This window comes from Anastrepha obliqua, chromosome 5, assembly GCF_027943255.1.
Source record: "Anastrepha obliqua isolate idAnaObli1 chromosome 5, idAnaObli1_1.0, whole genome shotgun sequence".
NCBI classification, from domain to species: Eukaryota; Metazoa; Arthropoda; class Insecta; order Diptera; family Tephritidae; genus Anastrepha; species Anastrepha obliqua.
Window position 1 is genome coordinate 13,781,320 of NC_072896.1, and position 123,922 is coordinate 13,905,241.

General features: G+C 37.0%; 5 protein-coding genes across 6 annotated transcripts; 2 read left to right on the forward strand and 3 right to left on the reverse strand.

The window, feature by feature from the left end:
- Positions 1–17,141: 17,141 nt before the first annotated feature.
- LOC129247449 (uncharacterized) lies at positions 17,142–17,650 on the forward strand. Its single transcript, XM_054886579.1, has 2 exons — positions 17,142–17,387; positions 17,511–17,650. The coding sequence occupies exons 1-2, from the start codon at positions 17,142–17,144 to the stop codon at positions 17,622–17,624; spliced, it is 360 nt and encodes a 119-aa protein (XP_054742554.1). The 3' UTR covers positions 17,625–17,650.
- Positions 17,651–28,160: 10,510 nt separating this feature from the next.
- Positions 28,161–55,592, reverse strand: LOC129247351 (translocation protein SEC62). 2 transcript variants are annotated; one of them, XM_054886460.1, is made up of 4 exons: positions 55,383–55,592; positions 35,070–35,924; positions 34,708–35,000; positions 28,161–28,694 (listed from the first exon to the last, which is right to left on the reverse strand). In XM_054886460.1, exons 1-4 carry the CDS (start codon positions 55,416–55,418, stop codon positions 28,604–28,606), a joined length of 1,275 nt encoding a protein of 424 aa, XP_054742435.1. In that variant the 5' UTR covers positions 55,419–55,592; the 3' UTR covers positions 28,161–28,603. The 2 variants fall into 2 exon arrangements, with proteins under 2 accessions (XP_054742435.1, XP_054742434.1); XM_054886459.1 differs by lacking the exon at positions 55,383–55,592 and adding an exon at positions 40,143–40,350.
- Positions 55,593–56,022: 430 nt separating this feature from the next.
- Positions 56,023–57,427, forward strand: LOC129247581 (dnaJ homolog subfamily C member 28). The gene is made up of 2 exons (XM_054886762.1): positions 56,023–56,265; positions 56,319–57,427. Exons 1-2 carry the CDS (start codon positions 56,161–56,163, stop codon positions 57,294–57,296), a joined length of 1,083 nt encoding a protein of 360 aa, XP_054742737.1. The 5' UTR covers positions 56,023–56,160; the 3' UTR covers positions 57,297–57,427.
- Positions 57,428–62,486: 5,059 nt separating this feature from the next.
- On the reverse strand, positions 62,487–97,418 carry LOC129246916 (trifunctional purine biosynthetic protein adenosine-3). Its single transcript, XM_054885658.1, has 10 exons — positions 96,459–97,418; positions 71,923–72,170; positions 69,126–69,775; positions 68,838–69,060; positions 68,530–68,701; positions 68,213–68,471; positions 67,871–68,122; positions 64,080–64,898; positions 62,830–63,938; positions 62,487–62,752 (listed from the first exon to the last, which is right to left on the reverse strand). Exons 1-10 carry the CDS (start codon positions 96,651–96,653, stop codon positions 62,573–62,575), a joined length of 4,107 nt encoding a protein of 1,368 aa, XP_054741633.1. The 5' UTR covers positions 96,654–97,418; the 3' UTR covers positions 62,487–62,572.
- A 19,386-nt stretch (positions 97,419–116,804) lies between these two features.
- LOC129247455 (uncharacterized) lies at positions 116,805–118,271 on the reverse strand. The gene is made up of 3 exons (XM_054886586.1): positions 118,253–118,271; positions 117,906–118,192; positions 116,805–117,839 (listed from the first exon to the last, which is right to left on the reverse strand). Exons 1-3 carry the CDS (start codon positions 118,269–118,271, stop codon positions 116,805–116,807), a joined length of 1,341 nt encoding a protein of 446 aa, XP_054742561.1.
- Between the last annotated feature and the right edge of the window lie 5,651 nt (positions 118,272–123,922).

Below are 123,922 nucleotides of genomic sequence, written 5' to 3' on the forward strand. Positions count from 1 at the left end.
GTGTCTTCGTCCGCTACCATCAATGGTTTTGGATTCGTCGGTGTAGAAAGTGTGCTGATATCCCGTAAATAGATTATCTGGACTCAACCATTGGTCTCTATCTGGGATCGAAAGATCATACTTCCTACCGAAGCTAAGAACGAGTCGTCAGCTGTCGTAAATTCATCATACAAGCTTCGTCTCTAAGATCCTTTGGGTCGACCTCTACGGCGCGAACCTTGTCTTTCACATCCAGTCTAAGAATATTCTGCTGATGTCCGTAGCAAATTTTCACAAATTATGTCCCATCCATCTCCACTTAAGCTCCTGAATTTAAACTTCAACTGGCCTTTTCCTACCTCCAGTGAGGAGCTCATCATTTGCCACCCAGTTGTCGGGACACCATACCCGCAGGATGACTATAAGACAGCGATTTATGAAGGTCTAAAGCTTTCGTGTTTCGCAGCCATATAGGAGTTATAATCTTACGTTGGAATTTAAAATCTCTAGGTTTGTTTTTGCTGGGACTTACCTCTGGCAAACCTTACCTTTTCTTTTTTTTTTGATAGTCAAGCAACGATCAAGGCACTGACCTCAGCGCACATCAATTCAAAGCATGTTAAAAATACAAGAGGTCGCTCTCACTTAACCAACAACACAACACCACACTTTGATGGGTCCCCGGCCACTCTTGAGTGGAGGGAAATGAAAGAGCGGATGAGTGTGCAAAGAAAGGTTCTGACCTGAACCTTCAGCGAGTGGTAGAGGACATTAGTATTCCTCTAAATGAACAGTACACTGCGACTGACTTGAGCGTAATCGAAACCAGTAAAACAAAGCTGATCTCTGACTACAGAGTCTCCAAGGAGCTCTGGTAAAAACTGAATATTAAATGTACAAAATTTTTGCTCGGATTCAGAGAACTACCAGTGTCTTCACAGGTGCTATAACGGGTATTATAACGGGTCACTGCCCTATTGGCGCCCTAGCCAGTAGAATGGATGTACCTCATAATGACTTCTGCAGCAGTTGTGGAGATGAAAAAGAAATTGAGTAGGTACAACACCTCCTCTAGAAGGTCTGATAAATTTTCAAAATCTCTCACAGGAGGGGCTAGTTACCTTCTTAAAGAGATCTAAGTCGTTTAAGCAACTTTGTTATAAGATAGAAATCAAATGCAGGTATCACAATGGGTCTTAGGGCCACCGAGTGTCTTGCCTTAGGCAAGCAACCTGGCTAACTTAAACTAACCTCTCAATATATTATTTTCCTCTGACTTACGTTTATTGGGTTTCTCAGATCCTATACCTTCGTATAGTGCACGTTTAGCGCTGCCCAATTTCAAATCGCTCGACAAAAGGCGGTCAATATTATCTTTAACTTTTATAATACTCAGTCACTTTTGGAAAGCATAAATTTTAATGTTCCATGGAGGTATCTTCGCGCTTCGTTGCCTTTCTATGCAGATAGTGCTGGAACGAATTATGCCCGTAATGCACCTATTGGAAAGGCTATTTGCCAAATCACAACATCTGTCGATCTTGATTTTTCTTTGCCGAAAACAATTTTTAACAATTTTCTTAATTCGATTGCCTGAATAAATAAAATAAATAATTGGGGCCAACGCTTTTGTTAGGTGTTTGATGTTCTTCCACAAATGGAGGGACCTACAGTTTTAAGCTGACTCCGAACGGCAGATGGTTTTTATGAGGAACTTTTTCATGACAGAAATACGCTCAGTGGTTTGCCTTTGCCTGCCGAGATGCGGCCGCTATTAGAAATTTTTTTTCTATTCGATCGCCTAGTTAAGGGCCGATGTTGAATGTGAACCACACCTAAACGTCAACGACACCGTTGGACTTCTTTATTTGAAGTTATTTGAATGAAAAGATGTACGTCGATTAGCCAGCAATAATTCAAAAGCTAAAAGATGAGATAATTCGGCACATTAACGGCATAGAACCTCAATTATGCCTCAGCGTCTTCGAAAATTTGGACCATCGGATGGAGGTGTGACAATAATTTAAAAAAAAAAATGTATTTTATTCAAAATCAATACCGGCCCTTGAAACTTAACCACCCTTCAGATAAGGAACTATTTGCATTTGGTGGTCTTTGGAGGTGTGCCGCCGAGGCCGCGGGCCGATATTTTGTTTCATACATAATTGAGCCATACCAGTATTATCATAATAAAGAGAAATGACAGTAATTTTCTAAAAAAATTGTATTTTATTCAAAATCAACACCGGCCCTTAAAACTTAACCACTCTTTATAATTGTTAAATAGTCTCTAAGAATTATTATTTCATAGAGTAAATAGGCAAAATAAAAAAACAAATGTTAACAAAAAATTATTGGAAATTGTAATAAAATGTTGTCAAATTTTCTATCAATTAAGTTTTTAAAATTTTCCGGATTTAGTGCAAACTGAGATTTCGGGATCCCGAAATTGACATACCCACTTGGAACACGCATACACAAAGCCCGAGGCATGTAAGAGCTTTAATTTTATTCACCATATTTGTCGATCAAAAGTTGCTGCCACTGATTTTATTCTCGCTTTCAGACACATTTGATGGGAATATATGTGTGTTTATGGGTGTATGTGTAGGTGTATATAATATGTGGGTGCATGCCAACCATTTCATCTAACCTCAACTTGTTAACTGTAAATGCAAAAACATGAATGCAATTTGTGCAAACATGAAAATTCACTTAAAACCACAAAATGCAACAAAATGCGCTAAGCGCACATACATACCGACATACATGCATACATATATACGCTCTTGCATACACACACACATGCAGGCATACATACATACATGGTTTTTAATATAAAATCAAAATCATAGCCAAGCTAACAAATGAGCGCGGGTGTGTGAGGCTGGTGCAAGTCGAATGCAATCAATGGTCAACCGAGTAAGCGAGTAACAGCGCACAAAATACCACACCGCACACATACATATGTTGTTATAACCCATACATATGTATATGTGCACACAAATGTATGTAAATATGTTGCGAAACCAATACACCCACGTTTGCACAGCACGAATAACTACGGAGGCCAGGAATGCTTGTCGAAGCACACCACTTTATGAGTCAACACCACATTTGCCGATATATGCGCCTATGGTTATGCTACACAAATATGAAGAAACCGCAAAATACCACCGTCACTATTGCAATTTAGTTGTTAGAGAGAGCTCAAGCGAAAGCAAAGCAAGCGATTTTACTGAAAAGCCTCACACTCGTAAGGAATCTGAGGTACGTTAATGGGACTAAGGTGGTTAGCATAAATGAAAACAATATTTGCACTTAATTTTTCTTCACTTTAATATAATATTTGAGAATATCATACAATATATGCATAGAAGTATGTTTGCAGCGGCTAGCAGTTATTAAGTAAGAAAGCACCAATCATGTGGTAAAGTGCACCCAAATTGACTTACAGATACGTGCGTATATACTTGCGTGACTTTGCCAGTATGTGTTGCTGGTCATTTGAAGGATTTCAATGTGTGCGCACGTGTGTATGTGTGTGTGGTATGCATGTGGGTACTGTCATTTACCCTGATCTATTGAGATAATAACAAAATCACATCAAACCACAATTGAACATTTCCTCCGGCAAAGCTATTTGGTTTCAATTTCGAAAGCGTCGAACGGAACTGCGTCAGACAAAAGCAATCAAAACGGATACACGCGCATAACTTTATTTACATGTATAGTAGGTATGTGCAGGTAGTACAGTGGAAATGATCATGCCAATACATTATTTTGTGCCTATGCAAATGCTTAGGTCCCTATGAGTGTATCCACTTGGAGGGATGTCCACTAAACTAGCCACATCAAGAACAGTAGCTCTGTGGGCAAAAAGTAAGGTGAATTTATTTGTCAAACTTCGCGGGATTAAACTTTCGCTCTAGTTATTTTTTTTATGAGTTGGCAGCACTGTTAATAACATCTAGGCCAACTTTCATGTGAATGTCATTATCAGTAATATATTTACGATTGTGTTTACCAAACGACCAAGAGTGCATTTTTCGATTTTTACAATGTCTGATTTGATTGAACAGAGAAGTGCCATCAAATTTTGTTTGCGGAATGAAATTTCGGCTGCGGAAACGTTTAGCATGTTGCAGAAGGCATTTGGTGATTCGACCATGTCGCAGAAAAATGTTTATAAGTGATACAAAAACTTCAAAGAGGGTCGAGAACGTGTTGATGACTTGGAGCGCTCCGGACGACCATCGACGTCAACAGATGACCAACACGTCAATAAAGTGAAGGAGTTAGTGCTCAAAAATTGTCGGTTGACTGTTAAAGACCTTACTGATATGATCAGAATATCAGAAGGATCTGTGAAAACCATATTGAAAGACCATTTGGGCCTACGAAAAGTCAAATCCCGTTTGGTACCGAAAACTCTCAATTTCTTGGGAAAAAGTCGTCGCGTTGATGTGTGTGAAACAATGCTTTCAGAGTATCAGGACAAGCTCAAATGCATCACTACGGGAGATGAGACTTGGATTTATGCTTACGACCCTGAAACAACCGACCAATCAAGCGAATATCGTGCTAAAGGCGAGGCCAGACCGAAGAGAGCACGTCAAAGTCGTTCAAAAATAAAGGTCATGATGACAGTTTTTTTCGATTTTCGTGGTGTGGTGCACTATGAATTCCTTCCACCTGGCCAAACTGTTAATAAGGAATATTATTTGAGCCTTATGCGTCGTTTACGTGAAGCAATTTGTCTAAAAAGGCCAGAATTATGGGCCAACAACTCTTGGTTTTTGTATCACGATAATGCACCGTCTCACACTGCACACGTTCTTCGTGACCATTTCGCCAAAAATTCCACGCATATCGTTCCGCAACCACCGTATTCGCCTGATTTGGCTCCGTGTGACTTCTGGCTATTCCCAAATCTCAAGCGATTACTCCGGGGAACGCGTTTCGAGTCGACTGAGGAGATAAAAGCTGAATCGAAGAAGGTGCTGATGGCTAAATCGGAAATGGACTATTTGGCATGTTTCGGGGATTGGAAAAATCGTTGACATAAGTGTATTTCATCGAAAGGGGATTATTTTGAAGGGGATGAAATTGATTTAAAAGAATAAATAAAGATTTTTCATTTTACAACCAAATTCACCTTACTTTTTGCCCACAGTAGTAAATGCGCGCATTAAAGGATCGAAATAACGAATACAATGTAAAGTCCAAAATAAAAAAGAGTGAGCTAAAATAGAAACAATAGGAGCTTTGTTCTGATAACTTCGAGTTTAATTATTCAAAATACTCCAGTCTAGCCTCGATGCACTGTTTTGCGCGATCTAAAAGCTTTTCGAAAGAGTGTTTCAGGTCATTGACCGGAATGTTCTTCTGGATGTCTGTACAAACCTTTTGCATGGCCTCTACGGACGTAAAACGTTTTCCTTTCATGGCCAAGTGCAATTTTCCGAATAGGTAGAAGTCACAGGAAGCCATATCAGGCGAATACGGAGAGTGATTGATGGTAAAAATGTGATTTCTAGTCAAAAAATCAGTCACAAGAGTGGATCGATGAGATGGTGCATTATCATGCAATAAGCGCCAGCTTCCTCCTTCGCGGTATTCAGGGTGAATTCGACGAATGCGATGCAATAAACGCTTCAAAACGTCAAAATAGAAAATTGCATTGACGGTTTGGCCCATTGGCACGAACTCCTTGTGGACAATTCTCTTGGAATCATAAAAAATATAGAAAATTGCATTGACGGTTTGGCCAGTAGGCACGAACTCCTTGTGGACAATTCACTTAGAATCGTAAAAACAAATGAGCCTCGACTGGATTTTGGACTTTTCCAAACGCGATTTTTTAGGTGGTGGCTCGTAAGGCCTTCCTTTGGGCACTTTGACGCTTAGTTTCAGCTTCATGTTGAAAAAACCACGTTGCATCACCAGTTACAATGTTGTAATGAGGTCTTTCGAATTTTCAATTCTGAGCAATTTTTGGTCCTCAGTTAACTTGTGCGGAATGAATCGTGCACAGACCTTTCGTAAGCCCAAATGATCAGCTAAAATGCGATAAATCGATGATTTGGGGGTATTCAACTCCGATTTCATGAATTTCAACAATGATTTCGGTTCATTTTTCATAAATTTACGAAAAACTTCGAAGGAGTTTTGAGTGATTACTGATTTTGGTCAGTTTTAGCCCGTATGTTCTTTGTCATTTATGTCCTCACAACCATCTCTGAAACGTGTAAACCACTCATGAACTCTGGCACGAGATAGACACGGTAAACATTTTACCGATTTTAAAATAAAATTTGATATTAGCTCTTTGTTCGAAACTCATTTTTGTACCAATGACACAAACATACTGATACTTTAGACGCAATAACATCCAACCGAATTTCATTACAGCTCAAATTAACAAACGTAGCATCCGAGAGATGCTTGAACGTTCCCACAATATTCGGTTCCACGTAACCGGAACGACCCGATATAGCTAAAAACTATCATTCCAGCAGGATTCAGCAAATATCAGGTCAGTCCATAAGGTGATTTTAAAATTAATCAAAAAGATGTTTAAAGTATAGGGTTTTTTAATAGGTGCGCTTCAACTTTTTTCCGATAGGGAGGGCGAACGACGCAATATTTTTTATTTTTCGCTTGTCATTTGTAAACTTCATTAGTATACATTTCATCATGGAACGCTACACACTTGAGCAACGATTGCAAATCGTGCAAATTTTTTATGAAAATAATCGTTCTGTTGCTGCTACTTTAAGAGCATTACGGCCATTTTACGGTCCATTTAACAAGCCGTCCCGTTTTGGGGTTATGTGAAGTCATTGGTCTACAGTAACAAGCCGGCGACGATTTGTGAGCTCAGAGCCAATATTGAACGCGAAATTGCTGGAATTTCGGCCGATTTATGCAAAAGAGTGGTCGAAAATTGGGTTCAACGATTAGACTTCGTAAAACGTGCACGCGGTGGTCATGCAAAATTAATCGAATTTCATACTTAAATGTATATGTTCAAACTCGATAATAAAAAAAATTAGTTAAAAAAGTCAAACCGTTTGTGTTTTATTCAAAAAAGTTCAAAAGTTGAAGCGCTCTTACTGAAAACCCCTATATTTATTAATCAATAATATATTTTCCTTCATTATTTGCAATGTCTTCCCAACGTTTAGGATAATTTCGAATTCCCTGCTCAAAAAATTGTTTGCCCTTGGAGCCGAAATACGCTTCGATATCCCTTTTTATAGCTTCTTTTGAGGAGTAGTTCTTATTGCTCATATGGGATTGAAGTCCACGGAAAAGGTGATAATCACAAGGTGCAATATCCGGAGAGTATGGTGAATGCGCCATCAGCTCCCATCCGAGCTCGTTCAGCTTGCCTAATGTTTGCCTTGCGGTATGAGGTCTTGCGCTGTCGTGGTGAAACAAAACTTTGCGTCTTTTCACTAAAGACGGTCGATTTTTGTTAAGTGCCTCATTCAGGTTTGATAGCTGATGGAAATAACAATCAGCAGTTAACGTCTGGTTTGGTTCAAGAAGTTCATAATAAACAATACCGGCCATATCCCACCAAATAGACAGGAGAATCTTCTTGGGGTGAAGGCCATCTCTAGGGGTCGGTTGTGGTGTTTTATCTTTATCTAACCATTGGCGTTTGCGAACAGGATTGTTGTAAAGGACCCATTTTTCATCACCAGTAACGATACGGTTGAAAAAACTTTCATTTTCAAGCCGTTGCAGAAGCTGAGAACACACATTCACTCTCTGCTGATGGTTGGCGACGGAAAGTCTATGCGGAACCCATTTTCCCAGCTTTGAAACCTTTCCCAACTGAACCAGGTGCCTGTAAACTGTTCCATGCGATGAATTTAACGACTGAGCTATCATATCGACTGTCAAATTTGGCTCAGCTTCTACGAGTTCGCGCAAGGCATCGGAGTTAAAGACTTCAGGACGACCAGCGCGAATTATATTTGTTGAAAGAACAATTATATTTTTGGTGAAAGAACTTTGACACAATTATATTTTTATTGAACGAACAATTATATTTTTGGTGAAAGAACTTTGACTTAATTATATTTTTTGTTGAAAGAACTTGGACTTCTGTCCAGTTACAGTTGAATCTTAAGACTGAAATTATAATATGCTTTGGCATATGCAAATGCCCATTTCGTTTATTCCATAATTGTTGATCGAGCAACGGCGACTTTAATTGGTTGCATAACTTTGCTTTGGCATATGCATAAATTGTTGATCGAGCAACGGGAGTGACGGTGACGCTTCCGTTGTTTATGCTTTTGAAATTCGATCTCGGTTCAAGTACCTCTGCATGAATTGTTGATCGAGCAACGGGAGCGACGGCGACGCTTCCGTTGTTTATGCTTTTGAAATTCGATCTCGGTTCAAGTACCTCTGCATGATTATGCTGATCTCGTCGCTATCAACAATTATGTTATTTGTTTGTGCGACTTTAATTGGTTGCATAACTCCTCCCCCCTTTGATGAGGGATTCTCCTGGATTCCTCTTTTACATTTGTTATAGGAATATATTCCTATGAAGAGGAGTACAAGAGTAATTGATACTATGCCGAAACTGTTGGAAACTATTGTTTGTATTTTTATTTCTTTAATTGTTTTTGTGTTTTCTATTTCTTTTAATACGATTTCTTTAAACGTCTGCTTTTCGGTGAAGTTAAATGAGTTTTCCTCCTCTTCTTCATTGGCAAATGATTGTGTATAAATTTCTTGGCTATTTTTGTAGTATGTTTCATCTATGAGGACTGTGCAATTTGTGAATTCTATGAGGAAGTTTCCTCTTAATATTTCGCTATTGGTGGTATTGTTGCAATTGTATTGAATTTCATTATCTTGTGCATTACTTATTAACAATGTACCTTCGTTTATTAATTTTGTCTTAAATTCTACATCTTCTATCATTTTACAATTTCTTTTAATTATACAGTTAGAGCTAAGCTTGAGTTCATTTATTGTTTTCTGTTCCTCGTATGTATAAGTTTTGTTCTCTATTTTTATTACTCTTTCGGGACTCATGTCGATTCTTTTGTTCTTCTGATTAGTTAGTGGGGTTATTAAGAATACTGTGGTAGTTATTATGTTAGTTGGTATTTTGATTGCTATGATTATATTAGTGTCATAGGTCATGACTCCCATGCGAATTAATTTAATTTTGTAAAAATCTATATTATAGAGTATAAACTCTTCGTTCGTTAGTATTGAGGGGTGGAAGAGGTTATATTTAGCTGACGCTATTGTGTCCAAGATGGTGTCTACTTTATCATGCAGAAATTTCAACTTCAACAGTTGATCATGATACATTATGTCTGTTCTGAGCATGGTATTATATGTCTCAATGTTGTTAAGAGTTTTGGTTATTTTTTCCCTGTCATCCAATATTACTTCTTTAAGTGTGTTAATAGAATTTTGTAAGTCGTTATTTATTTTTACTTGTTTGTTAATATTGTTAATTATGTTATTTTGGTTTTCTTGGTTATTAAGGAGATGATTCATAATGATTTCCCTATCGTCATCATCCATGAGACCGGTGAGCCACTTCTGAGTTTTTCCTATTGCGTTGATAAGGCCGCGTTTTTGTCTTGCTAGCGAATTTGGGGTTATGGATCTTATTTTGATTTTTATAGTTTCTATCTCTGTATCTAGCCTATGCCTATCTTTCTTAACCAGAATTTTCGTATTATTCTGGATTATGTTGGTTAATTCTAATATTTCTTTTGGACTTATTATATGTAGGACCATTTTGAATTCGCTAACCAGCTCCACCGTACTTTCCCCCAGCGATATGAATCCGGTTTCAGCCTGGATCGGGGTTATGTTGATCATTGCCGTCGACAGTGTTGGCAGCAGGTACATGATGAGGAGTGTCAACGTTATCTGAAAATTTTGTAGGTCTTTTAATGTTTGTTGTGTGGATGTTTTGTAATTTTGTTTTCCTAAATTTGGGTTCTTCCTTGTGTCTTAAGTTTTTGTAATTTTTTATAAATCCTTCTGTTCTGGTTTCTATGTAAGTTTCCCTGTTATTGTTTAGTTTTGCTATTTTTTTTGCTTTTTGTGCTGACATTCTGTCATATAATTCTTTGTGATCGACTTTATGGTTTTGTACTTCGAACGGTGTAGATTTTGTGGTGGTGTGGTGTGTATTGTTGTAAAAGTATACAGCTCTGGCCATTTGTTCAATTATAGGTCTTTTCTCTTCTATATTTAGTGTACGAATTTTCTCTGTCAATGTATTATTAAGTCTTTCGACATCGCTATTGCCAGTATGACTATTTGGCTTTGTTGAGTGGTATTCTATGCCTTCTTTTTCCAGGAATTCCCTGACGTTCAAGCTATTGAATTCGTTGTCGAAGACAAATTTCTGGACTTTCCCTTTAATGGACAAGAACTGTTGAATGTGTTCTACTATTGTGATACTATTTCTATCGGTCAGTGGCAAGCAAGTGGCGTGTTTTGAGAATTTATCAATGAATATTATGAAAGATTGTTTTGAATTCACATATGTGTCCACATGTATTATCTCGTTGCAGGTTTTTGGTGTTTCTGTTAGATGGAAGTTGTTTTTAATGGGTTTCCTATCATATTTCCCACCACTGCAAACGTCGCAATTATTTATTATTCTGTGGATGTGTGTTTTTAGATTGGGATGGTAAATTTTAAGTTTAAGTTTCTGATAGGTGGCAACTATCCCGCAATGGCCACTCTCATTTTTATGAAACAGAGCTATTTGGGTGTGCAACTCATCTTCAGACTCTATGTCTGTAGCGAACCTGGTACATTTTACGAACCTTACTTTTTGATTGGAAGTGTATTCCTTTGTTAATATTTTTTGAAATTGGTAAAATTCATGGTCGCTTAGGTGTGAAAAAACTCCTATCTTTCCTGCTGTTATTTCTCGTCTAAGGATGTTTACTGCTTGGTTGTTTTCCAAGTCTTTTTTGCTAATATAAATTCTCTTTTTGCCAAACACTTGTACTATGGTGTTGGGTTTCTTTTCTGTGAAAATTATTTGTGTTTTGAATCTGTTGACTGCCGTTTCTAGTATGGACATGTTAAAACCCTGATCCTCTTCTTGAGAGTGAACCGTTTCAGTTAGGGATTTGTTGTCTTCTTCGTCTGTTGATTCGACCTCCATTAGGTTAATTTCGTCTTCTTTAATCCTACTCAAAAAATCAGCAATATTATTATTTTTTCCTTTTATGTATTCTATATGGAACTTGTACTCCCCTAGATTAATGAGCCATCTCTGCAGTCTTGGGCTTATATCTTTGCCTGTATATTTAGCCATCAGCCATTTTAAGGGTTGGTGATCGCTCTCGAGGTCGAATTCTCTACCATAAACATACGGTCGAAAGTACTTTACGGCCCACACTATAGCTAGAAGCTCTTTCTCTATAGTCGAGTAGTTGCATTCATGTTGATTTAATGTTCGGGATGCATATGCGATTGGGTGGCTCTCTTGAGATAGCACTGCTCCCACCGCGAAATTACTGGCGTCTGTAGTGACAGTGAATTTCTTGGAAAAATTTGGGTATCGTAGGACTGGACTGTTTGTAACTAGTGTCTTCAACTTTTCGAATGCAGCTATATAGCTTGGGTCGTCAGTGTTGATCGTCTCGTTTTTCTTCAGATACCTTGACATGGGGAATGCTATTTTTGCATAATCCCTAACGAACTTTCTGTAAAATCCTGTCATTCCCAGGAATGATTTAATCTGTTTTGCCGTTTTGGGTAATTTTAAATTTTGTATAATATTTACTTTGTCTGGGTTCGGTCTAATACCGTGAGTGGTCAGGATGTGGCCAAGAAATTGTGTTTCTTTCTTAAGAAAGTCACACTTATCTACTTGAATTTTCAAATTTGCCTCCTTCAAGGTTCTAAATATTTTCTTTAGGGTGGTCATATGTTCCTGAAGGGAAGTGCTAAAAATTAATATGTCGTCCATGTAGACGACACAGTTGTCATTAATATAATCTTTCAAGACTTCATTCATGAGCCTCTGGAATGTCGATGGAGCATTTTTTAGTCCGAACGGCATTCTGACAAACTCATAGTGACCTGACGGTGTTGAAAATGCCGTTTTTGGTCTGTCTTCCTCTCTTATGAGAATTTGGTGAAAACCCTTCGCCAGATCGAGGGTTGTGAAATATTGGGATCTACCTAATTTATCCAATAGAGAGTTTAGATTAGGGATTGGAAATCTGTCATCGACCGTGAATTCGTTTAATTTACGGTAATCGATGACGATTCTGAACTTTTTTGACCCTGAATTATCGAGTTTTTTCTCGACGATCCATAAGGGACTGTTGTAGGGTGAGTTACTCTTTTTTATTATGTTCTGCTCAAGCATTTCCTTTATCTGTCTATTTATTTCTTTTTCATGTATTTGGGGATATCTATATATTTTAGAATATAAAGGCCTATCCACTGTGGTAATTATTTCGTGGGAAATCTGGTTTGTTGCTGACAAAACGTCCCCCTCTTGAAAAAATAAGTCGTCAAATTCCGCGAATAGGGTTTCGACGGCTCGACGTTCCTCGTCATTTAAATGAGCGAGGTTGAAGCGATCTCGTATTTCTTCTCTGTTCACGGGTTGCAGAGCACAAGCATTGTGCATTGCTTCTGGGTATTCGTAATCCAAAAAATAAAATTTTCTATCGAGCAATTGTACATATCGCTCTGTGTTGTTGATTTGAGCATTGAAGGCTTTTAAGAAATTTTGGCCTATTATTGCCGAGAAATTTTTGTTTGAGAAATCTATAAGTTTCCACTGTAGTGTCCCCGAGTAGGGTATCTCTTTTGGAAGTGGTGTTGTTACGGTGTATTTCACGACATTAATGCCGTTAAGAGTTTTATAAGAGCATGGTTTGGTGAGTTCCGTTTTGGGGTATTGGAATTCAAGAATTCTTGATTTTAAGATGCTTGTCGTCGCACCAGTGTCGACTAAGCATTTAATTTTTTCTTTTCCTATTGTCCACACTATTATGGGTAAGGTTGCTCTAGGCAAGGAATCAAAAAATTTACCTGTTCTTCCTCTTCTTCTTCTAAAGTCCCAATCTCCATGGGTGTGGGATCATTCTTTTGAGTGTCAACGCTCATATGAGACATTCTTGTCTGTTTTGAGCTGTTACCCTTGTTGTTATAGTTAGGTTTAAAATTTGGGTTTTGGGTGGGTTGTGACCTGTTATACGACTGTTGGTTGACTCGGTCACTCTGAGGTGGGCCGGCGTTATTATTGGTGTTTGGCCAGCCACCCTGATTCTGTTTGGTATTGTTATTATTACTAGCAAACTGATTATTCTGGGTTGCGTTTTTATGAGTGGTGCTAGTGTTAGTGTTAGCGTTAGTGTTGGTGTTAGTGTTAGTGTTACCCTGTTTGTTATAGGTATTGTTCGAATTTTTTCTATACCTCTGTAAAATAGCTCTGGGGTCGTCCAGTGCTTTAATATTTGAATATTTCGTTTGTAAAGCATGCATAGACATGCCCTGATCGACATGAATCCTGAACGGAGTGTCTATTTTATTCATTAGCATGTTTAACAAATCTCTATCTACTTTATCATTTTCATACATGGCTGGTTTGGATTCGTCGAACATATATATTTTGTTTATTTCGCACTTTGCTTTCTCAAACTCTTGGAACAAATCTCTTAAACTACTCACTTTGATGAATCTGCATTTATCGAATACGTCCTCGTAGGTCGTCCTGGGTCGCATTTGCTCCATCAGTTTGGTCTTCATTTGGTCCCAGCTAGGCTCCATCCCCAATTGTCTGATGAAATTTGCTGCTGTTCCCGACACCTTTTCATTAGCGACGATGCTAGTGCCAAACTGGATCAGTAATGCGTTTCCCTGGCATAATGTCATGAGGAACTCCACAGATTTTATAAAGGCTAACACATCATGTTGGTCGTCGAGCTGCCTTAGCTGGCGAAACTGCTGGATGATATCTTTGTTTGACAGCCACTGGATTGGTTGTTGTTGTTGTTGATGTTGTTGCTCTTGATATTGTGGTTGTTGTTGTTGTTGTTGTTGCTGCTGTTGTTGTTGCAGTTGTTGTTGTTGTTGTTGATTTTGTTGCCTTAATAGGTTCAACTCTCCTTCCTGTTGAAGCAATACTGCTCTTAATTTATCCATCTCTGCTTCCATTGTGGTTTAAATTAAAAATTTTCTCGCGGATTAACTTTGGTTAATTCTGAACGTATTTGTCCGATTTCGACTGCGCCAATTATATTTGTTGAAAGAACAATTATATTTTTGGTGAAAGAACTTTGACACAATTATATTTTTATTGAACGAACAATTATATTTTTGGTGAAAGAACTTTGACTTAATTATATTTTTTGTTGAAAGAACTTGGACTTCTGTCCAGTTACAGTTGAATCTTAAGACTGAAATTATAATATGCTTTGGCATATGCAAATGCCCATTTCGTTTATTCCATAATTGTTGATCGAGCAACGGCGACTTTAATTGGTTGCATAACTTTGCTTTGGCATATGCATAAATTGTTGATCGAGCAACGGGAGTGACGGTGACGCTTCCGTTGTTTATGCTTTTGAAATTCGATCTCGGTTCAAGTACCTCTGCATGAATTGTTGATCGAGCAACGGGAGCGACGGCGACGCTTCCGTTGTTTATGCTTTTGAAATTCGATCTCGGTTCAAGTACCTCTGCATGATTATGCTGATCTCGTCGCTATCAACAATTATGTTATTTGTTTGTGCGACTTTAATTGGTTGCATAACTCGCGCGGGGCATCCTCCACGCCGCAGTTACCACCTCGGAATTTTGAAAACCACTTTTGCGCAGTCCTTACACTCACGGTATCCTCTCCGTGAACAGTGTCTATTTCTGCAGCAGCAGTTGTTGCATTTTTAACACTTTTTAAAAAAAATACAAAATATGCCTCTTATACGCGTTGGAAGATTCCATTTTATTTTACAACACCTGCTTCTATCCGCGATTAAAATCACTTGTTGAATGCACAATACATCAAAGAAAATATAAATAGTTCCGTTATATTCCGCGAATAATTTTTTGTATGCAAAAATCGTACAAAAGTGAAATAATGGGTAAAATACGCACGAACTTAGGGGGCGTCCATAAATTACGTGAGATGTTTAAGGGGGGAGGGGGTCGAGTCAAGTCTCATCTAATCTTACGGAGGAGAAAGAGGGGGTCTCGGCAAATATCACGCAATTTTTTTCTGATTAAAAGAAAAAAAAAATATAGTATTTTGGTCCATTATCCAGATTGTACATGCTTAAGATTTAATCTTAAGCGTAATCGTAGTATGATTAAGATCATTCACTAATTCGTTCGAAAGAAAATAATTTCATTCATACTTCGACGTTATACATTACTACTGTCAAACCACCATATTTGTTTTATACCAAACTAGCGAAAACCCGCCCGTTCCGCTGGTCGTTTTTAAAAAATCTAGATTAATTAATTAAATTAAGCCGAAAAATAATGTGTGTTTTTTATAAAAATTCTCGCGCATGAATAGTAATGAAAGAAGTTTTGAATAGTAGTAGCAATTAAAAAACGTTTGATGTGATTTACTTTATTACTTTTTTTATTGTAATGCTCTTTGGTATACAATATTCTTCGTTTTTCCATGCGTTGTTGAATAAATGAACAATACCGCTGGCTTACCAACTCTTGAAACATAAAGTTGGCCATGAGAAAAACATGGGTATCCTAAATCAATACCGCAAATTGATATAGTTTGGCCTTGAATGTCAACAAATTTTTATTAAGAGTTACAAAGGGAAATTGTTTTTAATTTTTTTTTAGGTTGTGAAATGCGATGATCAGAACTGCTGCAGCCCACGCCGGAGTGATCTGCATATGATTCTTCACGACCGTTTTCTGACACCTCCATACCCTATCACTCAGGTTGATGGACGTTTAACAATTCCGGACTTTAAAGAACATGACGGAAAGTCATTTGCTCCATTTCTAATACGCCTACCGATTCAACCGCTGAATGCCTTCATCAGCACGCCTTATGATCTCTATTGCCCAAGTATACGTGATGATTTAGAGAAAATATGCTGCGGTACATGCGGTATTTACTTCGCATCTATCACAAGAGCTGCAGAGCACAGGCGAACAGCTCACATTGCACCAGCTAAGCAAGCGCGTATGTTCCGCAAAGTGCGACCCTCACGGATTGTCACAAAACGAGCTAATGAGTTACTGTGCGCAAGTGTCAACGGCTTAAAATGGCTAGATCAGAACGAAGTTGAAGGAGCAGATGATTTTACTGAAAATCATATGGACATGTTGGTCCCAATAGTCTCTCTGGAAACCGCGTATGATTCTCCATGGACTGAATTAGAGTAGATATTCTTTTTTTAATCGCAGTAGTTACGATTTAAGTCTTCTATTGTTAACTTTTTATTACACTTATAACTCTCAGCAATATTGATTACTAGTCTTAACTAGTCGTAAATAAAAGCACGAAGCAAATTTTTTTTTCTTTTTACAATAACAATCCAACGCGTTTACATAAGAAACCCACATTTTGAAAAATCTCACGTGAGATTGGGGGATGGGGGAGGGGGTTGAATAAAAGCTCACGACATCTCACCAGGGGGGAGGGAGGTACAGAAAATTAAAAAAAACACCTCACGTAATTTATGGACGCCCCCATATGGACTGGCCTAACATTTATAAGGAATTTTTATGCAATTACAACAACAACTTATTCCCTTCAATCAAACAATTGAACCATTCAATTCTCTGGTAAACACAACTTGTGATAAAGTCAAAAAATAACAAAAATATGCGTAGAATTAAAGGCGTAAAGTTAAAAAACAGTATTAAATGACGCTTGAACTTTCATCTATAAATAAGAAGCAGGATTTTAAAATATTCCCAACCACATTACTGCCAAGTTAATAATTCAGTGGCACTTAAACTAATTTAAAAGCCGCTTAAGTCATTATTTGTAAATAACGCAGATATGTATGCATAATGTATGTATGTGTATGTATGTATTTGTATACATATGTCTGATTAAGTAATGTTATTTTTATGTATTTTTCATTTAATGGTTTTTTATTGCAGCTACTCAATCAACCCTACCCAGCATAGCAAAAATGCTACGTCAACCGAACGCACCTATGGATGCAACAGGTGTGGGTAGACGGCGGAAACGCAATAATTTAGTGGAATTTGAGTATGAACGAGTGGACGATAACAGCGATGCTGATGATGACCACGGAGACGTGCTTAAAAATATGAGAGCACAGAATTTTTTTAATAATCCGCTATCGGCATTTCTCGCTACTCTGAGCAGCATCGTTTTCTGGTGCATTTATTGGATGGCGAAAGCATTGATTGCGGTGAGTTATGGAAATAGTTTTAGCAACAAGCAATTAAGAAATTTTTGCATTTATTATTATATATTTTAAATTAAATATATAAATATCTCGTGGGCCCACTATAACCTTTTTATTGTTCAACAGATTGCAGGTATTTTTATTATTATCGCATTCATCTGCCCTCATAAATGCATTGAACTTTTTAATCACTTTATGGACCAACACAAATTGGAGGAGAAATTCAGAGAAGAATTATAAGGAGTTAAGCAAATAAGCAATGCTGATGTGAAGCTATTTATTTATTTATGAAGATTAAATGAATTTATAAATAAATAAAATAAACAAAAATATAAAAAAGAGCTTTAGTGTTTTTGTAGCCGAGATTAATATGTGATTTTTTAGCTATTATCTTTTTAAACAGTTGGTTTAAACAGGTGACGCACGTTTCGTGTTTTGTTTCACTGTCAAACATCTTCAGTTTGGTCTATAGTTTAACCATGAATCGACTTACAAACGAACAACGCTTGCAAATCATTGAATTTTATTATAAAAATGCGTGTTCTGTTATAAAAGTTTATCCCGCGCTTCTTCCATTTTATGGTCAGTTTAATCGACCCACTGAAGCGGCTATTCGAGCTATTGTGACTAAATTTAGAACCAAATTTTCATTATTGGACATCAAACCACCAACACCCTTACGTAGAGTGCGAACTGAAGAAAATATCGCAGATGTATCGGCCAGTGTTAATGATGACTATCAATTATGGATTCGTCGCCGTTCGCAGCAATTGGGCCTCTGTTACTCAACAACGTGGAACTTTTTGCGAAAGGATTTAGGTGTGAAAGCCGGTTTATGGGCTGCAGGTATCATTGGACCGTACTTCTTCAAAGATGCTGCGAGTCGTAACGTAACTGTGAATGGTGAGCGCTACCGTGAAATGATATCCAACTTTTTTTGCCCAAAATGCAAGAGCTTGACTTGCATGACATGTGGTTTCAGCAAGACGGTGCCACATGCCACACAGCACGCGTAACAATGGACTTGTCGAGAGGCGAGTTCGGCGAACATTTTATTTCACGTTCGGAACCTGTCAATCTGTCAATTGGCCACCCAGATCAACCGATATAACGCCTTTAGATTATTTTTTGTGGGGCTATGTTAAAGCCCATGTCTATTCAGACAAGCCTGCTTCAATAAACGCATTGGAAGACAACATTAAAGCATTTATATGTGAGATACCGGCCGAAACATTGGAAAGAGTATGCCAAAATTGGACTAAGCGGATGGACCATTTGAAGCGCAGTCGCGGTCAACATTTGCATGAAATAATCTTCAAACATTAAATTATATGGATATTAAATATGAATAAAAATATATCGATTTAAATTTAAATGTAATGCATTTTTCTGAATTTTACGTGTGTTTGTTTGAAAAACTTTCTTATAGCTCTTAAAAAATCACCCTTTAGTTGTACTATCCCAAATCTGAGTATACAGATGTTATAAGAGTAGTCAGAGCATCGTATTATAACTGTTATATGAAAGTACTTAATGAATCAATTGTTCATTACTTTGAAATGTATATTAATTACAAAAACTTAAAATTACATGAAATTAAATGAACAAACTTGGCTTTAAAATTTGAATGCTATAGCATTCACGTCCGCGAACATGTTAAGGTCCCCGGAGCGATGGATATGAACTACCTCGAAAAGATTTTTAGTAAAAAAGTACGTTTTGCCACAATGCTTAACTAAAGGGTCTCGCCATTTGGAGTTGCCCCAAAAACAATGCCAGAAAAAACTTATAATAAAAAAACCATTTAAAATTCTATTTCGAAAACTAGGCAAGGTATTCATAATTTTAGTTGTTTCGAGTTAGATGTTATATATTATTGCAGTACTAACACAAAAATTTTTGATTTTCGATATTGCTTAAACTAGCAGAACCCGCAAAAACATGTTCCCAATTCCCGTTTTGTATTCACTGCTACATTCACTGTTACATTGGCGCCAGCCTCGTCTTTGAGAAATATCGGCAGATGATTCCTCAGTAGGCCGCACGAAACGGTTCCTTTCAATGGATGCCCTAATATGGCAAATTTGCTTATTGGCGTAGCGATTAGGCCAAAAATTAGCTTTTAAACTCATGCACAAAATTCGGGTCCCAAAATGGAGTTTTTCAAGAACCCAACGACTGATATTATGACGCTCTGGAAGATCGGCTTCAAATCTTGGACTAGCTGTATTTTATGCGCTTTCAAATCAAGATCATTGCGCAAAATAGCCCAAGTAGTGCTATAACAGAGGCCAAATGGTTGAGATCGGCGCCGAAATGATTATTCCGAGTATTCAGCAAAACTCTCATTTACAGCCGCAATGTTTTCTACACTTCGTGCTGTACGTGGTCTAATCGGTCGAGCATCATCCAATAATGTAAAATTATTCTCAATTTCGCCGATGGTTTGCCGAATAGTGCATTCGGTAGGACAGTTACATATATACACCATAAGTTGGCCTGAGCCCGCGAAGAACACCTTTCACAGAGCGTCGATTTTCGTAATGCAGTTGTACGATTTGTAAACGTTGTTGAGGTATAAGTTTTTCCACGATGAAATGTCAATGAGCACTGAAAAAAGTTATGTATTTAGTTTGACTGTAGTCACCCGTGATCTGTCAAACAAACCCTATTGGAAAAAGTACCTTCAAACAGATAACCCTTTATTGTAATAAAATAAATTCTTCAAATATTTAAAGAAATAAAAAAATTTAATTTATCTCAAAAACTAACCAAGAAAACATCGCATGAGCTACCTAGGTAGGCAATTTCTGAAGGCTGAGCCTCCTCTTAAGCAGGTGAAAAGACATCTCCGTCAACTGACTGACGAGATCCGGACATACATCAAGCAACCACTGGATCCACATAGGATACAGATAGTCTATCAACGACATTCAACGAGAGTTCCTTACCACCTTTATGGATTCTGGCTACCCGAACATCGCTATTGAAGTCTAACCAGCACATATAGTAGACGAAGAGCTTCAACTAGAGAGATCTACGTTACCTTGGGGCAATAGCATATATATGTAAGCTTTGCGTACTGTTGTGAGTGCTGCCGCTCACATGTATACACTAATATATGTTAAGCTTAGTATACTACACAGAGAAGAGAACGATAATTGAGGAGATTACACTTGTTTATGCGATGAGTCAAGTTTGTGAATTCAAAGCAGATGGTCGATCTACAAAAGTAATAGGAGTAAAAAACCTTTAATTGTTGATTTTTCTACTTCTAGGTTAGTCGACCGCGTGCAATTACTTGTTATGAATTTAGTTCGATAAATTAAGTTCGATATTAATAATAAAGTTTCTATTTCTAGATAAATCATATTGTGTGTTTATTACTCCCAATAAAACAACATATTACATATATATATATATATATATATATATATATATATATATATATAAATTTAATTGGCGCTTAAACTCTTTATTGGATGTTTGGCCGAGCTCCTCCTCCTATTTGTGGTGTGCGGCTTGATGACAGTTTTAAGCAGAAATATACTCGGAGGCTTGCCTTTGCCTGCCGCGGTCAACAGCTATGAGAAAAAAACGTTTTCTATCATTTGGGGTTTCATGTCCAGCCCCCGGTTAAACTCCTATATATTCCAGCCGATTAAACTCCTAATTTTCCAGAATTGACCCAGACATACACGTCACATCTCCGGAAATTGAACTTTTTCTATCACGTTGCTGTTTCACGCACGGAGATTCGAACCAATGCACTCTAAAATGATAGTCACGCACCAATCCATTCGGCTATGGCGGCCGCCCAATCTTTAAATACTTTTTCCAATAAATCTGGGCGTATGGCGCCGATGGAGGCTTGAATATTGATATAAATTAATTGCTAAGCGCGCGGTAAGGGCAAGTTGCGTCGTCTTATTGAACCAAATGTTGTCGATGTTTAGCTGATTAATTTTTGCAAACAAAAGACTGCATGGGTCGATAGTACCCGCTATTCACCGTAACGACAGCTCCTTCCTCATTTCGAAAGAAATCATCGGTCCGATGCCGCCAGAGCTTCGCGAATATATATATAATATATTTTTTTTTTCAAAGAAAATTTCCACAATCTGGAACCGTATTTCTGGCATTAAACGATTCACGATGACTTGCTAAACCTTACTGCACAGAAATACCAACAGAGTTTGCCATTCTCAACTCAAACCATAGTTATCGATATCGATAGTTCTCATGAAGTTAAAAAAACACCCGATATTTTTAAGCTTTTGTACTCGGCTCTTATTCGATCCAGACTGGCATACGCTGTATTTTGATACCTTTTCATGCAACCTATATTATATTAATAGGTTATATCCTTTTATCGAGGTGGATAAATGAAGTGAAAGAAGACTTGGAAAAGCTTAATCTAAGGAACGGCGACAGATAGAGCAGCATGGGGCTGTACTGTTCAGCAGGCCAAAGCTCACAAGAAGCTGTAGCGCCAAACGAAGATGATCCTAGACAGACGACGGCGCTAATGGGGATTACCGGAGCAGTTAATTCTGATTAAAATTGTAGTGTGCCAGACGGTTGTTACGTGGATTATTGAACAGCTGAACAGCTAATTTGCTTATTGCATAGTTTTGTCAGTAAAAGTTGGGCCGCAAGCAACAAATACGGATATTAGCTGCCCTGATACTAAGAAATAATAATTTATTTAAAGGATTGCAATTTCTTAAAGTATAATATCTTAAAAATATTGTGTGAAAATTTGAAAAGAGTCCCACAAATACTTATCGAGTTATTCAACAATAAACGAAAAACATAAAAAACTCGTGCTTGTTCGAAGAATTTGTTTTCTCAAAAATTTCGATTTTTTTTAACAATTAATTGTCGGTTTTTTTCTCGAAAATCTGAAAAATATTTCCTGAGGTCGCCATATTGTTAATTTTGACAAAACGAAAAAAAAAGATTCGATCAGGCTCAAGATTATTTATTAATAAAACTAATTTCTCTTGTCCGATTGATTTTAGATGAATCTCCAAGGACTTGTGATTATCACCGCAAGGAACTTCTGGAGAACCGGGCTCCACACAAACAGCGAAAACTTTTACAATTATTAATTTTGTTTTTGAAATTTTGCTAAAGTCATGTCGAAACACGATGTATTAATTCTATACTTTTATTTTTGTTAAATAAAGCAATTGACTAGCAAAAAATAATTATTGAAAATCATCATTTTTTCGGGCCTCTGACCACCCCTAACCCCTTAAAAAAATCTTAAATTGCAATCTCTCAAACTGCTTCGAAATATCAGGCAAACTAGCAATGCATCCAATATTTCTCTTTTTTTTTAGTTTCATTATTTTTCATTCACAATAGATATTAACTGTTGTTTTTCGGCGGTGCTGCCATCGAAAATTCCCCTAATCCGAATTAATTTCACTTAATCCCTGAGATAATTCCGAATTAAGTCTTAGTCTTAGGTTTGCTTAGAAAGCAGAAAAGCATGTCTAGGGAGATGAATGTATCGATCAGATTCATGTCAAGATTAATTAGAAATGATCTCCACATGAAAGCCTTCCGTGGCTCAACTGCTCATCTTTTAACAACGCGCTTGAAGAAAATTAGACTCTAAGTTGCGCGGAGCTTCTTCGGTGCAACGCGTTCAACATCCATGAAAATATTATTTTCACTGATGAGAAAATTTCCACTGTTGTCGAAGTATTAGCAAGCAAAACGACAAAATCTATGCTAAAACTTCTAAAGACGCAAAAAATGTTGGTTCAGCGTGTCCACCATCCAGCCTCTGTAATGGTTTGATGGGGTGTGTGTTGTAAAGGCGAAAAAGAGGTTAGGACCGGGGCAAAAGTGTACCAGGAGGATGTCTAAGAAAGCGTGGCGAAACAGTTGAGCAGTACTCTCTCCAATGGAGAGCGTTGGATCCTCAAGCAAGGTTCCACTTCACCCCATAAGACAAAAACCATCCAGCAGTGGCTAAAAAACAACATTTCTGGGTGCATAGCCGCAAAAGATTGGCCGTCTGGAAGTCCAAATCTGAACCCATTGGACTTCAGTTTGTTGTCAGAATTGGAGAAAATTACTTGTTGAAGACCTCACAGAAATTTGAAGAGTCTCAAACAATCTTTGGTACGAGCAGCGACGCCAATATCCATGGAAACTGTGCGTGCTTCAATAGCTGAATGGAATAATCGTTTGAAGGTTTGTGCCAAGGCAAATGGTAACCATTTCGAATGAAAATTAAAATTTTGTGTAATATTTACATGATTAAATAAGACTAATTATGGCAGCACTAAGTATATATGTATGTATACAGTCGACTCTCGTTAATTCGAAATTCAAGGGACTCTTAAAATATTACGAATTATTGAGTGTTTGAAATATTAAATGGTTCGAAATTTTTGAGAGAAAATAAATAAAACTTCCAATTATCGAGTATTTTTATTTAACTGCTAATGTCTTACATATTCATAATGTGAATTAATTAATCTTTGAAAAGAACTCATTTATACAGGTTGGCTTCGAAACACATTGCTGCTGCTCAGACTTTTCAATAATTTTTTTTAAAGAGAAAAAGTGCTGATATGCTGTTTCATCAGTTTCGTTTTGTAGACAAAAGCTTTGTAAGTTATCGAATGAAGCTCTAGCTACCTTAACTGACACCTCTGCCAAAGGTTCTGATGTATCGCCTTCATCGTTGCTCTTTTCATTCGTATCTGTCGCAGATAAAATTTCGCCATCGGTTAGTGATCCTGAGACAGCAACATCTTCATCCAATTGAACATAGACAGAAAAACTCACACCGCTGATGTGAACTACTGGTACGAGTACTATTGATGGTTCTTCATCATCCATAATTATTTGCGAATTGTCCTGATCTTCGTTTACGAAAGCAGCTCTAACTTTCTCCTTGTCCTTTATTATGGTTAAGAGAGTACTGAGAGGAATCTTAAATTCTTCTGCAACATCGCTTTTCTTCTCACCTCCTTCTACTTTTTCAATTAATTTCTTTTTTTCAGCAATCGTCAAAAATGTATACTTTTTAGGTCTCATATTTAATAAAAAATTCTAATCTGTATACCAACGAAGCGATTCGTGCGGAAGCGGGCGTCAAAATGTGCCTAGGTTTTATGCGTACCAGGCAACCACGCACAGTAAAGGTATTTTCACCAAGAAACTTTGAAACTTTGAATGGTCGAGTGTTTGACCATATGAGTTCGAATTAGCGCGTCGTAGCAATGATTTTTGACGTAATAACGTCTTATAATTCGATTTAACAGGCTGCACGCACGAAAAAATGTGTCGTTACCTTGCTCATTAGTGTTACCTTGCTCATTGCCGTTACCTTGAATGAACTGCAAGCGAAAGCGCCGAACGAACGACAAAGCAAACAAAGCAAACGAACGGCAACGTTCGACATCTTGCTCTCTCCTACTTAAGTAAGCGTATATGTGTATGTATATGCGCATATGTACATATATAAATTCACGTATTTGTATTTGCATATGCCTTCTTATTGATTTTTATTAATTTGATTTACTTGAAGAATTTAAAATAAAACCAAGCTTGTTAATAATATATACCTATTGTTTTAATGTTATTATTATTTTTTGACGTGATAACGTCTTATAATTCTATGTAGCCGGCTGCACACACAAAAAAATGCGTCGTTATCTTGCTCATGCGTCGTTACCTTGCTTGAACAGCATGTTATGTTATGTTATGTTATGTTATGTTATGTTATGTTATGTTATGTTATGTTATGTTATGTTATGTGATGTTATGTTTTGTTATGTTATGTTTTGTTATGTTATGTTATGTTATGTTAAAGTATATTATGTTATGTTAATGTTAACTCATTCTCTATATCCATACAAAATATCTATCAAACAAATAAAATTAAAATTTTCTTTTGAAAAATACAACCATTCAATCAGTATTTTCTTATGACGTTATCACGTTAAACTATCGTCAGTAAACCGACTTTACAGACAACCTCTTTTTTTTTAGTTCGAACTACGGAGTGCATAAAAATGTATGAACATAATTCGAAATATAAAGAGATTTTGTAGGGGACTCGTGATAACTTTGAATTAATGAGAGGTTCGAAATATCGCAGGTTTGTATTAACGAGAGTCGACTGTACATGTTTTCTTTTAACTTCCAGTGGAGCATAGAGCGTCAATGATCTGTAAACTTGCTATTTATTGATTTACAAATGCAATGAAATGAAATGGCTTGAAATGTTTAACGCCAAAGTTTAGTCTTTCATGATAATCGCCACAGAAGCTTTTGCTAATACAAATTTGCGCGTGTTCACAAATTACGGGCTACACGTTTTAATTAAAAACACTTTGTTATTGTTGTTTTCTTTTTACAATAATATAATTTTATTTATTATGAATCATAAGTTTCGTGTGATCGCTGTTTGCTATTTGTTTCGTTTCTTGTTGGTTGGAAAATAATTATTAGAATTCAATTTTTTATTGGCGCTTCTTTTGTATTTTTTGCTTTGTATATTTGCTATGTAAATTAAAACAATTCTACTACTAATTAAGTTATAACACAATTTATGTATGTATATGTGTAGTTATATTTATTTGTATGTACGAGTATATACTATAAGGTATATTTCTCTTGTATACACGCATACACTTATAGATTTTTTTTTACACTGATTAGTAAATGTTATGCAATTTTGAATGCTCAATAAAAAACTATATTATCATGTTTTTTTTTTTGATTTTTTAAATTTGAAATAAAAAAATATTTGATTTAGACTTTCAATTGCACAAACTTAAATGCAAATTTTCCCAATATATATGTATTTTTATATGTGTAAATATATTAAAAAATATTTAATTTCAAAGCAAAGTAATTTGTTGGTAAGCCAAAAAACATTGTAAATCTCATAATTGTTTTATTTTTAATGTTTGCTAAGCAATTTCGAGAATTCGCGAGCATTTTCTTGCACTTGCAGACCAAAACCTTTTGGCTGGTTGTTGCTTGCATTTATGTTTCTTTATCAATTTGTATTAAAATTGCATTTGTATTGCATTTGCAAGGAATCATAAAGTATTTGTTTGCTTTTAGAAATTAGATTTCATGCATTTCGTTATAAATTGTTGCCAATTTCTTAATTTAATGGTGCCTTATTATTGAAATTGTTTATGAAATTTTCAGCAATTAGTTTTGAATGAAAAAATTAAAAAATAATGCAGCGTTTACATGAAAATTTTCTCAGCTTAAAGTAATTTTTTTTTGGTTTTTGTTTTTCAAGTGTAAAAACCAAAAATTTTTAAGTTTTTCAAATTCAACAAAATTAAATTTTAAGTTTTTGAAAGGCAAAAACAAATTTTTTTCAATTTTTTTCGAATGCAAATAAAAATTTTTTTTAAATTTTCCAAATGCACAAAAAAATTTTTTCCAGCTTTTAAAATGCAAAAAAAAATTTATTTAAGTTTTTAAATTTTTTTGAATTTTTTCGAATGCAAAAAACATTTTTTTTAAGTTTTTCAAATGCAAAAAAAAATTTGTTTAAGTTTTTCAAATGCAAAAAAAAATTTTTTTGAAGTTCTTAAAATGCAAAAAAAATGTATTTAAGTTTTGAAATGCAAAAAAAAATTTTTTTTCTCAATTTTATCGAATGCAAAAAAAATTTTTTTAAGTTTTTAAAATGCAAAAAAAAAATTTTAAGTTTTTCAAATGCAAAAAAAAAAATTATTTAAGTTTTTGAAATGCAAAAACAAATTTTTTTCAATTTTTTCGAATGCAGAAAAAAATTTTTTAAGATTTTAAAATGCAAAAAAAAAATTTCTAAGATTTTAAAATGCAAAAAAAAATTTTTCTAAGTTTTTAAAATGCAAAAAAAAATTATTTAAGTTTTTGAAATGCAAAAACAAATTTTTTTCAATTTTTTCGAATGTAAAAAAAGATTTTTTAAGTTTTTCAAATGCAAAAAAAAATTTTCTTTTAATTTTTTCAAATGTAAAAAAAAAATTTTTTTACGGTTTTCAAATGCACAAAAAAGAATTTTTTAAGTTTTTCAAATGCAAAAACAATTTGTTCTAAGTTTTTCAAATGCAAAAAAAAAAAATTTTAAGTTTTTAAAAAGCAAAAACAAATTTTTTCAAATTTTTCGAATGCAAAACAAAAATTGTTTTTAAGTTTTTCAAATGCAAAAAAACATTTTTTTTAAGTTTTAAAAATGCAAAAAAAATTTTTTTTTGAATTTTTTCAAATGTAAAAAAATTGTTTTTAAGGTTTTCAAATGCAAAAAACAATTTTTTTCTAAGTTTTTCAAATACAACAAAAAACAATTTTTTTCTAAGTTTTTCAAATGCAACAAAAAACTATTTTTAAGTTTTTGAAATGCAAAAACATTTTTTTTTTTCAATTTTTTTGAATGCAAAAAAAATTTTTTTTTTAAGTTTTTAAAATACAAAAAAAACTTTTATTTAAGTTTTTAAAATGCAAAAAAAATTTTTTGTCAATTTTTTCGAATGCAAAAAAACTTTTTTTTTCAATTTTTCCAAATGCAAAAAAAAAATTTTTTCAACTTTTTCGAATGCAAAAAAAAAAAAAATATTTAAATAGTGAAAAAAATTAAATGAAAAAAAATTCTACTAATAGTTATTCAGTGCCACTACACTACAGTCATAAATTATTACACTTTTACAGTATTGAACATTTTTGCACTAAAAACGCTTGAAATGCATACTCACATCAGCCATTGTATTGTTTTTCAAAACTATGAATTATTGGTTCAGTTATTTATTGTTTTCCATTTTATTTAGTAAAATATGCGAATTACTTCAAAACTATTTCCACTATTATTAGTATTGTTGAATTAGCATTTCAAATTCAACTTGCGCATTTTATTACTATTTTTCACAGAATATCTATTTCGTTTCAGTTTCAGCTTGAATTCACCTTTAGAGGTTCTAAATTTTACGCTATTTTATTTTGGAAATTTTCTTTTACCTATTTTACAATAATTTTTTTTTTTTTTCAGATATACATATACATGCATATATGTATGTATGTATATATATGTGGTATATTTATATTATTTCAGTGCTCGCATTTGTTGCAAAACGAAACAAACAAAAAAATCATTTAATATTTTGTTTATCAGCTTAATAGTGTATATTTTTTGTCTATAGGTAAAAATATAAATTGCATTAAATTTTTTATTGATTAATTTATCAATTAACATTTTGCACTTCGCTGGAACTAATTATCTCAAACTGATCCTTGCCAGAGATTTCCGATTCAGATTCCGATGGAGTGGGTGAGCTGTAAAGTGGAGGTAGAAATTTTTGCGGAATTAAAATTTGTTTAATTTTTACATAAATAAAACTGGTTCAATTCTTTAAACACAGGTTTTTATGTAATCCATATAAGCGTGGAAAATGTAGTAGAATGACTGAGAAATTTGTATGCTGATCGACCATGCGCGTAATATTGCAATAATGGACAGAAAAGTAAACTAAAGCACGTATGAAAAATAATAATGGGACGTGAAATAAAGCTAAATTTAAAAAAAAACATGGATGAATGGTTAAAAGTCATTATTTGCTTTAAAAACTATAAAGCAGCAATTAGTAGTGCCGTACCGTAGCCACAACCGTAACCATAGCAATCAGCTGTTCTGATCAAGCATATGGGCATCACTGTAAAAGATTATAGGACCCGCACCATAACACAATAACCATAACCGTGGCCGTATGTGTCTATTGAATTTTGTTTTTTCTCGGTTTGTTTTTTTAGTTCCAGTTTGTTTAAAGAATTGGCGATACGAATTCGATATTAGAAATGAACGATGAACAATTAATTGACTTAGTGGAGAAGTATCCGTATTTTTATGACAAAATGCAAATGTTGTCAGTAAATTTACTTGTCAGTAATTCTACTTCAATATCAGCTGTTTATGGTTACGGCATGACTAATCGACAAATGCTGTAAATGTTGCGGCTATGGCTTAAAGAAGAATTAGTAAATATATAATAAAGCTATACACGAAGCTGATTTAATTTTTAATCTATGTCTAAAAAAATTATTGCACATAAAATTTATTGATGCACGTAAAAAAGCTGTTCGCAAAAAGAGTATTCACAAAATTATGAATACATTTTTAATACGCGTAAAACATATTTTTTAAATACTTATCAAAACTTAAACGTATATTAGATAAATTATGAAAATAATCATTAACCCATAAATAAATATTTTGGAAATTGAGTTAACTTCAAAATTAAGAAAAAATTAAATAAAAAAAAAAGTAAAAAAAAATTTAAATTTGTGTAAAAAGCTATTTTTTTTTAATAGTTGAAAACACTTTTTTTGTTAAAAAAATAACCGATAAATAATAGAGTTAACTTAAAAATTAAAAAAAAAATTAGGATTTTGAGAAGAGCGTATTTTTTTTTAAATATGGTTAAATTTGTTTTTTTAACTAGTAAATAATAAATATTTCGAAAAGTGAGTTAACTTGGAAATTCAAAAAAAAAAATTATTGTAAAAAGTTATTTTTTTAATAGTTAAGAATATTTTTTTTTGTTTAAAAAATAACCGATAAAAAATAAATATTTTGGAAATTGAGTAAACTTAAATATTCATAAATACAATTAGGTTTTGAGAACATATTTTTTTAAGATATGGTAAAAATTTTTTTTAATAACTTATAAATAATAAATATTTGAAAAATTGAGTTAACTTCAAAATTCAGAAAAAAATTAAATAAAAAAGTAAAAAAAATTTAAATTATTGTAAAAAAAGTTATTTTTTTTAAAGATTAAAAATAATTTTTTGTTTTGTTTAAAAAATAACCGATAAATAATAAATATTTTGGAAATTGAAGTAACTCAAAAATTCAGAAAAAAAATTTAGATTTTGAGAAGAGATTATTTTTTTTTAAGATATGGTTAAATTTTTTTTTTAACTAGTAAATAATAAATATTTCGAAAAGTGAGTTAACATAAAAATTCGCAAAAAATTTAAATAAAAAAAAAGATTTTTTTGAGATATGGTTAAAAATAATTTTGTTTTTTGAAAAATAGCCAATAAATAATAAATATTTCGAAAATTGAGTTGACTTAAAAATTCAGAAAAAAGTTTAGATTTTGTGAAAAGCGTAATGTTTTTAGATATGGATAAATTTTTTTTAAATAACTAATAATTAATAAATAATAAATAAATAATTTCGACAATTGAGTTAACTTCAATAAGGGCAGTCACGGGGTTGATTTTACTATAACAAAATGTAAAAATAACTGTTAATAATTAATAGAGGTATTCACAAAGTTCATTAAATTATTCTTCATACATATAAATATTAAAATTTTAATCATCCCTAAGAGTTTAACAAAATGTAAGATGAAAAGTAAATAAATAATAAAGGCACTTCATAAAACTGTTTATTATTTAAACAAACAATTTTTATTTATTGCACAGAGAAATCATTTTAAATATTGTAACTAGAAACAACAGTAAAATAGTAAAGATATTCGCAAGGTTAAATAAATTATTAAATCGCACTACATTTGCCTTTTTTTGGTTTTTGTTTTTTTTTTCTAAGAAATAGTTTTGCATGAGGCAAAAAATATATAATATATTTGCCAAACTCAGAATAAATAATAGAAATTTTCCTAATGAAAAAGAATACAACTGCATCAAAAAGATTATATTACAAAAAAAAAAAATAAAAAATATAAAAATAAAAATAAAAAATAAATAAAAAAACTGAATAAATAAAAAAAATAAAAATAAATAATAAATAAAAAAACTTAATAAATAAAAAAAATAAAAATAAAATAAAAAAAATTAATAAATAAAAATAAATAAATAGAACACATTAAAATTTATTAGTTTATCATTCTAACAGAAAATGCCCAATGTTCTATAAAAAGTGTGAAGTATTTTTATTAATTGCAATTAAAAATAATTAGAAATAACAGAAAAATAATAAAAATATTCGCGAGGTTGATTAAATTATTAAATCGAATTAACATTGTTTTTTTTTTTGTTTTGATGACATATAAGAAATAATTTTTCATAAGGCAAAAAATGTTTGCCAAACTCAGAATAAATAATAGAAATTTTGCCAATGAAAAAGAATTCAACTGCATCAAAACGATTATACTACAAACAAAATAATAAGAAAATAAATAAAATAAAATAAAAAATAAATTAAAAATAAATAAATTAAAAAATAAATAAATAAAAACAATAAATAAAAAAACATAAATAAATTAAAATAAAAATAAATAAATAAAAAACATTAAAATTGATTTGCTTATCATTTTAACAGAAAAGGTCTTAGCCAATTTTTTTTTTTTTAATGTGAAATATTTTTATTAATTGCACCTAAAAATAATTAGAAAAATAATAAAAATATTTGCGAGGTTGTTTAAATTATTAAATCGCATTAACTTTTTTTTTTTGATTATTCAATTTGATTATTTGATTTTTGAAATAATTTTGCATAAGCCAAAATATATATGTCAAGTCGAAGTAAGTAATAGAAATTTTCACAATGAATAAGAATTGAACTGCATGAAATCGATTGTATTATTTATAAAATGATTATTAAGAAAAAAAATTAAAAACAAATTAAAAAAAAGTTGATAAAATACAAATAAAAAAATTAAAAAAAAAAAATTAATAAAAAAACAAACAAAAATTAAAAAAAATTCATTAAAAAAACATTAAAACTTATTTACTAATCAACCTAACACAAAAGATCTTGACAAATGTTTTATAAAATAGTGTCAAATAGCAGAACAAAATAAATATTTATTCAGCTGCGAAATATAGCATATGTTGCTGTTGTTGTGAAAGCATACAACTTGCTGAGTAGAAACTACTAATAATTGCAAACCACTAACTTAACCTAATCCATAAATGCTTTCATAAGCCTGTGAAAAATTGCGTGAGTGAAATACTCACTTCGCACTTACAGCCTAGACGCTTTGCAAATGTTCAATAATTTCGCTGCTTTAACTATTACAATCAGCTTAAGGCTGTCAGCTTTACCAGTACAGTCGATTTACCGGAGCGATCGAAATTTATACCAGGCCAAGCACTGCTGTTACAACAATATAATCATCTTTAAGTCCAGGAAGCGGAAATGGTTTTAAAGGCGGAGTGCGGAGTGCTAATCTAAAATTTGTTAACAACTCTTTATTTCGCTCATCTCAATGGCTCAGTAGTGGTTCCCCTCCTATTGTTAATAAATGTTTCATAAATATTTGTGGTATTCGTTAGACTGACAAATTTTGCTTTTGACTAATTACTCTCAAAATCTTGTATTTTTTCTGTTTAGTTTCACACATAAATCTATACAGGAAATTAGCTAACGAAAAAAGGTAAGTTAAGTTAGGTTAGGTTGGCTTAGGTTGAGTGGCTGTCATCCGACACACTTAGGCCTGAACAGCAGTCCCATTGTGATACCACTGGAGCTCTACTGAGTTTTTTCTGAACCAAACTGTGGATTTAAGGAATTTTATTCTTTTCGGCAATATTATTTTAAGCGACCACTTCAATGCTGTCAAGAAAGGCGAATCTGTGCGTGCAAAGTCTTTCTCTGTTTAGGCTATAAAGATATGCACGCTAAATAATATTAGCTGGATTAGTTATAAGATTAACAAAACTCGTTTATTGAGGATGTTGGGCTCAGAGAAATACTCTGAATCCATTAAAGGGCACAATAAATATTTTAGGTTGCAATGCAAAATCCAGTCATAATCGTAATAATAACAGAATTTGTAGACGTTTAGAACGCAAGAAAAAAATTTTCTTCATCAAGTAATTTCTAGGTCTGGTATTATTCAGTCAAGTCATCAGACAGTTACTATAATCAGGTTCCACGATCTAAGTACGGCGACGTTCCCCGCGAACAGTCGGTTCTACGTTACCAGAACGACCCGGATGGACTATATATCCGGCCAAGGACTGTCACGCCAGCAGCACTCGCCGTACATGTATGGGGAATGTTCTTACTGCTACAACAGCAACAACAACATCGAAGCACTGGGAGATCGCTAAAAAGCCGAACTTTGTAGGTTGAAAGTCAAGTCAATTCGGTGCGCCTCACTCATTTAATAGCAATTGAAGGACTCGTTGCATGAATAGAATAATTTTTATAAGCCTTAAGCACATTCGGGAGTTTTTTGTGGTTAACAAAATTCTACTACTTGATATTTATTTTGTTAATGGACATTGAGTGCCTTTAGTTTGCGAGACCTGCGAACGGCAGACATCTGAAGTTTATAAAAATCTTTCACAGCAAAAATGACATCGCCTACTTAGGGAACAAATTTTCATTTTTTTTTTTTTTTTTTTTTTGTTTTGATTATTCATGGCCTTCAGTATGCAAAGCTCACACGCTCTAATGGCCATAGTGAAGCTTCGAAAAGTCGTTCATCAGTTACATTCGGCCAGCGTACTGCAGTAGCATTCCAAAAACAAGCACTATGAATATATGCTGGTACGCAATAATACCAAGAACACAGTCAGGCGCCCTCGGATCTTAAAGCTTACATAGACAAAATTTTGTTGTTAAAAATTTAATCAGAAAAGATTTTGCGATAACAACCTGGTTATACAATTAGGACCTAAGCAAGAAAAAGCCGCATACTATTTTATTGTTGTTGTAGCAGTATTTACATTTCCCTAAACATATTCACCTCATGCTGTTGTAATGGCATTCCTTGGCGGGATATAAATCCGGGTCGTTCCGGCAACGGAGAACCGTCGGTCGTGGGAGTGACGCGCACTAACTTTTGCTTTGTTGAACGACAAGTAAAATTTGCATTAAGACTAAAATCCACTTAATCAGATAAAAAATAGAGTTGTATAATAAATTACTATATCCCTTAAATTAAGCAATCTTCCAAAGCCGATTTCCATAAGTTCATATATTTGAAATTATTTATTTGCAGTTATTAAAAATTAATTGTATAAATTAAATATTTCTATGAAAAAATTTAGTAATTGCTAGTAGAGATATTTGCATTTTGTTAAAAATTAAAGTCTAAAAAGCGTATGTATATATACACATTGTAACTATGTATACATATAAGTAAATACAAAGTAAAATTCAGCAAATAAAAAGCCATGCAAAAAGAAAATTTGAAACAATTGCTAAAATAATGCTTATCAGAGATGAAAATGGATAGTAAAGTGAGAGAGAACATAATTTACATACATATATATCAAATATATGTAGAAGGCGTGGCGTTAAGTAAATGCAGCCAACGCCAAAGTGATTCGCACAAACCCAAATTTCCGCCAAAAAACTACTTCTCACCCTTTAGCGTCCGACTCAGCGGCCGCTTCGATATTGTCGCCGCCACCGCTGCTATGCGACTCCTCCTCAGCGTCCGCTGTGCTATCGCTAGCCACGGACTTGGCGACATTGCGGTGCCGAAACTCGATTTCGGCATCATGTTCCTTCACCTCTTCAATCTTTTCTGGTTCTAGTGGAATCGCTTCGGGGGCAGTGTCATCCTCTGCATCGCTGTCCTTTTCCTTCTTTTTCGATTTCGATTTGCTGCGTTTGTCGGAGGTTTTCAATTTCTCATCTTCGGCCATATATTTTGTCTAAGTTATGAAATTTTTTTTTGTAATAAATAAATTATTAGCAGGAAATAAAGTCTTCGAATTACTCACTTCATAGAGCGGCCAAAATGAGGCGAAGAATCCCACATCTTCGGTCAAATTCGGCAGCAGCCAGAAATGCACTTTTCCATAAGTTAACGCCCAAACGATTGTAAATATAATCAGCCGTATCACCGTCAATGCCAATATTACGACGAGGAATCCAGCGGCCGCAACCGACAAATAGTAGACGCCTTTGCGCAATAGCGGTGGCCACAGCGGGAACAAGCAGATCAGAATAGCGCCCAGCAGCAATATTAACCCATATATCCAGTAGTGTATGGGAATCGGGTCGAAAATCCACACATACGCTTCAGAACCATCCACAAACACCTGTTCAGGATGCATATCCAGCCGTATTTTACGTTTGCGTTTCTCTTTCTTCTCACCGCCACCGTTGCCAGCTCCGGTGCTAATATTGCCATCGCCTACGCCATTGCCACCGCTAGCCTCACCTTCAGCTTCAGTATCCTTTTTTTCGTCCTTCTCCTTTTTACCACTACTCTTTTGCTCTTTTTCGTCACCTCTGTTTTTCGTTGATTTGCTACATGCGGCGCCAGCTGCACCGCAGCCACGCAACTCCTCCAGCGAGACGGGCACTTTTTTAGCGCGATGGAAAAATTTATGTTCCAACATAACATCTAAAAATTCTACAACTTGTTCGCGTGTGGTAAACAGTGCATCATCACCCGTGGCGAACTTTGACTTCATCAGCCCATCGATTGCCTTATTCGAGGAGAAATACTCCACATTGTGGCTTAGAAACTTTGTTTTCTTCGTTTTTATATTGTTTTTCATCCACTTGGCGACCTTGTATTCCTCTTTGGTCGGTTTCTCTACTTCTTGTTCGCCGGGGCCGGTGTACTCCTATGGACGGGAGAGGAAATAAAAGAATTTTATTAGAATGTTTATTAAAGCATCATCATCAGCAAATTCATTTTGTGCGGAATGGAACATAGATCTTTTGAGATTATTTAATTTAAAAATAATTCAGTGAATTCTATAAGCGTGTGGTTTCAAGTTTTTTTTAGGTTATATTTGCTTATCAGAAGAAACACAAAAAAACTACAATAACAAAAATTTTAAATGAAGACAGTATCAGAAATGAAATGCAATGAAAGTGAAGTTGAATGAGATGCAGCAGGATAAAATGAGGATGAATATAAACGAATAACTAGTAGAAAATTAAAATAATTAAATGACAAAAATATAATAAAACGAAAAAATAAATGAAAAAATATATACCTAATGAAATAAAAAATATACTAAATTAAAAAAATATATCTCAAAATCAAAAATGATGTATAATAAAATGAACAAAAATATAATAAAATAAAAAAATCTTTAATAAAAAAAACTACAATATAATAATAAAAAAAAAAAATAATAATAATAATAATAAAATGAAAAACAAACTATTATAAAAAAAACTATTATAATTAAATGAAAAAAAAATTAATAAAAATTAAAATATTATAATAAAATAAAAAAGATGTAATAACATAAAAATTTAATAATAAAATGAAAAAAAAAACACAAATATAAATACTAATATATATTAAAAAAATATGCAATAAAACCAAATGAGGATGAAAAAAGCTAATAACGAGTAGAAAAATAAAGTATGAAAGAAGGAAGAAAATTTAAAAAAAATTGAACAAAAAACAAAATTAAAAAAAATAAAAAAAAAACAATATAATTTAAAACAAAATAAAAAAAAATATAATTTAAAACAAAATAAATAAAAAATTTTAATTAAAAAAAAATTTAAAAAAAAGAAAAAAATATAATTTATATGCGAGTATAATAAAATGAGAAAATATAATATATAATAAGACTAAAACAAATATATTATAAAATTAAGGTGTAACACCACTGTAGAAATTTCAAAAAATTGATTTTTTTTATAAGCTTAAAAATTCTTTGAACCTTTTAAAATAGAGAACAAAAAGTTTTGTACGTTACCGAAGTTTATTTCATAAATATTTTAAGCTTTTAACCAAGCGTTAGTGACTGCTACCTAACGACTTCTCCAAATTTCCAAACTTTAAGCGCGTTTTTCTCAAAACACGTTTTCTGAAATTGGCACGCAGCATAACTCAAACAATTTTTAAATCAGGTTTTTCACTACGTCTGTATAATAACCTTCTTAAGAGAAGAGCGTATATAATTATAATTATTTAAGTGCCTCTTTTTTCGTCCAAAATAGAGTTTTTTCCTTCAAATGCTTGCTAATTCCACAAAAATAAATATTTTTTAAATCCCCTACGTGTTTCTCTAGCTATTCTTATCTACATTAAGAAAAAAAATGTTTCTTTGTTCCAGATTAAAATTGCCGCGGAGCTCTTTCAAGAGAAACCACTTTACAAAAATGTCTCCTATGCCGCCATTTTGTAAAATTTTTCGATCAAACTTTGTAGTTTTGTATTTGAGTATATAAATAATAACTTCCCAAATCAGAGTGATTGTTTTCCCCTTCCTTCTATACAAAAAAATTCTTTAAAAATAGTGTTTAGTGTGGTGTTACCCCTTAAATTAAAAAAAATATATATAATAACAAAATAACAGGGTAGCCAAATTAAATTAAATAAAATAGAGCTAAATTAAATTGATTATGTTAAATGATATAAAATCTAATCAAATAATATTATAATTAAAATAAATAATATAAAGAAAGCAAAATAGTAAAACCAAAATAGAATAAAATTTAAAAAAAAAAAGTAAAATAAAATAAAATGAGATAAAATAAAATAAAATGATTTGAATAAAATTAATTATTTAAAACTAAGTTTATATAATAAAATGATTAATAAATGTAAATAAACTGAACTTTATTATGTTAAACAAATGAGATTAAAGTCACTCTTTAAAAGATTTTATGATGGATAAGATTAGAATACTTAAGATGAAGCGTAGGCCAAGAGCTTTAACGCTGCTTGAAGTAGGACAACTCAAGGAAGTCGCAATTTAAGATTTGGTATTTAAAATTTGAATTTACAAATAACAAAAATTGACTTGCGACATCAACGAGTCATCTTTTCAAGCCGCAGAAACAATAGCTAATGAGATAACAGACACACATTTCTACAGCCAGTAATGGGAAATTTTTGAAAATAGAAAAATTTTTAAATAAAAAAATAAATAATTTATATTTATCCCTTAGAGAGTGTAAAGAGTGCATTAATACTTTTTTGTTTGGAAAACGAGCTTATAACCGCAATTGACAATTTTTTCTCTATTTTCGTGTGTAAATTATTGAAAAAAAAATTGAAAATCTCACTAAGTGCAGGTTGCAATAGTCTTAGGTAGACAGGTGACAGTCAGGACTTTAAAACACTTAAACCGCTGACGGTACATTGTGATACCACAGTGGCAGTTAACCTGCTACTCCTCGTTAAACCACATTGTTTTAAGAGCAAATCCATTGATCTGGCTGGCTTTTCTATCCCTAAGATCATCAGTATCATCTAAGAACGATGAGCTAAAGTATCTAAACCTAGTGACATACCACGCAGGACAGTGACAGAGAAGATGCCCGACAGACTCTTCCTCCCTTCTCCTCATACTTGTAGCTAGTGCAACCTTTGAGCATATCGACCTAGGAGACAGTGGCCAGTGATGAAAGCAACTAACATGGAGACATTTTTCCTTGACCGATTAAGTAGCGCCTTTGGGCGCTTGAAGTTCCATTTCGTGTTAGCTGAAGTGGCAATGCTACTTGTACTACGTAGTTTGTAGGTTGAAAATCGTATATCTACATCTTCATACCAAGAGGGAGGCGAGTGGTACTGCCCTCTCCCGCTAAATTGTCTGCCTTATAATTCCCTAGTTTGTCGCTATGCTCTGGCACCCATATAGAATGGACGTGGAAATACTACGCTATCTCATTAAGGTATACCCAGCATTTGCGAGCAATACGGGGATTAGTGAAGAGGTTTAATCGCCGCATCACAATCAGAATGTGTATTGACTTCTCTAAAGATATGTAGTCACATTTTTGCCTAACCAGATAGCTACCCGATTAATGGCTATAATTTCAGCCTGAAATACACTACAGTGATTAGGAAGATGAGCCGAAACGCTTATTTTAGTCTTGGGCTGTAAAATTGGAAAATTCAAACTGGAAGGCGCACTGAAACATGACTGCATGTCACTAAATGGCGTGTCACTAAACGGATATGCAGTTCGATTTTTAAATGAAAAAACTGTCTATAAGGCCAGGAAAAATTTACTTGCACTTGAAAATTTACTAAATAGCGCGTTATAATAAAAAAAAGAGCAGAAAAGTGACAAGTAAGGATATTGTTGTGTTTGTTATTTTTGTAACATCGCCGCCCAATGAGAATTTTTGGTCCTACTACACATACGGATCGTACCGACTGTCGTGTGAACATACGACAAAGTATTGTAATCACTACCAAACCACTTTGCCTCAACATCAATTGCTAACCGCAATAATTATATTTCCAGTTCCTTCTAAAATGCTTCTTTTTTTTGTTTGTTTCTTCAATGCTTAGCTGGCGCATATGACGTCATTGGCGGGGGGCACAGCTCCAAAACTACATAGTATATGTGCATGTGAATACCCCACTTGGGTGCCAACTAAGCTAGGCGACTGACAAACGTATGCGCCATTCGGTGACGTGGTGCTTTCGAACCAAAACTAAACCGTAGAAATTGTTTGCATACGTCGCCACACTTGAGACAATAGTGAAGCAACTTTTCAAAGCAGAGTAAAAAATTTGTGAAATTGTTGCAAGTAAATAAAAAAAATGTACAGGCATAGAATTGAGGTAAAAAACTGTCGCTGAGCAATTGGCAATAAGCTGATACTGGCAGAGGCTCGTGTAAGTACAAATAAATCGCTTTGAAAGATCGTAGTTGGATTTCTAATGACGTAATGAAATTATTCCAACTGGAAAAGCAAGTAATTTTGAATTATTAGTTAAGAAGAAAAATCAATAAATCACGAAAACCTCAGTATTTCACAATGTTTCCTTTCTAAACAGCTCAACTAGGCGTGCGTGCAATGTGGAACGCGGAAAGTATAAAATGTTTGCATGAAGTGTCAGTCAGTTTACTAACATCACCATCGTCCTCCACAATTTGCTCCTCCTCCTCCTCCGCTTCCTCGTCGTAGTTGCGCGTTGCTTCCTCCATCTATGTCGAACAAAATTCTTCCAGTTACTACTCGTGCAAATTTTCTAATACTTTATTTCTTTGAAAAGCGCACGCTTAAAACGCTTTATTGACTTCTCTTATTATTTACTTATTTATTTACTATTTATTTTTTATTTTTTATTTTTATTTTTTGTTTTTTTTTTTTTCTCTGAAAACAAGTCAAGCTACGAAGCGCAATTTTTTTTCTGTGCCACGGCGCTTAATCGCTCGCAAACTCAAACACTGTACTGAATCATATACGAAAACTTGACTAACAGCGAGCAACTGGTCAGACATTCAATCAGCCGATCAGCTAACCAACCAGCCAGTCAGTCAGTGGAGCAACTTTCTCTTATAGCAACAACTACAACAACCCAAGCAACATGTTTGTGAGTAAACACAACAAAAACACAAATACAGCTAAAAGCGCAAAAGGCGAGTAAGCAACAACAAAAAGAATGAAAACATCTTCTGCCAACAAGTGTTGAAACAGCTGAGAGGCAAAATAAGTGCTTGCAAATTGACTTAGTCCAAAGAAACTAAACTCAGCTCAAAGCAATGAGCTTGAGTGGAGATCGGTCGTTGTGTGGAGAACGAAAATGTAGGAAATGCTAAATGAAGGCGAAAAAGAAGTTTGAATTTGCTTTGTTCACGTACTTTTCAAGCAAGAATTATTAAATAATAAATATACACTCAATTTTTGCCAGCCCGCTCTGAGTGATCAAAAAAAATACGTGCACACTAAATTAGGTGGGTATCACGGCGAATTCATAAAAACTGATTTTTCTTTTTTTCCTTTTTTATTTATTTTTTTTTTTCTTTTTTTCTTTTTTTCTCTTTTTACTTTTTTTCTTTTTTTCTTTTTTTTTCTTTTTTTCCTTTTTTTCTTTTTTTCTTTTTTTCTTTTTTTTTTGTTTTTTTTTTTTTTCTTTTTTTCCTTTTTTTTCTTTTTTTCTTTTTTTCTTTTTTTCCTTTTTTTCCTTTTTTCCTTTTTTTCCTTTTTTTCCTTTTTTTCCTTTTTTTCCTTTTTTTTTCCTTTTTTTCCTTTTTTTCCTTTTTTTCCTTTTTTTTTCCTTTTTTTTTCCTTTTTTTTCCTTTTTTTCCTTTTTTTTTCCTTTTTTTCTTTTTTTTCCTTTTTTTCCTTTTTTCTTTTTTTTTTCTTTTTTTCTTTTTTTCTTTTTTTCTTTTTTTTCCTTTTTTTCTTTATTTTCCTTTTTTCCTTTCTTTTCCTTTTTTTCCTTTTTTCCTTTTTTTCCTTTTTTTCCTTTTTTTTCTTTTTTTCTTATTTTGTTTCTTTTTTAGTTTCTTTTTTTTTCGTTTGGAAAAAGTAATAATTGTCAAAGTAATTTGTTCTTTTTAAATATATCATGGTGAAAATGTTTGTAGAGGTGTGTTCTTTAACAGACCGTTATTTGGCTCTGAGGGAATTTAACAGAATCAGCTGTTGGGCCAACGTCACTTGGAATGTGTTTACAAAAAAACTAAAATTGTGTTGGTGATATAAGAAAAAATCAACCAATGACACTTCGTTGCCGTCTGAACTACGACTGATTGGACGAGTGTGTGAATATGCGGTGAAATGATTGTGGACATTTCGGCAGGTAATAAAGTTGTGTTAGTGATAAACGAAAAAAAATCAACACAGTATTGGTTCATGTTGCTTCGTTGCTATCTGTCAGATAGTATCTGATTGCTCTGAGCGGCTGATTGGACCAGTGTGTGAATACATGTGAAATGATCGTGCAGAATTCGGCTACGGCAAGTTACATCGCAGCCGAAGTTCCCTCAATTATTTTCTTTCCCAGCATACTTGAAGAGCAGACCTCTATTATCCTTGTTTTTATATTCTGATTGAAATTCGTGGAATTACCTTTGTAATTTTATTTTCGAAAATAATTCACTATAAATTTATTCAGCTGAGTTTGACATTCAAAATCAAAATTAATGTAAATTTTGGTTTATACTAGTGCTACCTCCTTATATGAATTTGCCGGAGTTCCATCATTAATTACTGTCGAAATAAAAGTAACAAAACCAACTCTAAAGGAAACGAAATCTTTTGAAAAAAAAACTTTTTCTATACTTAGGCATAAACTATCGCCCTTCCAAGACAATTGGAACGCCAAGAAAAAATTTTAGTTAGGCATTGTAATACTCCAGAAGCTTTGTAGGCGAAATTCACAAAGTGCATTACAGAATTCTTTATTAAATTTAAAAAAGTTAATGCTATATGGCAGCACTACAACTCATAGAAAGTCTGGCTCCTCCGCAACAAGGCGAATTCAAACAAGGTGTAGTAGTACAAGGCAGTACTACAAAATGAAATTTCAGTCAGTTTGTGAACAAACACACGAAACTACCAAACGACAGAAAAAAGCAAATCAGCGCTGCTCTACTGCTATCTCCTTATAATAATGCGCTTGCCTTCCCATTTAGTGCAAATTTGGCACACTATTGCAGCACACGCCATTTCTCAGGCTATCTGGAGCCGAGTTAGTTTCAGTTGTTCGAAAAGTACCAGCCACTGTAGCTCCGCAGTTGATAGCGCGCGCGTTTCCACAGTCTCAAATGCCGGCAGCTGATTCATGATTTATTTTTCAGTTTAGAAAGTCGCTGCAATTTTGAGCTTTTGATGGCTGTGCTTCTTCTTGTCATGGCATCTCAATTTCATTGACAAATTCGTGCTTGCTGGTGTCGGCCACCTCGTCTTGCAATTGATGTGGCAATTTATCAATCACCATCTCTGGTATTTTCATAGCCACCATATTTGTTCCAGTTTTCATTAGGTGCAGCATGGCCCTCTCCCAATTTTTTAAAACATTTTTTTGTTGCTGGCATTTGCCTTTTTATTCATTTTTCTTTTAAATTCGGTTTTTAAATTATGAATTTTTTAGTTAACTGATTATACGACAGCTCCTTGCCAAATGCTTGTCCATACTCAATTGCCAATTGCGACAACGCTTTCTTCTTCTCCAATTTCACTTTTGTCGCTTGCGATTTGTCAAATAATATGCGTAGATTTTTTATCAACTCCACAAAACGTGTAGTATTCGAAGCCATCACAGTTTGTTATTCCTCCAACGACACGTGGCTCAATAAATCGCACCACAGCAAAATGAAGAAAGCCGAGGAGCGATAAGAATAAATTTTTAAGCCAATTTTTAACCCTACTTTAACTGCTGATGAGCTAAAACTAAAAGCATCCTACCAATTGCTTGGAAAATGTAACAAACGCTTTTTCACCTGTGTATTTTTGCTTTTATGCACGCAGTATCGTAGCAAGCAGAAGGTAAAGCAGATCATTGCACTTTTAGCTTTCGTTTATTTTTCGTTCACGCCACACTCGATGCATTTTGCGTGCACTTGAGCAGGATAGATATACCGTTACTAACAACATACCGTGATTTTTCATAACGGTGCGGCCAGACAACTTCGTTACAATATTTAGAATTTAAATTTAGAGTGGAAATGATAATATTTTTTAATAACTTCATATGCCTGCAATAAAATGGGCAATAAAATAGGTGTTCCACATGTTGACCCAAAATTGGTATTTTGCTTTCTTGCTAATGTGTCACACCTCTTCTTCTACACAAAGTGAATACTAGCGAGCAACTTCTTTGAAAGTTTTTTGTATACGTAAGTGACAAATTATAAATTTAGCAAGTGGAAAGAAATTTGTATTATTTTCTTACAATAGGCAAGTAGGACTGATTTCTTAAAAAGATTGGTCAAGCCAATATGCGTTCTTTAGCTTAAGTCGGGAAAACTTTTAACGAACAAGAATTCTTGGATCTAACTTATTTTTGATTTGTAAATATCTGGAGCTCGTTTATGCGCCTGCTATTGAGCCACTTTTGTTTGATAACCTTGCTTACTTAGAAAAACGTACAATAGCTTCTGGGCTGCCTTAAAATTTACAATCTTTTTTTCTGCCAAAGTTCTTTTTCCTTATTCAGTTCACATATCTATTCGAATAAAATTAAAGCTTTTATTACCTTTTGTGCTTTTTTTAATTTTTTTTATATTTATTTATATTTTTTTAGTATTTTTTTTATAGCATATATGTATACCTATTTTTTAATATTTTTTTATATATTTTTTTTATTTTTTTATATAGGTATATTTATTTATTTTTTTTTATTATTATTTTTTATTTTTTATTATTTTTTTTTATTATTATTTTTTCTTTATTTTTTTATATATTTTATATATATATATGTATATATTTTTTGACTAAAATTGGTGCACTATGGAGTTAAATAATTACTATTCGGTAGAGTCCGAGCTCGAAACCCATCGCGGGCATAAAACACCAAATGATAAAAAAGCATCTACTATTCGGAGGCGGCATAAAACAGTAAGTCCCTTCACTTGTGGAGCAACATCAAGACGCATACCAAACTAATCCCTCTTGAAAGGTTTTTTGGCATATCCACAAGAAAGTCAGACAGATGGCACTACTGGCGCTTATAGACGTTATCTTTAGTATGGTTATGGTGGTTACGCTAATTAGGTTATGTTAGTACCCTCTCTTGGAAAAACACACACCAAATTTTAGCCAGTTCGGTCTATTTCTTTGTGTTTGGCATTCGTTTGAATTGAGGAAGTCGAGTGATTTTCAAAAAATTCCTTTTCCACGCCAACGTACCAGCTCTCGCCTCAACAGTCGTGGTCGCAAAATTAATAGAAATAGGGTTCCAACTCGTTTCACATTCCGCTATTCTCCAGACTTGGTTCCCTTGGATACCTCGCATTACTATTTGTTCCCCAAAAAATGGCTGGCAAGAAAGATATGTTTCTCCAGCGAGGAGTTGATTGCAGAAACAAATGGCTATTTTTCAGACTTGGACAAATCCTATTATTCAGAAGTAATCAACAAACTAGGAGAACGTTGGACGAAGTGTATAAGCCTAAAAGAAGATTATGTCGGAAGATAAAAAAGGTTCAACCGAAACAATTAAGTAGTTTTTATTTTTTAATGGACTTTCAAAACGACCTTCTTTTAAGCTAAAATGTGTTAAAAAATCATGAACTTTTTTTTCTAAACAACGTTGAAATGCTTACTATGCTTCAGCAGTAATCAAATTCAGCAATTATTTACTTTTACTAAACCGTTAAAATTTTGAAAAAAGGAAAATATTATCAAAACTATTAGGAACTAAAAAATACTCAGTTGAAGTGGAAGCGCGGGCGGAAATTTCACTCAGCGTGTAGCACAAACTTTCTATCAGATTCTCAAGGGAAATATGACAAAATTGGCTTTCTAACATACGAACCATGACGACTATTTTGATATCAATAGCAGTCCTCTGCAGTGGCACCGCTAGTACCAAGTAAAAGAAGAACTCAATTTTCATTTTTCAAAACAAACAAACAAAGTATTCGAATTGCGTAGAAATGCTGCAATCTGAGCGATATTACCGATTTATCTACTCAAACACTTTTATTATTCCTATGCGCTTGTTTTCATTTGTTTCATTTTTTTATTTGATTTTCGCCGAAAACTAGTTTGGAATTTTCTGTTGCGAGATACTCGTATTCATTCTTTTGATACTCTGTAGCGTTTTTATACAACTCTCTATTTCAGCTGTTTTACTACGTCATTAAGAGCAACAGTCCGCGCCAGTCAGCAAGCTATCCATTCACTTTGTTCGAGTATACAGCATTTTTTTTTTTTTATTACAACTTTTCATTTTGTTCGTTGGCAATTACGAGCTAAATAAAATTACAAATGTTGGCCTCTTGAATAGCAAAAGCAAAATCAAACAAAAAGTTATAAAAAACGAAACAAGTAAAGTAATTTCAATAATTGCTCAGGTGCAACTGAACCCGAAACAATGCATGCCCCGCAGGAACAACCTGAACGAGTGAATCAAATTGCTGATTAGTAAAAGTTGTACGATTTCGTTGGTAAAATTGGTAACAGCTTCGCTCTTCATGTGGCTAGGGAATCTATGTAGCTTGAAAGCAAAACCAGTAGTACAGACGAAAAGTAAAGGCTGCGAGGTAGGGAGGACTACTGGTCTGGGGTAAAGATCAACGCTGGATCTCACATAGAGTAAAAGAGGTTCCTACCATAATTACTAAGCGTTTACACGGGGCAATTTTGCAAAGACAAAACCGTTACATTTACACTTTTTTACCAATACATTCAGAATTCTCTTATTGTCTTCGCCGCTATCTATGATTTTCAAAGACAAGTAATTTGGCAAATGATTCACGAAATATTCGAAGTCTAGAAGTCAAAGTAAGTAATTGATACGAAACGACACAAACAGCGATTGCTTAAAAGAGAATTGTCTTTATAACTGTCTGGACATGTAGGCTACGCAAACAATTTTCTTCCTTTTTGACAGCTAATACGTATTTGCCATTGTATTCAGAGCATTATATTGTGTTGGCTCAAGGTTCAAGCGTAGGTTTAAATTCTACTCGCTGCACTCGCAGGCCTACTAATGTCATTAAGGGGGGAAGTCCATGCAAAATTGGCAAAAAATTCGATTTTTTTCGATATTTCGAAAGTATAGTATCTCAAGAATATACTGTGAAATTTTCATGCGGAAATTCCCAATATTATAGCTTCTATAGCCCATCAACTATGTAGAGAGCGGTCCGCGCGCTTCAAACTCATTTATCTCGAAACTTTATTTTTAAAAACTGCTCGTGTTGTAACTCAAAAAGTTATCGACCGATTTGTTTGAAGTTTGGTGAGGCCTTTCTGTACATTACTATAGGAAGAATAAATCTAAAATTTCAGATATTTCACGTTGATGCATTACTTTTTGGTGGTTAAAAATGTCAATAAAATAACCCTAAATTCTGATTTTTGTTTCAAAGGCTTATTTTATAATTAAATTTTTACTTGTTTTTTAATTTTAGAGGTTCATGGTTTCCGTTATGAAAAAAAATCAATTTCATTTTTTTGTTTCAGATCGATAGATTAAGAGTAATAAATAAAGCAGTTTGGGATCTCGCGCCATAGGCAGCCGACAAGAAATGATCCTGAGCCGCCATTATGGAAAAAAGAAATGAAAAGAAAAAAAATGTTTTTTGTACTCTCGAAAGGTTAAATAAAGTTGTATTAAAGCTTCAAAATAATATAATTATTTTATCACCTTTAAAAATATGTTTAAAAAATGGCCGACTTTGAGGCTTCTACATGGACTTTCCCTTAAAGCTATTCACGGGCATTAAAATCCAATGATAGCGAATCGGTGAAAGCCATGGCGACAAGGCGCGTGCATTTGCCGTATGGATGGACAGACTGGAAATCGTACATTTCCTATTATGTGCCCATCAGGTTGACCCCAATTAACATACATTTTTCTCCAATTCAAATCATATAATTAAGCTCGAACCACATTTAACTGAAGACACTTATAAATATCACAGATTGACATTATCTAAGTTTCAGCCTTGTGTACAGTGGCGTTCACAATAATACCAGCGTGACATATTGCTAAACTTTGACTTTTTATTTATTTTTAAGCACTTTCCTTCAAATTTCTTTACATGGAAGCTAAACACCTTTAACTGAAAAAATTTTTTAAAATTAGAACGAATTTCAAGCCATTTTAAACTGGCACAAATTGAAATGACTACAAAACTACTTGTTTAGAATTTTCTAAAAATTCTGTCTAAACAGTTTCAAATTTTTATCAAAATTTGTTGATTTTTTCAGTTTTTTACAACGTTTGAAACTTTTAGTTATACGTATATTTTTTGTTGTAAGTAGTAGAAAGCATAATTCAAAAAACATTTAAATTAAAAAAAAAAATATTCTTTAGCAAAATTTCGAGCTGCTATTATTGTGAACGCCACTGTAGTTTTTTGGGTGCTCACTTTTAAGATGCAGATCTAACGAAAACATAGTTTTTTTTTATTCTCTCTATACATCATTTACTTAGAACTAACAAAACATAACCTCTATGAGTTCACTAATGACGTCCAAACTCGCCATTGCACTAGAGAAACCATTGATGGCTTCTCCATCGAAAAAAAGGACACATATGATTGCATGTTGAGACCAGTGGCTCCATTCTTCGTAAAAATATACGTAGATTGCACCACCAAAAAGTATGAGAAGACAATTTTATTTTATTATACATAGAAGTTATTTTTATTTTCTCCGCTGTAAATCGCTATATTTTAGATGCCTTTATACATTTTGCTGGTTTATTGTTACATCAACATCACTGTATGCCGCTATCTATTGGCACTTCTCTATTTTTAATTACTTAATTGGATCTGACGTCTTCACTGAAAGTACAACAAATAGTGCAAATTGATCGCAACACATTCGACATCACATCCATACATTCTTCACTTTGCTTACTGCAAAAAAAAAAAAGCATTTAAATAAAATGAAATAAGCTGAATCAAAGGCCAGATGTTACGAAATAAGCACAAGTGTCGAAATTGTTTTCAATACTACTTTAATTATCATTTCATAGAAATAATGCTTAACAGAGTCTTAGACTATGACAGAATTCTGAGTTAGTTCCTGTTATAGCGTTAAGTTCAGCTATGTAGTCAAGTTCTAGTTTTGCACCTAGAGCTCCTTTTAGAAATTTTTGTAATACGGGAAAATTTTTAACGAAAATAAACTTTTTAAATGATTTTTTGCGTTAGTTCCAATCTTGGCCGTATAGGGTAGAGTCCTACAGATGCGCAGACCCCACAAAGTAAAGAGCGCAGATTATGTAGTTTGATGAACACGAAAAGAAATCTTGGCGAGAAAATGTAATCTGAAATCGAGTACCAACGCTGCGTGCAAGTTTCAAAAGGACTGGCACTCGAAGTGTAACCAACTTTAGACCGCTCGCGCAGCTCATGCACGGGCATCAGCTGTCTGTTAGTTGGCTAAACGACAGTCCAGAGTATTGTTTACAAGCGCGCGGAAGCATTTTGCCGAGAGTAAACACGAAAAAAGAAAATCAATAAAAGATTTTAAACGTAATAGTGTGATTTTCTTTTATTCGGGTGGAAAATCACAACCAGCGATTGTTCGTGAGCTCGAGCACCTTAACGTAAATAAAGTTTTTGTTTATCGCACTCGTTTCAATGATACTGAAAGTCATGGAGGTGGTCATCAAAAGACTGCAACGTCACGTGAAATGGTTCAAAAAGTGAAGAAGCGACTGGAGCGAAATCCCCGACGAGGAGCATCCGCCGCATACTGAAAAATAATCTCAAAGTCAAGCCTTACAAGATCCTAAAGGTGCACGATCTCACACCAAAGCAGCAACAAGTCAGACTTGAGAGAGCGAAGGAGTTGCTTCGCTTGGCCAAAAGAGGTCAATTTCCGAACATTGTGTTTTCTGATGCGAAATTTTTTCAGATTGAGCAATTCGTAAACTCCCAAAACGTAGGGTTTATTTGACCGACCGTTCGTACGAGAAGTTGAGACATCGATTGGCCACCAGGAGGCAGCACCCGCCGGTTGCACAGGTAATGGTTTGGGCCGCTGTAACCGCAGATGGGCGCTCTCCAAACGTTTTCATCGAGCCTGGCGTCAAGGTAACTGCGAAATATTGGGAAAGTATTTTGGAGGTTGCTTTGAAGCCGTGGGCAGATATACATTTCGGTGTCAGACCATGGACGTTTCAACAGGACTCGGCACCATCTCACAAAGCTCGAGTGAACCAAGAATGGCTTAAAAACAACGTTCCGAACTTCATAACGTTCACACAATGGCTCTTAAATTCACGAGACGCGAATGCGATGAATTATTCTCTTTGGACCATTTTGGAGAGCAAAGCCCGGATTAAAATATTCACCAGTCTCGAGGCGCTGAAAAAAGCTATTGCCTCTCTTTGAACTATTTTGGAGAGCAAAGCCTGGATTAAAATATTCATCAGTCTCGAGGCGCTGAAAAAAGCTATTGCCTCCGAGTGGACCAAAATACCTCCAAGTCACATTCCGGCAGCTTGCGATTCGTTTCTGGACCGTCTCAAGGTCATAGTCAAGGCAAAAGATGGTCATATCAAGCAAAAGTAAATTGATTCTTAATTTTGTATTATTTTCATGGCCTTTTTAATTGGTTACACTTCGAGGGCCGGACCCTGTACAGAACTATAGATTATTGGTTGCGCTCCGAATCGTCGGGGTTTACCAAGACTAATCTTCCAAAAGAAAATCTGGGAAAAAATTTGCTGAGTTATGTTTTCATTTTACGGGGGAAATCGGAATATTATAAATCAACAATACCAGTGCGACTCGGATTTATAACTGATCAAGGACTGCAATTTGTGATATTACAACAAACACAGAACTGTAGTTGGATTACCAGAGAGACCGGGATTTATATGTGACCAAAGACTGCCATGTTTGAGATATACTTTGCCCTCCTAGTGGACGGCCAACACTGAAGAAGTCAATGAAATCATACAAAGAATTGAAAAAAAAAAAACGGCACTGTATTGCTAAACACTGTATCCTTCACCCATGAAACCTTGGAGAGGTACATATGTAATAGCAGAACAACAAAAATAGCAAAAACTCTCAGAATAATAAGAATCTCAAAAGAACAGTGGAATATAACCACCTTGGAAAGCTAAAAAGTACAACATATTCAATAATTTTTTTTTCATGTTCTGTATAATATATTAAAATAAATTTTTTTTTTAATTTTTATTTAGAGCTTATATAATACAAAAAAAAATTGATTTATTAAAATTTCTTTTTTTAACATATATCCAGGAGGCGCCAAAGTCGAGGCCTGAAGAAAATCATGTCTTGCGGCGGACAGTTAATCTTACAAATGATAATTCTAAAACAAAAGAGAGAAACAAAATTTTCAAAAGGAAGGTTCCTTGCGTGAGAATTTACCACAAACTGACAAAAAAAAATAATAAAAAAATGGCGGATGTTTGAAAAAAAGTTAAGAAAACACCCCTGTTTTTCACAATGTTATGCTTAAAAAGCAATACTTTATTAACTTTTTTTTGCAAAATGTGGTAAATTGGCATACAAAACATCTTAACAAATAAAACAAGACCAAAATCATTAAAATCGGCTAAGCAGTTTCGGAGATAAAGTGTCCGCCATTCGAAAAAAAGTAATTTCTGGAAAAACGCGTTTAAAGTTAAAACTAGAATTCGAATTTAAAAAAACAGTTTCAGGTGATGATTTTTAAAAGTATAAGGATTGAAAAAATGTAAAAAAAAAATTTAATTTTTTGAAACTTATAAGGTGGTCAAGTACCTTAAACAAAATTTGACAAATTAGGAATCAAGTGAATAGAATAAAATCAAATGAGCTAACGTGTTAATACCAACAAAAATTTAGGACCGATATTTCCCAAAACACATGAAAATTTGTGAATAGTTTATATACACTTTTTTATGCGCCCTATTTTAAAAATACGAAAGATGCTTGCAATATTTTGCCTTGAATGTAAAATGGAATCCATACATACTTAATGATGAAATAAACATTTTTTTTCTTGTAAACATAACCTATTTTTAGAACATGTTTTTTTCACATTTTTACAGTGAAGGAGAACTATCTGTAATGATTAACATTTTGCAGGTGCTTGTAAACAGATGAATTGTGTGTAAATCGCTCAGAAGTTGCTCCGAGGCATTAGGCTACTTTCAATAATAAAGAAAATAAAAACAACGATGGTGCAAGCCTGATTCATCTGTACCTACTCTATCATTTAAGCAACCTACATACATCCCTACAGAACTTAACGGCTTAACAATGTCATGAATGGATAGTCTATCAGCGAAATTAAATAAAAGCTTTATTTTTGCCCTCGAAAAAAAATAAACATTCATGTAATATTCATCGTTTTTTCTTGAAAGTAAAGCTATTTTTAGTAGTTGGATTACACTATTGTTTACCTAATGTATGTATGTACATATGTACTCGTACTTGTGTATACATAGTTGATGGACAAATAGCATCTCCCCACGCTGATATGCTCGTTGTACTTCTCTAAATGTAATCAAAACCTTTGAGTGTGAATTCGGGAGTTTAATACTCAAATTATCAACAATTACAATTATGCATACGTATGTACATATATGTATTAAAATTCCAATATATTCAAAAAACAAACAAAAAATGTATTTCTCATAATCAGCGAATTTAGCGGCTTATAAATCTATATCGCCGATAATCACTTAGCTATTCAGCAAAATTTACTGCAAATGACAGTTAAAATTGTCCACAATTTCAGACGCACGTCGCTCCAACAATGCTGACTGACGAAAGCAAAATCTTATCTTGTTTAATTGAACTATCAGAAGTTTATTTGGGGGAAATATATACAAATCAGGTTGGTTTCACAAGAATGATTCTTGTCGGTTTCACATATGGTACACAGAAATAATCAGCAGCGGAATTGGAAAATAAATAATGAAGGTTGCAAAAGATGAAAGAAAACACAACCACACGGCCAGGGAGAATTCGCCCGCTATGCCATTATATAAAACAAGAAAGTGTGAGCGAAAAGGCGCGAGACCCCGACAATTGTCACATCGCCTCGCTCCTCAACGTGTTTCTTACTTTTTGAACACAAACATATTTTATGTGGATCGAACAAAAACAAATCACCTCTTCACTATCTCATTTCTCATGCAACAAGGGATGCCGTTCGAATCCAACCGGTTTCAAAGTGATACATTTAAGATCGGATGTTTGAAGGATACTTCGTTTTTTTTTAGTTTAAAACAAATTTTGCTATTCTTTTCTTAAACGTCAAAGTATATACATTTTCACTAAAAATGTTTTATTAAATTAAAATAATATCTTTATGATTTTTAGGTGACAACATGAATGCGAACATGTGTTAACTATGAAATATACATTTATTTATAATGCATTTGATTATAAAAATGTTGTCGCGTTTGCAGCAGATATTTTATAGATTGTTTCTTCTGTATAACTCAAGGCGTATCTATAAGAAGTGGTGTCATAAACCACATTTACATGTATTTTGTTTACATGATAACATTTACATGTTGTCGTTGTTTACATAAGAATGCAAACAAACAACGAGACAAAAAAACAGTCCACTTTGACATTGGAAACACCAAATCGCAAAATAAGCTGTTCCTGTATCACCACCTTGAAGGATATCGACTTGGTATAACTCCACTGGAGATAGACCGGCTAGAATTTAGTATAATGCCGATCGCTTTGGAAAAAACGGTAAAAAGGGGGTGATAGAGGGGTGTATACCCATCTTAAAACTGAAAACAGAACCTGCGGAGGCTTATAGTTTTTAAGTAATTTAATGTTAAAGTTCTATAATTTAGCGAAAAGTTGGTGTTGCCATACACCTGAAATGAAAACGAAGTTCGCACGCAGGGATGTTCAGTGGAAGGTTCATTGTAAAACTGCAGTATTTTTTGCTGTAATTTAAAGTTGAGAAATGAATTTGAAAATAAAAACATACAATTCATTTAAACTTAAAAACAATGATATTAAGCGTATCACAAAAAATAATAAAGTAATTAAAATTAAATTAAATTAATTAACACAGTATTTTTGCGTGGAACTCTTTATCGCTTAACTTCATAAAAATAACCCTCATCAGTCCAACTCCGGCTACGCAATCCACAGTATTTTTGCATAGAACTCCTTTTCGCGTGGGCGGCCTTCGGCCGCACTTCAAAAAAATAACCCTCATCAGTCCAACTCCGGCTACGCAATCCACAGTATTTTTGCGTAGAACTCCTTTTCGCGTGGGCGGCCTTCGGCCGCACTTCAAAAAAATAACCCTCATCAGTCCAACTCCGGCTACGCAATCCACAGTATTTTTGCGTAGAACTCCTTTTCGCGTGGGCGGCCTTCGGCCGCACTTCAAAAAAATAACCCTCATCAGTCCAACTCCGGCTACGCAATCCACAGTATTTTTGCGTAGAACTCCTTTCCGTGTTAAAACCATTGAACCCAAAAAGAAACGTCATATGCGTGTATGTAGTAAGCAGGCACAATAACCCCCATTCCCATCATTAACACTAAACTCAAGTACTTAATTTTTGTTTTCATTTGCAGGCATCCGGCAACACCATACTCTTGTAATTCCAATCTTCTTCTTGTTCGCGCTTAAAATTGGAATGTGATTGCATAGGCAAATGAATTTGCATTTAATTTTAATAGATATAATTGGAATATTAGCATAAAAATCGGTACAAACACGCGTGTGAGTGTATATTTGGTGATTTATAGTGAAATGTTAAAAAATATAGAGTGTAATGTGGCAAATTATACTGATGTTCCCAAGGGCATTTTGAATGTAAATAATTAAAAAATTATTATTTCCCGATTAATTTAAAGTTATAAAGAGTGTTCCTTAACACCTCACTAACATCTCCACCAAGTTTCATTAAAAAAAACATTATAGTTTGCCAGAAATTCCAAGATCGGCATTGTTCTAAATTCCAGCCGATAGACCAGAAACTTTAGCCAGTAAAATACAGTGAGTATTGACCGCATAAGTAGTGTATAACTGCACTATTTGTTAATTTCATGTTATGCACTTTTAAAGGATCAAAAAAATTTCTTGCTGTACACAAAGCTGTTGATCACAGACATATATACATGTTAATATGACTACATTTTGTAATAAAAGAAACACATGTAAAGCACGTGGAAATGAAAAATTAATAATACAAAAAACGTTTATGAATCCTTATTATTTAGATACAACGAATTTCGATGTTATGCCACTTAAAATAAAATATATATACATTTTTCGCTTCATTTTCTCACGATGGCGCACGGCAACACTGCTCACAGCACATATCTATTTTTCCAGCAACAAACACAGCAGTTGCTGCCGTTATTGCAACAATACTACACGACTGCTTTCATACATTTCTTTCAAACAGCGATTAAATTTTAGTTTTCGCTGATATTTAAATTTGTTCAACAGTTTACTAAGTATAACTTGCAATTTGCTACTTATTGTACCAAATCTCGGTTCGTCCGATAAGCTGTCAATTATATTTGATAGCACATACAGTAACACATCAATTTAATATGCGCAATAACTTTTCCTCTTTAAGTTTTGCAATTCCAAAAGCGCAACTTTGGTTCGGTTCTACCTACACATTGAAATGCACTTATAATAAAACCATGATTACGGCCAATTTTTCACCATTATCAACTACAATTCTACAATATTACTCGTTTCGTCACACTTACATCTTTACGACGTCTTGCACGTTTTTTCTCCGACATTTTTTCAAGCTCTCTTTTATGTTTTACACAATATTTCAATTATAATTACACTGTTGAAATTAGTTTAATTATTTCCACAGAAGTGATTTCTTCTATATACTCATCCAACACTTTTTACACCTTCGCCCGTATTGGCTTCAAAATCTAAAATGATTTTTGTATCATGTTTTTGTATTTAGGTTGTAAGTGAAAGAGAATTACAGTCAAACGACTGGAGTGTGAAGCCGTATCTGTTAACAGAAAGTGACAGAATGTACGCTATAAAGAGGGAAAGAGATAACGGAGTTTATATCTTCTTCAGGAATAGTGGTATCGCCAAAAACTCTCAGTAAAAGAATTTCGAGGTATTTTAAAACATATTTTCTATATAAAATAAACACATATAAAAAAATTAGCAATAGTAATAAATTGATGCTAAGTTATAAATAATATATTTTTGTTCATGGTTAATAATATATAAACCCAAAAAGGGTGTAAGCGCCAATTATATGTATATTAATATAAATATAATAATAAAATATGTATTAAATTTTTAGAGTGGCAGTTCTGCATAGCAGCCAGCTGGTTTTGTTTTGATTATTCGCAAATACAATACTGGCGAAGCTTTAAATAACAACAAATGCCTGGCTAATGTTGTTTTTTTCTAATAACAACACAGAAAATTCAACAACTGTGGAGTCTATTACTTAATACCAATATCTTCTTGTAAATTAGTGTATTTAAAATTTAGCTCCCTCGTATAATGCTGCCGGTTGGAGTACAACTTAAACTACTACCAAGTCTCTGCTGGCGTAGTGCTGCTTTACAATATAGAGAAATGCATATCAAGCGTGCGGAACTCTATAAGGTAACAGACTACAACATCAGCTAAAAGATAAACATTGTCATCTCGTTCCGTAGAAATGTTTTCGTATTTTGGGTGTTAACGAAGCGGCCGACCAAAACACTGTACGCAATGCTTACATTGATCTGGTGAAGAGAGTGCACCCTGATTCCGGCCTACCCGAAGCAAGCGCTGAACGTTTTCAAGAAGTAGACGAGGCATTCAAAGTACTGCAGGAGAAATTCGCCAAGAGTCGCCGCAGCATTACTGAAGATGAGGAAGAAGAAGTGTTTGATATAAAGCATACAGCACCGCAGCATCGTCAATACCTCAACTTTGATGGTGTCGGCGTTGGCAATCCTTTTCAGCGACAAAAACAATACCATCAAATAAAAGCGATGAAAGCACAAGAGCGTGTACTTAGTCATCGTATCGAAAAGTCTCAAGCTGGAGAAAATACAATAATGAAGAAAGGAACATTTTATAAGAATCACGCGATCAAGACGAAATACGGCTTCGATCGCATTTGTGAGGATCTCATACAGGAAGCCATGGCTAAGGGTGACTTTGATAATCTTAAATGTGCCGGAAAGCCATTGAGTAGCGCACAGACACAAAATCCTTATCTTGATTTTACAACACACAAATTAAATAAAATACTAATTGATAATGGGTTTACGCCCGAATGGATTATGCTGCAGCGCGATATACGGGAGGCTGTGCAGACATTACGCGCTGATTTACGCGCAGAACGCGCCTTTTTTGGTGAATATCCTTTCAATGAAGAAGAGAGTCGTGCTTGGCAAGCAGTGCTACAGAGATACAGTGATAGCGTGCGGCAGATAAACAAAAATGTAGATAAGTACAATTTAATTGTGCCTATATTACAAAATCAACTCTTCCGTTTAAATATCGACACACTGTCTAAGGAAGTGCTCAACGATCCAGAGGCATTGAAACATTTTAAACGACAAAAGGAGGCGCCGAGTGAGAAACCAATACCCGAAAATAGTACAAAAACCGATATATTTTCATTGATAGGTTCGTTGTTTTAAATGCCAAAAATATTTACTCAAATTATTGGTAGGTTCGATGGTACCAACTTTGTATGTGATATTATGCCACTGAAGGCTATGGTGATATGTAAATATTGTTTTACTATTTTAAATATATTATTTGTTCTTTACTTAACTTTCATTTCATTTTAGCGAATTTGAAAAGCTGCATAAACTTTATTGTTTTTTAGGTTAGGTTAGGTAGTGCTGTAAAAAGATATCACTTAGAATGCTGAAGTCCAAATCATTGGCAGTGCTATGCATCTGGAGTCGAAGATATCGTTTTATATAATTCATAATGCACGTCTTCGCAAGTTTTAACAAGCCGTTCAGCCTTTTGTCAGCAATATCGTTCAAGGATGACAAATATGTTGTGTTGTGGCAAAGTAGGTGTTACGCGCTTCGCTCTGAACTAATTAGGGCCATTTTGGCTGAGTGATATGGCATGAGATAGTGTCCCGTTAATACTCCAACCAATATTTTGCATTTTTTTAACATTCATCACCATGGCTTCAAGGTGATTCAACAAAGGTACTGCTACAACAACAACAACAACATGATTCAACACCCAACACACCTTTTAAGACCGACACGGACGGATCTAAAATCGACACCGGTGTAGGATCAGGATTATATTGCGAAGAGCTTTCTACCAGTGAATCGTTTAAACTACCGGATCACTGTAGTGTTTTTCAAGCGGAATAAACGCTATTCATTAAGCCTTAAATGGTAAAAGGTAAACAGAATATCATCAACAGATATCTGCATTCTATCAGACAGCCAAGCTGCCCTACGGGCCCGATTCCATACTATACTGGGCCTGTTTGGTCGCCTGGAATCAGTGACACGCAGTGAATAAAGCTCCCGACATGCCAAACCACTGCCATTCGGACAGCGACGGGTTGCCTCCTGATGTCCCCAATGCAACACATTCATGACGAGGCCAATATGCTACTTGTTAGGGAGCATAACAAACTGCTCAGCAAGGATGCTACCTTAGGTTTCACCCTTGCAGACACCTGCTTGGGCCAGAGCCGCCTCCCAGGCACGTCAGGAGACACCTACTACACCACGCCGACGAGATCCAGGACAAAACTAACATACATCTACTGAACCAGACAGTGTTTAGACAGACATTAAACGGCATTCACCGGGAGACTGTTACCACCTTCATAAGCTCCCGCCCACAGAATGCCGTAATCGGAGTCCAACCACCACCCATAGCAGATGAAGAGCTCCAGCTTCCACGTGACACCCGCGTAACACTGGCACAATTACGGTCTAGATATTGTAGCAGGTTAAACTCAAACTTATCCAGAATTGACCCAGACGTACTAAACATATGTCCGACATGTGAAGGCACCCCACACGGCACTAACCACCTTTTCATATGCCCTTTAAAACCTATTCATCTAACACCCCTCTCCCTCTGGACGCAACCTGTCGAAACAGCTAGTTTCCTGGAACTACCTTTAGATGAGCTAGACGAAGACGACTGGCGATTACACTACACTGACGGGGCTTCTATTACTGCTACAACAACAACAATAACGAGCCCTGGATGCATTCCAAACAACATCAAGAAGTGTTTTACGTTACGCCCTTTAAAACCTACTCATCTAACACCCCTCTCCCTCTGGACGCAACCTGTCGAAACAGCTAGTTTCCTGGAACTACCTTTAGATGAACCAGACGAAGACGACCGGTGATTACACTACACTGACGGGGCTTCTATTACTGCTACAACAACAACAATAACGAGCCCTGGATGCATTCCAAACAACATCAAGAAGTGTTTTACGTTGTCATCAATCTCTAAATGAGATGGCCAAACATATCGTATAATCTTATGGTGGGTTCCAGGTCACAGAGATATACCAAGGAACTGTAGGGTAGACCATCTTACAAGAGAAGGTACCTGTATACCAAACATAAGTAATTTTATGGAGGTACCTCTCGCAACTTGTAAGCTTCTTATTAAGGACGCACTAATCAGTTCTGCAAATCAAAGATGGATTAGCGTTAATACCTGTGAAATCGCTAGGCAAACATGGCCAAGGCTAAATCTACGTCTGTCCAAGAGTATTATAAAATTGACTAGACTTCAAATTAGGACCTTAGTAGGCGCCCCCATGGGCATGACATTGTCTCATAGGAAATCATGCAAGGTTTAGTGTTTACACGCATGATTTCTGTCGTAGCTGCAAAAATGAGGAGGAGTTGGAAACAATTCAACAGCTTTTTTGCACATGCCCAGCTCTAGCCAGAAGCAGGAACCGATATTTAAAATCCTACTTCTTCTTACCGTTTCCACCGATTTATATCCGGCCAAGGACTGTTACAACAGCAGCATTCCTCGTATGTAAGTATGGGGAATGTTTATGCTGCTACAACTACATCCTACTTCTTATCGATTATAGATAATCTATGAGTCAAACCACGTAAAGTGGGCCCCGAATTTTCCATCAAATTCCCGATTTTAAAATCAAATACATTTTTGGATAGAGAATTTGTCACATAATAATTGCTGTGAATAGTTTTTTTTTATTTCGCTTTTTGTTTATGTTATTAACAATTGAATTTTTTTGCATGATATTCTTGTAAAATCAATATCTCAGAAACTACAATTGATAATTTGATGAAATTTATTTCGGTTACCGAAAAATGTTTACTCTACCGATTTAATGCTCAAAGACTGTGTATTTGTTGAAACAATTATTTTTAACAATAATTTTTATTAAAAATCGCAATTATTTTTGCGTTCTTCACGCTCTAAATGGACAATATTACAGTCAGATTAAGCGCACAATGCTCACTTTTAATAATCTGTAAAAAAAACTTTGTTCATCCAATCCGTTCTGAAGATATCGAATTTTTTGTCAAACTGTGTAAAGTTTTGATGCGCAGTATAGTCTGGTACAACGCGACGCGCTTCGCAGTTGGCCTTGCATTGTCCCATGGGCTCATACGCTAAAACGTATAGCACTTAAAAAAGACATACAAAAGGATTAAGGATTCAAAAATGAGATGTTCCATTACTAGAATTTTTATTACATACATCCATATCTACATGAAAACATACAAAATTTAATTAGTAGTAATAGTCTCGAAACAAGATGTATCCTCGGAGAAGATTTTACTTCGAATCTTTTTGTTACTTGCAGGTTCGAAGTGATGAAATTGCCGCGTTTTTTTGATAGCTATTGCCTCATTGAAGCGTTTGGAAATTTTTTTTTCATGTGCATCATGATCTTTTTGCGAACAAAAAACAAAATCTATCGATTTAAACGCACCTTTGGCCCACTCGAAAAGAGCTTTAGCATCGCGAATATGATTTCTAGCCACACGCTGCATACTTGCTTTTCGGGCTAGCCTTTTAACTGCTCCGCCGACCCCATCGCACGTTCCCTTGCCATGGGAAGTCGCGAAGAAATTCCATTCGGCTTCGATTCCGAAATCTTTTTTTAGGTGATATAGGTTCAAAAAGTTAGATTTATTCTTGTACTGTGATGCAGCTCCATCAGAAGAATAAGAGAACTTTTTTATATTTCTGGATCCAAATTTGCTTTTAAGATATTTAACAAGTTTTGTGTTGAATAAGTGAACCGAACTTGTATCGTATGTTAGTTTTTCAGAAATGATGACAAGGCTTAAATGATGCTGTTTACCATCGATACAATAGTAAATTACATACGGGTGAATGAGCATTTGTTTCGATGTTACCGCATCTGGTACCGTTGTTAAAATTTGAATTTTATCATTTGTATTTTTTTTCTCACGTAAAGCAGACTTTATATTCTCCACAAATGCTGAATTCAATTTTTTTTCCTTGTTTTCTTTTCTTTTTTTTCGTTGATGATTTCTGCTATTATCTGTTTGACATTCATATCACTTAATTTTGAAAAATGTCGTTTTTTTATTGGCGATTCACCAAGTTCCTGTAAAATATTGTTCACCTTTTCTAATTTTAGGTCATTCTGAATTTCCTGGTTTTCAAAATTAGCTTCACTATCTGAACATTCTTCTGCATCAGAAGAAACTTCAGACTCATCGTTTTCTGCTCCTTGGTCAGCACTAGAAAAAATTTATCAAAATTTTGAGAACTAATTGACTTCATTTGCCTAAATAATAACTATTCAATGCGCAATATATGTATATAAATATCAAGATTATACCCACTGTGGACTTGGACGTATATATATACGCTGCACTTTCAGTAACACTTCCATCTCTATATATCTTCATACGACATGATTTGCAAACGTATTTACCGATATATTGTTTGAATACTAGGAATCACAGCACACTGACACTAGAAGTTGCGGCGACTGTACGACTCTGCAAAGCCATGTTTTCGTGCGTAGTGCCTCGACTGACAAAAAATTCGATATCTTCAGAACGGATTGGATGAACAAAGTTTTTTTTACAGATTATTAAAGGTGAGCATTGTGCGCTTAATCTGACTGTAATATTGTCCATTTAGAGTGTGAAGAACGCAAAAATAATTGCGATTTTTAATAAAAATTATTGTTAAAAATAATTGTTTCAACAAATACACAGTCTTTGAGCGTTAAATCGGTAGAGTAAACATTTTTCGGTAACCGAAATAAATTTCATCAAATTATCAATTGTAGTTTCTGAGATATTGATTTTACAAGAATATCATGCGAAAAAATTCAATTGTTAATAACATAAACAAAAAGCGAAATAAAAAAAAACTATTCACAGCAATTATTATGTGACAAATTCTCTATCCAAAAATGCATTTAATTTTAAAATCGGGAATTTGATGGAAAATTCGGGCCCCACTTGACGTGGTTTGACTCCTATACACTTTAGGTATCAACAACTCTTTACGCTTTGTCAAAAGCTCAGGATGGTTCAATATGGAAAGGGAAATGTAGCCCAGCCCCCGCGGCTCACAACGGACCCATTTCATGGCCTAAGTGGCATCGTTGTCTCTATGTGCGATGCGGCTGCCAAGCCTAACCTATCACCATCATAATTTTTGTTTAAGCAAAAAAGTTTGCATTGGTTTAAGGGAAAGTTCCAATCGCATGGGAATTTATACAAAATTCTAGTAGCTCGCAAATAAAGATTATAGTACATATAAGAAATTTTAATCACAAAAGCCAAATGCTAATATTTCATTACAATTTGCTATTCGAAACATATGGAAAACTTTATGCATATCTAGTAACTGAAAAATTTGCAACTGCATAGTTTTAATATTTATTTCCCGCCCAAATGTAACTGAAAATCTACAAACATAAATATCAGGTAAAAATCACTTTGCCATCCTGACTCAGCTTGACCGCTTCAGTGGCCAAAAGCCGCAACGCTTTAGGGAAAGCAAAGTGTTCGGCAACGAGTATACGTTTTGTCAAAGTCTCTTCGGTATCATTCGGCAGTATAGGCACGCTGGCTTGAACAACAATGGCACCAGTATCAACGCCCTAAAAATTTACAAAAAATAAATAAATATAAATAACCAAAAATTAAACAGAGTTTTACGCTAAATAAAAATATGTACCTCATCGACAAAGTGCACTGTGCAGCCGGACTCTTTGTCACCTGCATCGAGCGCCTTTTGCTGCACCTTCAAGCCAGGATGCTTGGGCAGCAACGATGGATGTATGTTCACCAGTCGTCCCTTCCACTGACGTACAAACTGCTCACTCAAGATGCGCATAAATCCAGCCAAACACACCAAGTCCACGTGGTGCTCCACCAACTTTCTACTCATTTCCGCATCGAAATCTTCACGATTTGCATACTGCTTGTGGGACACCACTGCCGTTGATATGCCCGCTTTTTTCGCGCGCTCAATACCCAATGCATCCGCCTTATTCGATATGACCAACACGATGTCGGCGTGCATACCTTGCGATGTGTCGCGGCAAGCATCCATCAGTGCTTGCAGATTGCTGCCTGTGCCAGAAATAAGCACGGCAACACGTTTGCGCGGCCTAGCCAGCATCTTTTGAGCGCGCCGCAGACACCGACCGAAATTTTCGACGACAACCTGTGGTACTTCGGGCTGTGCGCGTTCCACTACAACACCGACACGTGTCGCGCGTTCGCGATACTGTAGCTCTGCCAGCACGGAATGTTCAAGCTCCGGCGCCACCACCAAAATTACGCCGAGACCGCAATTGTAGGTGCGCTGCATTTCAGCAGACTCGACATTACCTTGCGCCGAGAGCCAGGCGAAAACAGGTGGTATATTCCACTGAGTGGCATCCAATTGAACAGCCAAATTTTTAGGCAATACGCGTGGTATATTCTCGGTTAGACCGCCACCGGTGATGTGTGCCAATGCTTTGACCTGACCCTGTCGTATCAGCGGCAACAAAGCTTTGACATAAATGCGTGTTGGTGTGAGGAACTCTTCGCCAAAGGTATGATGACTGAATGGTGCTTTGTCTTCAAATGTGACGCCAGCCCGTTTCATAATGGCATGTACGAGACTGAAGCCATTGCTGTGTACGCCGGAAGATGGAAGGCCGATGAGAACGTCGCCAGCACGTATCTCGTCCGTCAGTGGCAGTAGGCGACTATATTCGGCAATACCGAGTGAAAAACCGGCGAGATCGTAGACATCGGAGGGATAGAGCAAGGGCACCTCGGCAATGTGCGTCTCTGAAGAAGAAAATATTTATTGTTTGGAGGGGACTAAGATGAAAACTTCGTAGTTTTAACTACTTCTTAACGGTAACATTGATGCAAATGAAGGCAAAGGAAAAAAATATCTTTGTATAACTGCAAATTTTTCCCACTCACCCACTAAACTGCTGGCCGCCTGCGATGCACCTTCGATCACGCCACCCGTAATGCTAGCTGCCGTTTCTTCCACTAAATCGCCACAGGCATAATAACTCGAAAACGTTAACGGCTCAGCGCCATTGCACAGTATATCATTTACACACATCGCCACCAAATCTATGCCGACCGTTCCATTGCGCTGTGTTCGCTGTGCAATCTTAATTTTAGAGCCCACACCATCAGTGCCCACCACTAAAACCGGATCCTTGAAAGTCTGTGGCACGCTCATCAACCGTCTGCCCAACTTTGTGGTAAAAGTTTCGTTGCGCTGCTGTGTCAAGGCTGCATCACAGAGTTCCAATGCTAAATCACGTTGATGTGGCTCATCCAATGAGCGCGTATGCCTTTCCGAAATACCACCAAAGCGATCGGCGATCTTTTCCAAACCTTCCATAAAATTGCGCACCTCAATTTGGTGTTTCTGATGGCACGTCTTTAGTTTACGTTTCAAGACACCAAACACTTTCGCCCCTGCTCCTAGCAGTGTTTTCCAAACATTGCTCTTGTTCGATACAATCAACACCATTCCAATGCCGCAGTTTAGGTTATCCAAAAGCGTCTGTGGACTTAGGCGCAATTTGGCCGCTAACCAGCCATAAATGGTGGGTATTTTGAGATCACCAAAATCCAGCGAGATTTCATGGTCAGGCGGTATGATACGTTGTACGTCTGGTAGCAAACCGGTGCTAATATGCGAAATTGCTTTTACCTCGCATTCGCGTAAAAGCGCATTGACTTCTTTAACGTAGATTCGCGATGGTTCGCAGAGCTGTTGACCTGCCGGATGAAAGTAGCAAACGAATTGGTTAGTGAAGTATGGGAGATAATTTCCGCTAAGACCTAAGAATTGGTTACTCGGAAAGTTGTGATGATTTTCGAACTACATATATTTTGAAAGTTTAAATTAAGTAAATTTGCGCAGGTCACAAAAAAGAGGTTGTCTGTAAAGTCGGTTTACTGACGATAGTTTAACGTGATAACGTCATAAAAAAATACTGATTGAATGGTTGCATTTTTCAAAAGAAAATTTTAATTTTATTTGTTTGATAGATATTTTGTATGGATATAGAGAATGAGTTAACATTAACATAACATAATATACTTTAACATAACATAACATAACATAACACAACATAACATAACATAACTTAACATAACATAACATAACATAACATAACATAACATAACATAACATAACATAACATAACATAACATAACATAACATAACATAACATAACATAACATAACATAACATAACATAACATAACATAACATAACATAACATAACATAACATAACATAACATAACATAACATAACATAACATAACATAACATAACATAACATAACATAACATAACATAACATAACATAACATAACATAACATAACATAACATAACATAACATAACATAACATAACATAACATAACATAACATAACATAACATAACGTAACATAACATAACATAACATAACATAACATAACATATCATAAAGCATTCACCAACAGCTTTCATTTGATACCCATATTGTACATACACGTCCGAAGGTTACCCGGGTCCACATTTTGACCTATATCTCGAGACCCTATCTACCAATAGGTATTCAAACTATACGGAAATCATCTTCAATACCTACTTAACAATGTGTGTAAGTTTGGTTTAATTCGGTGCAAAGACACGGCGGGTCCACGTTTTGGCATATATTTCGAGACCCTAGTCATCAATAGGTATGAAAATTACCCCGTATTAAAGCACTTATCAACAGCTTTCATTTGATACCCATATTGTACATACACAACCAAAGGTTACCCGGGTCCACGTTTTGACCTATATCTCGAGACCCCAGTCACGGAGCGGCATGGAAAATACTCTGTACTAAAGCATTCACCAACAGCTTCAATTTGATATCCATATTGTACAAACACATTCTAGGGTCCACGTTTTGGTCTCTATCTCGAGACCCAAGTCACGGAGCGGCATGAAAAATACTCTGGACTAAAGCATTCACCAACAGCTTCCATTTGATACCCATATTGTACATACACATCCGAAGATTACCCGGGACCACGTTTTGACCTATATCTCGAGCCCTATTTCCAAAATAAAATATAATCCATGTTACTCGTGGATGATGTAGCTTTCGAATGGTGATAGAATTTTTAAAATCGGTCCAGTAGTTTTGAGCCACACAAACAAAGTTTTCCTCTTTATAATATTAGTATAGACAACATATCTTATAAGGTATATGGTAAATATTATATTACCATACATTTTTTCCTTCATATATAATAAAAAAATTAATAATAATAACATTAAAACAACAGGTATTATTAACAAACTTGGTTTTATTTTAAATTCTTCAAGTGAATCAAATTATTAATAATCAATAAGAAGGTATATGCAAATACAAATACGTGAATTTATATATGTACATATGCGCATATACATACATATATACGCTCACTTAAGTAGGAGAGAGCAAGATGTCGAACGTTGCCGTTCGTTTGCTTTGTTTGCTTTGTCGTTCGTTCCGCGCTTTCGCTTGCAGTTCATTCAAGGTAACGGCAATGAGCAAGGTAACGACAAATGAGCAAGGTAACGGCAATGAGCAATGTAACGACATATGAGCAAGGTAACACTAATGAGCAAGGTAACGACACATTTTTTCGAGCGTGCAGCCTGTTAAATCGAATTATAAGACGTTATCACGTCAAAATTAGTCCTAAACCTTGCAAGCAACATTTTCATTAATTATCCAGAGAAGAGGGCTAGAATTTGCCCGCGGTAATGGATGCCTGTTTAATCTATTGAGAAAGGTCGGCTAAGAGAAATACTCTGAATTCATAAAAAATGAACAATAGGTCTTTCAGGTCTCAGGTCTCCATCATACTAATAATCGATGAACTGAGTTTAACCTCTGGTTAAACCATAAGTAATTGGATATACAGTCTGCGTCAGAAAAAAAGAATCGGTTTTTTTCTTGTAACTTCATGATATATTTCGTTCTGCTTTTTGCTGCATAATAGTGCCACTCAAGAGCAACGACGCCAGTCAGGTAGTGCGGCATAAAGTGTACAAAAATGTTGATGACTTTTCCGAGCGCGGCTTGAAGCGAGTGGCGACAAAAAAGCAGGATTAAGTGATCGTCCAACTTTTTAAGCGGGACCCTTCTTTGTGACTACGCCAAACACGATCAGTTCTTGCTCAAAAGGGAATAGATGTGAGTATCAACACCATCGAACGTCGACTGAAGGAGGCGAACATATCCTGCCGTCCCACATCATCAAAACCACTGCTCTCAGAAATACACATTGAGAAACAACAAAACAAGGAAGTGGTGTCACAGTATAGAACTGGCCTTCCCAGTCTCCAGACGCCAACCCTATTGAAAATGTGTGCGGAACTATGAAAACGCATCTTGCCGGAAGGCCAGTCCATGATTTAAAGCAACTCGTGTGTCAAATTCGCAAAATCTAGTCCTGTTTGTCGACGAACTACGCAGAAAAACTGGTTCAAAGTATGAAGAAGATACCAGACTATACTCGACAACGATGGAGACTACACGGCTTATTGTGTAATTGCGACTCGTAGTTTTGTACATACTTTCATGTAAAAAAATTTTAAATATATTTCTTTTATACTTCATGAATAATCGCGGTTCCTTTTTTCTGACACAGACTGTAAATATGTATCTATCCCTTCGTCTTTCAAAATTGTATTATGAAGTAAATTTAACCACAATTTACCTACCTAACGTTTTAGTGAAATCACCGAACTCGCACCTCTCCATCAAATCAATTCCCGCCACTTCTAGTTGTTTCAGCAACGCATGGAAACCTGCACAGTGCAGCCCATTCGCTGGCAGCGAGATCAGTAGATCCCCTTCCTCGTACTGCTTGAATTTCGGCAACTCCTTGCCTGCCTCGAGAATGCCCACACAGTAGCCAGCAATATCGTATTTTCCTACCTCATAGACGGAGGGCATTTCAGCGGTTTCTCCGCCTAATACAGAAAAAAGTAAAAGATTTGAGAGTACTTTCATGCTCACAAAAGGAGCTATTTCAATTAGCAGTGCACGCCACCACAACTCACCTAAAAGCGCACAATTTGCGGCACGACAACCTTCGGAAATACCTGTAACAATTTGCGCTGCCACAGGCACCTGCAGCTTACCACAGGCTATATAGTCCAGAAAAGCAATTGGCTCCGCACCAGATTCCAACACGTCATTGACGCACATGGCGAGCAGATCGTAGCCAATGCTTTCGTACATTTCTTGCTCGAGTGCAAGCTTTATCTTCGTGCCCACACCATTGATGGCCTCACAGATGACCGGTTTTGTATAGTTCAACTGAGACAATAAATTAATTTAGCTTTACACATTCGGGAAGGGAATTTGTGCCGCTCACCTCATTCAAGCGAAATAAGCCACCAAATCCGCCCAGGCCACCTACGACGCCGGGTCGCTGCGTGCCGCGCGATAATGGTTTTATACGCTGCACCAAATCGTCGCCCGCATCTATGTCGACACCGCTGTCTTTGTAAGAGAGCGCCTTAAGCTTCGGGGCTTCCGTCGTCAGCCTGCCGAGTAATGAAACGCCATTAATTTTTTTATTGTTTAGTTTCATACAAATGATTTATTCATATGTGTGTATGTATGTATGTATTCATGCGTGTTTGGAATGTGGTACACCAAAGTACAAAATTATATAATTACATTTTGAATGCCTTCTCTGCAATGTCGGTACGGAACTGCGCACCTGCCCCGGCAAATGTGATACTCTGACATATTTCAGTAGCATCCGCCGCTGCTTCCCGCAAATCCTTGCGCAGCGCTACCGCGATCAACACACGTCCGCCGTTAGTGAGATACTCGCCCGTCTTGCCAACAGTTATGCCGCTATGGAAGATTAACTCATCAGCCGTATTGATCGGCATACCTTGAATGGGAGACAATAGAAAATAGACAAAGTTTTGTATAATTTATTACTTTAATTTTAGGTACCCTCGATAATGCAACCCTTTGTCGAGGTCTCTGGATAGCCAGCACTGGCCATGACCACACCCACGGCACTTACATCCTCTCGCCATTGCAGCGTGACTTCCTTCAAACGATTCTCTACGCATGCGCTCATCACAGCATACAAATCAATCTCGAGTAGTGGTAATATGACCTGTGTTTCCGGATCGCCAAAGCGACAGTTGAACTCCAATACCTTAGGCCCATCTGTAGTTATCATAAGGCCCGCATAGAGCACACCACAATAGTGTATACCCTCTTGTCGCAAAGCGTCCACGGCTTTTTGTAGTATAGCTCGATTGATGCGTTCCAGATCGGCGGGTGGTATCAAGGGGCAAGGGCAGTAGGCACCCATACCGCCAGTATTGGGACCTACATCACCATCGCGAAGCCGTTTGTGGTCTTGCGCGGGTAGCATTGCTTGGGCATGTCGGGTGTCGACAAAGGCGAGTACCGAAACCTCTTCGCCGACGAGTAGTTCCTCTATGACCACTGTATCACCTGCACTGCCATACTTGCGTTGGCCTAATATTTCGTCGACTGCCTGACAGGCTTCAGCAGGGTCGGCTGCAACTACTACGCCTTTACCAGCAGCCAAGCCGGCGGCTTTGACGACGAGTGCCTTGTAGGGCGCACTTAAAAGTAATAAAATAAATAAGTTAGAGGAGCTCACTAATTTTTTTTTTTCAACTGTGTATGTATGTGTATGGAAGTAGAATGTGTATATAAAAAACTTTCACTCCAGACTTCGAGCTCCCGTTAATATACCGGAACAGAATATTTCAGTTTTTCAAATACTATTGGCAAAATGATCAGCTCCTTGCTCGAAGCGAACAAAGTCCGGTTGAGATTGAAATACGCGAACGACAGTGGAAATGGATAGGGCATACAGTCCTGCGTAATCCTGTGACTGACATCAGCTGAAAGTCTCTAGACTGGAATGCGCAAAGCTCTCGCCGAAGTGGACCGCCGAAAGGAACATGGAGACGAAGCCACGACATCTGAACTCGCTCACTTGACTACTCGAATTCACGACATCTGACGACTCGCTCAGTTGGCCGCAGATAAAGTCAAAAACTGCAAATCGACCCCAATGGAATTTATTTGTATCGGCACTTTACGCCCTCAGCCGGCACGATAGCAAATAATAATAATTGTCAAAAAGACGTTTCGAAATTTTTGTTTCCCTTTTAACTGTGTGCACTCGACGGTCGTCTAACGGATGAAGGGTCGTCTTAAAAATATAATATATGAAATACCATAGCAGATATGTAATATTCGGTTCTGCGTCCACTCGTCGGTGTCGTCTGACCTGTCTTGGACTCCAGAAAAAAGGATGTGGTATAAGATCTCTCGAAGGATGACCGATGCACTCAGTTACTTCGCACGCGAAAGCGGTGTATAAAACTTGACTCGGTTGGGACCTCGAAAGATAATAGCTTCCACAGGCGATCCTGGCGATCGAGAGCTAAGAGTTTCCACAAAGGAATGCCTGCTTGATCCGCGTCTATCCCATATTGGAAATTGGTTGTCCAAATGATCCATCCCAGTACGTAGCAGAAGTAATGTAGACCTGCATTTGAAGAGATTCTAAAGGAGTGCACCCTACACTGGTATACAGATGTCTTGTAGACCACAGAAGGCATAGGCGCTGGATACCATATGGCCCCAGAACCAAATGGTATGTACCGATAGGCACTTTTCCAAACATTTTTCAAGCGGAGATGTAGGCCTTTTATCTATGTGCAGAGATAAACTTAGACAGGAATGTCCGGAATGAGCGAATCACCATTTTGAATGACAGTCAGGCGGCACTCATGGCCCTATTATCCTGTGAGATCAAATACTCACTGGTACTTGAGTGAATCGAGAAACGAGGGCACAGGAGTGTAACTGGGAATGGAGGCATTGGCGAGAGCAGGCTACGGCCTCGCCTTTAATAGGAGCCGTGCCCTTCCTTGCTATGGGACAACACACGAGGGTACAACGAAAAGAGGTTTAAGAAACTCATAATCCACCCCAAGGAAAATCTGAGAATGCTCACGGGTATCACCACAGGCCACTGCAGACTACGGAGTCGTCTGCACATGAAGGGGATTTGGTCTACGGACTCTTGCCGATCAATCTCAGGAGAGTCCGATAAACCTTCTTCTGGAACGCAGCGCGGAGAAGGTTGAGATATCTTGGCGAATTGCAGCCAGCAGAAAGGCACATACGCTCAATGCAAGCCAGCTCTATCCTTAGTTTAATGAGGGAACTGAGCTTGAATGAGGTACCGTGATGAATAGAGGGCACAAAAGACCATTACGGCGAAGTGCAAACCTCATAAAGAATCAATATCTATCTATAAGTATTTTATTTTTTTGTATTAGTTAGCAATACATTTTTGCAGGATACTGCTGAAATGACAGTCCTTGATCGAACATAAATCTAGGTCACTCCCCTAACATATTAAGAATTAACTGTTGTGTGAACCAGCCTAAGTAGTATACTCGATCGTCTCCTATCCAGAAGGACATACCGTCTAAGCGTAGTGTCAAGCTGTCCAAAGACTCATTTGTCGAAGATCTGCTCTGAAGAAATCCCCACGTCTTCTTTGCGCAGAGAAACCACCTCCGGGTAGCCTACCTAACCAGTTCATTGGCCATACCATTTTCCTCAATATAACTTTGACCTGCTATCAACTCTTGATGATAATATATTACGAAAAGACCGAAAGGTATGTCAGCCATTACAGGAAAAAAAAAAAACGGAAAAAATGCGCTCAGAATTCCATACTCACTTATTTATAAACTCTTTAGCTTTTTCCACATCGGTAAAAGATTCATAGCGTGCAGTCGGTATGCTGTGACGCAGCATAAAATCCTTGGCCCATTTCTTATCGGCCTCGATTTGTGCGCCTTCCTTGTTGGGGCCAAAACAACGTACGCCAGCTTTATTGAGAGCATTGCCGAGTCCATGGGCCAAGGGGTCTTCTGGACCGACAATAACTAAGTCTATTGATTGCTTCTTGCACCAGTTGGCGATAGCCTAAAAAAATAAAGAGGGAAAATAAGAAAAATAAGAGTCTAAAATTTAATTGCGAATACAATAAACAGATGTCATTGAAATAAATAATGTATAAAGGGTGAGCCAAGTGTAGGTTAGTTCAATTTTTTTTTTTCTTATGAATGAAATAAAATTAATAGATGGTATTATTAGTTCACAAATAAGTAATTTCCCTTCCTTTTGTTTGTATATTCTCGGGACATGACGTCACAGTGAATTCGGAAGGCGCAATCCTGCACTCTATCTTCATTGGTATAATAACAAGCAAATTCATGACTCTGCCTCTGTCAATGTCAATACCACCTGCCAGCCATGATTAAAAAAGAAAATTACATGTTGCTCACTCTGCACACTTCAATTAAATTATGAAGCCTAAGCGTGATTAGATGAACTTCCGACTTAAGTTCCCATCGCGAATTCCCAAGAATAATTGTGACGGCAAAGGTCAAACAACCAATTCATTCAAACGAAATACCACTCCATACAGTGCCCACTCAATAAACGCAACTAATTATTTAGAAACCTCGATATTCGTGAGAGGTAAAATTTGTATTGTAATATTTTTTATAATTATTGCCCAGTCGAAGTTAAATATCTGGGTTCAATTTTCAATTGAAGTTCTTATACGATAAAGCCACAAGGTTCATGTGGGCTTGTAGAAGACTATTTGATAGGACTTGTGTTCTGAATTCAAAACTTGTTCACATCCCATCGGATCATAAAATTAATCTGATTTATAAATCATTATCATCATTTGGCGCTACAGCTCTGTATGAGCTTTCGTCTGCTGCACAAAAAGTCTCGATTCTTGGCTGATGCTTTCCAGTGGTTGATCTTAAGTTCCCGTCTTCTAGTTCGTCAACCCATCTTGGTCTTGGTCTGCCTCTTGCTTTCGTTGCAAATGTTTTAGCGTCAATTATTATTTTTCGTTGAGCTCTCGTGGGGTCCATTATGGGACCATGGTACGACCTAGACATCTTAGTGTTTGAGTTTTGGTGAACCGTGCAACATTTACTCTTCCTCTAAGTTGGTCCAGTTCATGGATGCGTCTAATATGCCTTTCGCCGTTTTCTTTAACTGCACCGTAGATTTGCGTCAAATTTTTCCCTCAAATACTCGGAGTTTTTTTTAGTCTTTTTCACTTATTATCCACGACTCCGAGCCATAGCAAAGAACTGGTCGGGCTACAGATTTATACAGATACAGATCCTGATTTATGAATACTTAGTCTGGTAACCGAAAACCTTAACTAATCACTCTCGATCACAGGATCAATAAAAACATATCCATCCTGTTACCTTTTGAGATAAAGTTTCTTTTAGAACTTCCTCCATCTCACTTCGATACACAAACAACGCCAGTGAAGAAAGAACTGTAACTGCAACTAAAAAGCTAGAAAACGAGGAGAGTCCATGTGTTGAAAAGCTTGCGAAGTTCTGATTCTCTGAATAAGGAATTCAAGAAATCGGCTCTATCTGGAAACTTCAAGTTAGATTTACAAAGCGAGAGGGTTGAGATACTTTTGACCCTACTTTGGTCTAATGAATAATAAAAAATAGACGGGGTAAGAGGTGGCAGATATGGACTAAGAAGAAGGTGGAAGGTACTTTTGACCTTGCATTGGTACACAGATAAATAAAAAACGGACGGAGTGAGAGGTACAGATATGGACTAGATACTTAACTGAATATATGGCGTACGGTGTTTCGGACCGAGGTCCTAGCAATTTCAACCTGTATCATCGCTTACCTTATAGGCGCATTCATTGCCACCCTTTCCATACTCAGACGGATTTGCATATCTTCATAGTGAAGACACAATTTAGCTTGTGGCAAGAAAAATCATTGCAAGATAGTGAGGGTACTTCCGCTGTTCTCCTGGAACTGGAACCATTTCGTATTCTTAGCTGGTCTATCAGTCCCTATCACTCAAGGGTTATTTTATTTTATTTAATTTTTGTCGGGACAGACTAGCAAGTACACAATTAGGTCCATTGTACTGCACTGGAATTCCCTTATTAATTTTCTTTAAATCTACTCGACCTCCGAAGAAATCTAAGTAGATCTTGTGATGCCAAGGAGCCAAGGTGGTCGCTTCTTAACACATCACTGCCAAAGACCTCAAGCCTGATTCGAGCGAAGTCTGGGCAGACGCGAAGAAAGAGGTCCATCGTCTCATCCTCCTCTTCACAAGCTGGGCAGAGTTCACCTTCTGAGATGCCTACCTTTTCCATGTACTTTGCCCATAGAAAGTGGCCCGTCATCAGTTCAACCAGCCTCCTACAGTCCCCTCTGCTTAGTGACAGGAGGAACTGCGACATGACAGGTAACATATGTTTTGTCCATCTGCAGCCTCTCTCAGTCTGCCAAGCTCGCTTGTGAGTTAGACTAACCCGTTTGCTAACCGTGGCTTTGATGGCTGCAGAAGGGAGTGGCAGAACGGGCTCCGGGCCAATGAAGTTAGCCGAAGGGTTATACTCAAAGCGAAGTTATTACTGGGGTATATTGCGGCTCTTCTGTTAAGAAAAAATTCTTGCATACGGTTCCGTGTGGCCATTTTAAGATTGCCCATGGGTCATCGATCATAATCAACTGCAATCCAATCTGTAGTTGATGGATCTGTCTACTAAGGCAGAATGCCGACTATGTATTGGCAAAAATGTTAAAAAATGCGTGCTTACGGCAGACAAGAATACCGAATATAGGTAAATAAAGTTAGGCGCAATCACAGTATATAAACATAATTAAGCTCTTAGGTAGGTAGATGAAATGGTTGAAGTGCCAGTCTGGCACTCCTCAAGCGCTATTTGATACCATTATGAGACCTCCAGCCAGAGCTGTTGATGTAAAGATTGATGGGATGGCGCACTGCCCCCGGCTATCGAAGAAAGGAGCACCCAGTGACCTTAATCGTCTAGCCGCCCAAGATGGACGTTTACAAAGAATGTGCTTAACAGTCTCCTTCTCTGAAAGGTCCCCACAGCTTCTGCAATGGGGGTTAAATGGTAACCATAGCTTTTCCGTATGTGTACCGATCGTCCAGTGACCGGTAAACATAGTTATGAGTTTGGAAATTGCATGGCGAGGAGTCCAAAGGACTTTCTGAGTCCTCCGTATATTGTACTGGGGCCAAAGGGATTTTGAAGTAGAACATGAAGAAATGGAGCTCAATCTTTTCTGCGCTTTCCTGAGAAAATAATTAATTAAACTCTTAATTTTGACATTTATTTGCTTTGATCAAATACTGTCTCAAATTTACGGCTTCATTTTAATTATTTCCAATTTCAAGTAAAAACATTACCGAACTATTGCGACCTCCGCTGGCCTCTATTAATCATGATTATCTAGACGCTACTGTACATAGGAAGGTACACACATAAATAATGAGAAAATATGCTAATTTTCGGCTTGCAGTTCTGATTAATGTTGGCGAGCATTTTTTCTGACAAGTCACAGCAAAATTAATGCGGCGTAAATTTGTGAATTTATCGTTACAAACAAAAATTGATATGCGTAATAATAAAAACACTAATAGCTGCTTAATGCCTCTTTTAATTATGTTCAGACGTATAAATTGGAAGCCGACGAAAATGACGCGAGACTAAGGAATTCTCAAATGCTAACATAGTTTAATACGCAAACTACCAATTTTGGAAACAAATGATATTCCATGTCGAGCAACTTCGTTGACTGGTTTATTGCAGAAATGTAGGTATTATTTACCTACGCAGTTATAAATAAATTATATTTTTATTATTAAGCTTAACTTTCAAGTTCACGCAACTAAACCGAAAATTTTCTTTTTTATAAAAATAAATCAAATAAAAATAAACAGCTACTAACTTGGATAAGAATCTGCTAATAAGGAAGATATTTTCTTGGTTCTTTTCTCTCTTTCTAGATTTAATTTAGATATTTTTTCTATTATGTAGCAAAAAGCAGTTTTAAAACCCTGTTTGTGTAAGTTTTCTGCCAATAACTATGAAATTTATTATGTGAGCATTAAAAAGTAATAAATTTAACACTTTTGTATGTAAAAAAGTTTATTTTAAAATAAATTGCCGAAGATTGTTTCGATAATCCATTTTGCAACTGAAGAAGAATATCAACTAAAGGAGCCAAAAATAATATAATTTGCATATTATTTCATGCTATGGGTCTTATATGAGTATTAGGCCGGGTCGATTTGTGGGGTGGCAAAAAAACGAATTCTGATGTCCCCCAATTTGGGTCAAACTTTTTAGTTTCTTTTCTATAACTCACTACATGATTGTATGGTGAACCCCCCAGGGGAGTTCCAGGGGGTGTGCCACTGGCATGGGTGGATCGGCCGTCTAATATTAGTGGGGGTCGGTCATACATTTGGACTCGATTGGAGCACTCTAAATGGGTCAAAGTGGGATTTTTCCTTCGACCCAAATTGGGGGACAAGCTTGCTATTAGTTTTAAATGAATACTAAGCAAATAAAATTTAGTTTTATTTAAATTGGAAATTCACTTAACAAGAAAAGAAAATGGCTGCTGCACCTTAACAGCTGTTATAAAAAGTGTGATGAAGTTATTATATTGAACTCGGTACTATAAGTATTTCGCAGCTTCAAATGCATTTTTTAAAAAAGGTAAAATAAACCGATATGGATGTATTTTATATTCTGTGAATTTTGCAATGTTGAGTTTGGTTAAGCAAAGTGTAGAGCTCTTCTATTCGCCTCTTCTCTGATCGCTACCTCTCTGCTCGACTAACTTGACGAAAAACTGTCTGAAGCTTTAATGGTTGCCAACACGCTGTACAGAATGCAAAGGCGATCATTCTTCAGTTGCCAACGGGCACTCGACTATGTCGTAGATATAAGCATTGGAGTGGCCTGTGCTCAAGAGAAATCAAATACAAGATTACGCAGATTGAAGTGGAAACAAGAGTATAAATTTTATGTCCCGTAATTCTAGACGAGTATTAAAACTGCGACACTTAAGTATCTCCGATGCCAATGACTGCTAGTGAAAGCCAAATTGCAATAACATCACAAAATTCTTTAAATGATATAATTTAAATGATGACTGTCGTCTGCAGAGAGTCTTGGGAACAAAAAGGGAAATTGATAGGCAAATAACTGAATAAATAGACTCTTATTATGAAGAGATGCATGGGATGCATATGCGGAAAGTTAGTTGCGAAATTATTCGTAGGACAGGGCCATGCAGAAGGAAACATTAGAAACAATCTTTGTCAATTTTAAATTAGCCCCTTCTGTCTAATTACTCAAAAAACTTTTTTCTAGAAGATTGAACGTGTTCTACCCAGAGCCATGCATCCACATAAAAAGTGTCTACAGTCTCTTCTTTTCAATGTCGTTACAGCTTCTGCAGTAGTCGTTATAGGGTGCCCCAAGTCTGCTGGGATGGCTGCCTATAAGAAATGCCCTTTTACAGCCCCAAAACGATTTCTCACGTCCCACAGTGCGGCCGATTCCCAAAAAGCTGGCCAAAAGTCGAAAAAAAGTTTCTAGATAGAGTTTTTTTGTCTTTGGGTTGGCTACAGTAATGCCTTGAGTAGTGAAAACCGTTCATAGCAACGTCCTGTACCCTAAGTATCCTCTGTATTTTCAGTCGCAAATTGAGTATCGTATTACTGTCGATGAATAGTGAAAGTTGTACACATTTGAAAGATTTTGTAATGGAGTAAATTGATCAAAACCAAATGGAATCATCTTCGGAAGGTTAGTAAAATACGAGAAATCTTTAGTACATATCAATACCTCGACACAAAATTTTTAGCTGCAGCAATACGTAGATACATTTTTTGCAATTTTTTTTATAAAATTTGAGTTTTCAAACTGTATAGTAATACAACGCCGTCATATGCTGCTTTGAAACCTATTAAAGGTTACTCAAAAAAGTAATGGTTACTGAATAAAACAAGATTAAGCTGCTACCACTTACTACCTTGCGACCCCGAAAACATATAAATTAACATGCATCTTGATTATGTTCTTGAATATACGCTATTTCACGTGAGGGGTGGAAGGGAGTGGATTTTCAAAATTTTAAGATCAAATTCGTAATCAGCGACCCCGACAACCCCCGAGTAAGAAATTTTGAATCAATTACTTAATTTTTTGAGTTTTGGCCAGCTTTTCGGGAATCGACCGCACTGTGCATCCTTTCTGTTAAGTTTTAACTGTCGGCTTGTGCGACCCATATTCCATTCTGGCCACATCACCTTGTTGCGCAGGTCAGGTACTGAATCCATAGCACGTTGGCAGATTTGTTAGTGATTCTATCTATTAGAAGCTTACAAGTTGCTAGAGGTAGAGGTATGTTCGCTTTATCTGGTTGGATTGGTAATATGATACCCAAACTCGCTATTTCATCTGCTTTACAGTTACTTTCAATGTATCTACGACCCGTACCCAGAGCAGATTTATTGTAAAGTATTCTGTTAGTTCTGTTAATACGCTGATACATTTTCTTACCGCCTTCGAGGTAATATTAGGGGATTGTAGTGATTTCAGAGCTGATTAGCTATCTGAGTATATGTTTATTTCTCTTTCGGCGAGGACACTTATCTTTAGGGCCTACAGGCTTTCCGTGATAGGCAGAATTTCAGCTTGAAATACGCTACAATGATGCAGTAGCCGGAAGGAAATGCTGGAGCTCATCTCCTCATCCTAAAGCCTCCTTCTACGTGTTCATTGAGCTTGGAATCATCATTATACTTTTAGATCCTGACTCGACTTCTATTGTCCAATACCCCATTGTTTAAATGTTCTCTCATAGGGAAAGTTGTGGTAAAGGATGTATTTAAGTGTAGCTCTGTTGAGTTACAAAAGTCTGTGATATGGGGTATGAAGGGAATTCGCCTAATTACCAAGAATGTAAAGAATTTTATGTAGAAACCGGCCTGCCATGTCACAAACGGCGTAAAGCGGGGCCAAAGCCCAAACACGAACAAAAAGGAACATCGGTAGTTTTTCATGTAGAAACTATTGGGCTCCAATTTTCGCTACTGCGGCCGCCGTAGCCGAATGGGTTCGTGCGTGATTACCATTCGGAATTCACAGAGAGAACGTTGGTTCGAATCTCGGTGAAACCAAAATTAATAAAAACATATTTCTAATAGCGGTCGCCCCTCGGCAGGCAATGGCAAACCTCCGAGTGTATTTCTGCCATGAAAAAGCTCCTCATAAAAATATCTGCCGTTCGGAGTCGGCTTGAAACTGTAGGTCCCTCCATTTGTGGAACAACATCAAGACGCACACCGCAAATAGGGGGAGGAGCTCGGCCAAATACCCAAGAAGGGTGTACGCGCCAATTATATATATATATATATAATTTTCGCTAATGCGGAATTGCTCAAAAGGGTCAACGCTATGCGGAAAGCAAACACCAAGCCAAGAAGTTGGTTGTTTGTTTTTAAGAAAATGAAAAATTGCAAAAAGGGTTTAACTGCTTATCCTCTCAAGTTCATCACATTAGCAATGGATCGCTAACAATATCTGCTATCGATACTATCTGAGTTGAAATAAAAATATGTACAAAATTAGAACAAGATCAATTATGTATGTATCGGGTGTTTTTTAGCTGCATGAGAACTACGATACCGATCACTATGGTTTGATAGCTAAGAATTGCAAACTGTGTTGGTATTTCTTTGCAGTAAAGTTTGGCAAGTCATCGTGAATCGTTTAACGCCAGAAGTACGGTTCCAAATTGTGGAAATTTATTTTGAAAAAAAAAAGTAGATCTGGGCGCGAAGTTCATAGAACACTGGCGGCATCATCGGTTGTTATTTCTTTCGAAATGAGGAAGGAGCTGCTGTTACGGTGAATGGCGAGCGCTTGCGAGCTATGCTGATTGAATTTTTGTTTCCAAAATTTAAACAGCTGAGCAACGATGAGACTTCCCACTTGCTTCCAACACAAAGACGCGACTTGCCATAGATTAGGTTAGGTCAAATGGCTGCCCTTGCTTGAGGCCCACTTGGACAGATATTCAAAATTCGTTCATTGTGATGTCATACAGGGGAAAGGAGAAAGGAGAAGGGAAGGAAGAAGGAGCCTTTGGATTACGACGACGCCGACGGTGGGTGATTTACGTTCTTAATTAGCCGCATGAAGCTACTGATAAACTTCACCAGATGTACGATATTTAAACCCGCTATATCCGCAGGCGTAGCGAAAAAGTGAGAGCCCTAAATCTTTGCCAGATGAGAGCAGGGTAGCTGAGGAGAAGGTGTTTAGATGATTCGACCTCGTTCTCAAGACAGTTTCTGCTGAACGGACTTGAAGCAATCCCATGTCTCACCGCATGGAGACAAAACTGACAATATCCGGTAAGGATACCCATCAAACTCGAGAGCTGCGGCTTTGTTAGCCTTAGAAGTTCCCTCGAGCGCCTCCAATCTACCCGTGGCCAGAAATATCTCGCGACTTTGCATGTTTGTGCACTAACCCAGCGCTCGCTGAGTTGACGCGAGGCCCATCTTTCCAGAAGCAAGCCATAGGTTGTCAAGGGAACCCCGATCTTCTTATTTTGCGAAGAAACCGTCTCCAGAGTCCACTGTCTTGCCATCTCACCAGCCTAGCAGTTTCCCTCTATGCCGCTGTGACCGAAAACCCAAATGAGCCTGATATCGAAGTATTCGGAGTCGGCTCAAAACTGTAGGTCCCTCCATTTGTGGACCAAATTCTCTGACCCTTTTACACTGAAGCTTTTGTATACAGCATTTGACGCCCGATGCTACACAAGGAGTTAAAGGAAAACATATATATGTATATATTATACATACATATAATATATATATGAGTATGCATTCTTCATTTGGTCTCCGTATTTTACGTGCCATGCTGCTGGAATTGAACGAATCCAGAAAGTATTCTTACATTTCGCGTTGCGTAATTTACGCTTTTCGGATCCTATCCCTATATATTGAACGGGATGCTGGTTGATCAACTTAAAATCTTTGCAGAACAGCAGATTAATCATATCTTTGTCGCTCATTTCTTATTTGGTCTGGGGTGCTGTTGACTGGTCGGTGCTTTTTGAGACGATTTTCTTTTATATTCCAGCTAGAGTTCTTCATAGTTCGGAGTTTTTCTGTGAGTTGGTCTCTCAAAATCTCTTTATGTTCGAAATTATCCTATTAGCCTTAATTGAGTTTAATAAAATCGTTAAATTTTTTAAGGGGTATATACAGTTCGAATTTTCAAAAAATCGATTATTTTTTATATATTTTTTTTTTTAACATACATATATTTAAGAATACACACAGAAAATTTAATATCGTTCCGGAGAATATTTTCGAAGTTACACCCAAATTTGTAAAGGCGTTTCAGAGTGCTTGTAAAGTACTTTTCAAACTTTGAAGTACTTTTCAAAATGGTGCTTTCAAAGTCGGTGACCAACATTAGTCGAAAACGGCTAAACCGATTAGTTTTAAATTTTAACACGAGCTTCTTAAAAGAAGATTTTTTCTCACCGATAAATATTTTTTTTTTATAAGCAATTTAAGGCCGAAATTTTTGGTCAAAATCGATTTTTTTTTTAAAAACCGCCATTTTGTAAAAAACATCTATTTTGCTTATTCATTCGATTGATTACTAGATTTATCATTGCTTTAACGAAATCTGTTTGGTTTTTTTAATTTCAGAAGATCCACTTTAGAGATATAGTGGACACCGCTGAGAGGAGCTCCAGGACATCAGCTGTAGCTCCTTTCCAAATAAATCTTTTTACTAATACTAAGTCTTAAAATACAGTTAAAAGATAACATAATATGAGTACAAATTTTTAGGTCAATAAATTTAAAAGTTTTCTCCGAAAAAATTCTGAATAACTCACTTTTTTCGCCTTCTAACTGTATATAACCCCTTAAGATAGATTTTTCATTTTCAAAAAATCACCTATTAAATTTTTTAATATTTATTATAGTTAGTTTAATTGTACTTTTTTTTAATGCCTTTTAACCTTGAAATACGTCCACTTAGCCTATAAGAATATATTATATGCATAGGCTTAATAAATAAATAAATTAACAACAACAAGACGTAGACCACAAGTAGTAGGAAAAGCTCGGCCAAACACCGAACAGAAGTGTGCGTGCCAATTATTATTTTTTTTATTTTTTATTATCATTTTAAGTTCTCAAGCTCTTAAAAAACACCCGTTATGTATACAGGAAAAGTAAAACACTGACGTTAGCTGACATTGACTTAGTCAATATATTACAAAATAGGAACTACTGGTGAAGCATGCGAATTAAGGTATCAACGCCACGGCGAACAAAAAACCATAACTGCCAACTTGACAACTTCCGAAATAGGCATTTTTCATGTACGAAGTTAGTCAAACCAGTGCAAAACTACTTATCAGGCATAAATCAGCCAAACAAAATTACTCTTGTTGTTGTGCATTGTTTTAGCGCATACGCTTTGCACACACATACACACACATGTATGCCACTAGCATACCGCCGAGCTATCGGTCAAGTTGATGCATACTTTTTTACTCCGCTGAAGTGCTTAGTTGTTAATGCTGTTGAGTTATAACACCAAAAAAAAAATATTTTACGGTTGCATTATGTGCAAATTTTTATTTTATTTCGCTCTAAAACCAAACAGTAATTTTCCAGGCATCCGCTGTGTTTTGACCCCTTACTCCACATGCATACACACATACGTAGAGTTGATACAGCTTTGATACGTTTTGCTTTGTCTGAGCTGCGTCGTTGAACCCACGCAGTTGATTTTTCTAATAGTACAACTCGTCTATCAACTAGCCAGCTAAGAGAATGTTTTAATTTAATTTACAATAGCCATTAATGTTCCAAAGAAGACACCAACTACTTTTGGTCTGACATGGTTTTAGATCTGATTGCCATTCCATAATGATCGGTATAAAAACGTTGGTAGACAGGTTAAGCGCAGCAGTTGTAGTTTTGCATTGGAAGTTTGCGCAATATACGGATATACTCAAAAATGAGGCTCCTTGTAAGAAAAAAAGCCAAATTTATTTAAAAAAAACACCAAATAATTTTACAAAGTGCCTTACAAATACAAACCATTTTAATTATTCAATTCTAATTCTTAGTGTTTTTTCATTATCGCCACTTTGAGTGTGCTCACGCACGCACGCAACGATAAATACTACGGCGGGAAATATCGTGCGCCAACAGGAATAGCAAAACACAAACAACCAACGAAAGTGTTAGCCAGTGACGCGAATTTCTTGCAGAAGCGCAACGACTTCAAACGTCCGAATAGCATCAGCGGCAGTTATGCTGAACGAAAAGTGCCGATTTTGCAAAATGATCAACAAATGAGAAAGGACGGCAGCTATCATTATCAGTATGAGACTGGCAATGGCATTAGCGGCATGGAGCGCGGCACTGGTGGCGTGTCCGTACAAGGCATCTCCAGCTATGTTTCACCCGAAGGTGTACCAATCAAATTATCATACACCGCTGATGAAACCGGCTATCATCCGGTGGGTGATCACATACCAAAGACACCCGATTACGTTTTCCGTGCACTCGAGTATATACGCACACACCCCTTCAAGGTGGTAAAACGTGGCGTAGCGCAGCCGCAGCTGTCTGTTGAGATCGCGCCACCACTACATACACCGGCAAATGCGCGAAACTTCAACTACAAGACAAGCAGCAGCGGCAGAGCAAGTAGGCTGACGAAGAGTCGGAGCCAACGTGGAAATACGCGTAGGTTCAATGATTTAAGACGTCGTTTATGAAGAGGCTATTTTAAAAGTACCATAAAATGGATCTCTCTTTGACACTTAAGGCTCAAATGCATTGCCTGTATAGAACGAAAGTAACTATTTTCAAGTACTTTAACTAAGAGACACATCAACGCACTGATTCATAGTTAAATATATATGTATGTATGTACATCACCGTTATGAAATAAAAGCTTAATTTGTTTTAAAAACCTACAAGGGTATGAAGGGATGTTTGTTCTTGATGTCTTCACGCAATTCGTTTTTTAAAGATTTTTTAGAGTCATATTTCATATCAACTTCAGGTATGGGCAAAACAGGATAAATGAAACTTTCCAGGGCATCTGTTGCTATTGTGGTTGTAGAGGCTTACAAAACCACGCTCAATATTTTGAAGTCATCAGTCGTCGCCCTCTATCTCGTCTAACGGTAGACCCAGAAAGCAGGATGTTTTTATAGGGTGCGACCAACAAGAGAGGAGTGTTAGATGAATGGGTTTAAGGGGGCATATGAAGAAGTGGTTAGCGTCATGTGGGTTACTAATAAATAAATGTTTTTCCTTGACCGTTTAAGGTGCGCCCTTGAGCGACCAGCGTCCATTTTTAACCAAATTCTTCTTGTAGCATTACATGTCAGACTATCAACTCATCTCGTATAGACTGCAGTAACAGTGCTACGAGGGGTGCCTTTTATATGTCGGGATTAGAGAACAAAAACAAATTTTAATCATCGAAAATCACTTTATTGTTTTTCAAAATATTCTCCATGAAGATCTATACACTTTTGCATGCGTTTAAACCAATTGTGGAAGCACTTTTGCCACTCTGAATGAGGTACCTCCAAAACATGCATTTTGAATGCCGCAACCGCTTCTTCAGGTGTCGAAAAACGTTGACCTCTCAGTTTGTTTTTTACGTACGGGACTAAAAAGAAGTCATTCGGTGCCAAGTCAGGACTATACGGCGGATGACCCATTAATTCGATGTTTTGGGTGCTCAAAAATGCAGTTGTTTGAGCCGATGTGTGAGAGCTCGCATTGTCCTGGTGAAGAGTGATCCGTCTTTGGCGATTGGTTTTCCTAATTTCTTGGAAGACAACTGGCAAACAAATGGTTATGTACCACTCAAAATTTACTGTTCTGCGCTGTTCTAGTGGTACGGTTGCGACATGTCCAGTTTTTCCGCAAAAACAGGCGACCATTTGCTTGGAAGTGCTTCGTGCGCGAACAACTTTTGTTGGATTTGGCTCATCTTGAAACACCCATACAGTCGACTGTTGTTTACTTTCGGGCTCATACGCGTAAATCCATGATTTATCACCTGTCACGATGTCATAGAAGTGTTTCGAAGCCCCGCGATCGTATTTTTTGAGCATTTCCTTCGACCAATCGACACGAGCCTTTTTTTGAGCGATTGACAAATTGTGTGGGATCCAACGCGAACAAATTTTTTTGACAGTCAAATGTTTATGCAATATTGAATGTATGCTGGTCCCACTAATGCCTAAGATTGTCTCAATCTCACGATAGGTCACATGACGATCTTGCAATATCAGTTCGCGCCATGCATCAATGGTTTTCGGAACAACAACTGATTTTGCACGACCTTCACGAAAATCGTCTTGGAGTGAACTACGACCACGATTTAATACACCATACCATCGATAAACACTGGCCCTTGATGGAGCTTCATCGCCAAAAAATGAATTAAGTTCATCCATGCAATGTTGCTGAGTTAATCCACGTCGAAAGTTATAAAAAATAATCGCACGAAAATGTTCACGATTTAATTCCATTTTTGGACCGAGATGAATCTTTTAAGTTACTGTAAACAACACAAATAGCGCTGGTATTTCAAAACGTTCTGAGTACGTAAAAGCCAAAAAATGTCAAACTTTCCGATACAGCTGTCAGTTGCCAGATTGCAACACCAGGGTTGCCAAATCCCGAAATATAAAATGCACCCCTCGTATTTGTACTACGTAGTTTGTAGTTTGAGAGGAGTATATCTACAACCTTAAGACGTTAAGAGACGCCTGGCTTTTGCGAGCAATGATGGAATTGGTGACAACCCCAACAATAGATTTAATCGCCGCTTGGCTATCGGAGTAAATATAGATTTCTCTGCCTAACCAGACAGCTACCTCATTAATGGCTAGCATTTCAGCCTGATTGTATATACTATTAGGTAAACTTCTATTGGGTCATAGGGCGACAACTAATTCTCTCCTGCTTTCCTCTACTTTTCGTATGCCCTGACCGGATCCAAGTTACGATAGGTCTGCCTGTCTTTCGAGTACCTTGTGGATTCCATTAAAAGGGCATTCGAGTAATGTCGTTTTCTGCTTTCCTTAAGGTATGGCTAATGCTGAAAACAGTGAAGACCGCACGGAATTCCTTACCGCATGCCCTTACCATGCACAAAAACTCACCCCCGAGAACTACTGCGTTCTTTTAATTACATCCCAGCAAAACCTGCGTGACCGAAACTCTAACACAATTACACTTTTTTGTATGTTACTAACACATATGCACTCGTATTTGTTTGAAAATCGACTTATTTTTATTCTCCGTCACCTTTGGAAAATGTGTAAGCAGTACGCAAACTTCATTCATATATTTTTCCTCATTTTTGCATCAATAGAAAAAAAAAACAAAAAAAAAACGGCAAGTGGCTGTCAAAGCAATAAGTCAAAAAGATATCTTTTCTCTCTTTTTGATATCAAAGTAGGCCATCAAAATGTCAACCTTTGGCAAATGTGTAAGCAGTAAGCAAGCTTTATTCATATAGTTTTCCTGATTTTTGCATCAGTCAAAGTAAACAAACGCCGTAGCCGAATGGGTTGGTGCGTGATTACTATTCAGAATTCACAGAGAAAACGTCAGTTCGAATCTCGGTGAAAGCAAAATTAATAAAAACATTTTTCTAATAGCGGTCGCCCATTAGCAGGCAATGGCAAAATACCGAGTGTATTTCTGGCATGAAAAAATCTCCTCATAAACATATCATAAAACAAAATGAAATAAATGTATAAAAAAAAAATTTTTTTTGTGATTCGAACCAAGGATTTCGGATCGGAAGCCCACATTGCTAGCCGCTGGGCTATCGCGCTGTGCTGTCGCCGCTGGCCTAAAAGTTATTTTGTTCGTCGCTACGTTTATATGAAACTGGCATTGGCAAACGAATCCATATGTATGAAAGGGATAGAAAATCACACGGACACAAAGTTTTTGGCACGATTTTCCCAACGCTTTTAACAACATGATTGTAAAGAGGTGTGGTTAGTGACCGTTTAACGGCCACGCGTGGCGGTTACGTGATCGGTAACGTGACCGCCACTCTTCTTGCTGGGATATTTACACAATACATCGATTTGTGTGTGTATATGTTTGGTTTTATCTACACAATGTTGCCATTGCTATTTTTGCTTACACACTTTTTCACACATCCGCGTTATCAGTTACAATTTTTCATTGTTTAATAAACCAAAGCCAAAAACTAACAAATGCAAATAGTTCATTTATCTATAATTAACAATATTCAACAGTATTTTTAAGCTATTTTAACCAAAATTATCATTTTTCTAAGTTTATTTTGTAAATGATTTCGAAATGTACTGCTTGGCAACACTGTGTGGTGAGAGAGCAATCAGCTGGGTCGAAATTACGGAATTTTTTTAATAATCGTGAAATAAAATCTACGGTACTACGATACGGAAGGAAGGAACTTTTCGTTTACATGGGGTTCTCATTAGTTTGATTGAAACAGCTGGGTCGGAATTGCGTTTACGGGCTTCACTATTTTTAGCATAACCCTATTTCATTTTTGGCGTTTTATGTGCGCAGCAATCGAGCGCATATAATGCGCAGGTTTTTATTGATAAATGTTTGTATTTTGCTTGCTATGGCCTGCGTAACCCACCACACAACACAGGTTTGATACTTGTGTTGAAGATCACTATTTTAGTTTTTTAATTGATGTTAGACGATTTCCACATGGTTCGCTGCTTGTGGTAGGCGTTGCGAGCTTTGTTTATGCGCGAGCCTGCGTCTGCTTCTGCTCCTCCGTCTTTGGATACGACACTTCCTAGGTAACAAAATGTCTCCACGTCATCGGGGAGTACCTCGCCGTTATTAATGTTAACAGTAAGAGGCTTAACGTTTGCTTTGTTAAAGCGCATTATTTTAGTTTTGTTGAATTTAACCTTAACCCTTTCGCTACTGCTGGGACAATGATATCCCACTTCACCCTGAATCTTGCAATTTTCATAGGAAACTCAACCAAAATGTCTCAATCAGTAGCTGCGAACAATACTTTTACACAATACAATTTACCGTTATCCGCATTCCACACTGTTTAAATCGTGCTTAGTTTTGATCAATTGCTTGTGAGCAGTCGCTAATATTGCATCAAATTTACGCGTAATTTTGGTGAAATTATACGTATTTTTATAAGAAGTGTTGATTTTTCTAAAGAAAAATATTGCCCTTTTACTGGTAAGTACAAATATATATTTTAATAAGAGTTTTGTGAAAAATATTCAGCGAAAATTAATTTTGGGATGCATGTGTCCCAGCAGGGCTTTATATAGGGACATATATGTCCCAGCAGTACGTTGTACATAATTTATCACACAGCTAATTTTTTTATTTTTGCAACCTCGTAGACACCAAAAATGTCGAAATTAAATCGCGATCAAATTAGTGCATTACTTCAAGAAGATAATGATGAATCCATGGAACCAGGAACTGATTTTAGCGACGAAAGTGATGATATTTATAGTCCTGAGTTAGATAAGACCACTGGCAATGACAATTCTTCCAGCGATTCAGAGGAGACCGGATTGAGTGATGAGAATGGTGGCATAGACGATCAACCTGCACGAGGTGAGGAAGACTCAGGCACGGTTATTTGGAGCACACCGAATGAGTCATTTGTTTCAAGAAAGGTTAGTAACCACCGCGAATGCAAAATTGCAGTAAATATTGGGCGCCACTCAACACCCTACGAAATTTTTCACAAATTGTTTCCAAGAAGCATGTCTTTGTACATTGCCCAATATACTAATGAAAGGCTCAGGAAAATACCCATAACGGAGCGAAACAAAAAAAACTTCTTCAGACGGACTCCGGTGAAATTGATATATTACGAGTACTTGGATGCATGTTTGTCATGTCGTATAACCATGGGGCAGAGTTTCCATGCCCTGACATCGTAAAGACGTACCGCGCAATAATGGGCGGTGTGGACTTGGCAGATCAAATGTCGGGATTGTATGATATAAACAGAAAATCAAATAAATAGTGGAAAAAAGTATTTTATCGTGGCATGATGATGGCTGCTGTAAACACTTGGGTTATATGTTCGGAGCTGAATAGGAAGAAGCCTGCCTTCTTACCAGTGCTGGTCGAGATTGCTGAGTCGCTAATTGAAAAAGGAAAGGAATCTACCACATATAAACGATCCCGTCGGTCTGGAAGATCATCGAATAGGTACAAATCAATGACAAATGTGGGAGATCATTTACCCATAGAGCAGTCTAAAAGACGTCGGTGCGTAGCATGTCGAAAAGTCGCGAAAAAACTAAAATTATTTGCCGGGCTTGTAATTTGCCATTCTGTATACAATGTTTCGCTTCATCACGTTCATAAAATAAATAAAAGTGCAAATCATATGTTATTACCAAAAAAATGTTTCTACTTTCTAGGTGAAGTTTGTACCCTGTTGGGACAAATATATCCCATTTTTAAATACTGTTGGGACACATATGTCCCACCTCAAAATACCGTTATCTACATAAGTTACAAGCTTCATCTAGTTTTTACGCACATAAAGTACCAATGGGTATCCAAAAAATCAAAAATAAAGTTTGAGCAAATCCCTTGCAAAAGTCGGAGCGAAAGGCTTAAGTCCAATTTTATCTGCTATTTTTACCAAAGTTTGAAGTTTTCGTTTTGTGGCCTGCAACGTATGCGTGGTGAAGCTTAGCCCAATTCACATAGCTTTTCATGGGGCCCCCATTGAACTCACTCCGGACACTCTCTGTGTGTCTTGCGTAAAAATTTATCTAGAACTGTGATGAAAAGTAATGGCGTTAGCACACAGCTCTGTCACACTCCATTTGGTATTGCGAATTTTTCACTTAACTTGCATTTATGTTATAACGCACACAGTGCTTTGAACCCTTATAAAGATCGTTTATTAACTCGATAATTTTGATCGGTACACCACTCTCTTCGAGAGCCGGCCACATTGGATTTCTTTGAATGTTATCAAACGCACGGTTATCAAATGCGATGGTTTTAGAGGTGCATTTATAAATTTGAGTTATTTAAATTAAGTTTGTGGGTGTGACACTGGGCAAGGAAAATGTATGTATAAATATTTGAAACGATGACTCGGAAGGTAGCAACTGCCTGGAAAACTCGGTATACAAATTTAAATAACAGGGTTGCCAATATTCGACGGACCCATGTGGCAACCCTGTACCTTTTGGCAGAGACGTCAGCAGATTTTTACCATGGAACAGTACACGCCACGCGAGCGCTCCCAAATTGTTGAAATTTACATTCAACAAAAGAAGTCAATTGTGAAAACTCAACGTGCGTATAAAAAATGAATAAATAATGTAAAAGTGCGCCTTCTAAGAACACCATTAAACGTTTGGTTGAAAGGTTTTCGACTGGTGATGCTCTTTCTAATCCAAAGAGGCCAAATCAAGGCGATCGGATGAGAATATTGCTCTTGTACGGGCCAGTGTTGAGACGTCGCCAAGAACATCCCACAATCGCCGTTCTCAGCAGTTGGTCATTGCTCGGACCACTTTACAACGAATTATTCGCATTGATTTGCATTTATTCCCGTATAAGATTCAATTGACGCAAAGATTGTTGCCTGCGGACAAGCCTCGTCGATTGGAATGGGCCCAAAGAGTCATCAGTCCGTCGAATATGGGCAACCCTGTATATAATAGTTTGAGGAAAAAGTCCATTATTTTTGCATACAATTTTTACGCAAATGGCTTAAAACTATTTTATGGTCGATCTTTAGCTCTACGACTACTAACATGGCGATCAATTTCGATTATTTCTGTGATTTTATCGACATTTTCGAAGTTATGTCGATAACTTTTCTTAAACATCAAAAATGGCTGCACGGAATCGACGAAACCAAAATTGTACGTAATTAACCGTTATAGTATCGGCACCATTAACACCATTCACAATTTCAGCGACCTGGCTTGCATTTTCGCCTTTATAAAAAAAACTGTAAAATGTTACGAATTTTAGCTTTGTTGACTTCCAATGCTAGCACCCTGTAACTCACAAGCAGAAAACAGCAACATATTTTTTCAGTGTGAAATGTCACATTAACAACGAAAAAAACAATGGATTACTTTTTCCTCAATATATATACCTATGTATATTTGGCGCTTACACCCTTTATAAACACCGAGCTCCTTCACCTATTTGTGGTGTGCGTCTTGATGTTGTTCCACAAATAGAGGGACCTACAGTTTTAAACCGACAGTTTTAAACCGAGCTTTTTCATGGCAGAGATACACTCGGAGGTTTGCCATTGTCTGCCGAGGGGCGACCGCTATTAGAAAAATGTTTTTCTTCATTTTGGTGTTTCACGGAGATTCGAACCTACGTATTTCTTAATGGTAGCCACGCGCCAACCCATTCGGCTAAAGCGGCCGAATTACCTTAATTATAATTTGAAATTAATTTGCGCACAATAACACTAGGCTACAAAATCAAATATAAACAGCCATCCTTTTTTCTAATGTAGTTTGATCTCTAACATACGAAAATCAATACAAAAAATATATAAAAAAATTAATATTTCTTCTTTAGAATTTTTTTTTTTCATTTTATGAGTTCTATGTAGACAGCTGAATATCTAATATGCATGTGCTTAAATCTTAAGCCACACTTACTTGATTATGATGACTAATTTGTCAATCAAACGTAATAATAAAAGCCTTCACTTTATGCTTCCAAGTCTTTTTCTCGCATCAATGGTTTAAGTATAACAGACGGAAGTTCGGTGAACTTCTGACTTTTTTATTGATTTTCGTGCTTTGGGAATCGAACTACACAAAACAAAAAAAAAACAAAAAACACATGGTGGCAGTTCAGGATGTAAATTCCTGCTGCTTAGTGTAAACAGATCGTATATTTCAAAGCATCGCACAGTGGTCCGGCGGCCGGACAAAATTCAATTTTTCAACATTTTTGAAATAAAAATTTGATAATGCAGATGTTTTCTTAAATATTCAAGGCAGATTTCCTGAAAATATTACTTAATTTAAAAAATTTTTCATTGTAGTTTTTTTACTTTAAAAATGAAATTGTATGCAAATCGTACTTCATACCAGAGTTTCATTTTCATGTCTGCAAATAAATATTACCATTTGATTGTTAACCAAATATTGAAAAAAAAAAAAGATAATTGAATATATTAACGGAAACAGTAATAATTCTCTTAAGTTGTGGTACAAAATCCAATTTTTTTTTTTGAAATTTCAAAATTTTTCGAAATTTTTTTTTTTAAAGATCATTTTTTCGAGTGGTCCACACCGGTCCACTTGAAATCAACATGAGTGATGTAGCCACATATTTCAGCTATGATCTCAAACTGAAACCTGTTGCGCAAATTAAAAATAATGTAACTTTTGTGCATTTACCCACAGGCAAAACGTTACATATGGCTTATGCAATTTTGTGTAAAAGACAGAAAAAGACATCACAGACCCCATCAGCATTAAGAGGCAACTAAAAAAAAAACAATTTTAATAAAAAAACAATTTTTTTTTTTAATATTATTACAATATTAATATGATATATGTATGTATATATAAAACTATATACAATAAAATTATATATAATAATATAACATTTTTATCTGTCACTGGAGGAACGGGCATAAGCCGATTAGAATTTTAACGAACATCTGAGAATTGCTTGTAATAATAAAATCAAGATTTAGTAAATGCTTTGCTTTGTTCATCAGATGTAGTTATAATATCAAAAACTAAGGTTCCGAAAAACAAGCCAAAACCATTTTCAAAAAAGGTTCGTGCGCTTTTAAATTTGAAAAATGATCCAGCCTCAGAAAACAGCTCATCAGAAACCGAGGATTCTAAATCATAAAAAAAAATTAAAAATGAAAAACAACTAAATATCCAAAAACAATTTAAAAACTATTGGGAGGTTGAATTAGTTTTAAAGGTGACACACAGATGGCGCTATTTATCACTTTATCGCGTTGGCAATACTGAATATATATTCATGACAAAGCCTCATCTCTAGGCTTTGTTTATCAGTATCTGTCATTTCGCTGAAGTATAAACAACGCAGTGTTTTCGTGCTCCGAGTATGTCAACTTTCGTGCCGTCGAAACGCAATTTGCGGGAAGCTTTGCTTTTCTGCTTCAATTTGAAAAAAAAAATACAGCCCAAGCCCGTGAATTGCTGCAGGAGGCCTACCCAGACCATACTCCGTCGATTTCAACATGTGAGTACTGGTTTCGGCGATTCAAAAGTGGTGATTTTCACACCGAAGACAAGGAGGACGCGGAATTGGGGGAATTGGTAAACGAGAACTCGTGCCAAACCCAAGAAGAGCTTGCTGAATCATTGGGCGTTGATAAATCAACCGTTTGCAAGCGTCTAAAAGCGATGGGAATGATCCAAAAGCAAGGACATTGGGTCCCGTACGAGTTGAAGCTGCGCGACGTCGAACGGCGATTTTTTACGTGCGAATTGCTGATCGAGCGACAAAATCGGAAGGGTTTTTTGCATCGGGTGGTGACTGGCGACGAAAAATGGATCCACTACGATAACCCAAAACGCAAAAAATCATGGGGTTTGCCCGGCCACGCATCAACGTCGACGGCCAAGCAGAATATTCACGGCAAAAAAATCATGCTCTGCATTTGGTGGGATCAGGTCGGCGTCGTATATTTTGAGCTGCTCCAACCGGGCGAAACAATCACGGGGGATCGTTACCGACTGCAATTGATGCGTTTAAGCCGGGCATTGAAAGAAAAACGGCCGGAAACGGTAAAAAGGCACGACAAGGTTATTTTGCAACATGACAACGCTCGGCCGCATGTTGCTCAACCTGTCAAAAAATACCTTGGAACGCTTGGCTGGGAAGTGTTACCCCACCCGCCGTATAGTCCAGACATAGCTCCCTCCGATTATCATTTGCTCCGGCATATGAGTCTCGATTTGGCGGACCAGCGGTTCTCCTCGTACGAGGCTACCAAAATATGGGTTGAGTCATGGATAGCCAAGCAGCGGCCAGAATTTTGGAAAAACGGCATCCGGAAATTGCCCGAAAGATGGGCGAAAGTTGTAGCTAGCGATGGCCAATACTTCGAATAAAATATTTTGTACCGTTTTTTCACAAAAAAGCCCCAAATCTTCGAAAAAAACCTTTAAAACTAATTCAACCTCCCAATAAAACAAAAAAAAAATTTTTAAATTAAAAATTAAAAAAAATTAAAAATAAAAAAAAATTTAAAAATTAAAAAAAATAATTAAAAAATAAAAAAAATCTAAAAACAAAAAAAAAAAATGAGGAGAGAATAACCTTACCGTAAACCTCCACGTGGTACTCCGTTAATTACGGAACGGTACACCAGCTAATTACGGAAGTAAAAATGTATTTATAGTATTCAATGAATTTAAAATTTGCTAAAACTAAGGGCAGATTCGTCATCACTGATCCTTAAAACCGCTAAATATATATTTTCAGCTTAATTAAATGAGTTTTTGAATTTGGTCCGCCAACGCCTTCTGGTCGGACCACTGTGCGTCGTGACGACATTGGCGAAATCTGGTAAAGAGTACTCATGCTAACATAATCTTTAATCTTTATTGCGACACTTAAAATATATAATTCAATTCTCAGCAGGCTTATGACATGCACAGCCGATTTTATGTTTGTCTTCAAACCATATCTGCACCTCACTAGGCTCGATAAATAAGTACGCAACTGAAGGATAATCAATTCACACACAGCTCTGCTTTAGCCATTCACTTTCAACCAGCTTAACAAAAGGCTTGAAATGCAAAATCTAATATACATATGTAATAAAGATCCCCGCAATATCACCGACTTCTTTACAAGACTTTTCATGTATTGGGGACTTTTTATCCCGGGCCCGGAGTTCTTAGAGGGGCCCGGACTCGAGATTATATGTATTTATATGAATTAGACATAATTGGAAAGGGCCCGCATTTGCAATTTTCCCCCGGGGCCCGGATATGCTCTCTACGGCCCTGGCTGTGAGACTTAATTTGCCCTACAACCGTTGGAATCCACAATTTCCACAAGTTGATTCCGAACGGCAGATGATTTCCACATAAAAACTTTGAGTGGTAGAAATTCGCTCAGAGGTTTATAACTGTCTGCCAGATTCACTGAATGGTTACTACACTCAAACCCACTCGGCTGCCTGTCAGTCGCTACGATTTTTCCAGAGGTCGGTAGCTAGAAAATACCCAAATCAGATGAGGAATGCTTTAATAACTGAAGTACTTAAATTAGCTCGTTACCCATTTCATTGGGCCGTGGGAGACCGCAGTTGATACTGGCAGTTTGAGTAGCCAACCATTGCGCCATATTTTATCAGCGCTGAGGTGAGATCATTTGTACTAAAATAATACCCAAAAGTAAGAGCTCTGATTTTACGCATTCAATGATTACTCAGGACGATGACCTGCTAAGGCCGGTTCCATTCGCCAGTTCCATTCGCACCTAATAATTATATTAATTCAACCTAATCAAACACATCTATTCACATTTCAGAATTATCTTTTGTATTTGTGGGCTTATGCGAGGTATGGCTATTAAATAACGAGAAGGACTTGACTTCACTTGGTGTGTCCAACTGGCGCCGGTTAGCACGAGCGCCCTTTGAAACAACTAGCGCCCTTTGTTAAACTCGGCCAAAATCGCGTAAGCGATTATCGCGCGTAAGCGGTTATCGCGCTCCAATCTCTCTCCTCATCTCCTTATACGTTATATCTTTTTTCTCTCTCGCGGAACGAAAATGCCCAAAACGTTGCATGGCCTTGAAATTTTACTCTCCATTCTCGCTCGTCCATCGACGCCTAAGAAGTTTCACTTCAAAAAACATGTGGGCGCGTCTTTTGAAAGACCCTTTATGCATAAAATTTAAATAAAATAATCTACAGCTTCAGACGCGTTATTTAATATCCACCCCTCGTATGTAAATAAATTTGTACACTCCTCCATTAACGTTAATTTACAGAATTCTATGTCGCTACTCGCGTTTGACGCTTTCTCACCCAATAAAACTGTTTGAAGCCGGCGAAAACCAAATAGCCCGACTGCTGATACGACCGACCACCACAAATGAACGTCAACGTTAACACAGTCGGCGCATTTTTGTGTTTGTAAAAGCTAATATTTAATTAGTTTTAGTTAAATAATGTAAATTTCCAAACATTTGCTTTTGAAAGCAGGCAAATCGACGGCGAAAAACAAAAACAAAACACATACCTTAAAATCTTTCGCATTTACGCCAACAAGATTAGAACACTTCGGCACTTGCGCAATGCCATGGCTACCAGGTAGTGCATAGATTTTGACCACCTGCTCACTCTGCGACAGTTTCCAGCAAATCGCGTGCTCACGGCCACCACTGCCGACAACCAACAATTGCTTACCACCAACAAGCGTTGTTTTCGAAGACATTTTGACACTTTTTTGTTTTTGTTTTATATTTGGTATTTGGTATTTTTTTTTTTTTTTTTTTTTTTGTTTCTAAAAACTTTTCAAGTGACTTCTTAATAAATTTTGGCACAAGAGCGTAATTTTATTGGAATTGATTGCGTTAAGCGTCAACAACGAAGCAAACTACAAATGAATGTCGCTAATGTGCAATTTTTTAACAAATCAATAACGTCACTTCGCGTACTTAATTCTGTTATTTGCTCAACAAAGTATACATAACAGCGCACATTTGTATGTAGCCTATGCGGGTATGTATGTACGTATTTATGTGTATGCGTTTACTTGAGTTGTCTGGCAAAATGTGATCGCAGCGATCGCGCTCTGTAGAGTTAGTAAGTCGCCCGCAGAAACCCACGTGTTTCACAGTTCATTTGTATGACACGTTTTTTAATGTTTTTTTTTTTAATTTTTTTTTCTCCTTTCTTTTTTTTTTGTAGTACGCGTATAGTCTGCAAAACGCGTCGTTTCTTAGTTTCAAGCAGAAACTCTACAAGAAATGTGATGGAAGTTGGAATAATTCAAACCACTTCAAACTTGATACTCTTGGATTTTTATGACTCGCAGCGGTACAATGTAGTAGGCAGATAAGTGGTAGGCAGTTAGGTAGCCAAACAAAAGCACAAGTTTGTAATGAGCCACAGAGTTAAATAAAATAAAAGGTACGAATTAGAGCGCCACCGAGAACCAGAACCGATGCCAACGGTTGGCAAATGAACACTGAATCTTCTACGCTTCGTCGTCGTATACCCACATAAAAAGGGATGATGGAGGTATGATAATGAATAGCGGCTGCTTGTTGAGCGTTTAATAGACACCACTGACAAATCGACTCAGTTAACTTGTTTTTGTTTTTTGTTCTTTTTTTTCATTTTCAATTTTGTTTTAAAAACGCACGTAATCTTTCCATTTCATGTATGTATGTACATGTATGTTTAAAATTACACACACATTGTATGTGCATATGTATGTACATATGTATGTATTGTTGTAAAGCGTCTCTCCATTCAAGCCACATTACTCGACGACGATCATATGCGATCGCAACACATTCGCCGGCACCATCGGCCAGCAAACGTGGTCAACGAAAATATATCACACTGATAACGGAGCTTAACATAATCAGCACAAATTTATTTTTAAGCATTTTTGTTTAAGCATTTACGACTTGTATATAGGAAGTTGTGCATACATTAAACGCACGAATGTGTATTCCATAATATTTTTAGTTGTAAATTTCTAGTATTCTAGTATTTCTATTGCCCATGGAGTGTGCACATGCATACATATTTACATACGTATGCATGCATTTATCTCTCTCTCTTGTAATTCTCACCGTGCTAAACACACTGATAGCCGTACTCGAAACCAGCGGCTAATGTTGACCACTGCCAGCGATCGCAAGCGCAGCACAATGGATTTTCCAATAGGGGCGCACCAATTATTTTATTCAAATACAAATTCACCCTTAATTTGTTTTTATGATCAGGCAATGTCAAAACGTCATTCAAGGTTTATAATTTTATCATGCGTGAAGTTCACGGACAAGCAGCGTTTGGAAATTATTAAAATAATTGTAATGAATCTCCCGAGTAGATGGTTGCAACTTGTCATAGGGAGAAAGATACATACACTTACGTTTCCAATAATAGCAATGCGGCAACCAACCCATATAATCCAGAGTTTGAAACTTTATAAAAAGTAAATTTAAAAAAATGCAGTAAATTTTTGGAGGTTGAATTAGTTTTAAAGTTTTTTTTCGAAGATTTGGGGCTTTATTGTGAAAAAACGGTACAAAATATTTTATTCGAAGTATTGGCCATCGCTAGCTACAACTTTCGCCCATCTTTCGGGCAATTTCCGGATGCCGTTTCTCCAAAATTCTGGCCGCTGCTTGGCTATCCATGACTCAACCCATATTTTGGTAGCCTCGTACGAGGAGAACCGCTGGTCCGCCAAATCGAGACTCATATGCCGGAACAAATGATAATCGGAGGGAGTTATGTCTGGACTATACGGCGGGTGGGGTAACACTTCCCAGCCAAGCGTTCCAAGGTATTTTTTGACAGGTTGAGCAACATGCGGCCGAGCGTTGTCATGTTGCAAAATAACCTTGTCGTGCCTTTTTACCGTTTCCGGCCGTTTTTCTTTCAATGCCCGGCTTAAACGCATCAATTGCAGTCGGTAACGATCCCCCGTGATTGTTTCGCCCGGTTGGAGCAGCTCAAAATATACGACGCCGACCTGATCCCACCAAATGCAGAGCATGATTTTCTTGCCGTGAATATTCTGCTTGGCCGTCGACGTTGATGCGTTTTGGGTTATCGTAGTGGATCCATTTTTCGTCGCCAGTCGCCACCCGATGCAAAAAACCCTTCCGATTTTGTCGCTCTATCAGCAATTCGCACGTAAAAAATCGCCGTTCGACGTCGCGCAGCTTCAACTCGTACGGGACCCAATGTCCTTGCTTTTGGATCATTCCCATCGCTTTTAGACGCTTGCAAACGGTTGATTTATCAACGCCCAATGATTCAGCAAGCTCTTCTTGAGTTTGGCACGAGTCCTCGTTTACCAATTCCCCCTATTCCGCGTCCTCGAACTTTTTGGGCTGGCCAAGACGCTCCTTGTCTTCGGTGTGAAAATCACCACTTTTGAATCGTCGAAACCAGTACTCACATGTTGAAATCGACGGAATATGGTCTGGGTAGGCCTCCTGCAGCAATTCACGGGCTTGGGCTGTATTTTTTTTTCAAATTGAAGCAGAAAAGCAAAGCTTCCCGCAAATTGCGTTTCGACGGCACGAAAGTTGACATACTCGGAGCACGAAAACACTGCGTTGTTTATACTTCAGCGAAATGACAGATACTGATAAACAAAGCCTAGAGATGAGGCTTTGTCATGAATATATATTCAGTATTGCCAACGCGATAAAGTGATAAATAGCGCCATCTGTGTGTCACCTTTAAAACTAATTCAACCTCCTAATAAAAATAAGATATCTTTTAGTCAGAGTATTTAAAAAAAAAACTGGGTACGTAGTTTTGTAGCCCAACGCATTTTGGTATAATACGAAGGTCGTTTGAAAAGTCCGTGCAAAGTCAGAGAGGTGGTATTACTGGCGCATATCGAGATCATGTTGAGTCAGCAACATCTCTTGGAAGAACATACACCAAGTTTAAGCCAGATCGATCTATTTCTTTGTGTTTGGCATTCGTTTGGATCGAGGAATTCGAGTGATTTTCAAAAAAGTCCTTTTCCATCACGACAACGCACCAGCTGGAACCTCAGCAGTTGGGGTCGCAAAATTAATGGAAATAGGGTTCCAACTCATATCACATCCCCCTATACTCAAGGCTTGACTCCCGCAGATCCAGCGGACTACTATTTGTTCCCCAATTTGAAGAAATTACTTTCGGTAAAAATATTTTACTCAAACGAAGAGGTGAATGTAGAATCGAACGGCTATTTTTCAGACTTGGCCAAATGCTATTATTCTAGAACAGCGTTGGATAAGCCTATATAGACTATGTCGAAAAATAAAAAAAAAAAATCCCCTAATAATTAAGTAGTTTTTGTTTTTCCACGGCCTTTTCAAATGATTCTCGTGTTATGCCAGTATGACTGATTCAAAAATCGCCTTCAACTTTGACATTTTTTCCATTTCCTCCATATAAAAAAGTCATGTATTCGTTTTATGAAGAAAATGATATTTTCATGAAAATTTTAATTTTTAAAATTTCGTACAAGGTATAAAACCAATTAGTTGTAGTATAAAATATACATTTAAAAAAATTAAAAAAAAAAAAATAAATAGGTTAGGTTAAATGGCTGCTGGACAAATATTTAAAAAATAAGTAAATAGTCAAAACTTTGCAATGTGTCGAGCTGCTATTAATATATAAGGTTGGCAAAAAAGTCTTGCGGTATTTTTATTGAATTTTCAATTGTTCATAAAATTGGTTATAATAATGCGATTTAAGTCAAATATGCACCGTTTTGTTCGATGACGAGTTCCCAACGAGATGCCAACTTCATAATGCCCCTCTTATAAAAGCTCGCTTCCCTATTGTCAAAAAACTCGGAGATCCAATTTTCACAGGACTCTCTTGTGGACAACTTCCGACTACCAAGCTCGTTCGCCATGGACAGAAATTGGTGGTAATCACTTGGTGCGAGATCCGGACTATACGGTGGATGCAAAAGAATCTCCCATCTGAGCTCCCGGAGCTTCTGGCGCGTAACCAAAGATGTGTGTGGCCTGGCTTTGTCCTGATGGAAGACAATTCGGCCTCTGTTAATCAAAGATGGCCTCTTCTGCATGAGTGCTGCATTCAAGCGGTCCAGTTGTTGGCAGTACAGGTCCGAATTGAGCGTTTGGCCATAGGGTAGCAGCTCATAGTGGATGATTCCCTGCCAATCCAACCAAACACACAGAAGAACCTTCCTGGCCGTCAATCCAGGCTTGGCCACCGTCTGGGCAGCTTCACCGTATTTTCTCTTTATTTTGCTCCATGTTTGCGACGCTATAACTCACGAACGACTAAAAGGAAACAACAATTAATCAAACACGTGTTAGCACGTGAAAAGAGCTTTCCAAAAAGCTCTAGCGTGAACCGATGCGACGAATACAACTAGAACTACGCGCTTGCAAAGACAAACTTGCGGAAATACCGCAAGACTTTTTTGCCAACCTTATAAATACTTGCTGATAAGATTTAGCACTTTGGCGTTAAAATCCGTCCTCTACTCCTTGCTATACCTCACTCAAACCCAGTTTTTTCAATTAACCCACGATAATGAAGATGAGAGAAGGGCTGGGTTGGCCATTGTGTCTTTCTTTCGGCCACACCGTGCCGTGATGCTTACTTCTTCTTCTCACTATAGCATCGCATTCGAGACACAAGTTTTTTTCTGATGCCTGTCTTTGGACCATATTGCGAACCCCTGAGATGACTTCGCAGTCGGATGCTGCAATGATGATTAAAAATGCCTGCAAGCATTCTCACTTTGTCCTCTGAGCGTTTCATGATTGGTTTAATCTGTTTTGATTGTGCTTTTCCATTTGATTCGCTGCGCTCGACCCATGTGAAGCGCACCGGATGCAGTACCCTTCCAATAGGGAGATCGTAATACTCGTCCACATCAAACAGACTGTGCGTTATATTGGTGATTCACCAATAATCCAATTAGCGCTTCCGCACCATTTTGTTAGACTGTGCATGCTATAGTGGAAAAAATCGAGACAACATATTCACCACTGATTACTTTTATGTCAGTGCGACATGGGACCGAAAATATCTCAGCGCTCCAGTTCAGAATAAGTTAAGTAAGTAAGTATTCCACGTCGCTCACATGAATTGAGAATCTCTCAGTCGATATTATGACAAATTTTCTGCAGATATCTTGCCCTACACCCTCACAAACTCAAACAAAAAGCGAAGCTGCTTCAACATTTAAAGTGGCGAAATTTCGCCAATTGAACTCTACCAAGGTTTAAAGAAAATTTTGAATTTTATCGAAAAGTAATTTTAAGCATTTGAGTTCATTTCTGGCCAATATTTTTGTCAATAAGTTAAATATACTTCGTATATATAATATATATATATTATATATAATTGGCGCGTACACCCTTTTTTGGGTGTTTGGCCGAGTTCCTCCTCCTATTTGTGGTGTGCGTCTTGATGCTGTTCCACAAATGAAGGGACCTACAGGTTCAGGCCGACTCCGAACGGCAGATATTTTTATGAGGGGCTTTTTTCATGGCAGAAATACACTCGGAGGCTTGCCATTGCTTGCCGAGGGGGGACCGCTATTAGAAAACACTTTTCCTGCATTTTGGTCTTTCACCGAGATTCGAACCAACGTTCTCTCTCTGAAATCCGAATGGTAGTCACGCACCAACCCATTCGGCTAAGGCGGCCACCCTCTATGTATATCCCTATGACGGTAAACCCATATCAGAGTAATTTGAAGCCAGTGACCAAACAGTTCTAGTTCCTCTCCACATTGTAAAACTAGTTTGGATGAAATGGGATTGGAATCTAAGGCCTTGAAATCTGTTTGACTTTCTGAAAAGATAGCTGCACTTGCACTAATTTCTCTTAGTGTTTTAGTGATTTACAAGCTTCCCTAATTGCTCAAGTTCTGTCTGGAACACTCTGGCATAGTCAGGAAGCCGAATTGATTTGGATAAGTTGAGCGGTTCCGAATAGAGGCCAGCTCCCACACCACAGTTCATTTTATTTATTACATTTACACTGGCGGTTAGATTTCCTCGGTGGAAAGCGTACCGTAAAGTCTTTATTGAAGTAGTGAGAGTCCCTGTAGGAGCATCTTTGCTGTGACCGTACGATTTTGTTATAATTTCAAGCTTAGTAATTTGTGTTGGATCCTTCTTTGATTATAACTTGTGGAAGTCGTCGAAGCATCGATTTGTTGATTAAGTTTTTCATAATATTTTGAATAATTTTTTACCATTCGGCATTAATCGCAATTGTAAGGCTTTTGGTACTATCAAACTGCCTTCCATTTTTGAAAACCGATTTCTGTTTGGATTAAGGTCAGAGCTGCAAGCAGGCCACTCTAAAAGTGCATTTTTTTTTCGCTGCCAAAAACTCTTTCTTGCTTTAGCAGCATGAATGGCTGCGCTGTCACGCTGGAAAATCCACTTTTCATCGAAACTATCACCAAAAAAAGTAAAAAGTACGAGTACTTTGTCTAAAAGTTCTATTACTTGACACTATTCCGTTCTGTGGATATGAAACATATAGACATTTAGCCTTTGTCACTAATGGCTGCTCAGACCATGACGGAAATCTTATCGAAAAATCATATTCAGCATTTGAGCTTATTTTTGACCAATAGCTCATTCTGTCAATAAGTTGAATGAACTTCCTGCATTGGACAGCAAAAAATCGCAATTTAGCTTTGGGAGACGACATTGCAACCACCGAAAATTTACTCAGTTAGGTGGATTTCATATTGGACTGTATTTCATCGTCGATGAAAATAAACGGTGTTCCGGTTAATGGAGTTCGGTGGCGTGCCATGATGTAAAATGATTTTTGGCAGCAAATGAATGGAGTTGATATCAGTTGTATGTGGTTTCGATACGATAAGTTGGGACTAAGCTCGCGCAATTGCCCACCTCGCTCTTGCGATCCAAGACTCTGGGACATACGAGTATGAGCAATTCCATTTCTGACATATTCCATACTCTACACCCGAAATAGATTTCAGCGTAATACCTCAATTAGTTTTTGATTCGATTTAACAGGCTGCACGCACGAAAAAATGTGTCGTTACCTTGCTCATTAGTGTTACCTTGCTCATTGCCGTTACCTTGCTCATATGTCGTTACCTTGCTCATTGCCGTTACCGTGAATAAACTGCAAGCGAAAGTGCGGAACGAACGACAAAGCCAACGAACGGCAACGTTCGACATCTTGCTCTCTCCTACTTAAGTGAGCGTATATGTGTATGTATATGCGCATATGTACATATATAAATTCACTTATTTGTATTTGCATATGCCTTCTTATTGATTATTATTAATTTGATTTACTTGAAGAATTTAAAATAAAACCAAGTTTGTTAATAATACCTGTTGTTTTAATGTTATTATTATTTTTTGACGTGATAACGTCTTATAATTCTATGTAGCCAGCTGCACGCACCAAAAAATGCGTCGTTATCTTGCTCATGCGTCGTTACCTTGCTTGAACAGCATGTTATGTTATGTTATGATATGTTATGATATGTTATGTTATGTTATGTTATGTTATGTTATGCTATGTTATGTTATGTTATGTCATGTTATGTTATGTTATGTTATGTTATGTTATGTTATGTTATGTTATGTTATGTTATGTTATGTTATGTTATGTTATGTTATGTTATGTTATGTTATGTTATGTTATGTTATGTTATGTTATGTTATGTTATGTTATGTTATGTTATGTTATGTTATGTTATGTTATGTTATGTTATGTTATGTTATGTTATGTTATGTTATGTTATGTTATGTTATGCTATGTTATGTTATGTTATGTTATGTTATGTTATGTTATGTTATGTTATGTTATGTTATGTTATGTTATGTTATGTTATGTTATGTTATGTTATGTTATGTTATGTTATGTTATGTTATGTTATGTTATGTTATGTTATGTTATGTTATGTTATGTTATGTTAAAGTATTATACAATATATTATGTTATGTTAATGTTAACTCATTCTCTATATCCATACAAAATATCTATCAAACAAATAAAATTAAAATTTTCTTTTGAAAAATGCAACCATTCAATTAGTATTTTCTTATGACGTTATCACGCTAAACTATCGTCAGTAAACCGACTTTACAGACAACGTCTTTTTTTTTTATTCAAGTGCAAAGCTGTGCAACCTCCTTCGACACCCCCCTTTAAAAATATCTGGTCATGTAAACAACCAATCTAGTTGCGCCTACTCGCCTATCGGACACACAATTTTTCCAGCATACACAAAGTGTTGCATATTAAATATTTTTGTGCAATTTATATTTTGCTTAGATTTTCGTTATAATTTGCATTTTCGAATCGTTGCTAAGAATACACAGACACGAGCAAGCATATTCTTGTATGTATGTGTGTATGTAATATAAATTATTTTCAAATAAATGGACTAGCGAAGCTGACGGGGCTAAATGTCAATGGCTTCGTAGCTATGCCAGACTATTGTAAGGCAGCGGAGAGTCGATTGGGCGTATTAGAAAGTTTTTAATAATGTGCTTACCTATACATGTAAACACTTTCATATACACTTATCTTCTACTTTGGATGACCGCTTTAAACGCGGCAGCCATTGAACCAGACGGGACAGTCGTTTCTTGTTCGTTCTTACGGGTGCTAATGACTTTCACGAATGGCCAAGCCTTTACAAGTTGATTTTTTTGAACCCAGAGAAGACCTTGCACTACGTCTATCACTTTTAACCGGAAACTCATTCAACCCTCTCAGAACTATAGCTTTTATATTCATCAGAGAGGCAGCCAGAGGTAGCCAGAGGGACGCTGTGCAATAAGTTTCTATGATCGAAAAGCTATGAGCTTAGTCTGAATTTCTCAAAGAACGCACTACTTCTATTCACCACAAGGAGGAAAGTTTCTAACTGCCAGCTCTAAATGGTCAGTCACATTCTCTATAGTGCAGTGTTAAGTACTCGGAGACCATACTGACACTTCACCTAAGGTAAACTAAAGGTTCAATAGGAACCACCGTATAGGAAGAGCTTATGGCCAGGCGCACTCGATTATTGCAGAAAGAAATGATCGAAAAGAAGTTGAATTTGCGTCCGAAACTCATGGGCTTGATATACAATGCTGATTGATCGAGTTAATTGTTTCTTATGCTTCATTGATTTAGTGTTAAACCTTTGAGAGAAACTATGACTTAACAATGATGAGCAGGCTACAATGAGCTGTCCGCGCAATGATCAAATTAGGTCCAAAAGAGAGTGCTAACATAATTCACCAAATACCCACGGTAGATAGATTTGCATAGCTACCTTGAAACTATTCCACATCCTTTTAACGAATGTTGTATGTGCACAAACTGTTCTTTGACAAATACTATTAGACCTTTCCCAAGGGAAGAGAGAGAAAGGATGTACTTATATTATTTATTGGAGTTTCGGATTAACTGTGTTGTTGTTGTTGTTGCTGTAGTATCTCATCAAGCCCTGCCAGTACAGGGTAGTCACCGATCGTCATCGTCTAGCTCATCTAACGGTAGGCCTAGGAAAAATGCCCTTTAGACGCCTCGGGTCCAGAGGGAAAGAGGTGTTAAGTGAGTGGGTTTAAGAGGGCGTGTGAGTTGGTGGCTGTATCTTGCGGGGTACCTTCACATGGCGGACATATTTTCAGTATGTAGGGGACGTTCCTGGATAAATTTAATAATAATAATAATAAGTTTAACCATCTACAATATCTAGAACGTAATTGAATGGTTAGTGCGTGACTACCATTCGGAATTCACAGAGAGAACGTCGGAAAATTAAGAAAAATATTTTTGTAATAGCGGTCGCCCCTCGGCAGGCAATTGCAAACCTTCGAGTGTAAATTTGCCATGAAAAAGCTCCTCATAAAAATATCTGCCGCCACAAAATTACGCGAGATCTTACCAGGCGGCTGAAGCTCTTCATCTGCCATAGGTAGGGGTTAAACTCCGATGATGGAATTCGTCGGTCGGCAGTTCAGGAATGGGTTAATGGACTCCCGATGTCTTTAAATATGTATCTGCCCGATCTAGTGGTTGCCTAAATCTCATCAGTACAATCGAAGAGATGTCTTCATATTGGACTGGGAGGTGGTTCAACCTGAGGTGATTCTTATGGTAGTTCCCCAGCAAGAATTGCTTGCTGAGCGTCTTTTTGTGCTCTTTAACCGAGAGCACGGAGGCCTCTTTGTGAAGATAGCTAAGGCATCAGGAAGCATCCCGTGGCTGTCCTGATGGCACTATTCGGACAGGTTTGAAGTTTTGTCCAATGCGAAGCACTAGTACAAATGATCTTAAACTAACCACTTCTTTTACAGGATACTGGGCCTCTGGGGGCTCACATTTTCAGTCATAGCTGTAACCTAGTAGGGACAAAAAGAACTACTTAGCATCTCCCCCGCAGCTGTGCCCCCGAGAGGCATCATTTTAGTGATTCTTGTTCGTGGAGTTCAAAAGCGCGTCCTTTGGTATCAATGCCCACGATGTTAAACTCTATTGACGACGACACCACCAAATACAGTTGGATCACTGAAAAAACGCCACATAGTAACGTCCAGGTAAGAATTGATGCAACAAACTTTCGACTGTTAACTGATTAGGTAAGAAGTGAAACATACATTCGAGGTGTGCTCAAAAAAGAAAGTGCATATTCATTTTTCTCAAAAAATTTTTATTTACATATTTATTCATTACTTTCTATTTTATTTCCTTGAAAGTATCCTCGAAGCAGTTCGGATATGCACTTTTTGATATGTCCTTGAGCTCTCTCAGCGATTCGCTTATTATCTCCTCAATCGTCGCAAAACGCCGTCCTTTCATGGGTATCTTCAATCTTGTGAACAGGAAGAAGTCGCAGGAGGCCAAGTCTGGTGAATAAAAATGACCTCTCACAAGCAAAGACGAGTGCAGGTACGTTATCATCATGCAAAAGCCATGAATTTTTTGTCCACAACTCCGGACTTTTTTTTTCGTATCGCTTCACGCGAATGGCGCACAACTTCAAAGTAATACTCATTATTTACCATACGACCTTGTGGTAAGAACTCCTGATGCACTTCGTTATGGTAATCGAAGAAAACAGTGAGCAAAACCTTGACATTTAATCGAACTGGGCGACTTGACTTTTGGTCTTTGTTTTCCTGGACTCTTCCATTGAGACGATTGGTTATCGCCATCAGTTAATACCCGTTTAAGCAAATCTGGTACATCGTTGACGTCATTCAACAATTCCTGAGCGATGCTCATGCGACGTTGGTTTTGGTCGAAATTCAGCAATTTTTTGGAACGAACTTCGCTGCCACACGCTTCATGCCCATAATTTCCGTAAAGATTACATGGCATGAGCCAACCGATATGCCGACATCCTCAGCAATTCTATAATTTGAATGCGAGGATTATCTTTAACAATTTTCATCACTTTCTCAACATTTTAATCGGTTGCTTATGCGATCGTTGTCATTCAAATTTTCTCGACCTTCTGTGAAAAGCTTGTATAACTTGTGAACATTTTTTGACGTGATAACGTCTTATAATTCAATTTAGCCGGCTGCACGCACGAAAAAATGTGTCGTTATCTTGCTCAATCGTCGTTACCTTGATTGAACTGCAAGCGAAAGGGCGAAACGAACGACAAAGAGCACAATCGGCCCCCGCATTCGGCAACGTTCGACATCTGGCTCTCTCCTACTTAAGTGAGCTTATATATGTATGCATACCTATGTATGTGTATGCGCATTTGTATATAAATTCACATATTTGTATTTGCATATGCCTTTTTCCTGTGCGCATGGTAGTGAACCATTTCTCTGTTGGGAATAGGACGATGATATCTATATCCATACAAAATATCTATTAAACAAATAAAATTAAAATTTTGTTTTGAAAATTGCACCCTTCCATCAGTATTTTCTTATGACGTTGTCACGTTAAACTATCGTAAGTAAACCGACTTTACAGACAACCTCTTTTTTGACTCAGAGCAGTCTCACCGTATGCCACTGCCAACATTTCAAGTGTTTCTGAGCACCTAATTCCATTTTTTACACAAAATTTGATGCAACTTCTTTGGTCCATTTTTTTCTATAGCAGAAAATCGCCGAGCACGCAAAACACTTGTCTTATTTATACCTCTCACAAACAAGTTAAGCATGCCATATTGCTAAAACCGTGGACATATCTTCGATACGAGTGTCCCTACATAAAAAAATAATAATCGAAAGTCGAATGTACGCAGCCCGCAAAATTTGAAAATTCACCATATTTTTTGAACACACCTCGTATATATGCGCAATACGAATATGGCAAACAAAACCACAATGCAGAATCGTTGAAGGTTGTTTATAACAACCCATATTTTTTATTATACTTTACTCTTACATTATGCGAAAATTTTCCTTTCCAGCCCCCAACAACTCGTCGTTAAGATGCGATATTTTTGTATAAAGCAGTGATAACCTATGCACCTACCATTTTTACGTGCTGATGGGGGTAGCAGTGAACCGTTCACGAGTGCTATCGACAGAAGCACGTAAAAGCATGCATGTAAAGTACACACACACACACACACATGTTTGTATTGTTGCATGTTTTGAAGTCATTTTGTGGCATTGCACTGATGTGCCCTAGCACTTGACGCAAACAACAGGTTGTTGACAACTGCACGCAGCTCAAGCAGACAAATCATATGCAGTATTTTTCAGCGAAACATATTTACATACACAAATCAAAATAAATAAAATGCAAATATTTTTAAACATCATTATTGAATTTCAATTTATTTGCACATACAAACATATGTACCTACATACATAAGTATGTGTGTGCAGAGGGTTTTTGTATTTAATTTGATGATTAATTATTGTGGTTTAAAAACTGCTAAGCCTATCGAACATTGAAATAATAACTTAAAAATATGTATGTATTTTTTGAAGAAATCTGATATCTGGCGGGCATACAGTATACGGCCAAAAAATTAGAAACATTGAGAATACCGAAGTTGAAATTCTCAAAATTTAAACATCTTTAGATGCAGATCCGACCCTCTGCTGACCCTCATACACCGCCCTATCATCTTGGTGACGGGTCTGTCCAGGAGAATTAAAGAAAAGTGTCAGCTCGGGTGACCTATGTATCTTTGCTTCCTCGAAATTTGGCCACCCTTTTGGGATCCACTAAAAACCCCGACTGGGATGTCTGCCAGAGGGCTTCAAACTAAGAGGGGAACTTAAGGTTCAAACCTGATTGTAAAATAATCTAAAGGGAACCTAAAGGTGACAAATATTTATAAAGTGTGTGCTTCAATGACAAAACATAAAGATAATTAATTATTTATTATTATTATTATTATATTAACATAGGGTTAATAACCGATATAATAAAGAATAATGAAATAAAACGTATATAAGTATTTTCAGTAATCGCTTTATTGTAAATCGAGTGAATCATAGTTATTAACAAAAATATGTTTTATTTTTATTGTAGTGCTTTATGATATACAATGTTTTTTGTTTGATTTTGTGAATATACAAACAAATCTGATGCTTTTCCAACACTGGAACAGGCAACATAATTTATCATGTTTATCTTTTGTTCTTCTTCAAATATGTTTGGATTTGTTCAGCCCTGCATGATTATTGTTAGAATTCACTTAATTATTTTTATTTATTATTTGTGAATGAAATATTCCTTAATTCGTTCTGAAACTAAAACAGAAGAAAGAATATTGCGAGGCCAATCAAATCAATAGCTCTTACATTTTCTGACTTTTCAATTTGGTCAGGTTCACGATATTATCACTTTAGTGTAAACGCATTAGATCCTCCAATGCGAACACACACACACACGAACGCGCAGTATTTGTATGGGAAAAAGAAAAGGGTTGTTTTATGGTTTCCCGAAAATTGTTCGAATTTTTCTCCCCGTACAAACCGTCCTTGGACTTCAAGGAACATTTTAAAAAAAGAATTGTTAAGATTGGTCCATGCGTTGTTGAGTTATGCGGGCCCGATTACCATTTTCGTAACTTGATTTACCTTTTTTTTTTTGATATTTAGTATCCGAGTCTTAGTTCTTCTTCTAGCCTGTTCTAATTAAAAGTAATGCTTATAATTTTGTAAAATATTCATTTTATAAAAATTAGTTCAATAATTCACTCAGTTTTATTTAGCTTTACTTTTTTTTAACATCTGGTAGCATTGCCCGCGATTCCAGTTGTTGTTGGTGTTCTTCTCCTCTCAGCGATCAAATCTCTTTCTCGCTACTGCAGTGTTGCCTAACTCTGGATATAGAAACACACTAAAATGCCCATATAAAGGAAATAAAATACCAAATTTTTATTGAATTACTTAATGAACTTTGTGTGCGTGGCAAATTGACTTTAAAATGGGCGTTTTTAATAAATGTGTTATGGTTATGTACAAATTAATGTATGAGTTTTTTGTTAAGATAAACTCTTTTGTTAAGAGAACGACTTTTTTGCTATATTTGAGGTTATGTAACAAGACAATGTACTCATTTGTAAAAATATCGTTACAGTATTTCGTCTTCAATATTTTCTGGTATTTTGTTGCTTAATTTTGCTACGAATACACCTCTTGATGCCCTATGCCCCACTAAGGATTGAGGACCGGAAAAAACGATTACACATGTATGGTTTTTTTTATATAAAAATCAGGTCATATCCAGTACGAACTATTTTATACCGAAAAGAAATTTCCATTTATAAAATACAAAAAAAACAGTATTTTAAAGAAATTTTAATTAAAATAAACTCAAAAATTTTACCAAACTTTCCTGGTTTGAATTGTAAAAAAAAATGTGCAAAAAAAAAATATGACTTCAGGACTTAAACCTGAATTAAATACGTGCCAAGAAACAAAACGAATAACTCCGCCGACTTTAGCTTCTGCACCACAAACTAACTGCCGCGCGGCATTCTTAATCGCAAATTTATTCGCTTCGATTTCCTTAGTAGTGTGCCGAAAAATCTTATGAACTTCCTCAGTAGTTTGGTAAACGCAGAAAATATCTGAATTCCTGTCCTAGCGTGGTAAGTAAATATAGAAACCCTCCACTCGCGTCACTCCCGTGGTAAATATCTGCAATTCCCACCTCGTGAGGAAAGTTGAATTTGAAATGACCTTAGTTTGAATCTACAAATTAGAACTCGAAAAAAACTCATTTAACATTTACTCCTTCTCATTGCATTAACATTCTCTGGTTTTACTTCGTATTCAGTAAATTAAAACGCTTTTTAAAATGTGTAAACATTTTTTCGATGTTAAGAAGAGTTGAGAGAAAAAGATTTAATATTCTAACACGACCTTAAAAGGAGCAAAAAAATTAATTTTCACTTTTAAAATATCAAATTTTATAAGAACCAACAAATTTTCAACACTAAAATCTTCTCAAAGTGACCAAAGTGAACAAAAGAATGTTAAGTTTAATAATACAGTTTCTTTTTTTTAACTTACAGTTTCGGTAGCTTTAAATTAAAAAAAAAAACACCAAACCTACAAATTTTCCCATTTTAGGTATGAAAAAGGACTAAGGACTGCACAATTCAACTACTATATTGCGACGTTACGCAATCTCTGATGGGCGCAATCTTGTTTCTATCATTATTGTGCGTAACCTTCAAAATTTCCATAATAACACAAGAATGATAGATTTCCAGATTTGGCCATGCAAAGCAAAATTGTAAGAGTAACTTCGGCTTCGACGCAATATGCCTGTCTTGCTTGGAGGAGGCGGATAGCACTGAGCATTTTCTCTGTGAGTCTCCTGCCTTTGCTAGAGCAAGGCTACAGGTTTTGGTTCCGATGTCATGAGAATAAGTAATATTTGTTCTCTAAAACTGGAGGACATCCACAGATTTGCCAAAGAATCTGGAAAATTCTCGCAGGACTAACTATCTCTATCTCTGTCTCAATTCTTTTCTATCTCTTTCTCTGATACTTTTCTCCTTCCCTCCTTGACTATCCACTCTCTTTCGAGAGCTCTAAATACAATGGGTTTTTAGCTTGAGCGTTTTAGGAGCCACCAAATCTCTTGGTGCTCCTTGGCTCGACCAATTCAAATTTCAATTTTCAACTTCGGCTGTCACGACACGACAGCAGAATTCTGCCCGCCCATTTCGCACGTATTCACACACTCGTCCAATCAGTCGTTGTTCAGACGGCAACGAAGTAAAATGGCGACTGGCTGCGTTGATTTGATTCGTACATCACCAACACAATCTCAGTGTTTTTCATAAACAAACCGCAAATCAGCTGATTCCATCAAAGTCGCTGAGAGCCGCTCAACGGTTTGTTGTTGGCCACACCTCTGCAACCTGTATTTACTATATTAACAAATTGAAAGCTAACTTGCACGTTTTAGTACGGCACCTTGTCATGTCGGTCCCCTTGCCGCGGGGATGAGACTTAAGTGCTGATTTAATCCCATGTTATGGAGATTAACTTACCACGAACTAAGAGGGCAGCTCCATATAAGAATTGGGTATCCACCCATCCGCGGAGTACCGTACCGACAACCTGGCAGGAGGTATAAAACGCATTGTTCTACAATATGGAGGCTAACGATGGATGTTTCTGCACGAGGTAACCCACTTTCGGGAAATCCTCCCGTCGAGCAATCGATGGCTCGAGCATCGGATGTGCACGCCCGAACCCCACACCCCCTATGACCGGAACTGACACCCAGGGTTCCGGAGGAAGCGAAGTACTAGTGGTGAAACATGGCACATTGGCTATGACAATGGAGAGCCGAGTGAGTGTGAGCGATACACCGTCGCCGTTTCTCACAGGGCTAACTATCTCTGTCTCTATTCTTTCCCATCTCTTTCTCTGATACTTTTTTCCTTCCCTCCTTGACTATCAACCCCCTTTTAGGAGCCACCAAACCTCAATTTCAATTTCATTTCACGGCACTTAATACATCCTGGGATTTCACATCGTACGAAAATGTACGACAGGGGTTGTTTCACATTAGACCTTATTCTGCGCTTTCATGCATTTTTATATGTTTTTGGAATTCTCATAAAGCTATGATAGTTTTTACAATTACAGTTCCGTCAAAAGGGGGCACAAAAACAAGAGACACACAAAAACTTGCTTGGCCTTCAGTGAAGATTTTCGTCAAATACGTTTAGCACTCAATGTGTTAAAGGCTGAGAAACCCCATACGTAGTCACAGAATATATAATGCTACGCGGAGAGCGCTGCAGTGACGTGCTAGCCCTTTTTTTGCGTCTCCTTGAAGAGTTTAATGTGGACGAGTTCTGCCACACAAGTTTTCCAATAGCTCTAAACAACGTTTCCCGTGATGTTCCCATAATTGCAAGCATTCTTGTTAATCTTCTTAATTTAACCGGTTCAGTACCGCAGTTACAGCTTGTTTGATATTCTGATGCCACTTCATCTTGAAGAATAAGCAAAAGTGGGTGACTTTTTTCGGCACGGAAATTGTACGCTGTACGCACGAAGAATGATGACGCGGATGTCGAAAAAAAAGTCAATATTGCACCCTTGCTTTTGTTGGTTCCTGACTTTGTTTACGGGCGAGGGGTCCTTTGCTGGGTGTTTGCCGAGCTCTCGTGCAAGTTGTGGTGTGCGTCTTAATCTTATTCCACAAATGAAGAAACCTAATATACAATTTTGTGTTGCCTCCAAACAGTAAATGATATTTTGTGTGAAATTTATTCATAGCATAAATATACTCGGAAATTTGCCATTGACTGTCGAGGGGCGATCAGTATTAGAAGAAACCCTTTCTATCATTTCGGTGTTTCTTGCCCGCAGTGGGTTTCGCAATCGGAGCCTACCAAATGGTGTCACGCACAAACCTATTCGGCTGCGGCAGCTGCTGTTTCTTATATATTTTTAAAAAGAAACCAGAAACCACCCTTCACTTCCGCCCTATGTACTCGTATGTTAAGCGGACTTTGAGATCCTTTATATTATTAATTATTTATTTATGTTATTTTTTTTTAAAGGTAGCAAAATGCAATTAATTTCAACAAGGAAGCATTAACCGAGTAACATTCCCAATGCCCAGGTGCACGCTTTACTAAAATTTTGCGACAAAAAGATGGTGTGTGTCGATTCTCCTTTCATAGGTCTGTGACGTATGAAGACTTGACGTATTGGGAATATCTGGTCGGTAGTGGATTTTCCAGATCTAAAGCCACTGAGTAGAAAGGGAGTTCCCGCCAAGATAATCCGCCTCATCAAAGCCCTCTACGAGAACTCCGAACTGGCAGTGCTTCACAAAGGCGATATCAGCGACCAACGCAGGCGTAAGGCAAGGTTGTCCCCTGTCGCCCCTTCTCTTCGCCATCGTCCTTGATGACGTCATGAGCCAACTGACCCTGCACAAAAAAGGCATCGTATGGAGTTTCACCAGACATCTTGAGGACCTGGACTTCGCTGATGACATCTGCCTCCTCTTTCACAAACTCTCTGACATGCAAGCGAAGGCGGACAAGCTAGCCGCGCTGACACGCACTGTCGGACTGGAGGGCAACATCCCCAAGACCAAGGCCATGTGAGTTAACCACAATACGTTCGCCAGAATCTTATACGCCTGTTATTTTCCGCTTATTCCGCTTAAGAAATATGTGAACTTTTTTCAAAAACAAAATAAATTTGTTTATATTTTAAGTTTTTTTTTAAATCCACCAATTTATCGACGTACCCTATGTGACTATAGAAAAAATTTGCATGTAAAAGCAGCAACACAGTTATCGAACAAGATTCGCCGTAGCGAGTATGGCTATACCTCATAAAACTGGTAAACCGGTCGTCTTCGTCTAGCTCATCTTATGGTAGGCCCAGGAAACTAACTGTTTCGACAGGTTGGGTCCAGAGGGGTTTGATGGGGCGTGTGAAAAGGTGGTTAGTGTCCTGCGGGGTGCCTTTACACTTAGTATGTCGGGGTCGATTCTGGATAAGTAGGAGTTTAACCTTCTACAGTATCCAGAACATAACGTCCCCTTAGTATTAAAATAGCCTATAAATTTTTTGATGTTTTGAGAAAATGAATTTCAAACTTTTTGTCGAAAGTAGCTCTCACTCAAATCTCGTTAAGTCTGTAAATATTTATTATTTTCGACGTTTTTTTTTTAAGACTGTATAAAAATGAGTCTATTTTGTTAACTGACCAATTTTTATTATTATAATCATCCTTTTAGTGAACAAAAAAGAGGTGTAAACTGCAAATACATCAGATAGGCTATTTTATTTTTTAATGTTTTCTATTAAGTTTCTGATACGTTATTTTATTTTGTATGGTATACACTATTTTATTCAAGAAATACACCAGAATAATAAGTAAATTTAATAAGAATTTTTATTACCATAAAATTATGTTTTAATTACAGTAAGATCGTAAATTATTAGCATGGTCTTTATTTATTGTCGTCTTCGTCCTCTTCTTCGAACCTGTCTGGTTCATCTAAACAATCGCGATTATTCCCCCTTGTAAATTCAAAAAAAATGTCTGTGAGCCAGGAGGAATTACATTTTTTTGCATAAATCTCTGAGATCCTTCAATTTTGTGTCAGGAATTGGTAGTTCTTTTTTATATTTGTGAGTTAATGTAAAATTTGTGACTCCTATCTTTTTCATTCTCGAGCCATCTATATCAATCACTTTGAAGTCTTCGTTCCATTGTTCCTTGTATAACAACTGTCTTTTTTCACTTTTTATTACTTGGAGAACCTTAATTTTAAGCCAATTTACCCATTCATTGTTGACATTTTTCTTCAATTTATGGTTCACTTTGAAGATATTTAATCGTTATTGAATTAAAATGCAATGAATGATTCATATGAAGCAATAATGTGGCAATTAATCTGTTTCTATTCTGTCCTCCACAGCAGTCTGAATACAGAATTCGTTACTGATTCGGGTAAATTGTTCAGCATTTTTAATAAAGTGGTTCCAATTTCCTCTGACCCACGGTGACCATGGTTTTCATCCCACAGGAAACAATATCCAGCTCCACTAGCTAAATCGTAAAATGTGTTGTTGTATGTGGCGAACTTTCGACTGTAATACAAGGTGCTTACATTGCTACATTGTGTCAATAGCACTGATTGTAAGTCAAAAGTAAATACTTTTATATTACTGTTATTTTTAGATAACTCCTTGTCAGCATCTTTGTGGAGTCTTGCCTGGGCTTTATTTGCTAAGTGTTCATCATATGATTTTTGTATTGAAGCCTTGTCCTCTGTATTTTTGAACATTTCGCATGTTGAGCATGTGTCCTTTTTTGGATGATGGAATGAATAATTGTAATTATTACAAAATATGTGGCGATACATATGTTCTTTAACTGAGAGGTCTGGGTGGCGTTCTTTAAATAAGTTATACATTTTTGTAATTGTTAGGTCTGAGCTCAGATAAAGGCGTTGGGACTTTGCTCGAGTATAGTGGCTTTCTACTGCTGGAAATGACTCTATGTGCTCTTTAATAAGATTTGCTATCTCCTCGTCTACTTTTCTTTGCATTCCGTGTTTACCCCTCATGTCAACAAATTCTCTTTGATTCTTTTTTTTGGCTAATACAGATATCGCGCAGTCTGACACGTGTAAAGTATTTAAAAAGAACTTTTTACAGACCTGTTTGTCATTTAGAAAGTATTTTAGAGTGTTCGACCGGCGTGATTCTCTCGTTAATGTCCTCTTGCACTTTTCCACTTTTATGTTATTACTAAGGAATAGACGTTGCTTGCAGTAATCGCCCAAACTCCAATAGTCTGCATTGTGATGACAGCTGCAATCAGCGGGCTTCGGTAAACGTTCCTTAATTACTTTATCACTCTTTGTAACATAAGCCTTTCCTTGACTCCTGTCGCTCTTTCTTTTGTTCTGCATCCAAAGCTGGCTCTTACGCTATGGAATACAACAAATCCATAATTGTAGGAGACATCTTCTTAAATTACCTTTTAATTAACTCACCTTTCTTTTTCGTGTTACTTTCAATTCAACATTTTCACCATTGCTTTCTTCCGCGATTTCGCAGAGCACTTCATGTTGCTTTACCGAAGATTTTTCAATTTTCCCCTCGAGACTATCCTCCTCTTCATCCGTTTCTGGAATATAATCATCTGACGATTCACCTGAAAAATCTTCTCCATCCTCTTCGTCATTTTCCAATATATTTGAATTAACTGGTTCCACAGATAATCCAACAGAGTTTGGAGCAAGTTTCACACATAGGGCTCCTGTTGATTCCTTCGCAAATTCTGTTGACAATTAATATACCTAAATATTCTTTCCTGCAACTTAAGATAGCAGATACTCACCAGAGCTTGACAAATCCATGATTAAATAAATGATTGGGAACGAATGAACGACTAAAAGATTACGAACGAGCGAATTTCAACAACGAACTGAAATCCTAAGTTGCACAAATTATTTCTATTGCATCTACATACATGATAAAACAAAGTAAGCATTGCATAGGCTACTTTTGTTTTTTGTAATTTTAAAACACATGTTAATTGTTCTGAGAATATAACGGCCTATAAGATTCATACAAATGAACAAATTGAAAATATTTGAACAACAACGTATATCATTATACGTCATTTTAGGTGTTTGTGTCATGACAAAATCGATTTTTTTCTTAAAAGTTAAAATAGAGTATGTGAGTGTACATTACTATTCTATTGAATAAACAGAAAATTTAGTTTATGTAAAAATAGCGTATATGCGTTTACATGATTTTTAAGGAAAATAATTTAATACATATTTATACTAATATATATTTTTTTGACTGACGTTTTGACCCACTTTGTGGAACTAGAATTTGACAAAATTTTGACCACATATAAAATCGACGATGGAGAATCCAAAAATACAATAAAAAAATAATAGCCTATGAGCACATAGGCTATTGTTATACTAAGGGGACGATAACACTGTGCGACAGTGATTTTATACTTTTATGGAGACCTAGTACAACTTGTAGCTATAGTAGAACTAAGAAAAGTGGTATAGGAGAAATTTCCAATACACCCTCAAAATCTCATTTTATGGCCATAAAACCGTTTTTCAGTAGGTTGATGTGAACAATTAATATAATTTAACGGTTTTATGGCCATAAAATGGGATTTTGGGGGTGTATTGGAAATTTCTCCTATACCATTGTTTTTAGTTTTTCTATAGCTACAAGTTGTGCTAGGTCTCCATAAAAGTATATTTAATTTTTTTTTGTCACACAGTGTAATTGGGCGAAGGTTACGCGGGACTCTCGTGGAAGTTGTTGCAGTTTGTTATGCTCCTTCACAGGCAGCATGTGGGCCTCGTCGTGTAGGGGTTGTATCGGGGGCATCAAGAGACATCCTGTCGCGGTCTTTATTCCAGGTCTGAAGCTTCGTCCACTGCGAATCACTGGTTCCACGCGACCAGACAGGCGCAGCATAGTTTAGAACCGATCGGCCTATTGCTTTGAAAGTCGACAGCACCATTTCCTTGTCTTTGCCCCAAGTGCGGCCGGCAAGCGGCTTGAGAGCCTTGCAGAGTGTTCGTTTTGTTCGTCGAAGACTTTACTACTCAATATCGACTTAGTCCAAAGTAGCACTTCTCGACATGTTAACGGTGTTAAAGCAAGTTCCTAAATAAACGAAGTCTCTTACGAGGTTCTAATACATACATTTTTCATTCACAACCGGTATTAACTGTTGTTTGTCGGCAGTGATGCCATCGAAAACTCCCTTAATCCGATCATGGGAATTAAGTCTAATAGGTCAGCCGGATTAGTTGCACTTAGATAAAGCAGCATAAACATTCCTCATACATATACGGGGAATGCTGCTGAAGTAACAGTACTTGGCCGGATATAAATCCAGGTCGTTCCGGTTACGCAGAACCGACTGTGGGGGGAACGTTTCGAATTAAGTTGTTGTTGTTGTTGTTGTTGTAGCAGTATCTTCGCCCTGTCAGTGTAGTGTAAATTACCGGTCGTCTTCGTCTAGCTCATCTAGCGGTAGGCCCAGGAAACTGGCAGTTTCGACGGGTTGGGTCCAGAGGGAGAGAGGTGTTAGATGAGTGGGTTTGATGGGGCATGTGAAGAGGTGGTTAGTGTCGTGCGGGGTACCTTCACATGCAGGACATATGTTTAGTATGTCGGGGTCGATTCTGGATAGGTAGGAGTTTAACCTGCTACAATATCCAGAACGTAGTTGTGCCAAGATTACGCGGGACTCTCGAGGAAGCTGGAGCTCTTCGTCTGCGATAGGTGGTGGTTGGACTCCGATAACGGCATTCGGGGGTCGGGAGCTTAGGAAGGTGGTAAGTGTCTCCCGATGAATATCGTTAATAGCCTGTCTGTATACTGTCTGGTCCTGGAGAGGTCTGTCCGTTTTGTCCTGGATCTCGTCCACGTAGTTGAGGAAGTGTCTCCTGATGTGCCTGGGAGGTGGCTCAGGCTCGAGCAGGTGTCTGCATGGGTGAGGCCTACGGTGACACCCAAGCAGAAACTGCTTGCCGAGCATTTTGTTATGCTCCTTAACCGGGAGCATGTGCGCCTCGTCATGTAGGTGGTGAATAGGGGTCATCAGGAGACATCCTGTCGCGGTCCTGATCGCAGTATTCTGGCATGTCTGAAGCTTCGTCCACTGCGTATCACTGGTTCCAGGCGACCAGACAGGCGCGGCATAGTTCAGAACCGGTCGGCCTATTGCTTTGAAAGTCGACAGCAACATTTCTTTGTCTTTGCCCCAAGTGCTGCCGGCAAGCGACTTGAGGACCTTGTTGCGATTCTGTACTCTCGTTGCAATAGCGGTTGTGTGCGCCGAGAAGGAGAGCAAGCTGTCAAAGGTGACTCCCAAAATTCTGGGGTTGTTTATCGTCGGAATTGGGGTATCATCGACGTAAACCTGAAGTGGCAGCTTGACCTCCTTTGTCCAGGTGGTAAATAGGGTCGCCGTGGATTTAGTGGGAGAAAGTTTTAAGTTTCTCGCAGTGAAGAAGCGAGAAAGGCTGGCGAGGTAGTCGTTTACTTTTGAGCATAGGCCATCAATGTCATTGCCCGACGCCATTATCGTGCAGTCGTCGGCATATGAGACCAGTGAGACTCCCTCTGGTGGCTGGGGGAGTTTCGAAATATAGAAATTAAAAAGCATGGGTGAAAGGACACCACCCTGCGGTACTCCTTGCTTTATTTTTCTTTGTTTTGAGGTTTGGTCTCGAAATACTACCGACGAGTGACGACCACTCAGGTAGTTCGCGGTCCACCTCTTCAGCCCTGGCGGGAGTGTCGACTGTAAAATGTCATCTAGTAGCGTGGCGTGGCTGACTGTGTCGAAAGCCTTTTGTAGGTCCAACGCTACTAGGACAGTCCTCTCGCAGGGGCGGTTTTGGTTAAGGCCGCGGTTTACCTGGGTGTTTATGACGGTGAGTGCCGTGGTGGTACTGTGCACTCTACCGAAGCCATGCTGGTGTGGGGCTGGAGTCAGGTGTTGAGTGAGGAGTGGGAGTAGAAGGGCCTCAAGTGTCTTCACTACTGGGGAAAGGAGAGTTATCGGACGATAAGACTCCCCTTGGTTGGCGGGTTTCCCAGGCTTCAGCAGTGGGACCACTCTCCCTAATTTCCACTTATCAGGAATGATGAGAGTGGCCATAGACAGGTTGAAGACCTTTGTGAGATATTCTACTCCCAATGGACCCAGCTTTTTCAGCATCAGCATGTTTAGTCCGTCGGGGCCAATGGCTTTTGATGGTTTCATGTGTTTGATGGCCCCCTGAACCTCGTCGCTGGTGAAAGTAAGCGGTGCACTGTTGTAGGGCAGTTTGTGCAGCCGTCTGGTGGCACAACGCTTGGATCTGTCGACCGGAGGATGCAATATAAATTGCCGGCTAAAGTAGCTCGCGCATCTCTTCGGGTCCGACGAAGTACGACCGTTGAAGGTGATATCCACCTTGTCGTTGTGCTTGGTCGGGTTCGACAGGGACCTTACGGTGGACCAGAGCTTGCTCACACCAGAGGTGAAGTTACAGGACTTCAGATGCTCTACCCATTTGGTCCGCTTATGTTGAGTGACCAGTTGCCGGATCACCAAATTGAGATCCTTTATACGAGGATCCCCGGGATCGGCCTGGCGTAGACGGTCACGCTCGTTTGCCATAACGGCTGCTTCGGCTGGGAAATTGGGACGTAATTCCCGGATCCGTCCAGCAGGTATGAAGCGAGCCGCGGCGGCTGTAATCGCCTTGCGGAATGCGCGTTCGCCTGCGCGCACGTCGGTGGGAGTGGGTAGGGCTGCGAAGATGTTCTCAGTAAATTCCGCGAATCTGGTCCAATCAGCTTTGTTAAAGTTGATATATGACCGGTGATCCGCGGAAACAAAATCGGCGGGTCTCTCGATCGAGATGATAATGGGCAAGTGGTCTGATGCAAGCGATAGCATAGGTCGCCAGGTTATGCTATTTATCAGACCAGCGCTAGCAATTGTTATGTCAGGCGAGCTGCTACAATTGCCCACTACCCTAGTGGGGGCGTCGTCATTTACAGTGCTGAACGTCGAATCGTCTATCTGCTCTGCCAATAGCTGTCCCCGACGATCATTTGGCAGGCTTGAATGCCAAAGATCGTGATGCGCGTTAAAGTCACCTACTACCAATCGGTTTTCTCCCCTGATGAGCGCACCAATATCGGGGAGATATCCTGCCGGGCAGCAGGTGACAGGGGGTATATAAATATTATAAATTTCGAGCTCGGCATCGCCTGACCGGACAGCTATACCTTGACGTTCTAAGGTGCTGTCCCTGCGGTCGATGCCTTCATCAATAAGACGATACTGCACTGAATGGTGTACTATGAACGCTAGGCCACCACCGTTGTCTCGCTCGCGGTCCTTTCGGTGCACGTTATAGCCGTCCCTGGTAATCAGGGGGGAGCTAGCGTGCAGTTTTGTCTCTTGGACCGCAGCTATCTTAATTCCGAACCGATTCATGAAGTCGACTATTTCGTCAATCTTGCTCGTTAGTCCGTTGCAGTTCAGTTGCAAAAGCTTGAAGCTTCGCGGGAGGGTCGTCGTAATTCGGGGGGTGAGGGACGCGTTGCTCTTGGGGGCTCCTGGCCGTTAAGGTGTTGTTAGTGGCGGCAGTGTGGTGTGCCGGCACTGAGGGCAGTGTCGCCGTAGAGGCGGTGACCGCCTGTGGGCGGGAGCAACACGTGGCCACATACCTTGTGGACCACTCCCTGTGAGTCTTAAGGCCTGAACAGGTCTTAAGATGGCACCACACGTTGCACTGGTTACACCTAACCGAGGTGGAGTTCGGGTGGAGCCGTTTGTGGCAAATGCAGCAGTAAAATACTTCAGGTCCGGGGTTGGGTTCGACGCCAGCCCGGAAGAGAAGTATTTGGAGCAAACTGGCTGCAGTGAGTTGCTCCTGTGACGAAAGGTTTAGGGTAAAATACGGTGCACTAGACAGGGCTAGTGTACTGGGACGGCAGCCCTTGGTCGGGAGTAAAAACCCGAGTCATTCCGGTAACGTAGAACCGGCTGCCATGGGAATTTTTCGAATTAAGTCGTTAATCCCGCTTAACACCACCGTCTGTCTATGCTATTACGGTCCTGTTACTTTTTTAATGACCTGTTGCTGATAATCAGCTGTTTGTTGCCGAAGTTGTACCGCGCCGAACGTATTCCTTGAAAATATGGGCCCATAACTTCGTTTCATTTGAACTTAACTTTGCTCTAAAAACAATATATAGAGAGTATTTAATTTCAAAGTAGTATTTATTAAATGAAAACTTACTTTTCCCGTTTCATTTCAATTGCGCAAAATGTGGCCTTTAAAAAATAAGGAATCTTTATTGTTTTTGATGCAAAGTTCTATAAAAAATAAATTTCAACAATCATACTTTACTCCAACAAGTGAAGTCGTAGTCCTTATGCAGTAAAGCACATTCATCACAAAAAATCTCCTCACTTCGAGTCTCGAGTTAGTTACCGCTCATAGTTCGA

What these genes read in the sequence shown, in the direction of transcription:
- LOC129247455 (XM_054886586.1), bottom strand. An exon ending in AAGTAACACGAAAAAGAAAG is followed by an intron (nt 117,840 to 117,905) that starts GTGAGTTAATTA and finishes TGTATTCCATAG; the next exon opens with CGTAAGAGCCAGCTTTGGAT.
- LOC129247581 (XM_054886762.1), top strand. Translation starts at nt 56,161, where the DNA reads ATGCTGCCGGTTGGAGTACAACTTAAACTACTACCAAGTCTCTGCTGG. An exon ending in AGCGTGCGGAACTCTATAAG is followed by an intron (nt 56,266 to 56,318) that starts GTAACAGACTAC and finishes CTCGTTCCGTAG; the next exon opens with AAATGTTTTCGTATTTTGGG.
- LOC129246916 (XM_054885658.1), bottom strand. Translation starts at nt 96,653, where the DNA reads ATGTCTTCGAAAACAACGCTTGTTGGTGGTAAGCAATTGTTGGTTGTC. An exon ending in AAAGGGTTGCATTATCGAGG is followed by an intron (nt 69,061 to 69,125) that starts GTACCTAAAATT and finishes CTCCCATTCAAG; the next exon opens with GTATGCCGATCAATACGGCT. An exon ending in CGCAAATTGTGCGCTTTTAG is followed by an intron (nt 68,123 to 68,212) that starts GTGAGTTGTGGT and finishes TTTCTGTATTAG; the next exon opens with GCGGAGAAACCGCTGAAATG.
- LOC129247449 (XM_054886579.1), top strand. Translation starts at nt 17,142, where the DNA reads ATGCTACGTCAACCGAACGCACCTATGGATGCAACAGGTGTGGGTAGA. An exon ending in TGGCGAAAGCATTGATTGCG is followed by an intron (nt 17,388 to 17,510) that starts GTGAGTTATGGA and finishes ATTGTTCAACAG; the next exon opens with ATTGCAGGTATTTTTATTAT.
- LOC129247351 (XM_054886459.1), bottom strand. Translation starts at nt 40,217, where the DNA reads ATGGAGGAAGCAACGCGCAACTACGACGAGGAAGCGGAGGAGGAGGAG. An exon ending in TTGTGGAGGACGATGGTGAT is followed by an intron (nt 35,925 to 40,142) that starts GTTAGTAAACTG and finishes TCCCGTCCATAG; the next exon opens with GAGTACACCGGCCCCGGCGA. An exon ending in CATTTTGGCCGCTCTATGAA is followed by an intron (nt 35,001 to 35,069) that starts GTGAGTAATTCG and finishes TTCATAACTTAG; the next exon opens with ACAAAATATATGGCCGAAGA.